At 47.5% G+C, this 128,626-nt stretch overlaps 1 protein-coding gene across 8 annotated transcripts; it reads left to right on the forward strand.

The window, feature by feature from the left end:
* Positions 1 to 11,001: 11,001 nt before the first annotated feature.
* Positions 11,002 to 120,512, forward strand: DAPK2 (death associated protein kinase 2). Of its 8 annotated transcripts, none has more exons than XM_084884723.1 (12): positions 11,002 to 11,025; positions 16,547 to 16,646; positions 75,889 to 76,018; positions 84,195 to 84,333; positions 94,624 to 94,753; positions 100,280 to 100,328; positions 101,115 to 101,141; positions 104,142 to 104,294; positions 105,339 to 105,384; positions 116,599 to 116,688; positions 116,798 to 116,881; positions 119,837 to 120,512. In XM_084884723.1, the coding sequence occupies exons 3-12, from the start codon at positions 75,942 to 75,944 to the stop codon at positions 119,915 to 119,917; spliced, it is 876 nt and encodes a 291-aa protein (XP_084740849.1). In that variant the 5' UTR covers positions 11,002 to 11,025; positions 16,547 to 16,646; positions 75,889 to 75,941; the 3' UTR covers positions 119,918 to 120,512. The 8 variants fall into 8 exon arrangements, with proteins under 8 accessions (XP_084740849.1, XP_084740846.1, XP_084740848.1 ...); XM_084884720.1 differs by having other exon boundaries at positions 11,013 to 11,025; positions 75,889 to 76,110; XM_084884722.1 differs by lacking the exon at positions 11,002 to 11,025 and adding an exon at positions 11,248 to 11,417.
* Positions 120,513 to 128,626: the final 8,114 nt, after the last annotated feature.

The raw sequence follows: 128,626 nt of genomic DNA on the forward strand, positions 1-128,626 counted from the left end.
GACTAGGATTCGAGCTTGCAACCAAGGTATGTGCCCTTGACTGGGAATCAAACCCAGAACCCTTCTACCTACAGTTCGACATTCTATCCACTGAGACAAACCAGCTAGGGCAATATATTTTTATTGATTTCAGAGAGGAAGGGAAAGGAAGAAACATTAATAATGAGAATCATTGATTGGTTGCCTTTTGCATGCCCCTTACTGGGAATCCAGCCCAGAAATGTAGGCATGTACCCTGACCGAGAATCAAACCATGACACCCTGGTTCATAGATTGATACTCAACCACTGAGCCATACCAGTTAGGCCATTAATTCATTCTTGTATGTGCCCTGACCAGGATTGAACCCACAACCTTGGTATATCGGGGTGATGCTCTAACCAACTGATCTGCCCAGCCATGGTCATATTTTACTTCTGGATGCAGCTTTCTTTCCTTTTGCATCCTCTATCCCTCATGGAGGGCCAGAGTTACATCTGCTCTGCTTCTCCTGAGCACCCTCACCCCCACCTCCATGCCACTTTCACTAGCAGGCTTCCCCAGGCAGGTTGTTCTCTTCTCAGGCTTTATCCCAAACCCCAAGCTGAATCCTCTGGCAAGTATTAGAAGAGCAAAGGGGAGGAGCCTGCTGGCCTGATGTGGCACTTCATGAATGATCCCGGTCACACTGCAGCCCCTGCCTCCCCTACCTCTGCTCTTCCTAATGGTTACTGCAGGGGTTGGAGCTTTAGGGCACAGCATAAATGGGGCTCTGGAGAAAGAATTCCTGATTGGAATTATGTCTCTGCTACATGTTAACTATGTGAGTCTTGCTAAGTCTCATCTATAAAATGGGAATTTTATAGATGAGACTTATGTTATATAATAATATATAGTGATTGGTGTGCAACAAATGCTGCTATTCTTAGTGACTATGAAACTGAACTCTGTTATGTTGAGCTGTGATTTTATTTGCCTTTATTTTTCTATTAATCTGATCCCACCTAATTTTTCCACCTTTTTAAAAAATTTAATTTTATGGAGGGAGGTCTCCTGCTCCCGTGGCTGCTTTGCTCAGATCGAGACCCAGCTCAGATCGAGACCCAGGTAACAGACAGAGACTTGGCCCAGCTCAGATGGAGACCCAGGTAACAGAGGGAGACTTGGCCAATAGCAGCTGCCCTATATCTAAATCCAGCATAGCAACAGGAATGCTCAGGGCCTACTCAAGAATGCAAATAATCCTTTCCACTAATATTTACAGGGTAAACTAAGATTGTTGTTAGAGTATTAAAGTTGACAGTAAAATAGTAATCAAGTTTTCAGGTTAATTTAAATTGGTTAATAGAAATCAGTGAACATTCAAGAAAATTTAAGTACTGGACAAAAAGCTGTTCCTAAAGTATTAACTAAAATTTCTATTGGTAATGCATTTCACGGTAAAATTGCTTAACATGAAATGAACCTAAAGCAGTCTTATTTTTGTGCAAAAACTTAAAATATAAAGTTATCAAGACTGCATTACAAAATTTACAAAAGCATCCATTAAAAAAAAAAAAGGAGGGATAGTAGGGTAATATCATGTAAGGAAAAAATATCCTGTAAGTAAATTAGATCTAGAAAATTTTTACTGTAGAAATTCCTGACTTTTCAATATTATTTATCTATTGACTTCCTACTATGAAAGATAATTTTCCTCATTCCCCATCCTTCTCTTGATTGAGATAAGATAAAAATTTATTCACATCATTATGACGTGTAAATATTATTCACAGTTCAAAGTTGAGCTTTAGCATTTTGAGATGAATATTTCCTTATTTATTTATGCCTTTTTTTCTCCCTGGGGTTAATAATCACTCTGTCATTCATTCATTTAACTTTTCTATATACTTTCAACAAATCTGTCTTCAAACTTTTGAAGAGCACCACTCAGTAGGTTAAAACACATTGGTAGATACATCCGTTTCACTTTTTCTTTGGAGACATCACTCCTGAAGGCCTCTGTTTCCCTGCAGATTCCCTGGTTCCAAGCTGGACTGGTTGCTGTTTGGCCTGCTGCACGCTGTCACCCTTGCTTCCTTTATCATCATCCTGGAATTCCACCCAGCTCTCTCCTGTGTTAGATGTTTTTTGACAAAGTGGATAACTCTGAGTATAAAAGAAGATGGCGTTGGTTCCTGGCTCTCCCTACGTCAATCAGGTCCTTGCCAACTCAGCACAAAGGGATTTACTGGAAGTCTAGAGGGACTCGGACTCAATGGGAGGCTGGAACAGCAGGAACCAAAGAAGCTCAAATGTCCCTGGCTGGGTGGCTCAGTGGGTTGTATGCGCTCATCCAATGTGCCAATGTTGCAGGTTTGATCCCCAGTCAGGGTACACACAAGAAGCAACCAACGACAACTAAGTAAAAGGAAGATGAATGATCCAATTAAAAAATGGGCAATGGACCTAAATAGAATATTTTCAAAAGAAGACAGAAGGAAGGCCAAAAGGCACATGAAAACATGCTCAAAGTCACTAATTATCCGAGAGATGCAAATCAAAACAACAATGCGGTACCATCTCACACCTGTCAGAATGGCCAACATCAACAAATCAACAAACGACAAGTGTTGGCGAGGTTGCGGAGAAAAAGGAACCCTCGTGCACTGCTGGTGAGAATGCAGACTGGTGCAACCACTGTGGAGAACAGTGTGGAGTTTCCTCAAAAAACTGAAAATGGAACTCCCATTTGACCCAGTAATCCCACTCCTAGGAATATATCCCAAGAAGCTAGAAACACCAATCAGAAAGGATATATGCACCCCTATGTTCATAGCAGCACAATTTACAATAGCTAGAATCTGGAAACAGCCTAGGTGCCTGTCAGCAGATGATTGGATCCAAAAACTATGGTACATCTACACAATGGAATACTATGCTGCCATAAAAAAAGGAATTCTCATCATTTGCAGCAACCTGAATGGAATTGGAGAACATCATGTTGAGTGAAATAAGCCAGTCAATGAAAGAGAAACACCACATGACCTCACTCATTTATGGATAATAAAGAACATTATAAACTGATGAACCAAAAGATAGATATAGAGACAGTAAAGCAACAAGCAGACTGTCAAATTACAGCTGGGAGGGTAGGGAGATCTGGGGGAGATAATAGATCAACCGAAGTACTTGTATACATGCATATAAGTACAACCAATGGACACAACACTCTGGGGAGGGAAGGTATATATGGAAGGGGGTGAGCAATGTTAAAATATGTACACAGATAATAATTTAATAAAAAATGTAAAAAAGAAAAAAGAAGCAGCCAATGAGTGCATAAATGAATGGAACAACAAATCAATGTTTCTCTTTATATCTCTTATTTATTTATTTTTTCTCATTTTTTAATTAAGGTATTATATGTGTACATACCTTACCAATCCCCACCCCCCTCTTTATATCTCTTTTAAATCAATAATTTTTTTTTTTTTTAAAGAAGCTGGAATAATCTGTTTAAGATGCCTCCACCACTTCTGATGCCCGTTGTGAACAGCTTGGCTTTACTGACTTGGGATTCAATACAGAAGTATCTGGTTGGCCAAGCCAGTGATCTCACTGATACTGAGGTTGGGGAAAAGAGGATTTTCTTTCTTCGGTTTTTGTGTGGGAGATGGTTTATCACATCCACTTACATCCTAATGCTGCCGCCATAATTGTTTCCTCTCAGATAGGAAGGGGACATTGGAAAGTGGACAGTCAAAACACATGGACATGGCCTACACTCTTTGAGTCTCAGTTTTTCCATCTCTCCATTAAAATAATAATTATATAAAGGTATTCAACTTGGGGATTAAATGAGATGATAGGAAAACATTTAGTACAGTGTCTGGCTCATAATAGGTTCTCTATACGTGTTGGTTTGGTGTAGGTAGAAGAATGAAAATATTCTATGTGGATGGAGTGACAGGAACCAAGAGTAAGAGGGCAGAAAATCTACTGAAAGGAACGAGCTGAGGGAGTCTGGATAGCAGGTCTGGAAAGGAAGGAGCAGGGCTCAACTCTGTTGGGGCAGAGGCCACTGTAGACTGTTGCACTTGGCCTTCTGTGCCTTTTGTTTCCTGGATGTAGCTGCTCATAACTGGGTCAGGACCTGGGCTTGGCCAAGATGGAGTCAGCAGGAATATCAGGGAGGGGAGGGCGGAGCAGTGGTCCGAGTGGGCAGGCCAGCGACGCAGAGGTCAGGGATCAGGCAGGGTGTGGAAGGATCTGAACTGAAGTTTCTCTTCAGAGGAAGATGGGAGGAAATGCTGTCCTACCCATCCTTCCCTTATGGATCCACCAAAGGCCTCTGATGGTCCAACCGCATTACCAGCAACGTGTGGAGAGGGATGACAGGAGTCACTCGAAGGGCCCGTTAACAAACATAGGAAGTGAAATCAGCTTCAGCTCAGCAGATGTGACTGTGGCATCGTAGAAGAGCTCTCCCCTCTGAGGAGCCTCCCTGCCCCGGTCCCCAGTCACACAGAGACCATCCCTCCTACCGCTGGGCTCCCCTGGGGCTCTGCCCAGCTTCCAGCCTGGCTCCAGAGCATGGGCTTCTGGGCATTCGTTCCCATGTTGTCTCCTCTGCTGGGCTTAGAGCTCCCAGAAGGCAGGGCTGGTGCCTCACTTGTCAAATGTCTGAGAATTGAACGAGATTGGAATTGAGCTGAGCCTTAGATAAATGAAGGATAAAGGAAGAAAGTATTTCAGTGACTGTGGCAGGAACAACATGGCTGAAGAGATATGACACAAGTGACAGACTGTCTCGAGAGAAGGAGGTATCCCTTTTGGAAGAGAAACTGACGTTTACTAGTATACCAGTCCTCTCTCAAACATTTTGCCTGGTTCTCATATCAGCCCTGAGAGTGAGGCGTGATTATTCCCATTTCACAGATGAGGGAACTAAGGCTCAGATCAGGGAAGTGACTTGCCCAGAAAATGGCTGAAAACAAGAATTTAAATAAGCCTATCTGATTCCGAGCTTAGAGAAGTAGGTGGGTGGAATTTGTAGCCCTAATGGTGGGCACAGTTTGGGGACTTTAGGTAAGTCCTCGGTGTCTATGTCTCCAACTTTTCCCCCAAGTAGAAGGTGATGGTATATCCCTGGGCCCTGATCCCACAGTGTGACCCCTGTGCTGGCTCAGGTGGGAGTCCAGGCAGCAAATGCAGGTGGTTTCATACCCCCAGCAAGCTACCCCCCTATGGTCACTCCCTCCCTCCCCACATCTTCTATGCTCCTGCTCCTCCTCTTTGGAGTTTGAATGAAGCCTCTCCTTCCCCTCAAGCGCTTCATGATGCTTGCTGGAATCACAGTTCTGAGCTTGGACCACCCGAAGGAGGTGCCCCTGACTGTTTGCAGAGTGAATGAATGTGACACGTGCCCAGGAATCCCCATCCTCCAGGGCTCCCAGGGAAGGCAAGTCCTCCTGTGCTCCAGCCCCTTTCTGTCTCTTATCCTCCCCTTCCCAGCCCCAGCCCTGGTTTTGGGTCGAGACCTTGCTGAGTACAACAGGGCCAGAGGTTGAAGAGGCCGCCTCTGGTGGCAGGAGCCACAGTCCCTTGAGGGAGGAAGCAGGAAAGGCTGCCAGGTCCACTCCTGTGACCCTGCCTGGCGGGGCGTGGGAGAGCAGAGGGCACAGGGCAGAGTGGGCAAGGCTGGGAAGGGCTGAGAAGCCAAGCTACCAGGCCATTGCTGGGAGGGGCGGCTTCCTGTCTGCCTCCCACCAGGGCGGTGAGCCAGCGGGGAAGGAGCCACCTGTGCCCTCTCCCTGCCTGCTCTGATGCCCAAGAAAAAGTCAGCACCGGATTGTTGTCAAGAAGTCTATCTTCCAGCCCTGGCTGGTTGGGTTCAGTGGATAGAGCATCAGCCTGCAGACTGAAGGGTCCCAGGTTTGATTCCTGTCAAGGGCATGTACCTTCATTGCAGGCTCGACCCCTGGCCCTAGTCAGGGTGTGCGGGAGGCAACCAATCGAAGTGAGAGATGTTTCTCTCTCTCTCCCGCTTCCTTCCACTTCCTCTAAAAATCAATGGAAAAATATTTGACAAATAGAAAAAAAAGAAATGAAAGAAGACGATGTTGCCATTAAAAAAAAAATAGCCTGTCTTCCAGACTTTATTTGACACTTGCTAAGGACCTGCTCTGGGGCATGCTGGGGGGATGGGGTGGTGGGGTACAAAGGTGGGTGAGGCCCATTTCCTCCTCTCAGGGAGGTCACCCCAGACGTTTAAGTAAGAACAAACATAGCTATTACTCACTGAGCGCTTTATCATGTGCCAGACACTGATTGAAGTCCTTCACGCAACTCATTGAATGTTCACAACAACCTATGAGATAAATGCCATTCTTAGCTCCACTCGACCAATGGGGATAATGAGGCACAGTGAGATCACGAAGCCTGCCCTCGGTCACACACTCGTGTGCGTGCTGGGATCCACACTCAGGCACCTGGCATGAGCGTTTCTGCATTTAGCCCACACACACTGCATCCTCATGCCAACCCAGGTGCCAGCGGCCCCCGCGGACACATGCAGCACCTTCTTCCTGGCCCTGCCTCCTTGTCAGCAGGCTGTTAGGCTCTGCCAGGCACCAAAGTGTGCGTTAGGGTGTCGCCACTTCCATCGAACTTTACTGTCTGCATCAGTTACATCTTTCCCCGTGGGCTTGTCTTCTCATCGATGGAAGCTGCACGCTCCTGTGGCTTCCTTCCTGTCTCAGTCCCTTGGCGAGCCCGGCACAGATAGGTGCTCAGATGTGTTCACAGATGGGCAAGTTGGTGGAGGATGCCGAGGTCTCTGTGACATGAATAAAGTGGTTCTCAACCGGTACTTTGGAACCGGTACTTTTAAAACTGGGCAGTTTTAACCACTATCGATGCCCAGACCCCAGAGTTTCTGATGTAATTGGTCTGGGGGTGCAGTCTGAGCCTAGGGCTTTTTAAACACCCCTGGGACACTTAAAAAAAAAATTATTGTTTTTTTACAGAGAGGAAGGGAGAGAGATAGAGAGCTAGAAACATCAATGAGAGAGAAACATTGACCAGCTGCCTCCTGCACAGCCCCCACCGGGGATGTGCCCGCCACCAAGGTACATGCCCTTGACCGGAATCGATCCCAGGACTTTCCAGTCCAGAGGCTGACGCTCTATCCACTGAGCCAAACTGGTTCCGGCCCCCTGGGACATTTCTGATGGGCATCCAATAACTCCTGCATTATCGCTGTTTTAGAATACTTGGAAGTTCAGGTGAGGGCAGGCAGTGGAGTGGGGGCGGGGAGCAGAAAGAGCTTGGGGTCTGGAGATGCACAAACAAGATTCAAATCACAGCTCAGCCACTTCCAGGCTGGGTTAGCTTGGACAAGTCAGCTTCCTGAAGTCTCACTGACCTCATCCGTAAAAGATGGAAAATAACATCTATCTTTAAAGCAAAGCCCCTGGTATGGAGATGACATATGATAGAAGAAATGTAACATGTGGCAGCTATTAAAACAAATTATACATTTCTCGCCGAAACCAGTTTGGCTCAATGGATAGAGCGTCGGCTTGGGGAATGAAGGGTCCCGGGTTCGAGTCCGGTCAAGGGCATGTACTTTGGTTGCGGGCATATCCCCAGTAGGGGGTGTGCAAGAGGCAGCTGATCGATGATTCTCTTTCATCGATGTTTCTAACTATCTCTCTCCCTTCCTTTCTGTACAAAATCAATAAAAAATATATTAAAAAAATTATACATTTCTCCACCAACATGCTTGGAGGGGACAATAGAAAACAAGACAGTTTTGGTCCCTTGTGGCATTTACATTCTAGTAATTGAATTTAACAAGCTTTATTGGGCTTAGGACACCAGACACTGTGGGTACAAAGAGAAGCAAGACATTGTCCTTGCCCTTGAGGAAAGGAGAAGCTGACACCAATCACAATGAACATCCATTGGGAACAAACCAAGAGTGGGAGTCTTCAGGGGAGAAAGCCATCTACAGGGCAGAGCAGAGAAGTTTCCATGGAAGATGTGACCTGCGAAGGCCCTTAAAGGATGAACAGGGTTTTGTAGGACGGGTGAGGGATGGTGGTGACAGAAGGGCTTACACAAAGGCAGAGGGGCAGATACAATAGTCCAACCTGGAAAGAGCCTGAAGTGCATGCACGGGAGGGCAGGAGATGTGCGTGCACGGTGAGGATACGCGGGTTGGGGCTTTAACTGCCGGGGTTAAGCATCTGGACTCCGTTTGGTCAGCTGAGGTAACCACACAGCAACAGGAACAGGTTGCATAATTCTTATCTCTCTCTCTTTTTTTATAAGTCCTCACCCAGGCATACAATTTTTAAAAATATATTTTATTGATTTTTTACAGAGAGGAAGGGAGAGAGAGAATTAGAATGAGAGAGAATCATCGATGAGAGAGAATCATTGATCAGCTGCCTCTTGCACACCCCCCACTGGGGATGTGCCCGCAACCAAGGTACATGCCCTTGACCGGAATCGAACCCGGCACCCTTCAGTCCGCAGGCCCGATGCTCTATCCACTGAGCCAAACTGGTCTTGGCCCAGGCATACAATTTTATTTTATTATTTATTTATATTTTTACTGGTTTCAGAGAAGAAGGAAGAGGGGGAAAGAGAGAGAAACATCAATGATGAGAAAGTCATTGATCGGCTGCCTCCTGCACTCCCCAAACTGGGGATCGAGCCCACAACCCAGGCATGTGCCCTGACAGGGAATCAAACAGTGACCTCCTGGTTCTTTTTTTTTTTTTTTTTTTTAATATATATATTTATTGATTTTTTACAGAAAGGAAGAGAAAGGGATAGAGAGTTAGAAACTCATCGATGTTTCTTGCACACCCTCTACTGAGGATGTGCCCGCAACCAAGGTACATGCCCTTGACGGGAATTGAACCTGGGACCTTTCAGTCCACAGGCAGATGCTCTGTCCATTGAGCCAAACCGGTTTCGGCAGACCTCCTGGTTCATAAGTCAATGCTCAACCACTGAGCCACACTGGGCCAGGCAATTTTATTGATTTTAGAGAGAAAGGAAGGGGAGGGAGGAAGAGAGAGAGGAGAAAGAGAGCGGGAGAGAGAGTGAGAAAGAAACATCAATGAGAGAGAACACCAATCGGTTGCCTCCCATATGCACCCAACGGGGAATCAAATCTGCAACCTGGGTATGTGCCTGATTAGGAATCGAACCTGTGACCCTACAGGACATGGGATGGTGCTCCAACCAACTGAGCCACACTGGCCAGGACAATTCTTAGCTGTTAATTCTCGGGCCTTCTCCTGGCTTCATTGTGGAGGCAGTGTCCTTGTTGTCACTACTCTTGGGGCCTCCTGTTCTCTGCCCACTGCTGCCTTGGTTCCATGTTCAGTATTCCGTGTCCTGCTGCTGCTCTCAGGTGAGGGGCTGATAGAGCCACTTGACCTTAGGCATAAAATGCATTTCCAGATGGTACCTCTCTAGGCAATTGCATTTGGCAGGGTCAGTGGGAAGAGCACCAAACTGAGAATCTTGAGGAGGCCTGGTCCTAGTCCCAGCTCTGCCTCTCACCAGCTGTGTGACCTCGGGCAAACTGCTTCTCTTCTCTGAGCCTGTTTCCACATTGGAAAGATGACCAGGCTGGATGGGATGATTGACAATGGCCTTTCCAGTGGCAATGTTCTCTAAGTTGCCAAGTATAAAATAAAAAAAAAATGTCTGCTTTGCCTCATGCAGGGGGACACTGTTGCTGCAAATTAGGCATTAAATATGAGTCTTAGAGGGGAATGGAGGGAGAGGCTACATGTAGATGCTTCAGCAGTGTCAGCTGTGCCCAGCCTCGGACTCACCATGACTCAGGCACTAGCCGTGGGCATGAAGAAGCCGCCGGAATATTCCACCCTCTAACCATTCAGATCTTCTCAGGGGAAGTCCAGACTCTGTGGAGCAGAGTGCTGTATATTGTTTGGATTCCTGACCCTCAGAATTGGTGGGTCTAGGAAAGTTGAAATTTTAGCTGCGGAGGCTGGGGTGGTTTGTTGCACTGGAAAGGAGCAGTGAAGGCTCCGTGGCTGTCTTCTGCTCGCTGCTCCCCGGGTCTGGGGTGATTACTCCAGGCAGCATGGTGGCCTGGGAGAGGGAGCGCAGAGCCTGCCCTGTCCTGGGATGTTGTAAAGTTGTAAACAAGGACGCTCTGGCGTCTCTCCCCAGGCTGTCCCAGACTCTGAGGTGTGGGTCAGCGGGAAGGCAGGCCATCTGTACTTGTCAACACCTCAGTGTGGGAAAGGCTAGAGGGCGGAGGGGCGGTTGCACTCTGGAAGAGGTTCTGGAGGTGCATCTTACACACTCTGCCTCGTTTCAGCCTCACAATTGCTCTGTTAGACGCTGTAAGAAGGGTTGTTCCCCCTGCCTTACTGATGAAGGAAAAGCTCGGGTGCCGTGCTCAAGACTGTGCGGGGTGGTGGTGGTGGAATGGGAGGATGGCAGAGCTGGGCTTTGACCCCATAGCAGGCAGGACTCTACAACTGCTTTGCTCTGAGAAGGGAACTCCATTTCCTTTAGTTAAACAGCCTCTTATCTTGAAGGGAGACCAGGGAATTTGGTGGGAAGTTCAGCTTCTTCTTCCTCCCCACCCCCCTCATTCCTTTTTCCTGCTGGGATTTGGAGGTGAGGAAGAGAGGGAGAACCCTCTCCCAGGTCCTTCCTTAGGGAAGGGGTGATGCTGATGCGGCTGCTAACCAGCAACCATCCCGGGCTGGGGGCGCAGAGGGCGGCGGGCCGGGGGTTCCCACGCCGGGCGGTGGGAGGAGGGCGGTGGGAGGAGGGGAGCCCCCACCCCGCGGCGAAACGTGGTGCGAGGCTCCCAGAGGCAGCTGGGCAGTGTCAGGGCGCACGCTGGTGTCAGGGAGGAAACGGCCTATTCCCCCGTGGGACTTCCTCTCTCACGGTGTGTTTTCTTTGGGAAGGAAATACCATTTTCTGAGCGATCGTGCCAGGCTGCGTCTCACGTATCAGCCCGTCTAAGTCACTTTGCAGACAAGGCGCGCAGAGGTGAGCGGGCTGGTCCGGGCGGCCCAGCACGTGAGCCGCGGGGCGGGTGGGGACGCCGGCCAGGTCCGGCCGGAGCTTTGGAGGTGACCGCCGGGCCCTGGGCCCGCACCCCTGGGCTGTCCCGTGGGGCTCCCAGCAGGGGGCGCCCCGAGCCCCGTCCTGGGTCCCCGGGCGCGCGTCCAGCCGGCGCCTGGGACGGGGCTGGCCGCTCCGCCCCTCGGCTCCTCCGCGGCGGGGCGGGCTGGCGGCCCGAGGGCGCCGGAGCGCGAGGAGCAGAGCGGAGCCAGCGCCGCGCACCCCGCACCGCGCACCGCGCACCCCGCGCCCCGCACCCCGCGCCCCGCACCCCGCCGCGCCCCCTGCCCGCCGCCGCCGCCGCGCAGCCTTCCGCCGTGAGTAGCGCCCGACGCGCAGGACGGGGCGCACGCCCGCCGCAGCGGTGCCCGGGGCTGGGTTGGCGGGGGAGCCAGTTGCCCGGGGCGCGCACCCTGTGCTCTCCGAGCCCGCAGCCCGGGCTCCTGACGCCGCCCGCGGGTCTGGCCGGCCGTGGCCTGGGCGCTGTGGCCTCGCCGGACCTGCCCGCGGCACCCCCGGGGCACACTCCGCAGCCTGGTGGTTTGACCCGGGGGCCGGGGGCGGTGGGCAGAGGCCTGGCACCCAAGCAGGAGGTGGGAAACAGACCTCCTTCCATTAGGTTAGAGCCCTTGGACGGGGGCGAGGACCCCAGATTTCTGGGAAAAGAGGAGCCAGGTTTCCTCAGCATCCCCGCCTCCTCCTCGCAGGACTCCTTCTCCCCCAGCTTCGCAGGTGATGCTGGAGGCTGCTCAGCGCACAGCCAGCCTCCTGTGCGGCAGGATGGAGCTCTGAGCCCTGTCATCCGGACCCCGGCCTGGAGCAGAGCTGGGGTGGGCTGGGGGATGAGGGAGGAAGGCACAGAAGGGTGCTGTCAGCAGCTGCCTCCGACTCTGGGCCAGCCACTGTGGATGTCTCCTGGCATGTGGGCATGATTAGCGTTTCCCTTTAGGAAGGCGAAAAGGAGAGGTGAGCATGGAGGCCACACAGGTGAGGCAGATCTGGAGTGCACACTGGGGCAGGTGGGAAGGTCCCCGTGGGCAGGTAGACTGAGCACAGCCTTTGACACCTTGTCTTCTGGATCCAGCGGTAGTATTTGGGGGCTGCTGCTCTGGCTTCTCACTCTCATTTCCTAACCTTCTCTGTGTAAGGCGTTCCTGGAAGAATCCTGGAGATTGAAGGATGCTGCTACCTGGACCCCTCATAAATGTTTTCAGAGTCCTGCCCCTCCCAAACCACCCATTTCCCAGGACGTGTTTTTGGCACCTAAAATGGCCCCACTGATGACAAAATGGCCCCACTGATAATTCAGCAGTTTTCTGAGAGACTTGGGCAGGGGGCACAGGGGATGTGGATGTGGTTGTGGGTGGTGTATGCTGGTCTGGGGCAAGTTTCCAGTTGGTAGGAACGAAACCTGAGCTGACCCTGAGCATTTTCCTAAGGTCCCCTGTTGGATGTGGGGGTGAACCAGCAGGCTGCCCAGTAGGGCTAAGTTTTCTCACAACAGCTTAGGCAGGTGGCTCATCTCCTTTGAGCCCCACTTCCGCCTCAGAGATTGGGATGGGTCACAGCCTCAAATGCCTGGAGGGGCTCTGTAATGCCAGATCCCCCTTCGACTCTCTCCCACTCCGAGGCCCACAAACCTCCTCAGAGTCTGAATGTGATGACCCCTAATGGCTGGAGTGGGGTGGGAGGTGTAAGGGGATAATCACTCATGGCCTCTGGCAATGGTCCCAGTTCAGTGACTTGCTCGGGGGAGGAGGGGTGAGGGTCTCTGGGAGGTCAGCTGAGTAGCTGGGGCCAGTGGGGGAGAGGGCTTGATAGGGTTGAGAGACCCTCCTATGGGGGATCCTCCAGTCTGGACGCCTCCTTCTAGGTTGTCCTTCAGAGGCCAACCCTGGTGCCACTGTCAGAGGTGCTGCCAACAGCAGCCCAGGAGGAGCAGCCGGAGTGGGCTAGCTGGGTGGCTTTTAGCACGTCCCTTCTCCTTTCTGGACCTCAGTTTCCTCCTTTTGTAAAACAAGTGGGTTAGACTAGATAGCAGTGGTTTTCACACCCCCATCCCCCATGAATTCTCTCACAGAACCCCAACACCTAGTATGGATGAAGTGAAACTGCTCTGGGTCCCCTTTCTCACACTGCTGGCTCCTGGAGCAGAGTCTAAAAACCCCCCAGATGGTCTCTGAGGCCCCTTTCTGCGAAGCTCTAGGAAATCAGAAGTATTGCCTAGTACCGTGGTCGGCAAACTGTGGCTTGCGAGCCACATGAAGCTCTTTGGCCCCTTGAGTGTGGCTCTTCCACAAAATACCACGGCCTGGGTGAGTCCATTTTGAAGAAGTGGCGTTAGAAGTTTAAGTTTAAAAAATTTGGCTCTCCAAAGAAATTTCAATCGTTGTGCTGTTGATATTGGGCTCTGTTGACTAATGAGTTTGCTGACCACTAGCCTAGTGTGAGGGTTGGGGGCAGGAAGGTGAATTCTGGAGGTTCCATTAAGAGAAATGTGGGCATTAAGAGGGGCCTCATCGTTGAAATGTCTGCAGCTGATTGTCTATGCCTCTAAGCAAAAGCTGTCGCCGTGTCCCTCCCCTCTGCCATGTGGTTTTATCTTTGCCGGCCCAGAAACGGGCCTGTGCCTCTGGGTCCTAATTTGTGATTGTAATCCCCCCTCAGAGTTTCTCTCTTTTAGTTTCTTGTTTCTAAACTAAAATGCAAATTCATCTTGGGGACAGATATGAGGAAAAGGCTTTTGGCTATTATCAGCTGTTTTTGCCTGATGAGGTATCATCCTTTATGGGGCGCCTGCTGTATACCAGCTACTACAAGGGGACAGAGGTGAGACTGTCTCAACCTCTGCCCTCCTGGGACTCCAAGACCATAGGCAGGAGGGACCATCCAAACACTACTTAAAAGATTTTACATATGTTATCTCATCTCTCCCATAAGGCAGATATTAGACTCACTTTTTAACTATGTAAAACTGTGTACAAAGTAAGTATACATCCTATAAACCCATGGAACCACCACCCAGATCAGGGAGCAGCATTCAGCACCCAGACCCCCCTGTGTTTCCTTCCAGGCACAATCGCTCACCCAGGGACAACCACTGGTCAGATTTCTAGCACCATAGAGTAGTTTTGCCCAAGTGGAAGCACACATTATGAAGTCTTTCATGTCTCGCTTCTTTCATTCAACATTTCGTTTGTGAGTTTCATCCGTGTAGTTGCAGATAGCAGTAGTTTATTCTCATTGTTGTTTAGTAATGCCATTGTTTTGGGAGAATGGGAAAGGTCTGTTTTGGCTGTAATATAGGCTCCGTGGTGGGGAGGGGACTAAGGTGGGGAAGGTGAGTTGGGGGCCAGACTGGTGGGCCTCGTTTGCCCTTGGGATCCCCCTGCCCTCACCCCAGCCATCCAGGATGTGGAGCCCAGGATGGGGCTTAACCTTTTGCTGGGGAGCTGGGGTTGCTTCAAATCCAGCTTGGGTCCTGATAACAAATGTCCCTGGCCCCGTGCCAAAGGCAGATGATCTTTGCTGTTCCTGGGGCCGCTCTCAGGGTATCTGCCAACAGAATTTTTTTGGACTTTTCTGCGTCCATCTAGCTGTGTGAAATCAGTAGTCTCACCTCCCTGCGACCTATCCCCACCCCAGCCCCACAAGGACCCGACCCAAAAAAGTTTATTTGGAAGATGCTGGGTAGCTGTCCTGCCACCCACTGGCCTTGTCTCAGGAGACTTGCCAGGATGGGTTGGACTCCCGATTCTGGTTGAGCCAAATTTGCCAGGAGGATCCCAGACCTTTCCTCAAGAAAGGAACGGAATTGGCTGTCTTAATGGCTGTGGGAAGCAGAAGCACAAACAGTCGTCTGGGATGAGTCTGACTGTAACAGGAACAATCATCCTCTTTCTTTTTGCCCAGCAGTTTATGCCCCTATCACAATGGGCCCTTACACAGCTGTGAAGTAGGCGATATCAATGTTATCACCCCTGTTTACCGATGAGGGTAAAAGGGTGCCAACTCGCTGTGAGTCACATGGCTGACGTGCAAGCAGACTAGCCTAGAATGGGCTCCTGCAGCCTGCTCCTCTCCGGATCCCACCCTCACCGGGCCCTGGCCGAGCAGAGGGAAGCCACAGCAGGAAGAAGGATGTGTGGAGGACCGTGAGCGCCCACAGGCAGGAGGTCCCAGGCGGCCTGAGAGAAAGGCCTGGGTGCCGGGCCAGTGCGGTCTGGAGGTCTTCAGGGATGCGTGTGCATCCTGGTAACAGAGCTCTGGTCTACAGGGGACCAGAAATGGAGAAAAGCGGGTGAAATATACACACCGCCGGAGCGTTAGAACAGCTCCAGCCACTCGACATGGATGAGACATGCCCTTACGTAATGGGGCCTCCACCCAGCCTGGTGAAAACAGCCTTTTGGGGTTCACGGGGCCCGGGCGTGGTTGGTATCTGATTGGCAGGCAGAAGGAAAGCTGCCAACGCTTAGCCGAAATGAGCTCTGAGAGGCCCGTGATAATGACTCTTGAAAGACACATCCACAGGCAGCCGGTGTTATCTTGGTGACTTGCACACTGTGTCCTGGGCCCTGCCCTTGAGGGTGGCGTGTGGCCGTCCCAGGAGTGGGTGAGCGCCTTGGCGCGGGGGACCCCAGGGCACGGCGCAGAGCTGCCCTGGCTCTCCGTGCGGCGTCCTGGGCAGCAGAGCGAGCTCCGTTCGACAGATGAGGAAACCGAAGCTCCTGACAAGAGATGAGGTCACAGAGCTGGCTGTGGGCAAAGCTGGAACCAGAACCTCAGCCTCCCGGCTCCTGACGCCCGTTGTTATTTGTCACGGCACCCCCGCCCGGCTTCCCCTCGGGGTGATGAGTGAGAGAGCTTACAATCAGTTCAGACTCGCTTTCCAGTGGCACAGCCCGGGGAGAGCTGAGGTCATGAAAATCCCTTACCTTTTGACTGCATTTTACAGTTTATGGGATAATTTCAGGATTTGCTGTTGGCTTTTACAGTATTAGCCCCTCTTACAGACAGGGAAGCCAAGTCTCCCACCGTTTAAATGACTCGTCCAGTCAAAACTGGGACTGGAACCCAGATCTTCCGACTCAAAAAACGAGTGCTTTTTCTCCTGCCTCGTGGCTGCCCCCTTCCCCTGTAGACCTGACTTCCTGGAGAACAAATCGCTGAAGTTGGCATGGTTCGGTTTCTCTGAACTTGTTCAGAGCAGATCTGAATAAGTGAGGACTCTTTCTCTATCTCTCGAGCATATATGAGTTCCTCTAAATCAAATCAAAACTATGCCCATGGGTCACAGGTGAGGAAAGGCGAGAGCAGGGCAGTTCTTGAACGAGGACCATTGTGGATTATTGTGAAATTATTCGCTCCCTCGCGGCTGATTACTTTCAGGCTCAGACTCTTCGGCTTGTGCCAGTTTACACATCTGTCCTAATCTCTCTTTCAGGGCTGTATGCTCCATGCTCCTCAATGAGGAGCCCAAACATGGAGGCCTTCAAGCAGCAGAAGGTGGAGGACTGTTACGACATCGGAGAGGAGCTGGGGAGGTAAGAGGCCGGGAGAGGCGGAGGGGATGCCGGAGGGAGACGAGGATACGCTGCTCCTGGTGCCCTTGTCAGTGGATCTTGTCACAGAATTCGTGGGAAGCTTTCAAAACAACCCTGAAGTTTATTTATTTAATTTTTATTTAATTTATTGGGGGTGATATTGATTAATAAGTATAATAACTCTCAGGTGTACAATGTTATAAAATATCATCTGTATATTGTAGTGTGTGTTCACCACTCAATGTCTGAGGTGGTTTTTTTTTTTTTTTTTTTTTTTTGGCTTAATTCATTCACTGTTTTTATTCAGCCCCAACCCCCTTCCCCTCTGACAGCTGTCAGTACTCCTGAGGTTTATTTATCATTGTGGGAGGCTCTGCAAATAGTCATCTCTCTCTGAAAATAAAGACACAGGTAGAAGGGGCTAGAATTGGCGAGCTCTGTGTTTTCAGTATATTCTGGCTAAGAGTTATGGTGAATCCAAACGATTCTTGGTTTATCTGTCACTGTTCTCACACAGCCCTCCTCAGACTTTGGACTGAGACCTGACCTGTGGTTTTCTTTTCTGAGTCCCACTTGACATTCTCCACGGCTCCCAGGGTTTTGTTTCATAAGCTCAGAGCCTGGTTGGGAGGTGCAGTAATCCTCCTGAAAGTGGATTTGCATTGAGTAACAAGCGCAGGAACACAGCCAGGAAGGTTCGGAGGATCTCAGTTACTGGGTGTCTTTTCAGGTTTGCTAAACACGGAACACAACCAGAGCTAACCTCTGAGACCTGAAAGGAGTTCCTCTTTGGAGAGAAATGAAGATTTCCCCAAAGCTCTCTTCTTGCTCCATTTCTAACAGAGGCTACTATTTAGATGGTGTTTTAGTGATTATAGAACAGTTGTCCTGAAGTTTCATTCTCACAACAGTGCATGAGATGGGAAATTAAATATATATATATTTAAAAATACATTTTTATTGATTTCAGAGAGGAAGGGAGAGGGAGAGAGAGATAGAAACATCAATGATGAGATAGCATCATTGATCAGCTGCCTCCTGCCTGTCTCCCACTGGGGATCGAGCCCACAACCTAGGCATGTGTCCTGACTGGGAATCGAACTGTGACCTCCTGGTTCATAGGTCAATGCTTAACCACTGAGCCATGCTGGCCTGGAGAAATGGGAATTGTTTTACTCTCGTTTTTTCACATGAGGAAACTGTGGTCTCAAGCGCCTAAGCAAGTTGCCCAAAGTTGTTCAGCCAGCAAGTGGCATCACCAGGTCTGGCCAGCTCAGTGTGTAGCTGCACACCTGCTGTGCTCTGTCCTATGAACCCAGCACTTGTACCCTCCCACGTGCTCACCAGGATACCCAACCTCAGCCTTTCACACTCCCAGCAAAGTAAAAACCTGTGGGTTTAGGGCCTCCCTGTATCCAAGAGGCAAAGCAGGAGGCCCTTCCTCTTTATAGAGTTCGTGGGTTAGGACTCATTCTTTACTTACTTTAATTCCCAAAGACAAAACAGAGCCAGACTCTGAGGAGAATGGGAGGTGCTTGTCTGGGGTGACTGGATGGCTGGGTGCGTGGGAGCAAGTGCTGCAGAGACCACAGGGGGGATGTCCTGTCTGCCTTATTTCAGACACCAGCTGACATAGGCAATCCAGGGCCCGTGAAAGGGTGGGAGGAGGACAGAGGGCCAGAAGCTGAGGGTGGCAGTAGGAGTCTGCCTCTGAAATAGAGGCCAGGCTCTCTGCCCTCTGGTTTCTCCTGACCTTGGGGACACCAAGGGTAAAGCGGCATCCTCAGCAGCAGAGCCTGCCAGTGGCATCTGATTCAGTGGCCCAACCTTGGCCACATCCTGGGTGTAGGGGTCTGTGCTAAGTGCTGTGGGTACAAAGACAAGGAGGACACAGATAGTCTCTACCTTCCTGGAGCTCATGCACGCATGAGCCACACACATAACAAGGGTGGAGTTGGATGGGACTGGCACCAGAGCTGGGAACTGAGGAGGAAGACTTTGAAGAAGGAAGTAGAAGCCGCTTCCTAAGGAACCATCTGTTATTCCTCCCTAGTCCTGTCTTTTCCCCGCACACTGCACTGGAGCTATTAGACCTAGAGAGATCTCACATTTTCTGATTGTTCCCTGTAACAGGGTGAAGGCCCCATGTATCTCACAGCCTGGGGAGCCTTAGGGACCCCACCTACTTTCCTAAAGCGCTAACCAGGCGTGGAGTGGGAGAGAGGCCGTAGAGGCCTTTGGAGTGGCTTGACCTGCTAGGATTTGTGGTCTGGAGGTCAGATGAGTGGAAGGCCATTAGAGGTCCTTTCTAAGAGGCTTTTCGTCTGACAGTGGCGGGAACTGAGGCTCAGAGAGGGAAAGGTCTTGCCTGAGGCCATGAACTGGAAATAGAACTGCCTCCAGATGACTGCTCAGCTTCTGAAGGGACAGGCCTACCTTTCTCTCCTCCTCTTCTTTTCTTCCCTTAACATACTATGGAGGACCTGCTGTGTGCCAGGCACTGCCCCAGGTAGGGGCACACAGCAGGAATATGCCTGTCCTCTTGCAGCTTATGCTCCGTTAGTGGAGAAAAGCACTAAACAAGTGAACAAGGGCACAGATGCATCATTTTAGCATGTGGGGAGGGCTATGAAGGAGAGAGCGGTGCCCTAAGAGAGACCAGGGGATGCAGAGAGACTGAGGGTCAGGGAAGGCTGCTCTGAGCAAGAGCCTGTTAACTGGAGAACTGACGGGTTAATAAGCAGGTAGAGGCAACAGCATGGACATAGGCCCAGAGATGGGGAAGAGCCCGGGGCCTGAGTTGCTGACAGGAGGCCAGTGTGGCCTCAGAATGTGAGCTGGGGGCAAGCGGTGCTAGATGAGGTTGGAGACATAGGTGGGGCCTGAGGCAGCCAGCAAGTCAACACAGAATGGTAAAGAAAGTTGGCCTTAGGGGTCACACAGATTGCAACCTTAGGACAACGTACTCAACCTCTCTGGGCCTCAGTTTTCTTACCTGTGTGATGGGGATAATCACAGTACCGACCTCACAGCTGTGGGGATTAAACGAGATGCTTGAGTCTGTGGTGTTCCTCACAGAGCCGAGCACAGGGTCCGTGTTCAGTGAACAAGAGCTTCTGGCCTTTGAAGTAAATTTGAGGCATCAAGGTCCTGCCTCCCAAATCTCCCCTGGAGAAGGGGCTGGACTCCGCAGGAAAACAGCATGTGGAGGGGGCCGTCATTCTTATTTTGGAGAGAGCTGTGTGTACGCCTGCTTCCTGGGCTATCAGTGAGTATCTGGCCTACACTCAGGGCTTTCTTGTTTATTTTAGCTCCTCATTAAGTCCTTCCTCTGCAACAATGAAAATGAATGACAGTCACTTTTCATTTTTACCTGTACCGATGGACGACACTCACATAATGCTGAGTAAAGGAAGCCAGACTCCAAGAGCCCATAGTACATAATTCCATTTGTGTGAAGTTTGAAACAGGCCAAGTGAGTCAGATATGCCAGAAGTCACATGGTGGTTATGTGGGGGACTAGTGACTAGAAATGGGAACAAGGGGGACTGGTGGGGCATAGGGGTTGTTCTGTTTCTTGATCAGGGTGCCTGTTTCACTACTGTGTTCATGTCATGAAAATAGATTAAGCCGTTCATGTTCGTGTGCATGTACATTTTCCTGTAGGTATGTTATACCTTAGCTAAAACCTAATGTTAGCAAGCAAAGAATCTTTTACTTCACTTCCTGCCCTTGTCTGGTCCCTGAAGTTCATGTTTTTGATCCATTTGGAGGCCTTGTTTGTCCTTGTTCTACAAATAAGAACATCTGTGAGAAACGCTGCAGCATCCAGCTTCGGATGGGGACAGCGTGCCCTGGCTGGACCGCTCCTGACCCTGCACATCTCACCTGATTTCCGGCTCCCTGGGCCGAGTGCAGACACTTGGCTGCACTCACATTTTGGCAGCAGCCTGCTGGGGGTGCTGGAGCGGTTGGAGACATGCTGGCTTGCAGTTTCTGGCCTCTACCAGACTTGGTAGCCACCTAGGGCAGAGCAGAGGTATATCAGAGTAGAGCTCATAAAGAAAAAGCCACTCGACCCCTCATTTTACAGACAAGGCTAAGATCGGAGAGAGGAAGTGGCTTGTACAAGGTCACATGGTCAGCCAGTGATAGACTTGTGGGGACTGGACGTCTGACTCCTAGCCTAGGGCTCTGGCCACACTGTAAGGACCCACAGAGCGCAAACTCGTTTTTTCCTTTATTTTGAATGCTTCTGGGGAGTGGGGGAGAATATGTGGTAGGGTGGTCATTTCTGTTTGACCTTGAAGGTCAAGGGTCAGAGTCAGGAGGTGAACATTTTGGAAGGAGAGGAAGGGCGCTGGTAGTTAGGTCCAGAGTTGAATACCATATGCACAAGGACACAAGGTAATTCAGTAAAAACAGCATGCAATAATCAGTGGTTTCTTCTTCTATAGTGGTTTCTTTTACTTAGATGATCAGATTATTTTATTAACATAAAATTATTGAATGTTACTCTTGAACTGGATCTCGACAAGAATTTAGTCCAAATCTCCATTTTATAGGCAAGGAGAGTGAGGCCCAGAGCAGGGAGGTGATTTGTCTAAGGCCACAAAGCAAGCAGTATAGGAAGCGGAATTTAAAGAAGCTTTTCAACTACATTGTGCTGGTTTAAACAAACAGCAAAAACTATCCATATGTACATTCAACTTTATCCACAGTCCCCACCTCTCTCAGGGAGCCTACCTCACTATCACCCCCACATCCTATCACCCCCTCTTCCCTCCCAGCAGCCATAAGCCCTGCTGCTTCCAGGAGGCTCACATGTGCAAGGCACCCTGCTAGGTACTTGCCCTGCAGAATCTCCGTGTGTAGGGGCAGGAGCTTTGGGGCAGGGAGGGGTCCGCTGCTCTCAAGCCTCATCCTTCCTGGGAGCTGAGGAATTGTGAGGGATGGCCATCCTAACAAGACCTGAGTCTCTAATGGGGTCATCGGTCGTTAAGATCATTCAGCACACACTCAGCTTAGCCTGGGCACCCTCTCTGTGAGAGAAATAAGAACCTTCAGGAAGTGTGTAGAGCTCAGATTTACTCAGACTGGGTGCTATAGCCCAGTCTAGCCACACAGCACTAGAGAACACAACAGTGATAGTGGTTTACCTATCTCGTTCCTTGTGAAAAGGGTTTTCCAGGGAAAAGCGTTTCTGAAGCAAAGGGACTTTACTATTTCTGTTTAAACGAAAAAAAAAAATATTTTTTTATTACAGAGGTGGTGCATGGGATAGGTCATAAAGTTATGATGAGTTAAAGTAGAATTCTCTCTGCTCTCCCTCCACATCTCACACCCACAGGAGAACTCTGACAATAATGTTCTTCTGCCTGTTAGAACTTTTCTAAGCAAAGCAAGTGCGTAAGTGGACCCAGATGGGACCACACGACTTGCTTTTTCACTTAATGAAAAGCACTGAATATCTTTTTCCAGCCATGCATATCGACCTGTGAGACTTATTTTGGATGCAAGTTTTTTTTGTTTTTTTTTTAAACAAAAAAATCTAAGAAGACAGTTTAAGCCAATAAAAGATTAGTAGCCTTAATACAGCAGCTATTTTTATTTCTGTTTTCCCTTCTAATCTTTCGACAGCTCTTTCTCATGTCCACACATCCCCTCCTCTTTTGTGTCTACGTGAGGTACACATACGCTCAGAGTTAACACTCCTGCAAGTGCTAAGCTACCGGGGCAGGCCTGGGAGGCAAAGGAGCAGCGTCCGCAGCCCTGGGATTGCCCAGGAATGAGATTAGGCCTATCCTGTCTCACCTTTGCTTGTATTGGGCTGTCAGCTCTTTGGAGCCAGCTTCACCTTAGATCTCCTATTTTGAGAATCATTGCAGCACTGAGACGGAGGCCAGAGATCCTCCAAAACTCGCCTCTTCCCTCTGTTCTTGCTGTTCCCTCACTCTTGGAAAAAAAATTTTTTTTTAATGTTTGTTTTGATTGCTATGCTGTACCGTTTTTAACTTGTTCACTAGAAAGAGTGGGCTTTTTTAAAAAAAAATATTTTATTGATTTTTCACAGAGAGGAAGGGAGAGGAATAGATAGTTAGAAACATCGATGAGATACATCGACCAGCTGCCTCCTGCACACCCCCCATCGGGGATGTATCTGCAACCAATGTACATGCCCTTGACCGGAGTCGAACCTGGGACTTTTCAGTCCACAGACCGACGCTCTACCCACTGAGCCAAACCGGTTTCGGCCACTCTTGGAAAAATTAAACGTTTCTTCCAAGGTCCAGATCAAAGGCTGTCTCCCTGGCAAAGCCTCTCATGACCCACCCCACCCTGCCCTTGCCCCTTCCGTGGATTTAATTACCTCTTATCCTAGACCCATATCTTTTATAAGTGCTAATGTCATCACATCTTCTGTTACACAAAAAATCCACCTGGTCATCTTCCCCTCTGGACTGAAGGCTTTCCCCTGCATACGTCATCCTTTATCCATCCATTCCCCCTCCCTGCCGCCATAGTGTCCAGCCCAGGCCTTTATACTGAGTGCTCAGCTCCCACAGATACCCATCAGGTAGTGCAGAGCTGTCTGGAACCTGCCTTGAGTTCATTCTGAGGCAGGAAATGTCAGCCAAGCCCTCCAGCTTCCAAAGATCTTGGAGTCCATGAACGTCCAGGATTCCCCACACACATAGTGGGAAGCGAAACACAAAAATTACCTCCATTTCCTACATACATCCATTAAAAAATACATTTTTATTGATTTCAGAGAGGAAAGGGAGGGAGATAAAAACACATCAATGATGAGAGAGAATCATTGATCGGCTGCCTCCCGCTCATCCCCTACTGGGGATGGAGCTCACAACCTGGGCATGTGCCATGACCTCCTGGTTCACAGGTTGATGCTCAACCACTGAGTCAGACCTGCCGGGCTAGATATACATTCTTGTATTTAATCTTTGTAACACCTTGGGAAGCAGCTATTATTCCCATTTTAGGCATAAAGAAACTCAGTCTCTGAAAGTTGGGGGATAGGGTACTCTTCTCAAAAGCTCATCAGATAAAAAGATGGAATAGGCCATGATCTAATGCTCCTCACCCCCTCCCCCAAACATGTGCTATTCGTTAGGAGGAGGAAGCTCTGACCCTGGGTGGGGCAGCTTCTCACAGGCCAATCCGGGAAATAGCGGGTAACTGGCTCGAAGTAAGGGCTATACTCTCCACTGAGGAGCAGTAGGCCTGGGAGTGGGCAAGAGGGCTCGTGGAGAGGGTTGAAGGGATGGGACCCCCTGAGGACAGGTGACTGCGGAGAGCCCTGGATGACAGAAGCCATGAGTGAGGGAGAGAGGCGCTTTTATCAGCTTTGTTAGGAAAACAAAGCACAAAGCCACTCAGACGGAGGGGCTGCATTGCACACGCTTCAGGCTCCAGCTGGTGCAGAGAGCAAATCCCCGGCCCCAGGGCAGGTCTCACTGAGCTCAGTTTGCTTTATGAGGACTCGGAGAGCTGAAGAGAGGTACTTGTGTGGGGCAATTGAAAGCATTATATGCCTATTTGTACTGTGCACATTTGCTTTTCTACTTGTCAGCATGTGCATTTTTGTGTTGTGTTGTTTTTTACACTCAGTATTCCTTTATTTATACCTTTCATATACCAGAGACTATATAAGTGAAAACAATTATTGTTTTGAGATAATTTCAAATTGAATAAAAGATTTCAGAATAACAGAACTCCCACACACCTTTTATCCAGATACCCCAATTTTTTTTTTAACATATTGTCACTTCCTGTCTCTCTTCTTTCCTCTCCCCAACTCCTTCTCCTCCTGCTGCTCCTCTCCCCCTTTCTCCTTTCCTCCTTCCTTCCTCCCCTTCTATCTAACTATTTATTAATGTTTCTAAACCATTTGAGAGTCACTTGCAGACGTTTTGCCTAATTATCCCTGAACATTTCATTATGCGTCTCCTAAGGATGTGGTTATTCTCTTTCATAACCACGGTACAGTTTTAAAATTCAGGACATTTACCTCTGATATCATATTTTTATCTAAGCTCTCATTCTTGTTCCGGTTTTGTCAGTTTTCCCATTAGTGCGCTTTATAGCAGTTTTTCTCCTGGCAGAACCAGGTCCAGTGCTGATCGTGCGTGGCATTTCGTTGTTGTATTTCTTTGGGTTCCTGCACTCTGGATGGCTTCTTAATCCTCCTTTGATTTGCCTGATACTGATATTTTATACATATATATATATTTTTCTTTATTAAATTAAGAGAGGAAGGGGGAGAGAGGGAGAGATAGAAACATCAATGATGGGAGAATCATGGATCAGCTGCCTCCTGCATGACCACCACTGGGGACTGAGCCCGAAAGCCAGGCCTGTGCCCTTGGCTAGAATTGAACCTGGGACCCTTCAGTCCACAGGCCGATGCTCTATTCACTAAGCCAAACCAGCTAGGGCCTGACACTGATATTTTTGAAGAATACCCATTTAAAAAAAAAAAGATATAGGACATATGCTTTTAACTTCATAATATTCTGCTATATAGACATTCCCAGGTTAATTAACATTCCTCTATTGTTTCTCACTATTAAAAATAAATGTTTCTCTGGACATATTTGTTTAATTTCCTCTCTCTGCATTATTTCTGTTTTGGTGAATTCCCAGAGGCGAAATACCAGGTCAAAGGTTATGACTGATTTGCATCATGGTTAAAACTAGAAATACTGATCCAGTTTACCAGGTCACCAACATGCGCCGATTTCCTTAGGGCTTTGCCAAAAACTCATTGTTTTTATGCATTTCTGGTAGTTCAAGAGTTTTGTAAAAAAACATTACTGTTTTTGCTGTAGGGAAATGGAAAGTGGTTGAAGTTTTCTATGCTTCTCTCTTAATTCCAAAGCTTATTCTCTCTGCTATGTTACCTTTTCTAATGATGTTCACATTTCATTTTCACTTAATTACATTTTCATGGATAATTTGAAGTTCTTATAGCAACACAAGGCAGGCAATGCGAATATAATAATTCCCATTTTACAAAGGATGAAAATAAGGCCCAGAAAACTTATGTGACCCACCAGGACCAGAGACAGGGGTCTTCCCCATAGATGGATGGTGTTGCCTTCTGATCTCCCCCCCGCCCCCCCCCCCCCCCCCCGTAGGAGACCCCAGAACTCAAACAAAAGGTTCCACTTCTTCTTTTTTAAAAATATATATTTTCATTGGTTTCAGAGAGGAAGGGAGAGATAGAAACATCAATGATGAGAGAGAATCATTGGTAAGCTACCTCCTGTATACCCCACAGTGGGGACTGAGCCCACAACTTAGGCATGTACTCTTGACCAGAATCAAACATGGGACCCTTTAGTCCACAGACCAATGCTCTATCCATTGAGCCAAACCAGCTAGAGCAGATTCAACTTCTTTGTCTCTACTTTTAGAAGTTGGTGGGCAGGGTTCTATAAGAAAATTCTTGGCCCTCACCAGTTTGGCTTGGTGGATAGAGCTTTGGCCTGCAGACTAAAGGGTCCTAGGTTTGATTCCGGTCAAGGGCATGTACCTTGGTTGTGGGCACATCCCCAGTAGGGGATAAGCAGGAGCAGCTGATCGATGTTTCTCTCTCATCAATGTTTCTAACTCTCTCCCTTCCTCTCTGTAAAAAAAAAAAAATCAATAATATATATATATATATATATATATATATATATATATATATATATTTTTTTTTTTTTTTTTTTTTTTTTTTTTTTTAAAGAAAGTTATTGGAGGCCCTGGCTGGGTAGCTCAGTTGGTTAAAGTGTCATCACAATATGCCAAGGTTGTGGGTTCAATCCCTGGTCAGGGTACATACAAAGAAAACAAACAAATGAATGCATAAATAAGTGGAACAACAAGTTGATATTTCTCTCTGTCTTTCTTTCTCTCTGTCTCTGTCTCTTCCCCTCCTCAAGTCAATATATATATTTTTAAAAGCTTTCTGAAGGAGTGCTGTTGGGAGAGATGGGCTCCTTGGGGAGGGGTGCTTTGAGGACAATGAAGAGCGCTGTACCCCTGTGTTCTCCTTTGCTGGAAAGTGAGGGGTAAGAGCGGGGGCAGTGGTGGGAGTTAGGCCCTGAGGTCCCCCTCCCCTCAGCGGTGGGAGAGGCCCCAGGGCTCTGGCAGTCCCAGGGCCTCTCCCAGGGGTGATGGCTGCAGCCCTCAGCCTCTCTTCTGGAGATCGCCCCAGACCCAAAGCGGGCTTCAACAGGCTTTAGGGCCCGAGCACTTGAACCTGCAAGGGCTCCTGCAATGTCTAGTCCAGGGGACGAAAAACCACAGCTCTGTGGCCAAATCTGTCTGCCACCTGTTTGTGAATGGCCCTGGAGCAAAGAATGGGTTTTACATCTTTTAGCAAAGAGGAACGGTTCCAATAGATTCGATGATAGAGAACACTAACTTCGGAACCTAATTAAACAAAATGTTATCCTCCCCAATCCCCGCCCCACCCTCCCCAAATTCCATTCTTCTCATTGGAAAACCTGTATTACAAAAAAACAAAACAAAACAAAAAAACCCCAGACAAAACAAAACTCAATTCTCATTATATTTTTAATCCCATCAATTAAATATTTATTGAAATTTTGTTTTCTCCTTTGTTGTATAAGGACTGCATAATACCCTTAATTTTGCTTCTTGGCCCACAACACCTAAAATATTTACCATCTGGCTCTTTGTGGAAAAAGCATGCCTTCTCCTGACCCACTTCAGCAGAGTTTACTACTTAAGCAGCAAAACTTAAAAAAAAAATAGATTATTGTGGGGCAGGGGATGGGACACAAACAGGCCAAAGTGAAGGTGCGGGTACAGAAAGGAGGCCGAAAGGGGCACAGAAGTCCACTTGCCCCTCCCCCCTCCCTCACACAGCCCCTGAGGAACCTCTGGGAAGCCCCGTTTCATAACCAAGGCCAATGCGGTCCTCTGAAGAGAAGGCAGGGTGGGAAGCATGGCAAGGAGCTCTCTGGGTACTAGGGGCTATCTTGTAGAGGCACAGGGTGGGGCTGGGGGCAGCACCTGGCTTCATCCTCTGGGCTGGTGGGTCTTTTTCCCATTTTGCAGATGAGAAAGCTGAAGATCAGAGAACTTTCCAACTTTAGTGTCAGAGCTGGGAGTTAAACCCACGGCTTCTGATTCCTGGTGCAGTGTTCTCTTTGAGGCGAAAGCTGCCTAGGATCTCCTTACTGCCTCTGACCCTCGGGTCCCCCCCTCCAGAGAACAGAGAAAGAGGTGGTCCTGCTGCTTAGTGCTCTAGGCGGTTTACAGGTCCACCTGCCAGAGCCCTGTTGTCCTGTGTCTAACCCGCATCCAGGGCTGGCACTGCCTCCCTGCCACCCCCACCCACGTGCTGCCGGCATCCCTGAGGCCTCACTCGGGACCCTAATCTTGGGTCCTGAGCTGCTGGCCCCTGGTAACAAGGCCTGGAGGGAAATGGAATGTCCTTCCCGCCTTGGGATGAAGTGGTACCTTGGGGGCGGGGCCACCAGCTAGAAAAGAGAGCTTAGCTGCTGAGGGGCACAGTGTGGCTCTAGGGGGCAAAGTGTTCCTATCCATCTTTCGGAGGAAACCCTGCCAACTGAGAGAGGAGACAGGGCCGAGGGCAGCGGAAGGAGGGTGCAGAGAAGGGCACTGAGCCATTCCTGGCAGGAGGAGGGACTCGGGTGAAGGCTGGGAGCTTTAGCCTGGTGGTGACCACGCGGGGCGTTCGGAGCTGCCAGGTTTGATCCTGGCTCTGCTACTGTGAGCTGTTGGGCCTCAGGAGGCAGCTTTGCTCTCGTAGGCTCTGTTTCTTCGTTGTAATGATCTGGGTCTCACACGGTTCTTGAAATAACCTGGGGACTCTGAGTCTCTTCATGTTTCCCAGCCTTCTGGGGTCCCATCGTTCACGTCCAAATAGGAAAAATGAGCATTCCATTCTAGGGCAACAGGAAGTCGTGCTCCCGACCCAGCCCCTCTGCATCTCCCCGGGGAGCACTCACATCCTCCTCACGCCTCGGCCCTTGAACTCCAGGACCCCTTCCTCCTTTGAGACAAGGCGGGGCTCCCCCTGTGACCCTGGCTCAGGAGGAACTCACTGCTGAGACTGGTTGAGGAGTAAACTGAGTTCCATGTCAGGCTTGGGGGCAGTGAGAGGAATTTTGGCACAAAGAAGGAAACGGCTTAAAGCAGGAGACAGGTACCTCTGCTTCTTGACCTCTGACCTCTGCGATGATGCTGGGGGCTTCCAGGAACCTGCTGCAGGCCCCAAACCAGCTACCATCCTTTTTACTGACCACCCAAGGGAGACCCCTGTTTCTTTCATATATAGACTGTTCATTGTTGTTGCAACCACTGCCTCAGTGGACTCCGTCTCTTTTTAAAAAAACATATATATGTGTGTGTGTGTGTGTGTGTGTGTGTGTGTGTGTGTATTTTATTGATTTCAGAGAGTAAGGGAGAAGGAGAGAGAGATAGAAACATCAATTATGAGAAAGGATCACTGATTGGCTGCCTCCTGCACACCCCACACTGGGATCAAGCCCAGAACCCAGGCATATGCCGGGACCCTTCCGTCCACAGGCAGATGCTTTATTCACTAAACCAAACCGGCTAGGACTCCACGTCTCTCTATTCTGGAATCAAAGGCCCTTTAAAGTTTCTCCCAAATACAGCGCTACCTCTGACTTCCCTCCCTCTCCCCTCATTCCTGCCACAGAGGTAAGGGGTGTAACCCTGCATGTGGGAAGTGTGTAGCACATGGCCGCAGATAGCAGATACGGACGTCATTGTGCTGAAAATCCAGCGGTCAGTTGCCTGGAAGAACTCACAGGGAGGAGCCGGGCTGGGCAGCTTCTCCTCTGTTACCTTATTTAACCAGTGAGATTCCCAAGTGGGATAGGCAGGGAGGAATTAATTGTCTTCGTTTTTTCAGATAAGAGGCACAAGGACCCAGTCCCAACTTCTGAGAGCAGGGAGGCCAGATGGAGTGGGGAAAAGGCTGTGGGTCCCCAGGTATTTATTAACACAGGTCCAAGCAGCAATCCTGAAAAGATTTCTTAGAGAAAGATTTTTTAAAGCATCTTAGAGCCAGCTAACTCTGCAGTGTTTCCAGAGTTTGGGGCCGTAAAATCCTTCCTGATGTCTCATCTGAATTCTGACACAGGATCCTTCCTGGGGTTCACGGTGTGTCTCTGACAAAACGTCAGCTCCCTGCAGCTCAGGAAACACTGCCAGATGCTGGCTTAGCTGGTGGGCTCCACTGCAAGCCCTCTGGTTCCTCTGGCTGCTACCCTATAGGGAAGGCCTGTGGCTGGGCCATTTATTTTATTATTTTATTATTTTTAATTTTTTCCCTATTTTTTAAATTTAGGTATTATATGTGTACATATCTTACCATTGTACCCTCCCCCCCACTCCCATACATGCCCTCCCTCCCCAGAGTTTTGCATCCTTTGGTTATGCTTATATGCATGCATACAAGTCCTTCAGTTGATCTCTTATCTCCCCTATATCTCCCTACCCTCCCTGCAGTAATTTGACAGTCTTTTTATTGCTTTACTGTCTCTGTATCTATCTTTTTGGTCATCAGTTTATAATGTTCTTTATTATCCACAAATGAGTGAGGTCATGTGGTGTTTCTCTTTCATTGACTGGCTTATTTCACTCAGCATAATGTTCTCCAATTCCATCCAGGTTGCAGCAAATGATAAGAATTCTTTCTTTTTTATGGCAGCATAGTATTCCATTGTGTAGATGTACCATAGTTTTTTGATCCAATCATCTGTTGACGGGCACCTAAGCTGTTTCCAAATCCTAGCTATTGTAGATTGTGCTGCTATGAACATAAGGGTGCATACATCCTTTTTGATTGGTGTTTCTAGTTTCTTAAGATATATTCCTAGGAGTGGGATTACTAGTGGGCCATTTCTTTGGGCAGCTGACCTACTCCCCTCCACAGCCAAAAATTTGTCCCTCAGGCTCAGGGTCAAACATGGATAGGAATCCCAGCTTTACTACTGTCAGCCTGTGTGACCTTGGGCAAGTTAACTTCACCTCTCTGAACCTTGGTCTTTCTTATCTATGAAATGGAGAACATATCACCTTCTTTATCAAGCCAGGATTTAAACTTAGATCTCTTCTGACTCCAGAGATTGGATGAGATTATGACTGAAATGTGTAGTACAGCATATGTCATTCTGGGCAGTGCATTTGAATCACAGAATTAATTTAGAACTTGCGTGCGCGTGCGTGCGCGCACACACACACACACACACACACACACACATACACACACACACATATGTGACAAGGGTTTGGGATGTAGAAGGTACAACTAGGTCCAAGATCATTTCTTCAAAATGGTACTTGAGACACAGTAGGCTCTTAGAGATGTTGGTTTATTCATTTCTTCCCTTATAACAAGTCTCTTTATTATCCCCTCTCTGGTTGTGTTGTGATTTTTTAATAATGTAAAACAGATATATTTGTATGTGCAACAATGAGCAGTCTTCTGTCACATGGAGACGATCTAGCTGACTTGGGGACCCACTACAAGGGGAAGACTTGCTATGTTGCTTTCAGGTCTTAGGTCTCGACCTGACTTTTCAGCAGCTTTTTAAATGGGTCTTCCTGCTGGGCCGGCTTTTCTTCTCCCTGATGAGGTACAAGCTGGTGAACCAGACAGCCTGTGTTCCTCTCCTGTTTATCCAGGCACTTTCCCGTGAAGCGTGAGAGGTCAGTTCCACTGCTCTGAAGCCGAGGGGTTCCGGTCTTTCTGGTTAACATGTTCTTCAACTCCAGAGCAGCCTCTAGAGCACATATGTCAAACACAAGGCCCGCGGGCCAAATCCAGCCCTCTAGGCCTTGCAATGTGGCCCGCACCGCGCTGTCATCACTGCACTCCGCTGTCAGTTTATGACATTGTCAGTTTATGACTGTTCAGTAAACCATTCGGCCCGCGATTTAGGCTGGATTTTAGATTTTGGCCCCTTCTCTGATTGAGTTCGACACCCCTACTCTAGAGCTTGTATGCCAGCCCCCCAGTTACCTATATCGGGCCTGTTAGTCACTGGAAGGCAGAGTTTACACCACGTTTTCTTTTTTTCCTTCTTTTAAAAAAAATGTATTTTATTGATTTTTTTACAGAGAGGAAGAGAGACGGATAGAGAGTTAGAAACATCGATGAGAGAGAAACATCGATCAGCTGCCTCTTGCACAGCCCCTACTGGGGATGTGCTCACAACCAAGGTACTTGCCCTTGACCCGAATCGAACCTGAGACCTTTCAGTCCACAGGCCGATGCTCTATCCACTGAGCCAAACCGGTTTCGGCCCCACATTTTCTTAGGTGTCTTAGGAACTGCTCTGCAAGATCCTGCTTCACTGCAGCTTTGTCTTCAAAAGATGCAGCAAAAAGAGGTGCTTCCCTGTATTCTTTGTAGTAACAGGCCTTAGATAAGTAAGCATCACTGACGTGCAGCTCATAAGATGCCACCTGATTAATTGTAACCCTACACTCCGGAGAGAAGGCTCTGGACCTGGGATGTCACCTCGGCGTTAGAGAAACTCAGGCATAAAAATGCTACCCAGCCGGTTATGTTATTTTTACCTCTTTCCCTTTGCTCACACTAGATCCCTGCTTGGATTCTCTCACCAACCTCCACTCTTTCATGGTGTCTTCCACACTCAACATTCATTTCTTGCTAAAACTACCCTCTTTTTTTTCTCCAGATCTCTCCCAGCCTTCTGCCCCATAGAGCTGAGCTGAGCTGGCCCTTGTACAGTAGTGGCCCCTGATTGGCAGGGAGGGTCACGTGGCTCAAGAGTGACCAATTCATTGGCTATGAGATGCTGGGCTGAAAAAGCTCTGCCCAGTAGGAGCAGTGGTAATTAGCTAAAATAGCTTCTCTCTGAGACTCCGTGCAGAATGTGAGGAGGGAATGGAGCTACCACTGAAGATGCAGTGATTCTACAAGCTGATGCCTTGATGGCCTCTAGGTTCACTTCCCATTCCTGTGTGTATTCTTCCCCTCGAAGAGCCCAGGTAGCACGCTTTCCCTGTTCTTATCTCTGTCCTACCCATTTGCGGAGCCTCCAAGCATGTGCTCAAGCTTTGCTTCCTCCTGGAAGCCTGCCCTGATTACTGCAGGTATATTGACTGCAGGCAGGGTTGGGTGCACCTCATCTACGTTCCACAGTATGTTGTGGATTTTCTAGTTGTTATTGTGTACCTTTGAGTCTGCTCACACCCTCTTCCACACCACCCCTAGAACAGCTCGCAGTCCAGTGAGCTCTCTGATCACATGATCTGGAGGTGATTCCGTTTCATTTTCCAGTGCCTTACACAGTGATAGGCACATAGTCGGTGCACAGTAAATGTTCGAATGAGTTCTGGTTTCAATTGGCTCCTATTCAGGGGTCTCTGTTTTAACCTTCTCATCTCTCTGTTCCTCAGTCCCCCTTTCCCCCTCAGCTCTAGAATTTCACAAGTCTACGAAATACCTGTCAGACATGTATCGTGTAGGAGATGCTTTGATGGGCACTAGGGTAGGGAGAGGAGTGGATGCAAAGATATAGTTTACATTTTTAGGAGCTTATAGAGGTAAATAAGCAAACCTTAAATAAATATACAATACAAAAACACCCACGAGAGTATCAGGCTCAGCAACAATTCAAGAGCTGTCAGAATATAGTGCAGCTGAAAGAACATCCAGACAATACATGTGATACTGGTTCAGTTCCTGGCTACCTCCATGGCCTGGCACAGCCAGAGAAGGTTTTGGGAGGTGGGGGCTAAGCGGGACGCTGGAGGATGGGTAGAGTTTGGATAGGTTTAGCAGGGAGGGTGGGCATTCCAGGAAAAGATGTACCTGAGCCACCTAAATGGACGAGATAATGCAAGGTATTTTTGGGGAGTTGGGTCCCTGGAAACTGAATGACAGGTTTAGCAGGGAAGCAGTGGGCAAGCCCAGAGTAGCAAGTAGAGGATGGACAAATGCCTAAGCCAGCCATTAAAGTTTTATAGTATCAGTCACAGGGGTAGAGGGGTAGGATAATGAATGATTTAATTGTTTTTATTTATACTTTACAGTATCTCCTAAGCTGGAAAAGTTCAACATGCATTTCTTATGTCATATGGAACAAATTGCTTTTTAAATATTTCATGCTCAGGAGTTTGGGCTTCCTACTGGTTTTGGGCTGGAAGAAAGATGAATGGCATTGGATAGAGAAAAGGGCATGGGAGGTGGGCCCAGGAAGAGTGAATCACTGTAGAGAACGTGAGGCAATGAGGACCTGGAGGCATCCATAAAGGGTTGAAGGGGTCACTGCCTGTATCCTTCATGCAGAGAGAACAGACTCAGTGAACCCTTGGCTGAAGGGCTAGTAAGTTAGGGATGGTAACAATTTGGTGAGGGTTCCATACTGGTACCTACAATGAGTCTCCAATATGTTTTGCTAGAAAAAAATCCAGGCAGACATACCCAAGGGGTTTGGAAAGAGTAATTTGTCATCACACCATTAGAATCCGGCTGGAGGGTCCGCGCAATGCCATCTGCCTAACCCTTCAATGCACTGTGAGCTCTTTCGAGTCATTTAAAAACGTTAAGCAGCCTGCTCTTCACAGAAGTATTCACTGAGCACAAAAGTTCATCTTTCTTGGCCATTAAAAGAAGTGACTTGACTTTTAAGAAGTCCACTCTTTAGGGAACTTGTCTGTTGGATGAAGTATACCTGTATCTATCTGAGTGCAAGTTCCTAATTTTAGCTAATGCTGGCTTTCAAAGCTCTTCCTAAATAAGAGCTTCCAAAAATAAATCTGGAGAAACTTTGCCTAATGCTTGGGAGAAGATGACCATTAACTGAGAACAGGACTTACACTATTTAAATGTTAATAGTTGCAGGTGCTCATTTAGGAATAAACAGTGCGGTACACATTCTTTTCTCTCTACGAGATTGCCCCATAGCCAGCCCCTAGAGCATTGCCAAGATTAGCTGACTCTTGCTGATATTAACCTGCATTTGGATGGCAACTCTTGTAACACTGTACTCTGTACCCACAGGTGTATGTCTCTCATGCACTTACCTTCCTTTTTATTGTCACCTAAGTTTCCTCTTTGCAGGGTAAGGGCTTCTAGGCCAATGTCCAAGCCATGTCTTCCCTATACTCTGTGATGCAGAGTCAGGAATAAGTGGCTGGCAGATTAAACTGAAGGGTATAGCTAGTCCCATTGCTTTGTTCATTCTACCTGGCCAAACTTTTCTCTCTATACTTTCTCCCCTCTAGCTGCTTTCCATGTCTTTTAATGAGATGCTCTTCTTTCTTCTGAGCACCTTCTTTTTTCATTCTCCTTCCTCTCTTCCACTAGTTCTGCTTGCTAGCCCTCAAATCCAGTGAAAACACCTTTCCATTTAAAGCCTTGCCATGAGTACTTGCCCCAGCCACCGTTCCAGCTTCAAGCATCCATAGAGTCTGGGCCTCATACATAGTTCTTCTGAAGTAGAAGGTTTTCTGGAGGTTCATTCTGTATTCCAAGCCAGACTGTGAGACCCTTGAGGACAGCGACCAAGGTTTACCTTTCTTAGTGTTTTCACCATCTCTAGCATAGGGTGGGATGCACAGTAAGCATTCAGCAAACACAAGGGCCAAGTGCAGCCATAAACTGTGCTCAGCTAGCTGAGCCTCCAGGCCTTGAGTTTGTGTCTACAAGCCCAGGAGCCAGGAGAAGTGCAGCAGCATCGTTTTCATCACAGCTCTGCACACACAACCTTCTTTGTTTTCTTGCCTGGAGAGGGGGCAGAGCAGGGGAGCAGGCCACGTGTGCAGAGCTGTTTGACATCGCCGCTGCTGTACAGAATGCTCACTTGTTCTCCCTCTCGTGTACCAGATTCGTCCCACATCACAACTTCTTCCTGCGCTGGGCCAGCCTAGTGACTTCTGTCATGCTTCTGTTTCTCCGGGAAGTGACTGAGCCGGGTTCTGTGAACCCAGGTGGTGTTATCTAGTCCCAGGGAGAGAAGGGGAGAAGGGCTTTCCCTTTTCAGACAGGGTCTGATCTCAGCTGAGGAGATGAAGGGAAGGCCTATTGCCATGAAATTTCCAGATCAGGGGTGTGGCTTTCTTGGGGCTACTTGAGAAGTAGAAAGAGTCATTTGTGGCATCTGAGCCATCAGCCATGGACTTGGAATAAAGACTTGATTCAAGTCCCACTTTGGCCACCAATATGTTGTGTGGCCTTTGGCAAGACACTTTCCCTATGTTGACCATGCAAGCTTTTGGCGGTGCAAGTGGGGTCTGAATGCAGGTCTCCTCACTCCAGCTCCTTTGCTCTTTCTGCTACTCCACAGAAGCATTTGGTATCACACCAAGCCACCTTTCCTTTCCCTTTTGACTTGTTCCTTTTAGTACCTGAGGAGGTGCTCTTAGGATAAGGTGACCAGATGTCCCGATTTTGGTGGGACAGTCCAGATTTTTAACAATTTGTCCCGCGTCCCATGGCGTTTTAAAACAGTTCCGATTTTTTTCTATTGGGACTGTTTTAAAATGCCGTGGGACGCAGGACAAATTGTTAAAAATCGGGACTGTCCCGCCAAAAGCGGGATGTCTGGTCACCTTATCTTAGGAATAGGGTCTTTCCTCCAGAGGCCTGCTGTCAAGGATCTATCCCCAAAGTATAAGTTTTCTATATTTCCTTCCTTTAGATATTTCCCTTTAGGCCCCAGATTTCCTTGGGGCTACCCAACGGGTCTCTCTCTTTTGACAACCGTGAAAAGATTCTTTTCAGAAGAGGTGGGCAAGTGGTGCTGCTTTGGGGAAGCAAGGAATGCCTTCGGGCTCAATAAAAGCTTGTCCCACGGAGAGATGAATGAATGCATTCCAGCAAGAAACAAGAGGACTGATGATGCCAGGATGTCTCCTTACTCATCATCTATGAGACCAGGCCAGTTTTGGGGAGATCCCTCTGTGAAACTAACCATCTCAGAGCAGCACTTGCCCCATTGAAATCCAGGCCTGAGGAAGTGGGTTCTGCCCCTACCGCCGTCTCAGCCGTTTCTCCATTCATTCAACGAGACAGTGCAATGAGAGGGTGCTGGTGTGGGAGGGCAGGGACCCCGGCTTTGGTTCTGGAGCGACATGTGCCTAGGCAAGTCCTTCCCGCCACAGGGCCTCAGTTTCCCCATCTCTTAATATTTACATGTCTTTTAGCAGTAGCATCCTGGACTTTAAAATTACATGAAGCATCCTTGTTGGGCCGGGGCCCACCTGTTCAGTCAGGGCAGGAGTCATTCACCTGGTGGTGTGGCCTGTGGCACAGTAAAGCCTCTGGTGCCGCTGAGACTGCTGCTGCTGACATTAGGCAGCGATGCTTAGCACTGGGTTTATTCAGGGCATGTTTTAGCAACACTGCTAGTAAATATTGACTCTGTGGTAGGAAAATGGAAAGCAGAGATGACTGCATTAATTCACTCAAAGGGCAGAAGTTCACTCAGCCCTGATAAGACAAGATGTAGTTACGCCATGTGTAGGTGTGTCACCAACAAATAAGTTGTTTAGGGGTGGGGAGAAGGGAAAACAGGACAAGGAAGCCATCGTGGGCAATCCACGGCTGCTGTCTTGTCGGCACCGGCACCAGCTGGCTCTCTTAATCTTCTATTTGATTTTAAACACCTTTGAGGCACATAGAAAAATGACTGGAAGGAAATACACCAAAACATTTATTATGACATTCTCTAGAGATGGTGAAATTGCCACTAATTTGATTTTTTTCATATCTTTTTTCTATTTTTTGTCAACTGTCAACAATGATCACATGTTACTTTTGTAATCAGAGAAGGGCGATGTGTTAGAAATAAAATATTTTATTTAAAGGGTCTGACCTTTCAGAATCTTCTAGGTCCCTCAAATCATTGTGTTTTGTTTACTGGACATTGTGTAGTAACATAGCTGTCAAGAGAAGAGTGAAGTTCATATGAGAGAAGTTATTCTTCTAAATAAACCTGGTGTTTACTTAATGATTTGTACTCATGAAAGCAGAATGTGGTGGGAAAAATTCCAATCACTTGCGATTTCAGGATTTTTTTTCTTCTAAGTAAACAAACACTTACTGCTTGGAGTGCTTTCTGTTTGCTAACACTGTACTCTGCAGAGTCCAGGTCTGGCTTGGCCCAGAACTGGGCAGGCCTGAGAACTGGCCACTTTGATAAGTAGTTACATGTGAGCCAAAGGTAGGAGGAGCCAGGAATGAAGGAGGGACTAGGCCTTAGAATTTGTAGCATGGCAGTGGGGATGCAATCTACATTAATAAAAGAGAAAGATGCAAATTGACTGTACCTTGTGATGCCCACCAGCCAATCAGGAATGCATATGCAAATTAACCAACAAAGATGGTGGGTTAATTTGCATTTCCAGGTATTGAGTTGCCAGGGGTAGGGCAGGATTTTGTGTCGTCGCCATGGCAATGATGCAGGTGTTCCACACCACCCCAGCAGCTATGGACCTCTGGGCAGTGTGGGAAGGCTGAAAGGAGGCTCTGGGCCAGAGCAAAGGCAGAAAGGCGGTTTCAGGCCTGAGGGAAGGTGGTGCCGGCAGCCAGGGGAAGGAAGGCCCATTATTGTACGAATCTTTGTCCATTGGGCCTCTAGTTATAATAATAATCACACCTGATTAAGCACCAATCATTTACCAGGAGCCTTCCATACATTATTACTAATCTTTAGAAAATGAGCTGTCTCTTAGGGATGAGGAAACCAGGGCCAAGAGAGTCACCTTTCCGAAGCCCCAGAGCCAGTTAGCAACAGAACTGGGTTTAAACCCATGTTTACCTGACTGCAAAGCATTTGCTCTTTTTTTTTCTTCTTAATTTTTTATTGATCTTCATAGAGAGAGAGGAAGGGAGAGGGAGAAGCATTGATATGAGAGAGAAACATCAATTGGCTGATTGGCTGCCTCCCATTGCCTAGCACCGACGAACTCAAAACCTGGGTATGTGCCATGACCCGGAGTCAAATCGGTGACCTTTTGGTGCATGGGATGATGCTTAACCAACTGAATCACAGTGGCCACAGCCAGCATTTACTCTTCCCACCACACTAGGCTGCCTCTCAAGTGATTTAGAATTTTGTACTAGAGAACAAAAACCTCCAAAGGGAGCCTGTAGCCTCCAGACAGGACTGAGGGTCTTTGGAGGAAGAGGCAGCCCCAAGTGTGAAACATGAATGAGTAGCTGCAGGTAGGATCCTAATGTATCAGCCCTGAACCCAGGACTGGGAGTTTTTGCTCACCTGGGGTGACTCAGCAGGCCCCGGGGGGCCACAGGTGGGTCTCCTGTGAGGCTCCTGCGGCCAGTCTAGAGGGCTCTTCATTTTTGGACTGCTGATGCTGTAGGGGAGGCCTTCTGTTGTGAGCAGGAAGTTGGAGCACAGGGTTGCTGCATCAAGGAATGTAGGTGCCTGGTCTAGAGGCCTTCTTTGTACCTGGTTAATTAAAAACAGCTGGAAGGGGGAGTCTTATGTTTGTTTAGCTTTTTAGCTGGATTAGCAGAGCTAATTTCTGAGTCTGCGGCAGCGGTTGCCTCTTTGGGCTCACGGGTCCAGTCCTCACAGCCGTTGGAATGAGTCAGGAGCCCCTTTCCTCGCTCACCTCCACTAGAACGCTCTCTACCTGTGGACCATAACGAGAATGCTGTGTATGCCCCCCTCACCCGGGAGGGCCTGCCTTCCAAGAATGAATGCCTCAGAGTTCAACTTCAGTTAAAGTTGGTTTCCACTTCTTTTCTTAGGATAAAAGTTGTGTGTTTTGGAGGAGGGGCTGAATTTTGGTTTGTGGTGTTTTTTTTTGTTTTGTTTTGTTTTTTAAAAACACTATGTTTTTTGGCCCAAGCAGCTGAGTTGATTGAAGCCCAGCGGTACCCATTATGGAAATGCTTATCTTGTGGTTCTCCTGAGCTGTGGCTAGAATATTTTTGGTTCCTTGGCAAAGCCAGATTAGGATTTCGAAATTTGATGGTGAAGGTTTCCAAGTCAACAAAATTGAAAGGAGCTGTGGCATTTGAGGGCTCCTCCTCTGTTCCAGGAGTGTGTGTTACTCCGAGGCTCACACCACTGTGCATGTCTTTTGTTTCTTATGTAACAATGGTAATCGTAATAATTATCTACAGTTGTATGGAACTTTACAGTTTATAAAGCACATTCATGTGCATTATCTCATTCAATTTTCATGGCTGCATTTCTAGACAGGCAGGGGCTATTAACCCTCCTTTTCCAGAAAATGGAGGCTCAGAGAGGCTACGTGACCTGGTCACACAGCCAGGAAGAGCAGTGTCAGAAGTTAAGCCAAGTGTTCTGACTCCAGACCAGGAAAGGCAGGGAGGTTTGCGTCCAGTAAGATGTGGACCTGGAATGCAGGCTCTCTGGGTACAGGGAGATGCGAGCATCGCCAGACCTCGCTGTGACTGTCCTGGGCTCAGCACAGCCAACTTCTGTAAAAATGGGACAACCTTTGAGGTGTAGTTCGGGGTTTTGTGGGGGGCTTTGCCTTGAGGGCCCTCTATGGTTGCTGCTTGGTTAGGCTATAGTTGTCCTGTGAGACAGAAGGGTAGGTAGATGCCATTAGCCTCATTTTACAGATGAGAAAACGAACATTTCAAGGGGTTGGGTGACTCAATGTCATTTATTCATTAATCTCAATAACAAATATTTATTGGGTGACTATTGGAGGTACATAGGGGACTGAGGTCACACCTAGTGACTGGGGAAGGGAGGACTTGAAGGCAATAAGAAGAGGGAACACAGTAGGTATTCGCCAACTCTGCTGAGTCAGAGTTCTTGAGAATAGCCCATGTTGTGGATCTCTTCGTATCTTCCACAAGCTGGGCTCAGGTCAAAGTTTCAAAAACACTTTGTTCTTCATGCAAGTAATGATGATGATAATTGCTGCCATTTATTGACCTCCTTTTTTTCTTAAAATATATTTTTATTGATTCTAGAGAGAGAAGAAGAGAAAAGGGGGAAAGAGAGAGAGAGAGAGAGAGAAAGAGAGAGAGAGAGAGAGAGAGAGAGAGAGAGAGAGAGAGAGAGAGAGAGAGATATTGATATTTGAGAGAAAAACATTGATTGGCTGCCTCCCGTACGCATCCTGACCAGGGATTGAACCCACAATCTGGGTATGTGTCCTGACCGGGAATCCAACCAGAGATCTTTTGGAACATGGGATGTCGTTCAATCAACTGAACGACACTGGCCAGGGCTATTGCCCTCCTGTTGTATAGCATACCATAGGCTGGACATTATTCCTGTGCTGTTTCTAATTGTCGTAGTAACCTATGTGGCAAAAAAAAAAAGTGATTATTTATCCCACTTTACAGATGAGAAGACAGAGGCTCAGAGAGGTCAAATCACTCCATCTCAAGATACCCTGGGATTAAAATCCAGTCTGTTTGATTCCAAAGCCAGGACATTTTCCACTGACTTACATGCTCTCTATAATAATGGAATCCGAGAAACTTGCTGGAGAAGGATGGTCCAGTCACTTTTGGGGAGCTCATGGGTAAAGAGGTTTAGGCAGGGGCAGCTGGGTGGGTGGACAGGACTTCAGCTCTGGGCAGAATCTTTAAGAGGCTGTGGGCCCTGCTGGAGGCAGCCAGGCCCGATGAGGGAGCAGGGTAGTGCGGGGCAGGGTGGGCTCCTGTTCTTGGCCCTGCACCCAGCCAGCCTGAAGTTCTCAGGAGCCAGAGGCTGCTATATCCTCTTGGGTACCCTCCCAGGAAGGTCCCTGCCCGGGCCTCGAGACCCCTGTGACATATAGATGAGTGACACCTTCTCTCAGAATGCTGAAAATGCCAAGCCTGCGTTTCCATCTCCCTTCCCTGCTGTGTTAGTTTCCTGGGGCTGCCATAACAAATTACCACAAACTAAGTGCTTTAAAACAACAGATGATTATTCCCTAACACTTGTGGAGACCAGAAGTCTGAAATCAAGGCGTTGGTAGGGTTGGTTCTTCTGGAAGCTCTGAGGCAGAATTGGTTCCATGGCACTCACCGAGCTTCTGGTGGCTGTGGTATCTGTGGCATTCCTTGGCTGGTAGAAGTATCCCTCCAATCTCTGCTTCTGCCTTCACATCATCTTCTCCCCTGTGTGCCTCTGTGAGTCCTCTTCTGTTCAATCGTCCTCTGTCTCCCTCTTAAACCTACCATTGGGTGTAGGCCACCCACATAATCCAGAATGATCTCATCACAAGATGCTTACATTAGGTCCATCCCCAAAGACACTTTCACCAAATACGGCCACATTCACAGGTTGTGGGGGTTAGGACATAGGCATCCCGCTATCCCTGCTACCCCATTTTCCTCCTGGAGTTGTCTGAGACCCTTGGGGTCAGAGCCCTCACTGCGTACTGGGTCCTGTGCTGATGCACCTGTCTCTTCTCCCCAAGCAGTCCCCTGAGCCTTATGGTCAAGTGGGTCATGGACCCCCATAGACTGGCAATGGAAGGCTCTTGTATGAAGAGCTCATAGGACCCTGGGGTTAGCTGCTTGTGGACTTCAGAGTGACAGTTCCCACCTGGAACATGCTGTCCTTGTCTCACAGGGCATAGGCAGCAGAGAGGGTGTCCTTGTTATGGCAAGGCCCCGTGGGTCAGCCAGGCTATTTGTCTCCTGTCTGTCTGCAGCTGGCACAGGTCCCTGATCCTGCCATACCCTCTCCTGCTGCCTCCCCTGACTTACTGCCCTGCAGAGATCCGCTCTGCTCCTCTGGCCAGATCTCCTCATCCTTCCCTGCCTGCCTCCTCTTACTCTGTGCCTCATACTTCTCTGATAATTTGTCTCTCCTTCCTCAACTGTGACATGTCTTGTTTTTATTGAATTGTATTAACTTTTCTGCAGGATTAGGTCTGGTGTGTTTTTTATTTTTATTTTTTTATTAGATGTAAGCTGAGATCTCTGATAAATACCCCGTTGGCAGGGGAAAGTGTTTGTGGACCTCTGGTCTCAGCCAGAACCTGTTGGGACAACCACACAAGGTTCTACCTGAGACCTTTGAGAGTATCTAATAGTCCAACACTCTGCTTTTCCAGAGGAAAAAAACCGAAAACCTAAGAAATGGTGATTTGTTCCTAAATTATCAGGGGGCTTTGAACAAGTCACTCACTCTCTGGGTTCTCATTTCTTCCTCCGGAAAACCAGCACATTGGACTATCAGATACTGTCTGTCAAACAAACTCAGAAATAAATGACGAAGACTCATTCAAGGGTCTTAGAATTTGCAAACTGGGGATACAGCTAGGCAGAAACCCAGAAGTGTTCTACAGAAGAAAGAAAAGCTGAGTTCTTGTAGTGAAAAGTGCATTATTGTGAATAACCAGGCCTGCATCCTTAGCCCTGGGATTGGTCCAGGATGGTTGTCAGTGAGATGTCAGGCAGTCTGGATAGTGGATGTCAGGTGGATATTGGGTAGACTGGGTCTGTGAGTCCTCAGGAGGTAATCAGAGGGTTACCTGGAGGTCTGATGTACATCCAGGCACTCACGCAGGACTTGAAAGTTCAAAAAGTTTAAGTTCCTGGGCTCCTTAGAACAAGAATAGAGTCTTCTCATGTCTCAGCCTTCATAATGTTAATAATTTGGGCAGCTTGTTTGAAGTGACTCCATTTAATTTATACCCTATCTTCACTCTCTCCTCATCTCAAACTCCCTTTCCGGTTGAACATTGTGTTTGTCCATACAGCCTTCAGGTCTCTGAAGGGTCGAGTTTGATAAAGGCAGGCCTGGACCAACAGGAAGGTTCTCCCTGTTCCTGAGGTAGGCCAGAGTTTCCCACTCCTTCACCTCTGACCTCAGCACTGCTGCCTCCTCTGGGTGTTCCACACTTTTCTCTGTTAGCAGCCTAAGGGGTAACACTTCTTAGGGTCAAGTTCTCTGGGAGGGGGCAAGGTTATTGCCCCCTCCCAGAGAACTTGACCCTAGGAAGTGTTCGTTAGAGGGAAATGAAGTGAATAATCACTTGATCCAAGTTCCTGCAACCTCAGGGAGGACCCAGGCGGCCAACCTCCCAGCCCAGAATCCTAGCTGGAAGGTGTTTCTGTCTGGCAAAGCCACCAGCCACACCCAAAGAAGGCCGATTTGCTAAGTGGAATGACTAATTAGACCTGAAGCGGAGATTCCTATCTTCTCCTGACTTATTCATGTGAGGCTGGAACACTTGCAGGGCCCTTGTCTCCTGTGGCTTCCATGTGATGGGCAGCCAACTGTATTTTTCCAGAATGGATAATTGCTCAAACCTAGCTTGCTTTCCCAGTGTCAGCCAGGAAACCTATGACTCTGGCCACTTAATAGCACCCTCCTTCCCCTGGTCTGCAGTCACTTCAGAAGGAATGCGTTCTTTCCGGGCCTCACTCCTTCTGTGGCAATGTGGGCTCGATGGCACCTCAGTGCCTTCTAGCCCTCAGGTTCTCTACTTTTAAATTCCTGCCCCTTCCCCCAGTCAGCCCTTCTGTTTTCTTAAGGTATTTGCTTCCATAGGGCTGCTTGCTGCAGGGTAATCAGAGACCGCTCAGCTGCTTGGAAGCCTCATGCCTGGTTTCACTTTTCTGCCCAATTACCAAGTCTTAAAGGCACCTATTGTCGTTTAAGCTGTTAGCTGCTGGCCTTTTAAGATTGCACAGATTCACCTGATGTCTTCTGACTTGTGACTCGCAGCCTAAAATCTCTGTAATGAAGAACAAGGTGCCAGCCTTTAGGAAGAGTCAGGCGGGCTCACTCCAACTCCAGATTCCAGTGGGACCGTCTCACTTTACAGGACATTTGGAATGTTATTCTGACTGCCTCCTGGACTCTGGCTCTGGAATGATGAGTCCTAAAGGATGTGGTTGCCACCTTGCGGGCTGTCTGGTGGTGAGTGGCAGTGGGTCCACAAGCCTTCTTAGAGGGACCAGACTGTTAGGGGCTGTGTCATGGTTTTGCTTTTTTTTTTTTTTTTTTTTTTTTTTTTTGTGTGTGTGTGTGTGTGTGTGTGTGTATTTGACATTATGATCACACCAAATATATCCCATTTCCCCCAATTATGTTACAGTGTAAACATTTTTCTCTATCATTGCCTTGGTAAATGTATTTATTGGCCATAAAATGTTCTAGATAGAATTTTTAACATGATTGTATTTAACTTTTATAATTAAAATAGAAAGCTAATTAATAAAAACCAAAATCAAAACCAGTGCACTTAAAAGCATCTTTCCCTGTCCTAAATCTCTCTAGGCCCAGTTCTCAGAAGTGACCATTCTTAAGTTTCTGTGTATCTTGCTGGAAATTATCTAAGTGTTTATACCATATATGCATATACTGTTTTTTTAAATGTCGATGGGATTGTACTATACATGTAAGAAGGGTTCAGAATGTCATTTTGAAATCTGATTCTTTAATCTTGTGCATTTCCCCAGATCAGTGTGTGTGTGTGTGTGTGTGTGTGTGTGTGTGTGTGATATTCTTTTCAACAGTGACATAGATCAACTATTATAGATGGACCATAATGAATTTAACTAAGGCCCTTGTTGGTAGACATTTAATTTGTTACCAGGATGAGCATCCTTGTATATACATTTACATGCCTCATTTACTCACCTTCTATCTGCCAACCATGGTTTTAGGCACTGAGGATTTAGTGGTAGATAAGACAAACTTTTGTGTAGCATTCATACCAGTATAATTGTCAGATCAATTCTGAAGAGTGAAATTGTTGGCAGATTGATGTAACACATTTATTGAATGCATCTAAACCACATAGGATATTTTATTGAGTGCTTGACAAATGGTAAATCAGAGTGGCTACCTGAAACTTTGTCCATCCCCTGCCCCTGCCACCTATGCCCACCCTTTCCCAAGTCTCCCAGTGTTAAAGGGCCATTTACTGAGGCTTCAGGAAGGTCATTCCAGCAGTGGTGGATGGGAATAGTAATATGTGTTTTCTGACACTTTTAAGGTGCATTGGGTACAGCTTTTCGGTGTCCTCACAACTATGTGGGAAAGTTGTTTTACCAGAGAGCTGCCTGTGCCAAAGGGGGCTGGCTCTCCCCTCCTTAGCTCCTTTCATGCTCGTGAGAAAGAATTAGGATGGATGACAGACAGCAGTGTTGGAACAAAGCAAGTGAGTTTATTAAGGAAGCAGAGCAAGCAAATTTATTAAGAATACACTTTGCATAAAGCAAAAACGGGCAACTCGGTTAATCTGAGCACTCCATCTGGTGGGGTCTCAAGGGTTTTATACTTTACCCTCCTATAGGTTTCAGGGTTCCTCTGCTGGGTAGACTAGATTTCAAGGTTCCCCTTTTATATTGCTATGGCTTTTCCAATAATTTCTGACAATTTTATCTTGGCAAGTCCCAAGACTGCTGACTTATTTGTTCAGTGGGTGAGATCAACTCCCTTTTCCTGTTCCCTCCCCGCTTCTCCGGCTCTAACAACTATCTTTCTTGCCTAATACACCCCTCAAAGGATACCATCAAACTGCTTTTTCTTGGGGGGGGGGTGTTATTTGTTCCCCAGACTTTATCTATCCTTGGGTTTAGCTGGCAAAAGTGGCATTAATTGGGTCTTTGTTCTCTGTTTTCCTGAACCAGGGTGATTTAAGCTATATATTCTCTGGTTAGGGAGGAGAGGTATAAGCCATTTTCTCTCAAGTGTCCTTGGTTGGGAAGATAAGGTCTTATGATTCACAAATTGGCTGTGGCTGCCCGAACTGTTTAACCTTGTTTACTTTTCTTGTCTTAGTTTCTCCATTCCACTTGCCCAGGGATTTTCCTAGCTTCTTACTGTCCTGCCACAGTCGGAGTGGCTAGTTTGCACTTTACAGAAGGAACTGGGCCCAGAGCGGTAAGGTTAGTTAACTAAGGTTGGTGAAGGGACTGCTAGCTCCCATGAAGCTGGCTGGTGGGAAGGCTGGGATGAGGATCCAGGCAGAGGGGTTCTGCTTCCTGAGACTTCTTCAGGGGTGCTCAGAGTTCCTGCCATGTGAATTAAATCATTTTCAAACCAGAAGATAAGTTAGTTTTTTTCTTTTTCACTTACTATGTAGAGATAGGGTTCTAAAGAACTTGCATCTCATGAATTCATTTAGAGCTGTTCTGTGCAATGCAGTAGCCACTAATCATGTGTGATAATTTAAATTTAAATGTAATTAAAATTAAATAAAATTACAAGTTCCTCAGCCATAGTGCTCAATAGCCACATGGCTAGTGGCTACTGCAGTGGACAATGCACTTACAGAACATTGCTGTCACCAATGGCACCGAGTTACAGTGTCCATAAGGCTGTGGCATTGTTTTTCTCCTAAACACTCAAATGTTTGTGGGAGGAATTTTTGAGATCATCTTCACTTTCTAACTTTGCAAGTAGGGAAAAGGAGGCTCACAGATAGGAGGTGCAGCTGAGAGTTCAAAGTTCCCCTGTGTATCCTCCACTCCAACCTGCCTCATTTATCCTGAGGGCCTCTATGTGTACGGCTGCATCTGTTCCCTCGCCCTGACCATTTGCTGATCCTAAGGGTGCCATCTGTCATGAAGCCCCAAGTCTGCCTTCTTTCTGTGTCCCCACAACCCGGAGACCAGAATGTGAGTCAGCCATCTCTGCATGGTGATGCTGTGCAGATTCTCCCCCAGGACTGTCGGCCAACCCTCAAACCCTCTTCTGATGGGGTCAGATCAAGTTTATAAACACAGTTACAGGAAGCTGGGCTGCCACTGCACACACAAACCACCCCACCCAGCGATACGCAGACTGACCCAGATGCTGAAGAATGAGGGGATGTGAAGCTTGGACCAGATAAAACTGGAGATGCCAGCAGATGATCCAACGCTTTCAAAGGTGGGGGTGGGTATGCAAATTAGAGACCAAAACCCCTTGTAGAGGCTTAGAACAATTAAAATGCAAACTGAAAAACCAGATGATTGAGAAGGCAGACAGAGTGATAAGAAATCATTGGTTCATTGGTTTAAGACTGAGAGACAAATGCTGAAAAGGTCAAGGATGCCTATACTTCATGCTACATGGATTTTATTTTCCACTCAACCACTTCCTCCCCAAAACTGTAGATAGAAAATTTGGCAGAGGATACTAAGCAGTCAATAACTGTTATTATTACTGCTACTATTAACATTACTAATACTCAGTAATAACAGTACTACTACTTCTAGTAATATTGATAAGTTATCAACTGCTTGGCATTCTCTGCCAATTTTTCTAACTACAGTTTCAGTAGCAATAGTACAATAATAGCAGTAGTAGTCATAGTAAACAGGAAGACCTGAGTTAAAAATTATATCCATAAGCAGTCTTTAGAGGTGAAGGAGCTGTTCTTTCTGGTATCTGAGGATATTCCTCTGTTTACATTAGTGGCTTACAAACAATAGTGGACATTGGAGTCACCTGAAGGGCTTGTCAAACCATAGAGGCTGGACCCCACCCTCGGAGTTTCTGATTTGGCATCTCTGACAAGCTCCTGGGAGACGCTGATGCTACTGGTCTGGGCAGCACACCGTGAGAAGCACTGGTTTATACCATCAGGTGCTAGAGAAAACTCAGCTGGCTTCAGTGGCACTGATTTAAATTTCTAAGCCCCTTTCACAAACCCTTGTACCCATGCCCCAGTGGTGCCAGCTGCCTAGAACAAGCCTCTGCATCAACTGGGTATCACTTTTGTCATTACTAGTCATGGCTGTGTTCCAGATTTTCAGACTTGACCCTCAGTAAGTCTTGTACTTTTCCAATGAGCCTGTTTTAACAGTGGGTGCGGTGGGTCACACCAATGAAGTACAAGACATTGCCCTGCCCTTAAGAAGATTAAGCTAGTTTTGGGGTGGGGAGGAGACAATCAGAGGGGAAAAATGTGTAAGTGTGCTCAACTTTGGAAGCTGACACATTCAGAGCAAGGATCCCTGGGGGCTGGCGTGGCCAGGAGGGGTTGGAACTTGAAGGTAAGCAGAGGTAGGATTTGAATAGGCAGAAGGTATCTGAGGACAGGCAAACAGGGCTAGGAGAAGCCCGGGGGTGGGAATGCATGTGCTGGGCTGTGCCTGCCGGGAAGCCGGAGTACAATTGAGCAAGTAGCATGGGGCCAGGTGATGATAGGGCCCTGGGGCCTGGCCAAGGCACTCAGTCTTGATGGGAAAGGGAAAACAGGTCTTGAGAAGAGGAGAATGTGGTGACATCAGTGTTTCAGGAAGACAGACTTGGGGATGTGTGGGGTAAACAGGAGTGTGTGTGTGTGGGGGGGGGAGGGGGGGTAATGAGGGCTGTGAGCAGGAATGCTGATCAGGAGGCGATGCTAGGCTTATTCTTTATCCATAAAAGTCTAGCTCAAGAGTGTGGCAGGTATGAAGAGAGTCTAGCTAATTCCATTCAGAAAACACATACTGCAGACCTACTGTGTGCCTAGCACTGTATTAGATGCCTGAGGGCACAAGGATGGATGATGGTGGGCTCTGCTGAGGACTTCACAGTCTAGTGAGGAAGAGGAACATGTAAAGAGAGAATTTCAAGCAAAATGCCATGATGGAGGTGTGCACAGAGGTGAAAACAGAGGGGGGCCTCGTGTCCAGGACACAAAGCTCATTTCAAAGGAAAGATCAGAAGTGACTGAATAAATTCTGACTTTGCTGTGCTCCTTTTGACAAAGAGAAGGTCTTATGTTTGCAGATGTAACAAGGGAGCCTACGCTTTCCTCCCATCGACCGTAAGGCCCTTGGCGACTCGGCAGCCCAGTGGCCTGTGTTGTGTGACCCCATCTTGAGTTCACCCTGATTGGATAATTACAGGGCTCTGCTGTGCTGGTTGGGGTGTCCATTCAAGTGTTTATTTTCTTCTTCCCGCTCTCCTTTCCTCCCTCCTCCTCCTCCCTCCCGTTAAAACAACACAGGAAATTTTAAAAGGAAAGAGTTCACTCAACTATTCATCATCCTAGCACATTTATGCATCTGTGTTCTCTACCATTTTTTGGCCCCACGCCTATAGTTAAAAAAAAAACAAAAATGTAATCAAACTGTACTTACCATTTGCACATGTTCACTTAACATTATAACACCTGGAGCTCCTACTTATCATTTTAACGTTTGTGTAATCTTCCATTGCATCCGGGACAAATAATTGCCCCTGCAGTTCCTCAGTGGAGGGTGTTGGGTTTGTTTCCAGCTTTTCTGTGGCCACGGAGCTGTGTTCTTTCCTCTCCCCTCCATAGGTCCCATTCCCAAAGAGCACTGGGACTCAGGTCCCCTGATTTTAAGTCCCAGATCTGTGGCTAGTGAGCTGGGTTACTTAACTCTCTGAGCTTCAACCTCCTGGTCTGTAAAATGATGATAATATTGACTGCACAGGGTGTTGAGAGTTGACCCAGGGCCAATATATGTAGAAGTGGTTCATAAAGGACCCACACATTTGGGCATAGTTGACATCCAGGAAAAGAATGTGGGTATTTTATGGTTCTTCTTTTTTTTCCTTTGAGATCAGAACTCGCACCATACGATCCACCCATTTATAGTGTACAATCCAAATGGCTTTTAGTATATTCAGAGCATGCATCATCACTGCAATTGATTTTAGCATGTTTCATCACCCCCAAAAGAAACTCCATACCCACTAACATTCACTCCCCATTTCCCCCAGTCTCTCTGGCTCTAGGTAACCACTAATCTACTTTTGCTTCCATGGATCTGCCTATGCTGGCCATTTTATATAACTGGAATCATACAATCTATGGCGTTTTGTGACTGGCTTCTTTCATTTTGCCTAATGTTTTCAAGGCCCATCCACATTGTAGTATTAGTACTTCACTCCTTATAATTGCCAGATAATATTCTATTGTATGGATATAGCAGATTTTATTCCATGCATCAGTTGAGGAACATTTGGATTTATGGTTCTTGATAAATAATGCTCAATGGCATCTGTCAAACACTGTTGTGCACCCCAAGCTGTTTGATGTGCCAAAAAGTAGGACGCGCGATCCCTTTTCCAATAAAGAACTGCAGGAGTTAGGCCACAGTAGAAACTTCAGAGAGCTGCCCGGTGCTGAGTAAGCATGGCCCTCCAGGAGGGGACTGTGCCTTCCTTCCAGTGTCAACTTTCCCCGGGCCGGAAGGTCAGAGGAAGGGTTTCGGAAGACAGAGAAGCCTTCCTTGAAGCGGGGAGGGGTCTTTCAACTGGCCCTTGAGGATGGGCAGGTCTCTCCGAGTGAGGAGAGATGGACATGTTGGGCGGTGTGAGCAGGGGACAGGTTGTCAGGATAGGAGAGTGGAGGGAAGATTTGGGGGTGCTGAAACTGAGGGTCCAGATTATAGACCGAGGGGATCTTATGCCTTCTTATCATTTGGGGGGATGGGAGAAAAGGTTGTGTGGTGATGAGCATGATGACGTGAGGACGAGCCCACTGCTGCCTTTAGCTTTCCCCTCTCCCTGTAGCCGGTGGGGGTTTTTCTGAGCCAGGTTAGCCTCCCTGCGTTTTCAGTGGCTTCCTGGACCCGGGCTACCTGGGGGCGGGAGGGAAGAATAGTCTCCACTTTTTTCTTGGCTACCTGTGAGATTGATGTAATCTGGGCTTGGCTTTCTCCTCTCCCAGCTGCCAGGCCTGCTCCTTGGAAGCGCCAAGTCTGAGCTGCCTGAAACATGAGGCGGGTAGAGGGGAAGGAGGACTGGGTTGCCTGTCAGGAGACCCGTCTGGTCCTGAATCTGTCACTGTGGGGGGGAGTAGACACTTGGACAAGTCCATTGCCTTTGCTGGGCCCCAGTTTCCCCATCTGTCAAGTGAGGGTGTTGGTGAGAATGTGCATGGCTCGGTGAGGTTTTCTAAGTTGTATTGTGTACGGGGGGATCTTAGACAACCGGCCTTGGATAGGTCTGTCCTGCTAGGAGGAGTTTGCAGCTTCTCTTAAGAGTCCTGGTATAGCTGAGACCGGTTTGGCTCAATGGATAGAGCGTCAGCTTGGGGACTGAAGGGTCCCAGGTTCGATTCCGGTCAAGGGCATGTACCTTGTTTGCGGGCATATCCCCAGTAGGGGGTGTGCAAGAGGCAGCTGATCGATGACTCTCTCTCATCGATGTTTCTAACTCTCTATCTCTCTCCCTTCCTCTCTGTACAAAATCAATAAAATTAAAAAAAAAAGAAAAAAAAAAAAAAGAGTCCTGGTATAGGTGCTAGGACCGCACTGCCTGGCTGGGGGTGGCCATGGCGGATATAAATTGTACAGACCATGACATCATATGAGGAGAGGTGTCTTGGTGCCCTCTGATCCCTGACCAGTCAGCCTGGAAGCCTGTGGCTCTGATTGCAAAGGTAGATTTTCTGACTCTGGCCTGTTTTGGGTAAACTGGCAAAAGCTACAGCTGCCATGGTTCAGGTGGGTACAGACCTCAGTGGCAGGTGCTGCTGTGGCAGCAGAGGGGTCAGGCTGGCCTGGGGTGGCTGGGTGGACCAGTGTGCTGGGCTGGAATCTCTCGAGGGGGCTGGTCCAGAAGCCCTCTTGGGAATGGTGGGGTGTCAGAGGGATGCTGGGCAGGCTGGCTTAGCCCATGTGGCTGAGACTTTTGTGGCTGGATCTGGTTCTGCTCCTGGATCCAGTCTTTGTCTTCACTTGGCCTCCTTTGTGGGCAACATAGTTTCTGGTTGTTTTCCTTCCCGCCCCCTCCTTGGCCCTGTCTCCTAGTGTTCGCTGATGGCCTCAAGCGTGAGGGCCTCTGGGCAGATCAGTGCAAGCCCGTTCCCATCTTGGGAGGACACGTGGCTGGCCTCCCACCTTCTGGGCTGTTTCCCTTCCCACATCTTCTTCGGCACCTGAATGTCTTTCCTGCCCGGTACCTGGCGTTCGGGGCCAGAGGCTGGGATTTAGGTCAGAGGAGGATACTGTTTCTGCTCCTGTTTTCAATTTCTGTGGTGAATGTACCTACGAAACCCTGATCAAAACACACGGCCTCACACACAGCAGAGCCTGGGAGTGAGCAAAGTGTTTGAGATTGCTGCTGTTTGGGAAAACCTAGGCAGGATGATTTGCCCTAAGCTGAGTGGATACTTCCTTCGGAGAGCCTCCTGGCTTCCCTGCACCACAGGTAGGAGGACCCCACAGAGTCGGTGTTGGACTTACTCAGGCGACATGAGTTTGTTTTGTTAAAGGCAAGATCTCCCACCTTAGCCCAGAGCAGGACGGCAGACAAACTCTCCGGCCCAGTGTCCCTGCCTGGGAAGAGGGGCTCTCTGCTAGTCATCTTCCTTACTCGCTTACCCACTAGGAGAATCAGGTAAGAGTGTCTTGAAAGCTCATGAAAATCGGCATCTAAAAGGAGCTACGGGAGTAAAAGGAATTAACGTTTCAAAGAAAAGGAAGAGAAGTTGTCACTGATTCTGGCCCTGAAACCAAGAAGGTAAAGTCAAAGGACAACACGTGGCTGCTGAAAGGAGGCTGGGGCTCTCAGAGTTAGAGGGTCCTCGGGTTGCACCCCTTCCTGACTCCGGAGGCAGTTCTGCACGTGCTCAGTGCTTTTGTGTGTGTGCCCAGAACCCGCGAGAAAGCCCGCCCTGTGACTGTGGTGAGGAAAGCTGAGGGGACAACCCACCAAACCAGCCGGCAGGTCCTCTGGAGCCCAGCAGAGACGCCCCCACCTCCAGCCCAGGCTCTGGGGCACTGCCAGCTTTGAAAGTCTGTGTCCCTGAAGGGGACAAAATCCTCAACACTCTACTGATCTCACACAGCTGTGCCGTCCAGGCAAAGGGATCCAAGTGAGGCAAATCCTGAGTGATGATGATGACTTTTTTAGAATAAAGCTCCTATTGAATTAATGGAGCTAGGCATTGATCATTAAAGCTGCTATTATCACACGTGCGCGCGCGCGCACACACACACACACACAGAGAGAGAGAGAGAGAGAGAGAGAGAGAGAGAGAGAGAGAGAGAGAGAGAGAGAGAGAGAGAGAGAGAGAGAGAGAGAGAGAGAGAGAGAGAGAGAGAGAGAGAGAGAGAGAGAGAGAGAGAGAATGCGGCAGACTGCATGTCCCACCTGATGGACGCACACAGCACCTCCTATGGAGTTTTGCCACAAACAAACCTAAAGCTGATCAGCCTCTACATCCAACTACCAATTTACAGGAAATACAGGGGACAAAGGGACATGTTAAACAACACTATGGGGGTGCAGGCTGTGGGAAACTCTGCAGGCCAACAAACTTAGTATTTTCAGAAAATGAATTGGGTGTGTGTGTGTGTGTGTGTGTGTGTGTGAGAGAGAGAGAGAGAGAGAGAGAGAGAGAGAGAGAGAGAGATAAAGAGAGAGGGAGAGAGAGGGAGAAAGAAATAAGCAGGCAGAGAGACAGAGAGAGGAGGAGGAGAAAGAAGAGGAGGAGATGGGGGCAAAATCTATAGAGTAAAAGACCTATGCAATTATGAACTTTATTTTGATTTTGATTTGGTGAAATAAACTGTAAAAAAACACCTTTGTGACATAATAGGGAAAAATATTAGCACCAATTGGATATTGATGGTATTAAAGAATTATTTTTAAAAGCATGATAGGTATCATGGTTATAGTTTTTTAAAAGGAGGTTCTTATCTTTTAGGCATAAATATTGACATATTTACAGATGATTTGCTTCAAGATAACCCAATGGAGGGGGAAGCAGATAAGAGTGTAGATGAAATAAGATATCTATGAGTTGCCCTAGCCAGTTTGGCTCAGTAGATAGAGCGTTGACCTGCGAACAGAAAGGTCCCAGGTTCGATTCCGGTCAAGGGCACATGCCCAGGTTGTGGGCTCGATCCCCAGTGGGGGACTTGCAGGAGGCAGCCGATCCATGATTCTCTCTCATCATGGATGTTTCTATCTCTCTCTCTCTCCCTCTTCCTTCCTCTCTGAAATCAAGAAAAATATATTTTAAAAAAGTATCTATGAAATAATGCTGCAACAAACATAGGGGCACAGATATCTTTTTTAATTAGTGTTTTTGATTTCTTCAGATAGATACCTAGAAGTGGAATTTCTGGGTCATATGGTATTTCTATTTTTAACTTTTTCAGGAACCTCCATACTGTTTTCCATATGATCATTGTTGAAGTTAAAAAAATTGTTTTTAATGAGATTCGACAAAAACTTTTTATGGGACTACTTGATCCCAGGTTGATTAAAAAATCTTATTGTATGGACATGTCTCTCAGTCTCAGTGTTACAGTCATTATTGAAATATTTGTAAACCAAATGAGCTTCAATACATTAAAACATAGAATTGGACTATTTTCTGGGTTGGTACAACGTAGATAATAATACCTATGGAGACTCTATTGTGATTAGATGCTGTTCTTAGCCCTTTTATCTGTTCATTTAATCCTCATAACAACTCTGGAAGGTAGATACCATTAGCAACCTCTGTTTTCAGAATACACTTTTATTTTGGAATAATTTTAGACTTACAGGCAAGTTGCAAACATAGTACAGAGAGCTCCTGTGTATCCTTTACTCAGTTTCCCTAAATAGGGGGTAATAATAGTATCTCTTTTATAGGGTTGTTAAAAGGACTCAGTAAGTTATACATTTTATTTATTTAGTTCTTGCTCACACTCTTTGAAAACACAATTAATATACCATATTATATTAGTTTTAGGTGTACAACACAGTTATTCAACATTAGCATACCTAACAGTGATCTCCACGCTAAGTCTAGTACCCATCTGTCATCATACAAAGTTATTACAACATTGTTGACTATATTCCCTATACTATACATCACATACCTGTGATTTATTTTATAATTGGAACTTTTTACCTCTTATTCCCCTTCACTTTTTGCCCCCATCACCAACCTTTTATCCTCTAGCAACTATTAGTTTGTTTGCTATGACTTTGAGACTTTCTGTTTTGTATTGTTTACCCATTTGTTTTGCTCTTTAGATTTCACATGTAAGAAAGATCATATTTGTCTTTTGGTATTTGTGCTTTTGTCTGAGTTATTTTACTTAGCGTAATACCCTCTAGGTTCATCTATGTTGCAAATGGCAAGATATCATTCTTTTTATTTTTTTTATTTTTATGGTGAGCAAATTCCATTACACACACACACACACACACACACACACACACACACACACACTAGAGGCCTGGTGCATGAATTTGTGAATGGGTAGACTCCGGCCGGCCTGCCCTAATGGGGGCTGATTAGGGCCATGTCGGCGGGGGAGGGGAGGAGAGGAGGAGACACCAGAGGTTGGCTGGCTGGCCCTGCCCCTGATTGGGGTGTGGGGCCTTTTAGGAGTGGGACAGACTGGGGGTAGAGGCCATGGGTAGTTTGAGGAGGGCAGGCTGGTTGGCACTGCAGTGCACGTCATAGTGACCAGTCATTTCAGTAGTTCTGGCGTTCCAGTCGCTTGGCTTTTATATATATATTATAGATAGATTCTTTATCCATTCATCTATTGATATACTTTTAGGTTGCTTTCATATCTTGGCTATTGTAAATAATGCTGCAACAAACATAGGGGCACAGATATCTTTTTTAATTAGTGTTTTTGATTTCTTCAGATAGATACCTAGAAGTGGAATTTCTGGGTCATATGGTATTTCTATTTTTAACTTTTTCAGGAACCTCCATACTGTTTTCCATAGTAGCTGCACCAATTTGTAATCCCACCAAGTGTGCATAAGGGTTCCTCTTATCTACATCCTTATGAACACTTGTAATTTGTTCTTTTTGATGATAGCCATTCTAACAAGTGTAGTGTGATAACTCATTGTGGTTTTGATTTTCATTTCCCTAATAATTAGTGACATTGAGCATCTTTTCATGTGCTTGTTGGCCATTTGTATGTCCTCTTTGAAAAAATGTCTTTTTAGGTTCTCTGCCTATTTTTCAATTGGATTTAAAAAAAAATTTATTTTTATGAGCTAATACATTTTAGCATGGTGCCTAGAATACAGAAAGAAATGTTAGCTATTTTATAAATAGTTAAAAGTCTTTGTAATTAAAATAAGATATGACTGTAAAATAATAAGTGATTGTTTGTTGCTGAGGAGAGAGAGGCAGATTAAAAGAAAACAAGAGATATGAGGAATCTAGTTTATATTTTTAGAGTTAGGAGCCTAATTTCACATAGCTGTGCTCAGTTTACACGCCTCTTCAGTGCGAGAGGAAAATACATGTTCTGATAAATCTGCCAGTTGGTCACCTATCAATTAATTAAAAAACATTTATTGACAAGTATGAGCAAATTACTGTTCTGTGGAAGACACAGTGATAAATAGGAGAAACTTTAAGACCTTTAAAGATCTGTTATTTTGAAAGAATTTTTTGATTAAAGTACATATACTGGATATTGATCATTACCAGGCAGGTAAAGCTGATTCACGTTCCCAACCAGAAAGCCCAAATAAAAAAGAATTTCTGATAAATATCTATCTCTCTATATAAAAGCCTAAGTGACCATCTGACTGTCGGGTAGCTATGACACACACTGACCACCAGGGGGAAAACACTCAACTCAGGGGTGGAAACCACAGACATGGAAACATGGAACAGACTGATGAATCTCAAAAAGAAGGGGAGAAGGAAGAAGGCGGGAAAAGATTAACCAAAGATCTTATATGCATACTAGAAGCGTGGTGCATGGATTTGTGCACTGGTGGGGTCCCTTGGCCTGGCCTGCAGGGATGAGGCCAAAATCAGCTCTCCATTATCCAATGAGGGATCCTGGATTGCGAGAGGGCACAGGCCAGGCCGAGGGACCCCACTGGTGCATGAATCTGTATACCAGGCCTCTAGTTTACTGTAATTATAAACATTAAAAAAATCAAATCATATCATCCTTTCTTCCAAACACTATATTTAATCCGTGTTGAGTTACAACATACCCACGAGTTGTGGATCTAGATATGGAGGCTACTTTCTCCAAGGGCCCTGAGCTTGGCCCCTTCGCTGTAATAGGAGTCAGTGATACCTGTCCCCAAGGGCTTCCCAGGGATTTGGTAAGGATGAAATAAGAGATCTCAGGTGAAACCATTTCGTAAATCATAAAGCTCCTCTTCAAGAGTACTTATTCATAGGAGTCACTCATTAGATATTTAGTAATTTGTGTTATGCTACCTTTTTCAAGGTATGAAAACAGTCTTATAGATCCAGATTTTCAGCAAGAAAAGCCAGAACCCAAGAGAATTTGGAGTGAATTTTTGGGTGCCCAGGATTCCATTAGGTAATGGGTTGTGGGCTTGCTGTATGTAATGTTTTCTAAGACAGAGCTTCTCAAACTGTGAGTCACTGGGCATCGTGTTCACATGCGGATTCTGACTCGGTCATGCTGGGGTGGGGTCTGAAATTCTGCTTTTCTAACAAGTTCCTGGTGAAGTCATGCTGTTGGTCCAAGGATCACACTTCGGGGAGCAGTGTTCTCAGGGGTGCCATGTCCAGTGGTGAGGACAGGAAAGGAAGTGCAGTGCAGGCCCTGGGAGGGAGGAAGAATGCCAGGAAGGTTGTGTTGGGAGCTATGATTGCGAGTCAGTGCCCCCACTTCCTTCCCCTCGCCATCTGGTGGGAAGAGGCTGCTGTCTGGGCTGCGTGTTTGTTCTGAATTTGGGGGGAAGAGCATACCCATTGTGAGTGCTTGGGGAAGGGGGAGGAAGGAAGGAGATTGCACCATCGGGTAGGGGTAACTGTCCTTTCTAGGTGGCAAGCTGCAGTTCCCCATGGCTGAACAATGATCTAGAGATAGCAGAATGAGCTAGGAAGTTCCTGCCTTCAGCATCTGATGGGGCCACACAGCAAGATCCAGTGCAGACCAGAACTTTAAAAAAAATTGTTTTTGCCAGGAGTGGAGGCGGTTGAAGAGTGTTGACTTAAGTGTTTCAAATAAGGGAAGGACTGCGGAGTAAGCAACCAGACGCGCTCCCACCCTTCTTTTTACATTCCTCTGATACCTTTGTCACTGCCTCTTCCAAGCTTGCCAACACCGGTGCCCTCGTGCTGCCTCCTAGCAGCCCAAGCCTTCCACTGCAGGGCCCATCTTGTTCTGCCTTCTCCCCAAGTACCTCAGTTCCCCCACCCCCAACACAGCTTCTTCTTCTCCTCTTAGTCAGCATTTCCTTTTTCTCTCAGCATAGCTGAATTTTTCCAGGTGGTAGGAAAGCAGTCTTATTCAACTAATTCATATTAAGGTATGCATGGCTGCCAATCCAATTAGCTATTAGTTATTTGTATTTTATGAGCTGTGACATACACGATTCCTCACTAGTTCTCTCCCTTGGGTCAGAGCCTAAGCCGTGGGGAAACTTGAAGTTCTGTAGATGTCTCTTTTGCTGTAGATGATGAGAACTCAAGAGTCTGGGTATGGGAAGAGCCGTGGGACAAAATCCAGGTGTACAAAATCCAGGTGTACTTGGTGCAAGTGTGTCTGTTCAGGCAGAAAGGCTCCTTCTGCCTCTATAGCAGGCCCCAGGACAAGCAGGAGGCTGTGATGTAAGGGCAGTTTCCTGTAGCAGTATGGTTTGCACATGGAGTCTTATGGTACAAACTTGGGAAGAGGTGGTGTGTGTGTGTGTGTGTGTGTGTGTGTGTGTGTGTGTGTGTAGTAATCAGACAAGTGCTTTGTGTTGCTCCCCTTTCAACCAAGGCATCTTTGCTTTCATATATTTTGTACATTAGAACTTACATGTAAGATTTAGTTCAAACAAACATTCTTAAGTTCTTAAGGCCTCTGGCAAGCAGAACTGGGGCGGGGGGCCGTTGATTCTGCTAAAAGAACTGTGCACTTTCATTTTTAGTTAGCCATGTTTGTATCTATTATTGCACTAAAAATGTAAAAACAAACAAACAAAAAACAACAAGAAAAAGAGCTATGCTACTAGAAAAAGTTTGGAAATCCTTGCCAAATCCGACACAGACTAGGTGATGAACGACCTGGGTCTTGGGCTGCTCTGCTGTAAACTGCCCTGTGACCTTGGGCAAGCTACCCTGCGTGCTTCTTCAGCTGTGAAAAGCGTCCTTCCTCTCCCCTGCGGTTTGACCCCTTAATTTTGTGAGAAGCAGCTGTTGGCAGATGTGGGCGTAGGACCATCCCTCCCCTTCCCTGCAGTGCCTGGAAAGGCTTGGGTCTGACACCTTGCCTAGAGCGCACCCCTCCCCCCGCTCCACGCCCCAGTGTGTTCCCATCATTCCTATTCTAGGCTGGAGAGGAAGGGGGATTTTGACCAAATTACTTTGTGTCTTACTCACCATTGGGACTCATGGGAAAGTTCCTCTCCAGCTGAGCGGGTCTCCGTCAGAGTGCATGCGCAGGGCTCCTGGGCTGAGTTTAGTCCACATCGAAGGACTTACTGTGAACACTGAGTGAGCTTAGGTGTCCAGGGAGTAAAGAGAAGTTGCACCCAAAAGCTCTGACCTCAAAGAGCACGAGAGAGAGGGCACGTGGAAAGTCTAGTTTAGAAGAGAGATTTACCAGGGTGCCCTCTTCAAATGCTTGGTGGTGCTTACCTGAATGGGAGACTGCCTGTCGTTCCTCTCTGTGTTCCCCGGGTCTCCATCCAAGACTCATTTATTGCGCTCACGCTCACTGAGCACTTGGAGATGCCAAAAGCTCAGCAGTGAGTAAGACAGTGCCCACCCTGCTTTCGGGCTTTTTCAGCGGAGGGTGGGGAACTCAGGCAAGTAGATAGAGTGGCCCAGGGAGGTATAAGCGGTGATAGACGTTGAGTTGCGCACACAGAGGGCACCTGTTGTAATGGTCTTGGCAATCTCGGCTGCTTCTGGCTGGGCTCCCTGGCAATTCCCTTGGGTCTGCTCTGAAGGTGGCCCACCCGGTAGAGACCCAGGGACCCAGGCAGAGATCTCTGTTTATCTGGGATCCCTTCTCTGTGTGTTTGCACAGAAATGTTGACAGGAGCCTTGCCAGCCAGACGCAGCCTCTGTCTGAGGACCCTGCAGAGTCCCTGAACTGGAGGACACGGTGTAGTGGCAGGAGGCCAGAGGAGACAGTCTGTCCCCCGGCTGTCCTGGGCCCTGATGTGTGAGACACAGCCGGCGTCTCACTCTGCTTGGAAGGGAAGCTGGGACCTGCAGCTCTCCAGATAAGGCAGGAATGTGTGGGGGCCAGTGGCTGCGCTGTGAGCCTGTTCCTCTGAGGGCGGAGGTGATGTTCTGCGTTACTGCGGCCTGGGTGGCAACATGTGCTCTGACCCCTGACATTCAGCATCCAGTGTATTCCCCCTTCACCACATCCCGAGCACCAAGGACATATGTGCTACGTGTCCTCACACTTCTGTAGCTAAAGTTGCTCCACAGTCCTGTGAGTTGAGTGTATTATTTTCATTTCACAGGTGAGAACACTGAAGCCCAGAGCGCTAAAATGGAAACGATATTTGTTGGTGTTTGTCATGTGCCAGAGGCTGTTCTGGGCACGTACATGTGTCCATGCCTTTAATCCTCCTCACGACCTCTGAGGTGGTTGTCATACCATCTCACTGGTGAAGAAACAGAGGCACAGAAAAGTGAAACTCACCCAGAGTCCTAGAACCAGCTTAGGAATAGCGCTGGGCGGGTTATCCTGGGGTCCTGCCCAGATCTGAGCCCCCGCACACCCAGGGCACTGTTGTTAACCTCTGCCCCCGTGATCTCGATGTGAACCACGTGGGCGAGGCCAAGGCCACCATGAGGCAGCTGGCAAGGGAGGCCTGGTGCGTGGGCTTCTAGAGGGCTGAGGCCATGTTCTAAGCAGAGGTCCATTCTACAATAGATTAGTTTGGATGGACCGAGGAAAAATAAGTCATGTTGGATGTGACATATGGCTTTCCTGTGTCCCCACGGTAAGGCTGGAGACGTGGCGGGCAGCGCCAAATCCTATAATGACTTAGAACCGAGTTAGAGGAACCAGGAAGGAGTGGCAGCCCCGAGGGTGCTTGGCAGCTGCTAATTGGGGCTGGCGATGACAGATAGGTGGCACAGCTGCGACTCGGAGCCGCTCGCCCAGCACGGCTCTGGCTTCTGCTGGGGAGCGGGGCTGGGTGGGAGGAGGGTGGGGAGGAAATTTGCTTCTAAGAGGACTTGGACTTATTCCCTCACCCTCACACCCAGCCTCTAGCCTGGGGGCACAGGAGGGCTGGGTGTGGATCTGAAGTCAAGTCCCTTTCAGGGTGGGGGGTGAAAGATGGGGGCATGGAGGTAGGAGGGGGAAGGGGTGGCACCATTTTATTCTTATGGGAAAAGCCTTCTGCTCTGCAGTCAATCCACTTGGCCATTGGGACGGACTGTAAATGGGCGTTTGCGTGGTCCTGCCTTGGTCAACACCTTTAACGATTTGGGGCCTCCTTTTGCTGTCTGTGAAATGGGTCAAGTTCTGTCTTTGCAGGCCTGCTCTGCAGCTCACTCTCTTTCTTTGTGCATCAGTGATAGCAACACAGAAACACTTCGAGTTAGTTTCTCCTGTTTGTTGAGGATTTGAGGCAACATACAATAAGAGGCACAGAGGATTTGAAAATAAAGGTAGAGGATCGAAAGCCACATAACCTCCAAAAGATTAGGATTCCGCAAATCTGTGGTAAGGCCTGGATACCTGCATTTTAACCAGTTAACTGCCACACGTCCAAAATGAAAACCAACCTTGCGTCTATACTCACTTATGGCGTACAAAGGGTTAAACAAGATCCCCTCCCCCTCCCCCCCCCATGATTCTGTTATGCCACCAAGTTTGAGAGCCACTAGAGTGAAGGAAGGAGGCAGAAAATACACCTAAGAGCTAGGCCATCATAGTTGTTGCCATTGACTACCAAGGGCAAAAGGGAAACAAGGTTATGTCATTTTCATTATCTGAAATGAGGAAGAGTATTTGTTCAGGGCAGATACACATCATCATGGTACTAATCTCTGAGAGAAAGCCATTGTCTGTGCCTGTTAGGAAGGACACTTAACGTAATGGATAATGGGGGGGGGGGGGAGCAGGGAGATGCTTTGTATCCCTAAAGGGGGTCTTTGTGTGGGCCAACTCCCCTCACTACCCCCTCCCCCTGCAGCTGCGGCCCACCCTGCGGGCACCAGGCCCACTCTGCACAGGACCTGCTCCTCCTCAGATGCCTTCCCTTCCTGCTCTCAGCCAGGAGATGGGACATTGTCAGGGGGAAGAGTGGGGCGACTTGAGGAAGGGACCAGGGGTGGGGGAAGGGGTAGTGGTAATTCCTCTGGGGCCTGTGCAGTAAGTTTGAAGGTATAACCTGGATTGAGTGTCTCGGTGACCACATCACTGAACCACAAGGCTTTCCTCTTCAGAGTGCTCCTGAGGCACAGTAGTCGGGTGATTAAAGTGGCAGGTAGGAGAAGAGAGAAGTAAAGTAAAAAAACAAACTGGTTAACACCATTCAGTGCTGAGAAGACCTAAAGTCCTTTACAATACTATCAGGGCAAATATTTGTAACATATATGACAAAGGTTAATATCACATATATGTACAGAGTTTTTATGAACGATAAGAAAAAGACAAATACCCTAATAGAAAAATTAACAAAGCATATATTGGTAGGCCCTTCAAGTTACAGAAAAAAACAAAACAAAAAAAACAAAACAAAAAACAAACAAACAAAAAAAAAACCACAGGAAAAGTTGTTTTTCTGACTTGTAATTAACTACAGGTTAATTAATTCATGTTAAAATAGCAATGAGATATCATCTTTCGAGTATCAGTATGGTAGAGCTGAAAAAGAAATGAGCCAGTATTGGGTGAAATGTGTATGGGATGGGGCGTAGGGGTGCTGTTAGGAGTATTAATGGGATAATCTTTCTGGAGGATAATTTATCAAGTGTCAAAAACCATAAGAGTGTACATAATTTTTGACCAAGGTATCCTATTTCCTGGAATTTATCTTTTTTTAAAAAAAAAAATATATTTTATTGATTTTTCACAGAGAGGAAAAGAGAGGGATAGAGAGTTAGAAACATCGATGAGAGAGAGTCATCGATCAACTGCCTCTTGCACACCCCCTACTGGGGATGTGCCTGCAACCAAGGTACATGCCCTTGACCGGAATCGAACCCGGGACCTTTCAGTCCACAGGCTGACGCTCTATCCACTGAGCCAAACCAGTCACGGCTCCTGGAATTTATCTTAAGGAACAATAATCAGGGGTGTACACAAAGATATATACCTATAGATATTTATAATTGTTATTAATTGTATTAAAAATAGAAGTAATAAAAATGTCCACAATTAAGATTTTGGCTTATCTGTATGTGGGGCATTATTCAAAATTAGGTAGTAAAATAATTTTTACAAAATGGTATATTTGGCAACATACCAATTACATTAAAAATGAACAAACTGAAAAAAGTCCAAGAGAGCAAATCCCAAAATGATAACAATGGTTCTCTCAGGAAGCTTCTTCTGTGTGCTTTTCTGTTGTCTTTCTTTGTTCTTTTAAATAATGTACATGCTCCTTTTGTAATAAAAAAAAAATATCAAGAATGTGTTGTTTTTAAAGCAAGTCTGCCAGGGAGGTCCTCCTGCCGTCCTGAGGGCTGGCTGTGGGTGGCAGTCCTTCAACACACTTCTGCCTCAGTGTAGACCAAGCATGTCAAACTCAAAAGCTAACTCGGGCCAAATAAGTTTAAGTTTATGTGGGCTGCAAAAAAACAAAAGCTTCGATTTTCATAGAACATAGGTTTATTTCGATAGAAACATGCTGAATACAAAGGACTGAAATAAATGAGTAATCGTTAATTTAAAATCATAGAGCATTTTAGTAAAAATTAATATCTTTTCTTAAACATTAACTTACCAGCCACTGAATAACTGCACAAATTAATAAGCGTAACACAAATAAACCTATTTTTCTTGTTCTCCGAAAGCGAAATATTTTCTGTTTCACACACCAAACCAGTCCAACCAAGACTAATAATGTGGCCATCGGCTGCTAAAATATTCACTGATAGTATTAGTGGAGAGAAATGGTGCGCCTGTGTGTAAGGGAAATGAATACAACATGATCATAGTAATAAGTTATTAGCGAATGTTGTAGTTTATTATTAATAATTACGTATAATAGGATATTTAAAAAATTAAGTTACAAAATTTTTATTGAAACGTTTCTTACATACTGTTATATTGGCTGGGCTGCAAAAATATTCATGGTGGGCCACATGCGGCCCTCGGGCTGTGAATTTGACGTGCTTATTTAGATCTTTATTTCTATAAACACTGGCTGAATCCCTGCTTACTGCTCAGTGCTGAGCAAGCCCTGTGAGAGTTATAAAGATGACTAAGACAATACTTACTCTCCTGGCCCTTAGGGGCTGGTTGAGGGTTAAGGGCTAAGGTGAATACCCTGCCACTTGTTATAGAAATACCTTTGGCATTGGGTATATTCAGCCTTTTGCTGTATGTGAAGATGGTACAGGGGCATCTTGAGAGTATCTGAGATCTGCTTTCCTTCCCTAAAGCCCCGATCCCCCTCTATCTTTGGAAATTTAGTTGGTTAACATGTGACTGATAAATCTCAGTAGCATGAACCCTCTGTACAGCGAGAAGCCCAGAAATCACTCTGTATGTCTCACATTGATAGATACCTGTGACATACTGACCTGCCTCAGAAATCCCTAAGAGGATGGGATGGCGGTGGGGACCTGAAAGAGGCTTCTTGGTCCCACCTTTCATTTTTTTCTGATGTGGATACTGAGGTCCCAAGAGAGAAAGGCACTTGATGTAGGTGATGGATCCAGGGCACCTATTTTTGTGCTGTACCCACAGTGGATGGTCTTCCCCATTCACAGCCCTGAGTGTTTGAGAGGTGAGCTGTGGCATTGTCAAGTCATGACAAGGAAACCAACTTGGGGTAAAAATTTCACAAACATGCTGAGAAACAGAGAGTATCCACCTTAGGACGGGAGCGTTGAGTATATCAATGAAGAAGTTGCTACAAGAATCCCTTGGACATTAAGATCCAGGTGTGCAGAAGAGAATCAGCCAGAAGAAATAATAGTTTATGATTTGTACACATACCCACATTCACAAACACAGACACACATAGCCTGTCCCGTCTATTTGATATGAATTTTTGGAAAGTGGAAAGACCTTCCTTTTTGTCTCTAAATAGTTCTCCACTTGCCCAGCGTGTGACTAAACTTGCCACCATTAAAGTCCCTCTTGGTCAAGGATGCTGTTAAAATGTGAACGTGTTACTTTGAAGGGGGTCAGGTTACCCGTGGGAGTCCATGGTCACTCTGTGTGACTATGGGGAGGATCCCAGGGGGATGTGGGCCAAAGGGAGGTGCAGAGCTCACAGGAGACAGGCTGGTACAGGAGAGCTCGGCACTGGAGGGCAGGTACTTCCCCGTTTTAGGAGGGATGACCCTGGACCCCCCAGTGATAGCAGAGCCTCAGCCATCCTGGGTTTTTCTCTCTCCTCTCAGCAGCCCCTTTCGTGCTCTGCACCGTGAGTTCATGTTTCAGCCATCAACTGCAGCCCAGCCTCCTGGGCTCTGCCCAGGCTGTGAAGGCCAGCTGGCTTCACAACGGGGGTGATGAGAAGGCTGTCTGACCCAACGGAGTATTACTGTCTACTTGACTCATTGCTCTGCCCCTCCCTCCACCACACAGAGAGGTGGGGAAAGGGCAAGCTCAGCTTCCTGAGATGTTTCCTTGAGAAAGTGGCTACTTGACTGGGAGGAAGTGAGGTGGAGAGGTGGTGACTTGGGGCCTCCACAGAATAGAACATTTGTGCATTATCCCTCTGCTTCTCCAGCAATAGCAGGCAGTTTCCTGTCTGAATCCAGCTTTTCTTCCAGGCCAGGTGCAAATCCCATAAGGCTTCCCCTGACCCCCTACCCCCTCAGTAGTACTTGTCCTTCCCTCCCCTGAACTGCTGCGGCGCTTACTGTTTGCTCACTCACTTGACCCCGAGGCAGATATTTCTTCACACCCAGAACATATTTCTTTTTCCTTTAGTGTTTGTCCGATCTCCCCAGTTGACTGTAAGCCCTCCACGTTGTGAGGTGCGTCCTGTGTATAGCACTTAGGACACTGACTGATAAATGAGGGTGGGGGATACATTAGGGAGTGAATGGATTGATGAATGGACAGTTAGGTGAATGGGGGGGAGGGTAGATGGTACCCTCTAAGCCCAACACCTTTACAGAAACCTATATCATGTCAGCACCTGGGACCTAGACTCTAGACCACGGGAAAGAGCAGAGAACTCGGAGCTGCGTCTTTAGTGAAAACTTTTCTCTATGGAGCCTAGTTTCTTTCAGGGATTGGACTTGTGAGCTCATGCTCGTTTGACAACAGCGTCAAAATGTGCTTATGCTTAAAAATAGATTCCAAAAAGTAATCATACCTCAGCCCGACTTGGCTGTGTTCAGCGGTTTCTTCCGTTTTGTGCCGTAGGAGATTTTTCTGGCTTAAAAAAAAAAAAAAAAAGGTCAGAGGAAGGAAGTTAGTCTGCAGGACTAGGGAATTAACTGAGCTAACCTGTGAAAGCAGCTGCTATGGGCCTGCGCAGGCAGACACCTGTGGCTTTGTGGACAGGGGCCATTTCTAGGTCAGGGTTCAGCTCCCTGGAGACATCTGGTTCCTGATGCTTATCCTAACTGAATTCTTTTCTGTTTACCCTGAGCTTGGCTCGGCCAGAGTGACTTCTTCAAAGACTAGATAATAATTTTGAGAAGCATTTCTTCATTTTTTTTTCTCCTCTTTTCTTCATGTACAACTTGAACCTGTCTTGGTATCATCAAAGAGTATCCTTTCATGCTATAGAGCGTACTTCTCAAACTGTGTTCCCTGGAGCTCATGGGGTCCCGTGAAGTCCCTTTTCACATCATCGGGGTGGGCTCTGCATGCCTCTCCCAAAAAGAAGCACCGCTTTTCATCTGGTTTACATGTTGGGCCTCTGTGCAAGATTGATTGGAGAGAGGGTTCCACACTTCAAATAAATTTAAAAAGCATTGTCAGGAGACTGGAGAGGCCTTGACAACACGATCAAAGGAGAAACGGTTCATTAGACAGTGGGTTCTAGTCACTAGCTGGGAGAGAAGGCCATGTGAACGGTTCTGGGTGCTCTTGTGTTTGCAGGCCCTGTGTTGATGTTTCTGTCTGCTCCAGGGGCCTCTACCCACAGGCTGCTGGCCTGGCTGCTGCCCCTGAGGGCCTCTCGCTCTTTGCTTGTCTACCTAGTTCCTGATGTGCTGCCCACCTGGCTTCTCATAAATGTTTGCTCCTTGCCCTCGTCTTTCTGGCCTGAGGTCCTGACCCACATCCTGCTCTGATTTTTGGTAACTTTACATTCTTCGCCCTATTTTGGAAGTGAGGTGATATCTAGTTCCTTGTTTGCTCTGTCTGACCTTGGATAATTGTGTCCCAAAGTGTTTTCTGCTTTCCTGGATCCTGGCACCACCTGGGGACCCTGCTTTCCAGCTGCCACAGTCTACCCCAGCACTGTTTATTTTTTTCTTTTTAATATATTTTATTGAATTTTTACAGAGAGGAAGACAGAGGGATAGAGAGTTGGAAACATCGATGAGAGAGAGTCACTGATCAGCTGCCTCTTGCACACCCCCTACTGGGGATGTGCCCGCAACCAAGGTACATGCCCTTGACCGGAATCGAACCTCGGACCTTTCAGTCCGCAGGCCAATGCTCTATCCACTGAGCTAAACCAGTTTCAGCCAGCATTGTCTATTTTTAAGCTGGGATCTGAGGATGGGCTACATTGAGGCTGAGTGAGGTTCAGGAAAACACTGGGATTGGAAAATGGAGACCAGGATTCAGATATGGCACTCCAGTGTATGGAGAGGAAGAATAATTCACATCCATGGAGAAATGATCGTTTGCATAATGCTTTCACACACCTGTCTCATGTCATTCTCATTACAACCTGTGAGAATGGGATATTCTTATGTCTGTGTTGACTCACACTAGGGAACTGAGGCTCAGAGTTATGTGATTTGCTAAAAGTAGTAGAGCTGGAAATAGAACTTGGATCTTTTGACTCTAAATCCTGGACTTGGATACAGGAGATCAGAAACAGCTTCTTTACTAAGGCAGTGGGGGGAAGGATCTTGTTCATGGAACTGGAAGTGGCCTCGCTAGAGGTGGATTTGTTAGAAAGGGGAGGGTGGAGAGGGGAGGTGCAGCCACAGAGGGCCCCACAGTCAAACCTGGCCGGGCAGAGAGGCGAGGAGGGGGCTCGGTGACCCCATCCCCCAGCAGGCGGTTACTGTGGGATCAGGGTGTGGGTCCTCTGGGATCAGGCTGATCTGGTTCCTGCTGACTATAGATTCAGACTCCTCCTGTCTATGACTTTGAAACATGTTAGCTACAGGTCTCAACCCCCCACTGTTGAGCTGCACCTGGGTTGACCTGGCTGTGGCCTTGAAGACTGGCAGGGTAATTCCAGAGGAATCTGCTATTGTTCTCCAGGGTGGGAAGGGGAACTGCTGTGGCCGCTGGGGGAAACAACAGGAGGAACCTGGTCTCCACATCCTTCTGCCTTGGAAGACTTCCCGTTTGATGATCCATCTCCCCTCAAGTGGCATCTCGTCCCTGGGTTTGCATTCTGTGCAGCTTTGCCTCATCTCCACCTTGATAAACAGTGACTTTCGAGCAAGTTACTAAAGTCATGGACGTTTAAGAGTTGACCAAGAAAGGGAATGATTTAGGCCCACCCTATTCATAGACCTTGCAAAACACCTGTAGCAGCCAGCTGTTGGGGGGGCTGCCAGAACACATCTGATTGGCTGTGGTTTCCCAGGGAAGGTGGGGGCCAGTGGTCTGCTCGCTGCAGGCCATGGGGAAACCTCTGGGACTGGATAAAGAGTAAAATGATAGACACACACTTCTTTTACTTAGGTGGGTACAGGATAGTTAACAGCCAACAATTAACATGATAACAATAACAACGAAGGAATTTATGATCTCTGTCCTGGCACCTAGGGCATTTGGTTGTGCCCTGAGAGGTCCAGAAAAAAGGGAAGTTTCAAGTTACCCTGACATTTCAATGAATGTTATCATAGATCCAAAAAGACAGTTAAGGTAAAGAATGACCTTGTCAGGGAAGATACTGGCCTACGAGGTGACTACCCACCATAACTGCTTTTAGTTAAAGTTTAATTTCAGACCATCCATTGTGGTTTCTTTAGGTCTTGGAGTTCTCAAGACTACTTTGCAGGCCTTCCCTGAGCTTGTCAGGTTAGCATGTAGCCCCTGAAAGCTTACAGAAAGAAAAGCTGTGCGTAAGTGTTGTAATGTCCACCTTGCTATACAAAATCCAAATGAGGTGAGATTTGGGTCACGTCTGGGTTATTTCCCTTTGGTAGTGAAGAACTGGGCTGCAATTGAACCAGGCTCTTCCACAAAGCTTAGGAGCTGCTGTTGTAGACACGAACATCATTTTTGGTGCCGAGGAGCTGCTGTACGTTTACTCCTTATCATCTGGTTTCAGGGCAGACGACAGGAGGCCCTCATGGGGTGCCACCCTGGGCCCTGCTGAGTTCTGGAATGAGGCCCATCTGTCTCATTCTCTACGCAGCCTGCTCTGTCCTCCCAGGGTGTGGAGTGAGTGAGGAGCGGAGCCCTCCGCCTGGGAAGAGGGGTGTGCTTGAGACGTAATTGCAGGAGAGCGCACTGGCAGCAGCCGGGAAGGTAGCATCTGTGACTTGCGGATTCACTGCCCTCCTACGTGGCTTTTGCAAGCCAGCCTCAGTGTAGAGATCCTCCCACCCACACCTCCTGCCTTTGTGCAGCGCTGGATGGTGAAGTCCTTTCTGGAGCATTATCTCGTGACTTCCCTCCAACCCTCAGAGGTTTGCAAGCTAGGTTTTCTCATCCGCCTCTGACAAGGGGATAAACTGAGGCCCCAGAGTTGAAGAGGCTGCCAGGGTCGTAGCCAGGTAGTGGTAGGCCTTTGACGAGGACAGCTGCTCAGAAATAGGAATTTGGTGAGTGAAGGGAAGCTTTCATTTCTCTTCAGAGTTGTCTCCAGCTCTTTGGTGCTTTTTAAGAGGAAGCTTTCTAAGAGGTGAGGCCTCAGGTGGCAGGTGGAGAAACATGACCTGATAAGGTAGATCCTGTCCAAGTCCACGAAGCTTTGATGGCAGGTCAGGACCAGGATTTGGGCCTCCTGCCTGCCCTTTGATGCATTAGACTGTGGGCTAGGTATTGACTGTCTCTATGGGGGCATGGGGATATGCATGTTTTGCATATGTGTGTCAAAGTTTCAGCATTCCCTTAACTTTTGAATCAGTGTTGGCAATAATATCCATTAACGATTGAATGGCTCCCATCTGTTCCCTCTCTGGATGATGCCCTGGGTGACTGTCCTAACCTCAGAGGAGCCCTCATCTCACCTTTGTCCCTGAGACTAGCTGGATGACATCTGTCCTCACTCTCACCTTTGCCCCCATAGCCTAGCTCCATGGTCAGAAAACTGCAGCTCATGACTCTTTGTGACGCTTTGGCTCCTCGAGTGTGGCTCTTCCACAAAATACCATGGCCTGGGCGAGTCTATTTTGAAGAAATGGTGTTAGAAGAAGTTTAAGTTTAAAAAATTTGGCTCTCAAAAGAAATTTCAATCGTTGTACTGTTGATCTTTGGCTCTGTTGACTGAGTTTGCCTACCACTGGCCTAGCTGGATGACCTCTGCACCGGGGTGGGGGAGGGTGGGGAGCTTGAACTTCTGGCTTTGGAGCCTTTCCGATGGGCAGGCAGGGGCCCATCACTGTCACTGATTTCACCTGCCCGTGAGCCTGCAGGTGCTGATGGACAGGATAGAGCACCCTCAGGTCTGGCCCTCGTGTCTGCCCTGGGTACAGTGACCAGGGCATGCCTGCATGCAGACTTCCACACCTGTTATTCCCATAGCCCAGGGCAATTCTCTGTCTGGATTTGCAAATAAGTATTGGGGCAGTTAGATTGTGGACCCCTAAAGCAAAAAACGGTGTTGGTGGGAAAGACAACAGTCCCCTCCAGCTTCTCTTTCTCTCTTCCTCCCTTGTCAGATCAGAGAACTCAGGGAGAGGGTAAGGAGAAGGACAAGGAATAGTATGAGTAACAGCTGCACAGTGTCTTCTGGAAAGTGGAGATAATCAGGGAGCTGTTGTGAGTCAGTGCTTCTCGGCCCCGGCTGCACATCAGTCACCAGCAGCTTTGAAGCACAGTAAATCCTCACTTTACGTCATCGACAGGTTCTGCAACGCTAAGCTAAACAACATATAAAGAAGCCAATTTTGCCAGAGGCCGATTGATATGAACAAGAGTTACATTTCAGTAGCATCTCATCGCTTGTTATAATGAAATGACATTACTCAAGGACGGGCTGCATCCGGGTTCCCAGGCTGCAGCCCAGGCCCAGGAGATCAGAATCTCTGGAGACGGAACTCAGGCACCAGTAGTTGTAACTTCCTCACAAGACTCCAACGTGCAGCCAGCATTGAGAACCACTGCTCTAAGGATGAAAAGAATTGGCTAAATGCTTAGAACAGAGATATTCCCACAGCTGGCTGTGCATTGGAATCATCAGGGAAGCTTTTAAAATTACACTGATCCCCTGACCACACATTGCAGACCACGCAAATCAGTGACTTTTTTAAATTTAATTTATTGATTTTGGTATAACGTAATTGTCCTCATCCCCCCATTCCCATCCCAAACCCCTCCCCACTCATGCTCCCACCCCCCTGTTGTCCATGACCACTGGTTAGGCTTATATGCATGCACACAAGTCCTTTGGTTGATCTCTCCCTCTTACCCCCACCCTCCCCTACCTTCCTTCTGAGGTTTGAGAGTCTGATCGCTGCTTCTCTTTCTCTGGGTCTGTTTTTGTTCATCAATTTATGTTGTCCATTATTTCCTCTAGATGTGTGAGGCCAAGAAACACCCTTGTAAGAACCGAAACTGAGACAAGCCATAATGGTTATGCTGAGAGGCAAATGAATCAGTCTGTAGTGAGTTCCTTTCTGGGCCAACAGTTCTTTTGAGTCCCAATTTCAATGTCAAACAGTTCCTTATGTGTACATGTCAGCCATGATAGTTCAGATCTGGTTGGTGGACAAACGGTGGTGATGCAGGTCCGACCCTCAATCAGTGACTTCTGTGTCTAATGCCTCTTGCTCAGCCTTCACCCGAGCCACAAACTCGTAGTTATAACAGCCACCACCGATCAGTGCTGACTATGGGCCAGCATTACAGACATTTGCAGCCTTCACAGTTCCCAGTGTACAGATGAGGAAGCTGATGCTCAGAGCAGGTAGCCTCTTGCCACAGGTGACAGTGTAAGTTCCTGAACCAGACATGTCTGACCTTGAAGTCTGCTCTCACTGCCCAAAGCCTCACGGCCTGGGGGCTGGCCCTAGCGGGGCACATTCCCCACTCTTTCCAGGAATAACTCCAGAAGAGAGGAAAACCAGCAAGAGTCCCTGGATCTCCTGAGGCTCCCCAGGGTAGGTTGAGTGGAGGACCCCTCTCCCCCCCGAGAAGAGGGGGAAATGAGCGCTGTTGCCTCGCCTTTGACTCCGCGATAGTCACCCCCTCTCAAGATACCTCCTTTTGGCGGGAAGAAGATGCCTGCACGTTAGGCCTGACCCCCAGGCACCTCCTACTGCCACAGCTGCTCGCACAAAGAGAAGACTCAACCAGGAAAAGCAAACACTCGTTTGCTTTTTGAGAGTTGGAGGAATTTTTCAGGCATGCAATATAGAAAAATGCCTTTGTTTCCCTCGTATGAATAGGGGAAGCTCTGTCAAGGTCACCTGAAATAGTGATTTCCGCTTTGTAAAAACCTGGTGCCTCCACCTCTGTGCTCTGTAAGTTTATACAAATTGCTTAAAATCCTCACTCGTTGGTTTCTCACCAGTCGGCTGGGAAGAGGGAGCTCTGTCTGCCCTCAGGACTGCTGATGCCAGGCCCCTTGAGGTATCAGAGAGAGAGGAGAGAGTGTGGCGTCCGTGCGGAGACTCACAGCTGCCTGGATTGAAAGCTTCGTCAAGTGTTTGCTGGCACCCACTGAAGGACCCAGTGTCCCCAAGGCCCAGAGTGGTTCCAAGCCACCAGCTGTGTTAGAGATCTTGCTTAATGTGTTCACTCCGGCTTGGGGAGGACTGGCTTCGCTCCACCTGCGTCAGACGGGCGTTTCGACAGCTGAGAGCATATTGAGGCATAAATAGCCGAAACTTTAACATTAGCGGACAATGCAGTACAATTTGGCTCCACCAAGTCTTCCCTGCCCACCCCAGCCCCCCTGGGCCCTCTCCCTCCGCAGAGCTCCCTTTGATCCCTGCCCTTTACTGCCTGGCACAGAGCCTGGCACAGAGCAGATGCGCAGCCAGCGTTGAGTGAATGAGGATGTGTGTCTGGTGACATCTCTGCAGCGTGTTGGCATAGGTATTCCTTGCTGGCTCTACCTGACTCTTTTGTGTGTGTGTGTCACTTAGGTTTGTTTTGAAGGTTGCCTCACAGAGTATTATTCTAGTAATGGGCTGGTTCAGATGTGTGCTGTTTTCTGAGGTTGAGGCAGATCTCCAGAGCATTTCATTGTGTAGCTCTTACCCCAGAGCCACTAAGAGAGTATACATCCTAAGTGTGGAGTCTGGTGGCCCCTTATTAAGCTTAACCTAAGACTCTCTGTCTCAAGCAGTGGGTGTTGTGGCTGGCAAGAAAACATGGGGCATGGTGGAAGGGGAGTGGGAGGCCCCTGAGAAGGGTGGCCACCGGGCAGTCTCCAGGGACTTAGAGCTGCCCTCACTGGACGCCTGGACTGAGATGGCGAAGCAGAGGCTGCTGGCCTTCCCTGGGGGTGGACACACCCAGGGAAGCTGGCTCAGCGCCGCCTGCCGCTCTGGCATGGACACCACATTATGGCTGCTGGTCTACAGAGTGAAGGCTTCCAGGCCCAGCCCTGACTCCTGTATCTTAGAGGCTTTGTGGACAGCAGGCTAGGTGCCCATTGCTGGGGCCTGGCCTTGCCATTAACCCTGTGATGACCTCAGGAGAGTGACTTGACGTCTGTGCCTCAGTTTCCAAACATTCTACAGTTCTGTGGTCTCCTCAGCCCTCTCACCGTGATGAACTCCCACCGTTAGTTATTCACAGTGTTAGGTTGCCTCCATCCCCACCAGGCTCACCACTAACCCAGCCTGCAGAGCCTCTGGCCCAGTCTTTACATTAAGTGCATCATCCTCATATTTGCTGGGTCCCCCTATTGTCCAGCTGGTTGGCTCATGTCAGGTAGTCAAGATTTTACTTGTGGGGAGGAGGTTGGAGCAAAGGGGCAAAAATGCAAATACAGGGGTAGGTGCTTGTCACTCACCTCACAATTCCCAATGGATGAATCTGTGCTTGCATCCAGATACGGGGGACTCAGCTGGATGATTCTTAACATTAGTATTTTGACCATGCCGGTCTTTTTAAAAATTCTCCCCAAGGATATGTTTTCACTGATTTTAGGGAGCAAGAAAGGAAGAGAGAGAGAGAAATATCAATGTGAAAGAGAAACGTTGATCAGTTGCCTTCCCTACATGCCCTGGCCAGGGATTGAACCACAACCTAGGTGGTGGGAATTGAACCTGCAATCTTTTTGGTACATGGGATGATGCTCCAACCAACTGAGCCACCTGGCCAGAATATGCTAGTCTTTTTGTTTTTCCTTTCTAACCTTTCCATTACATAATATAGGCCTCTGGGCATTGTGATTTCATCTGGTAAATAGTAGACTTGGGTTCCAGCTCAGGCTTTGGAATGACAAGGCTGTGTAATGTTTTTTTTGGCTAATTCTCACTCAAGAATATTTTCTCCATTGACTTTAGAGAGAGTGGAAAGGAGGGAAGGAAGGGTAGAGAGAGAGACAGAAAGGGAAACATCGATGTGAGAGAGATAACATCAATTGGTTACCTCCTGCACATGTCCCGACAGGGGCTGGGAATCAAACCTGAAACCCAGGAAAAGGCCCTTGACTGGGAATCAAACCTGTGATCTTTTGGTGGATGGCTCAAGGCTCTATCATAAAGCCACACCGGCCAGGGCAAGGCTGTGTCATTTTGATCAAATCAGGACCTCAGTGTTCACTTCCATACGCTGGAAACAACAATGCGAACATTCGTTCAGGGCCCTTATGAGCAGAAGGGAAGCCCAGTACCTGTCCCCTCTCAGCCACTGGCTGATGGCCCGGCGGGGATGCTGGCTGGTGGAGGATTTGTGCTGAGCTGGCAGAGTGACTCTGAATTAGTGTCCCAGAAGGCCCCAGCGACACCCTAACTGTGTGAGTCTGTGTCCCCACAGCGGCCAGTTTGCCATTGTGAAGAAGTGCCGGGAGAAGAGCACCGGGCTGGAGTATGCAGCCAAGTTCATCAAGAAGCGGCAGAGCCGGGCCAGCCGGCGGGGCGTGTGCCGGGAGGACATTGAGCGGGAGGTGAGCATCCTGCGGCAGGTGCTGCATCCCAACATCATCACGCTGCACGACGTCTTTGAGAACCGCACCGACGTGGTGCTCATCCTGGAGCTGTGAGTGGGCTGCCGGGACCCATGGTGGGCAGCAGGGGCAGGCCAGGCGGCAGGACCTCCAGCCGCAGGCCCCAGAGGAGGCGAAGTTAGGGGTGGGTGGTTGCCCTCAATGATCCCTCCCTCCCCCCAGCCTCCTTCCAAACCTGGGGAAAAGCAGGGGCCAAGCAGCAGGAGAGAGGTGACAGTCAGATCTGGCTTTCACGTGCCCTGGGGATCAAAGGGAAGGGCTGGCTGGCTCTGGGTCATTTCCTGGCTGGCAAGCAGGTGGGAGGATGGAGTGGGGAGCAGAGGGGGCAGCAGGGGAGATGGTCAGGCAGGGGTCTGTTCTGTGACCAAGGGAAACAAACATCGTTTGGGCTCTGCGAAGCCCTTCTCCAGCCCTTTCCTGGAAAAATCTGCTGCATTTGTGCTGTGATGCCTATACTGTTATAATAACTATTATTTAGAGAGCATTTGCCACATGTTTCATGCTTGTCATCTGTTTAGTCCTCACGGGGACTGTGATGAAGGAAGTATCCCACTAACACAGAGGTTGCTTTACAGTCATTGTGCCAGACACGTCTCTTACCTCATCTATTCCTCATACTAACCCTATCACACAGACTCTCCTTATTCCCATTTTACCAACAAAAACACTTGGGCCAGGTCACTTACCGGATCTGTTAGCCAGGAAGTGGTGGGGTTACCGGACCAAACCAGGCCCAAACTTTCAGTAGTAGCCAGCCAAAAGACAATGCAGACGATTTTATAAAAAGGAACTTAATCGTAGGCTTGTGCACAAGGAACATGCTAGGGATCACTCCTAGAACAGTGTTCCTCAAGCAAAGCATCTGATCCAACTTTGTTGGGGGAAATCGTGCATAAACATCAAGGTGAGCTTTGTCATTGAATGTATAGCTGGGGACATGCGAGGGCACCGACAGTTAGAAAACTGCCTGTACATGTATTGTATATTCAAAATTGGTGGGAAATCGCCTCTGGTTGGAGATTTTAGTATTATCATGAGAATATAATGAGGAAAGTTCAGCAGGAGGTCACTGGAGGGTCTTTCAAGCTGGTCTCAGGTTTCAGCTGGTTCACTCCCTGGTTCTGCAAAACGTCCTGGGCTTGTTCCTGGACAGTCCCTGGCGATGCTCTACTTTGAGGATTGCAGTTGTTATGGAAGGAATTTTAGCTGATTATGTCTTGGTCTTTCTGTGAAACTTAGCAAATTATGAGATAATGCATCATACAAACCATATAAAGTCTAGGGTGATCTAAGTGAGGTTCCAGGTTAATCAAGGCAAAGTTAGAAACTCTAGGTTACATGGATAGGTTAGGTTGCACCAGGACTTGAGTCCACACTGCTTGTGCAGACAGCTGTGAGCGTGAGGTAAAATGGCGTTATGCTGGCCCATGCCGGTGGAATTTGGATAGGTGACACCAAGTTCTCAGGATTGTCCCTCCTGGAGGTGTCTCCATGGAATGAAGATGTGGGGTTCTGGCAGACAAGCGAGTTTGAGTTAGGCTGTGGCACAAGTCACAGTGGCTGTGCCCAGTCAAGCAGCAGGACACTGTGCTGAGAAGGTTCTGAACCTCATAGGTATGTATGCATCTGCCAGTGAGCCGAGGAGTGGTGGCACTTGTCTCAGCAGTCCTTGACTTTGTGACCTTGGGCAAAGTCACCTCATCCACCTGAGCTTTGGATCTCATCTGTAAACCAGGCAGCCATCCTTAACCTGCCTACAGAAGGGGTGGACCTCTGGCATTTGAGACCATTCTAATTTGAGAACTATGCTCTGTCCTTTGCCAGGATATAGATTTATGTGGCAGATGGGCATTTGCATGCTCTTGCATTTGATTCTTAAGTTATTATCTCAATGTTTAAATGCACGTGTTGCCCGTGTTCCCCCTTCTCTAACTCCCAGCATCCTCTCTGTTTCTCCCATGGACCCCTCAGCCAGTTGGACTAGTTGGTGTATGCACCGGCCTGGCCCAGACAAGCCTGATGGGTTCCCACAGTGTGGCCAGCCATGTGGACAGCCCAAGGTGTGGCATGCCCCAAGGCTAAGGGTCACTGGCTTGCACATGGATTCCCAGCAGAGAGTGAGAAGCCCATCTTCACTGGGAAGGCCAGGCCATGCCTTTAAAAAGTCCATTACCAACAAAGCTTGACAGTGACTGAGAAGAAATTACATTCATAATCCCACTACCCAACCATAGCTATTTATGTTTTTTTTTGTGTGTGTGTGTGGTTTCTCTGTTTTTATCTATTTGTACACAGTCATCGTCCTTATAGATTTTCCTGCTTTACTTTCCCTCCCAGTACACATGATTCCATAAGTAGCTTTTTTTCTTTTAACTGACTATATCTTGTTTCATTAAATTACATACCTGTCTTTCCCTCTTGTTGGTTATTTGGTTTTTATTTTCCAGCTTTTTAAAAAATATATATTTTACTGATTTTTTACAGAGAGGAAGAGAGGGATAGAGAGTTAGAAACATCGATGAGAGAGAATCATCGATCAGCTGCCTCTTGCACATCCCCTATTGGGGATGTGCCCGCAACCAAGATACATGCCCTTCACCGAAATCAAACCTGGGACCTTTCAGTCTGCAAGCTGATGCTCTATCCACTGAGCCAAACCGGTTTTGGCTATTTTCCAGCTTTTAATCGTTGTAAGTTTCACTGCCATAAAACAACCTTCTTCCCATAATTTTCCCATTTTGTTTTGAATTCATTCTTTCAGATAAACCCTCAGGACTGGGATGACCAGGCTCCTGATCTCCTCACTTTCATACATTGATGTTGGTTAACCAGTACCACCTGCAGCACCGCAGGGTTCCTATTTGCCAGCAGCCTTGCTAACCCTGCGTCACTTATTTTAAAACAGGGTTCATTAATTATTGACCTGCATAGTTAGAAAATGATACTTTGTAGTCATTTCTTTTGTTGTTGTTAATCCTCACCTGAAGATATTTTCCCACTGATCTTTAATGAAAGGGGGAGGGAGGGAGAGAGGAAGAGAGAGAGAGAGAGAGAGAGAGAGAGAGAGAGAGAGAGAGAGAGAGAGAGAGGGAGAGAGAGAGAGAGGTGAGAGAGACATATCTATTTGTTGCCTACTGCTTGTACCCCAGTTGGGTCCCGGGACTGAACCTGCAACCAAAATATGTGCCCTTGACTGGGATTCGAACACTCCACCCTTCAGTCTGTGAGCCGAATCTCTAACCACTGAGTCACACTTACCAGGGCACTTAGTTATTTTAATTGGCATTTCTGTAATTGCTGGGGAAATTGTCTCTTTCTCCGTTTATAGAATCCCAGGAGTTGGGGTCTGGGATCATCTTGAGATGCCCCTATTTTTCCCAGCAAGACTCATGGTCAACCAACAGTTATGTGCCTTATTGAGAGCTGTCACCATTCATATCATCCGTTGTCACACTGCTGCTCCTGTGACTTGCTTGAGCTGCTGTGCTTGTTTGAGTTCTGTCTGTTTCTAGTTTCTCTGTCTCCTCCTTACTTTCAGGCTGTCTCACTGCTCTCGGGGAGCCTGTCTGTGCCCGGGGTGCTAGGAATTGCTAAGATTGTGCCTAAACCATGCATGCTCAGGGAATGAGAGTGAAGACCTCTCATTCCCTGAGAGGCTGATCAGGAGCCTTTGGCCTCCTGGTCCTCACTGTGCCCTGGTAGGATAGTGGGTTTGCCCAATAATTAAACATGGGTACTAGTGCCCATCTGCTCAGTTGTAATTTGCAAGTTTTGTGGTTGGGTTTACATTGATACCACTGCCCCCTCGCCCTCTCAGCACCTGTTGTCTGGGGTGGGCTTCCTCCTGATTTCTGCTAAGGTGTTCAGCTCTAGGTGGACATGCTCATCCCTGACTTAGGTCCCTTTCAGCTGTTATTACCTCAGGCATGATCCCCTTAGCAGCAGCTACCTCTGGCCAGGGCTGTTGAAGGCCAGGCTGGGGAGGATTTAGTTTTCTGTATGATTGATTTCTGTATGCTGTAAAGAATATTTTCATAATCTCAATAGATTAGCTCATGTCACATGTGCAGCTTGCTCTGGAAAACAGACATCTGCTCTGGGAGGGTTGGGCTGGTCTCCTGTCTCAGGCCCCTGGCCTCTCTGGGGCTTCCTTGACTCTACGTTAGTGGAAAGTGGTACCCTGGCAGTTGCATTCCGGAGAATGGCCTGGGAGAGGGCTCCAAGGTGGAGGCAGTGCTTCTCAGTCCCCAGATGGAGTCCAGCTCCCTCGGCCCCAATGAATTGGTCAGCATTCTTCAAATCACTGCCCGCAGGTCATTCGGACACACGTTCCTGAAAGAGTGCTGAACGTGTTTCTAGCAGGGAGACCAGCCTGCAGGCAGGAAGGAGGCAAAGGACCGATTAGCAGGAAGGGGACTGATGGTGGGGACTCTGGAAGGAGAGCAGAGGAGGCCCAGCTGTTAGGTTTTGTTTTTCATCTTTAAGCTAAACAGGTTTGGGACATGAACGGAGAGAAGCTTGGGAGGAGGTGGGCAAAGGCTCCAGGGAAGAGGGCGTGGGGCTGAGAAATCCCTGGGAGAAACTATATTAGGGGGGAAATGAACAGAATCTTGAGACGAGTTGCCTGAGCATTGATGTGAGTGACCCCAGCATGGGCCCCTAGGACTGGTATGCTCACCACTCTCCCCTTTTCTGAGTCTCTGGGGGAGATTCTAAGGGTCACTGTGGCTGTTCCCTTCTTCATTCGAAGGAGACATGGTCTCACCTGGTCTCTTGCCCACATCACACCTTCAAACAGAATGGCAGATGTCCCCCAGAGTTGTCACATAGCCTTTACATCAGGGACTTTGGGTGGCCAACACCTCTGCATCACCATGATATTCTTTTGCATGTATGCAGCATTCCCTCTAAGGTGGGAATGGCCACATGGGCCCAAGGTCACAGCCTCACAGGACCCAGCAGGGTCTTGGATATTAGAGAGCAAGGGCTGCTGGGTCCTGTATGTTTCAGAGAGGCAGCTATGGTTTTGAAACATTTCCGAGTGTTCTAGACAGGTCTCCTACAAAGGCCAAGGCTTCCCTTCTATGCAATCTAGATTATTCTATGTCATGTTTATATTTAAAAGTTTTTCTTTCCTTTGTCCTTTCATTCACCTACCTTCTATTGAATGTCTTTCCTGTGCAAGATGCTGCGGAAGCAAAGATAATCCAGCTGGGGAGATAGACAGACAATGATAGGCAGTGTGATGAGGGCATGGGTGTTGCTGAGCAGGGATCTCAGAGCACGTGCCCAGGACCTGGGGTGGCTTCAAGATGTCCTTTTCACCTCAGCAATTCCAGCTTTGTAATGTGGTGGACCTGATGCTGAGAGGGTCTGTGTCTAAATGGTGGTTCTGCTACTTACTAGCTGGGTTACCTTGGGCCAGTCACCTGGTCTCTTGGGAACCTCAGTCTTCTCATTTGAAAAACCAGAACATGCCCTAGCTGGTTTGGCTCAGTGGATAGAGCATTAGTCTGTGTACTGAAGGGTCCTGGGTTCGATTCTGGTTAAGGGCACATGCCTGAATTGTGAGCTTGATCCCCAGTAGGGGGTGTGCAGGAGGCAGGCGGTCAATGATTCTCTCTCATCATTGATGTTTCTTTGTCCCTCTCCCTTCCTCTCTGAAATCAATAAAAAATATATATATATATATAAAAAATCAGAACAGAAGTTCCATCTACACCTTAGGGTGAATGTGAAAGAATGCTTGAGGAAGCACATGGCATAAGTGGCAAACTCTAAACAAACTCTAAATGAAGCCCTCCACCACGGTCACCCCTGACAATGATGTAGCATAGCATTTACTCAGAGATCATGGTATGTATTGAGGTTCTCATAGCACTGGTCCAATTTTACAAGATTCTTCCCACCTGCCCCAGGTGGGGATGGGGCAAAGGATGAACTCACTCGTGAGACACGTGGGGAAATAGTGCACTAGCCTCGTCCCACACGCTTCAGCAACGGCAAGGCTGCTCTAGTTCCAGCACCTGCCCCAGGTGGGGGTGGGGCAGAGGATGACCTCACCCGTGAGACACGTGGGGAAATAGTGCACCAGCCACGTCCCACTCACACCCAGGCAGCCACTTCAGGCCACACCCAGCTCACTCTGAGTACAGGGGCACTGCAGCTCTTGCAGACATTACACTTGCATGTGCCATCTTATCGCACCCTCTCTTCACTCTCTCACCTTCCCCTTCTCTCTTCCCTGCCCATGCTCTCTTTCTCTAAATATTTACTCAGCATCTATTATGTGGTAGACACTAGACATACAGATGAGTACCTAACTCATGGCTCCTACCTTTGAGAAGCTCACAGCCCAGCTGGAACATGCGCTTCTGACATTGGGCCATCTACCCAAGGGAGACATTTTTGGCTCCATTTGGCAGATGGGAAAAGACTGAGGTGGAGAGAGGCTTGCTAGGAAGTGGTAGAAGCAGCATTCCAGCAGGCCTGCACCTCACCTCCAAAGCAGGCCAGGGCGCAGGGAGTTAATGCTACGTACATGTTCCATGCTCACCCTCACCTCTGGGCCGTTGCTTGTGCTGTTTCCTGTCACACCTGTCCTCATTCTCTGCTTCCTCCGTCCAGGCCCTGCTCAAGTCTCACTGCATCCCCAGCACCTTCTCCCACCACTTGAGCCTGTGCTAACCACATATAACACAAATAATCACATAATAATGGAAGTCCCCATGGATGGAGCACTGTCATGTGCCAGTCACTGTGACAAGGGCCTGCTCGGTGCACTGGCTAATTTGCTCATCAGAACAAGCCTCGCATGTGGACCTTCTCATTACCTCAATGTCTGGAGACATTGCTGAGAGAGTTAGGGCAACTAGTCCCAGTTACATGCTAGTGTGTGGCCAGACTGTGGCCGGGGCTGGGAAGGAGTTAGTTGTCCATATAAATTGATTTCTTTATGGCTCAAAGAATATTTTCATAATCTCAATAGATTAACTCGTGTCACATGTGAAGCTTTCTTAGAGCCTCTGTTTCTTCAATGATGAAATAGGAAAAAATAGTGCTTCACTCATAGGGTATTGTGATGATTGAGATAATGTGTATACAGAATACATAATGCACAAAGTATTCAATAAATGTGAATTACTATTATGTTGTTATTGTAAAAATACAGGCTCTGCTGCTTGAGGTTATAAATTCGGTAGGATCTGTAGTGAGACCTGGGAATCTGCATTTTAAAATGTATTATCTTGGTGATCCGGTTCTTGGGCCACCTGTCCCAGGTCCCTTCCTGAGACCTTTTCCTGGGGTGAACCTTGGCTGTCCCAGCCCCAGAGAAGCACATGCAGGCTGGATACCGTAGCCTCTGACAGAGGACAAACAAGCCCAGAAGGGGTGCCCGATTTAGCAAATACAAACCTCCTGCTTTGCCTGGCTATCCTAAATTCAGATAAAACTGTAAACTAGTACCTACAGGGGAGATTCTTTTTGCTCTGTGGGTCTCCATTTCTGTCACATCAACTATAAGGTGCAAGAGTGTGGAGTGTGAGGACAAAAGTATTTTATAGTTTTTAGAGATTAATATAATTAATGGGTCTTTATGTTTAAGTTAGGGACCTTTGATGAGGCCATCTGTTATAAAATCAAAGGAAGGGGCTTTAGGAGCCATCTTGCTCAGTCTGCTCATTTTGCAGGTGAGGGAACTGAGGCTTGCCGGGAGGGGAAGTGAGTTGTCCAAGGTCAGTGCAGGGCTAGTGGGAACCTAGGTCTCCAGTTTCCGGCCCAGCATATGTTACTTTTCCCACCCTACAGCATTTGTGTCTGTCCTCTGCCACCTCAGTCATATGTGGGGGTGAGGTGACACCCAGAATAACCAGGGCCCTGGGCCTAGAGCCTTCGCAGAGACCTTTCCGGTGACAGCCTCAGGATGGGTCCTGCCCTTGTGAGCCAAAGGGAAGAACACAACACAGAAGCCCAGTCAGCCCCTGGCTGGACAAAGCCCCAGAGATGGGCGAGGGATTCTGCCACGCAGGGTGCTCAGGGTCAGGTTCAGGACCTGGAGCCACCGGCCTGGCCTCGGGGCGCAGGGCTGACCAGGCGTCCCGCCGGTGTCTTGCAGGGTGTCTGGAGGAGAGCTCTTTGACTTTCTGGCCCAGAAGGAGTCGCTGAGTGAGGAGGAGGCCACCAGCTTCATTAAGCAGATCCTGGATGGAGTGAACTACCTTCATGCCAAGAAAATTGCTCACTTTGATCTCAAGGTCAGTGACGGGGGAGGGAGGTGAGGGAAAGTAATCCGTTTAGGAAGAATGGACCCATGTCTCTCCCGATGTCATTGCCAAGAGGGGCCAGTGCCCTCGTGGCTCTCCTCCCCCATCTTACAGCTGAAAACTCAGCTCCGGGGAAAGGAAGTGTCCACCTCCACAGGTTCACTGAACAGATTAGGGTTTCTTCACCTCGGCGGGCTGCAGGAAGCTTCTTACTCAGACCACAGACACCTTATCTCTTTCAGAAGCAGATGGTGTAATTTTTAAATAAGTAGACCAATGACAGGAAACTTGAAACCAAACACATTTAACAAGATCAAACTTTTCAGTAAGAAAGTGCTAACTCCTGAGGAGGCAGGTCTCGAAGTGTTCAGAGGGGACGGCTGAGGTTGGTTGGTGCTCCAGACCCACCACAGCACAGCCTCCAGCAGCCCTTCACCAGAGGTTGTCTATCTTGGAGCCCAGGACCACTGGCCTCCCTCCCCCACTCCACCCCGTACTGTGGCCATCAAATTGCTTCCAGGGGCCACAGATCATTTGTGGTAACTGTTCTTCAAGGTTGAGAAAGTTCACTGACCACATAGGACTTCAAAAAGCAAGAATGTGGTCAAAGTAGGAGGATCAGTTCCCAAGAAGCTGAGCTCCTTTGCAACAACTGATGAGACCAAAGCATGAAGCTCTTACAGACGCCCTAAGCATGAGATCTCTAACCCATGGTCAGAGGGACCTGTTTCCTGGGGAGGAGACCCCACTCATTTTTCTATCCAGAAACTCCTGTTGTGTTCCAAGCACTGTGCTGGGTGCCTGCATATTGCTACACATCCAGAATCAACTGAGGCCCTGTCTAGGCTTAGTTCCTCTTTTGCAGGGAACTTAGTGCAGGAAGCAAAAAAGAAAGATCAACAATTAATTCTAAGTGCTACGATAGAGGAAGTACATGGGGCTGGGAGCCTAAAGGACGGGCATTTAAGTCAGAATGGGGTATTTGAGAGGGCTTCCTGGAGAAGGTGGTTTGAGGTTTGTTTTTTTGTTTTTTTGTTTTTTTGTTTGTTTGTTTTAAATGAACTTTTCTTAAGAAGAATTAAGAATTTTTTTTATGAAAGTAGTTTTTTAAAATATATTTTATTGATTTTTTTTGGAGAGGAAGGGAGAGGGACAGAAAGTTAGAAACATCAATGAGGGAAACATCGATCAGCTGCCTCCTACACCCCACCCTCACTGAGGATGTGCTGGCAACCAAAATACATGCCCTTGATCAGAATCAAACCCGGGACACCCGAGTCCGAAGGCCGATGCTCTATCCACTGAACCAAACTGGTCAGGGCGTGGCTTGAGTTTTGAAGGACAGGCAGGCATTATCAGAGGGGAGAGGCATTCTTGGGAAAAGAGGCCAGCAGGCTACATGGTCCCAGAATACCACAAAGCACTCAGGGAAGTAAGGCAAAGAGTGAATGTGCTGAATGGCTGGAGGCCAGAGTCCCAGCCAGGAGGTTATACATTTTTCAGGTGAGATGTGACAAGTGTCAAACTAATTTGAGAAGGGGGCAGATGTAAGACCTATTTCAGAGGTTGATCTGAGGATTGATTGGATGCCTAAATAGATGTGGGAGATGAGAGAGAGGGCAGAGTCCAGGATGACACTGACGTGGGGGACTGGTCCAGAGGGTATGACTTATCTACTGCCTCACAGCAACTGCAGAGGATGGACTCTGTTCCCGCACATGTATCTCACCCCCGCACTTATTCTGCATTGTGAGTGACCTGCTGGGAGTCTCCTCCGCATGGTTCCCTCCTCCTAATGCCAGTTGTTATTAGTATCTCGCAGTATATTGAATTCCTCCAATAGAAGAGGTCTTACAGAGCTTCACTTAACGTGTCAAGGGGTAAAAGTTGGGGTCACCAAGGAGGGTGTGGCCTGGGCAGACCTTTGGACCTCAGTGTGGTAAGACATCAAATAGGAAACACTCTACCCAGATTACACCTGTGCCTCCTTCCTGGTCATACTATAGACAGTGAACTTGTTTTCATGTTTGTTTTTTTTTGCTGGATCCACGAGACCAGTCTCAAAATGGCCTCCTTGTCTGTTCTCTAATGGGTCCACACACTCTAAGGATACGAGGCGTGCGTGGGTGCTAGCAGCATACTTGCCCTAACACCCACAGGAGGAGTTGTGGAGGAGGAGGAGGAGGAGGAGGAGTTGTGAGGCCCGCAGGCCCCATGACTAGAGCAGGTTCATGCTGTATAGTTTGCTTCTCTGGCGGCTGTCAGTGGTCAGGGTGGAGGGGGACGGGGAGAGAGCTGGCCGGAAGTTAGCAGGTCAGGGTTTGTGTCTCCCTCTATTGTGTACCAGGATACAACTGAACCTGGGTTTTTCAGCTTCAATGCAAACAATAATACCTGCCTGGCAGAGCTGTTGTGAGGGTTAGAGAGAAGTGGCATGAAGTGCTGAATACCAAAGAGGTGCTCTGTACTAGTAGCTGGTGTTGTTATTTCCCTGAACACACAACTCTTGTCACAGTGTTTTGGGCCCCAATAGACTAGGAAAACAAAGCATGTTGGTGCCATTTAAACTGCCCAGCAGAGAGCTGAGATTGGTTGCTGGGTGGGGCTGCTGTGGAGGATGTCTGGCTCCTGGGCTCAGTCTGGACATTTTCCACAATCTGGAGACAGTCAAGGTTACTCCTGGATGCGTGCAGGGCGAGGATGCTGTTAACATCACGTCCCCCCCCCGCCGCCGCCTCATGTCCTTAGAGCTGTGTGGACTCGGCCTTCTGACTCCCCTCACCAGTGGGTCCCTTGGCCTGGGCCCACCTAGGCACCTTCAGGAAGTGATAAGTGGCTGGAAGCCAGAGAGCTGACCTCATGGTTGGGTAGACACTTCCTGGAGCCAGAATGTGTGTGTGTGTGTGTGTGTGTGTGTGTGTGTGTGTGTGTGTGTCCCCTGGCTGAAGCTTTCCCCCTGCCCGAGGGGATCATGTCGAAGATCCCACTTAGAGGGGACTTCTTGGTTCCATATTGTCTCCCACCATATAAAATTCATTTATATGAATGCATTATTATTCCTGGTCTTCATTCTCAATGAGGGGGTCTCGGTTTTCCCCTCCTGTTTTATCCTTTACATTTTTATTCTGCCTCACCAGGTGAGCCAGGCTAGCCAAACTGCCCTGTTAACATGTGTCCATGTTGTGTCCATGTTCCTACCCATGACCTGTTCTCCACTCTCACTTTCCAGCTTGATGGAGGAGGGTCAGCCTTTGGAATATGAATGGCCTCTACGCCTCTGTCAGCCATTGTGCTGGGCACGGTGAGGCTCTGTCCCTGCTTACGACATGCTCCCAGCTTTGTGGCACAAAGCAGACAAATGGACACAAAAATGTTGATAAGCAGTCTTGGTAAACAGGTCATGGCATGCTGTTGCCCAGAGATCTCTGATGGATCCTTTTCGCCCACGGGATAGATAAATGGCCCCATTCTCAGCATGGCTTTCAGGCCTTTCTTATGCTGCCTTAGCCTTTAGTCTGGCCTCATCCACCTTCCCCCACTCCAAAACATTAGCCCCACCAACAGGACCACAGATACCGTTCTGGCCTCTCTCCTCCTCTGTTCCTGCTGTTCCCCCATCCAGGAAGCTGCTGCTCTTCCTTTCCTATGCCTGTGGACTTCCTGTCCATTCTTCAAGGCCCAGCAGAAACACCATTTTCTCTGGGAAGACTTTCCCATCCCTGTCATCTCCCAAATCATCACTGAGAACTGACCTGCCTGTCTGTGTCTGTTGTCCTTTGTACAGACTACTGCTGGGAGCATTATCCCTGTGAACCTTCCGCTGCTTGTGTCTAGCGCAGTGACTCAGTGTTATGCAAATAAGTAAATGAATACCTTAGTAAGACCAAATGCATGCATGGATGGCAAAGGCCCTTTTATGTCACCTGGAAAAAAGCAAAAGAGGTTGCAGGCAGGTTTCAATTCGGTGATCTGAACACTTATTGAGGGACTATTTTATGCCACAGAGTAGAGTGACAAACATCAATGTAATATAGCACCTGCTTTCCAAGGGCTCACTATCATTAGGAGATGTCATAGTGGGGTTCAAATAGAAGCAAACCCAAGAAATGTTCACTTCCAGGAAGTAAATTCTGCCCCAGCAGAATGAATATCATCTGGTGTGTGCTATACATTCGCACAGAAAGGCCTGCTGGAGTGGGTAGGTGGGTAGAGATAGATGATGTTGCCCTGTATTTACATAGATGAGAGGGATTCTGGGGCTGACTGCCCCTCAGTACCAGCAGCACAGACATGCCTTCCACTGAGGGATTACCAGGAAATGGGGCTCAGTGCTACACAAGAACCTCACCCTGGTATGTGATCCCAACACAAATAAAAGCCTTGTAAAGGGCGTTTTTATGTGGTTTTGTGTTTATTTTGGAGTTGGGAGTTTCCTTTCTGAGTAAGGGTGTGACTCCATTCTCCCCCACAGCCTCAACCTGATTCAACTTGAGAATTCCGAAAGAGAAGATAGTTCTCAGGTCTGACTGGAATAAGAATAAGACACGAGGGTTGAATGAAATTGTATGCAAGCCAGGAACCCAAAACTCAGAAGGGACTTTTTGATCTGTATCAATAGTATTAAAAGGAGTGAATTCCTGAGCAAGATACTCCAAAACTCCAAATTCCTCTATGTCCTGATCATCCTTTGAGCTGTGAAGTTCATAATGTGTTGGGTTCTGCTCCTCATGGTCTTGTAAGAATGACACCAACAATACTTTAAATATATACAGTACATTCTAGAATATAGCATGCTTACATCTGTTCTCTCATTTGATTCTCACGGCCACTCATTGAGATACAAGGTATGGCTACTTTTTTACACACAAGGCAGTTGAGATTCAGAGAGGTTAAATAATTTGTTCAAGATCATATAGGTATTAAATGTCAGAGTTTAGACATTAACTTAGTGAGAAACATTTAACAAAGCTGGGTGTCACCAGCTTTCATTTTTACCATTCTAACAGTGCACATTTCTTTCTTGAGTCATGCATGCCTTTTACACACAGTTAATCCAAAGGTCTGTACTGTGCTATACCAGGTAAATGCATTCTTTATGGTTAGCTTCTCATTTACATTTTTTTTCTAACAAGCTATTCCTCATATTTAAATAAATTAATTTGTATTTTATTAAGTGCTATAAAATTCATGCATTTGAAAGTAGAATTTACAACAATGAGACTATTTCCAGGCTAACCCCTGGGGGCATGGAGTGGAGGTGAGATGTGGCAGAGATTTAACTGTCAAGATAGGTTAGGGTGAGGTTTCAAAGGTTCAGGGCAGACCAAGGAGTTTGCATAGATAGTCATGGAAGGCTTTTTCCCTTAAAAAAAATTTTTTTATTATGAAAACATTTCAAAACATTTTAAAAAATTAGAGAAGACTACAGTGGACACCCTCCCCCTAAATTCAACATTTGGTCACACTTGTTTTTATCATTTTCTGTCTTTAAAAACATTTATATACCATATGTATGAGTACAAAGATTAAGTAAGGTCTGTCTCCTAACAACCCACAGTACCATTATCACACTTAAGAAAATGAGTAATAATTTATATCAATAGAAGACATTTCCTTGGTTCTATTTCTAGTTCTCCCAGAATGGGAGAGGATGGATGGGAGACTATAAGCCAAATAGAGATGATACTAGTGATGTGGGAAAGAAAGAAACCAGTGGTACCCCATAAACACTTTTCAAATGAAGTTAATGGTCTTTTATGCTATTATAAAAATAATAACTCATAGAAAATACAGAAATGTACAGAAAAGTTACCTTAAAAGTTTCCACTCTAAAACAACACTATTAACATTTGGTGCATTTTCTCCAGCTTTTTATGAATACGTGTGTGTGTGTGTGTGTGTGTGTGTGTGTGTGTTTTTCAGGTGCTTAGAACTATATGCTTTCATAATTTCCTCTCTGTTTCTTTCCCTTTACATTCTTACCTAAGCAGCCCATGTGTACTCTGAAGTATTTGACTTTGCTATAGAAGCTTTTATACAAGTCTTTCCTGATTTTTACCCTCTCAGTGTGTTCTGGGGGGTGGATCTGTTTCCAGTTCCTCATACCCAAAGCTTAGCCTGCCCCAGCCTCAGATTGTACCCCAAAGGCCCCTTCGTCTCAGCCCTGCATCAGACATGAGCCTGGAGTCTAGAAATGCATGCTGGTTGCTTCACCTGAGGACAAGTGAACTGAGGACACTGAACTGAATGGTTGAGGAAAAGAACAAAATGTAGCAAAAACTAAATGATGGAGAGCTGTTATTAAACGAGTTGAAATGGGAGCATTAAATCAACCAGCTGATTCTTGAAAGATACAGCAGGAGGCCACGTGGTGAAGGGGAACAGGGAGAAGATTGGGGGTTGAGCCTGCATTTGAGTCTCGCCTCTGCTGGGGAATGTTGGGGCGGTCACGTCTCTGACCTTTCCTGATCTTGAGAGTGGAGATACACCTGCCTTTCCTTCCTGTCCCACAGGAGTGGAGTGAGGGACCAGGGAGGTAACTGTTTATGAAAAGCCCTGCAAACTCTAAGACTCCGTGCAAGTGCTGGTTGTGAATTTTTTTTCTTAATCCTCACCGGAGGATATGTTTATTGATTTGAGAGAGAGAGAGAGGAATGGAGAGAGAGAAAAAAACAACAACATCAATATGGGAGAGGAACATTGATCGGTTGCCTCTGGTACACACCTCAACCGAGATGGTACCCATAACAGGATTGTGCTCTGACCAGGAATTGAACCCGCAGCCTTTCGGTGTACAGGACAACGCTCCAACCAACTGAGCCACATTGGCCAGGGCTAATAGCCTCTCCAAAAGGCCACATTTCTCCCTATTTCTCTCTTGCCTCCAGAAGTATTCAGGAAGGGAGATAGGCATGGAAGCATCCAAAAGGAAAATGCATAAGGGGCATTTCCTAGCTAGCAGGTGTGCAGATTCCCAGGGTGGCAGGACACTGGGTAAGGCTGATATGGTTGGAGTAGATCGGTCAGGGCCCCTATTTTACAGATGAGGAACCTAAGACAGAATTGCAGTGCCCTTTTTCTCTTTCCCTTGTTGACTTTGCCATCAATGTTAGGTGCTCAGAGGCCTCTTGCTATTGTTAGATGCCACAGCCTCCACTCTGGATCCCTGGCGAGGCCTGACCCCCAATGAAATATCACATGTTCAAACAGTACTTTTAAAGTTCTATTCACGGCTCCACCACCAGCCCTCCCACGACAGCTGATCTCAGTGGGAGTGAAAGGATCTTGATTCTGGAAGCAGTGAAGGGAGGTAGACAGAGCAGGTACCTTGACACTGAGAAGACCTGGGCTCCACCCTAGCTCCACTACTTATTAGTTGTATGGCCTTGAGTAAGTTATTTAACCTCTCTGTTCCTCAGTTTCTCATCTGGAAAACATAGACTGTAACCTGCTTTACTGAGATTCTGTGCTGTGGTATTCTGGTAACAGCCAGATCTCTGAAAAAACAAATATACGCACACAGACACACTTATATTGTAAAATTTATGATATAAAGATTTATAACACAATTTACAAATAAATAAAATTATAAATAAAATTATGTTATTATTACACCACTGCTGTAATAAAATTATATATTATATATAAATTTATAATACTTTTTATTGTAAATTCCAGAGAGAGCCAATTGATTCTCATAGCTTTCCTTGGAATTTGCCAGTCTTGGATCAGTAGCCAACGTGTGGGTGTAGTGGCCAAAGGAGTGTAGTTCCAACAAGAACATTGGTTGATAATTTTATTTACATTAACAAGTAAGGTAAAAATGAAACAGTTAAGGCATGTGCTGGAAGTTTACTTGTTTGCCAATGACATGCGTAACTTCTTTGATGAACTGGATAATAGTTTCCCCATATTGAAAAAAAAAAATACTTCCTCTCTCTAAAAAATCAATAAACTATTCTTTGAAAAAACACTTCCTTAATTTGCTATGCTATTCACAAAACAATGGCTATAGACACAGCACTCTTAAGTTTAATCTGCATGATTACCTAATCTTCTCCAGCACTTAAGTCTAGAATCAAGAAGACAATGAATCAAGTCCTGTTTTGTAGTTCTGCCAGTTTCCACAGTGTAAATGCATCCACTATGGCCAATTTCAAGATTCCGATGTGATGTCACTGACTAGAGCTGGGAAGAGGGGTGCAGGAGCCCACCATCATGTAGTATTTCCCCAATACAAAGATAAAAGGTAGAACCAACCTCAATACTAAAATATAATGAAAATTAGGGAGCAATACGTTTTAAATATAATTTATTTAAATATAAATTTATATAATTTAATTTTTAATATTAAAATAATATTACACTAAAGGCCCATTGCACGAAATTTGTGCACGGGGGTGTGTGTTCCTCAGCCCAGCCTGCATCCTTTCCAATCTGGGACCCCTCGAGGGATGTCCGACTGCCCATTTAGGCCCAATCCTGATAGGAAATTTTGTTTACATTAACAAGTAAGGGCAGTCGGACATTCCTCTCACAATCCAGGACTGCTGGCTCCCCACTACTCACCTGCCTGCTTTCCTGATTGCCCCTAACCGCTTCTGCCTGCCAGCCTGATCACCCTCTAACCACTCCCCTGCCAGCCTGATTGATGCCTAACTGCCCTCCCCTGCCAGCCTGTTTGCCCCCAACTGCTCTCGCCTGCAGGACTGGGTCCCCCCAACTAAGACTCAATTCTGGAGTCTCATTCCTAGTGAATTGATTTAGTCAGTTGGTATTTTTAACACAGTCCCCAGGGGATTCTGATGGGCAGTTAGCTCAGATGGGGGGCCCAAAGCACAACTTGGGGCTCAGAATGCCTGGATCCAGGCCCAGGTTCCTCACTGGTTAGATGGGGCCACTGGCCATCTATAGCTTGGAGGCTGTGAGGACCTAATATGCTGATGTGCGGGGAATGCCCATGACAAATGCTAGTTGTTGTGTGGCACAGACCACAAAGCCAGCATTGCTGACTAGCCCAAGGCTGAAAGCCATTGGTCCTGGCATGGCCTTGAAAGTGAATTTTTATATCCCACCCTGTACTCAACAAGAGCATATAGACACTAGGTAGTGGTTTTCCCTCCTGTCTGGTTTTGGGATGTGTCACCTGAGAACCACTGCTGCCAAGTCACTGCAGCTCAGCAGCTCCTGCATTGAGCATCTGCCCCTTGGTGGTCAGTGCGCATCATAGCTACCAGTCAATGGATACTTAGCATATTAGTCTTTTATATATATATATATATATATATATATATATATATATATATATATATATATAGATAGATAGATAGATAGTATTCCACCATATGGATACACCACATTTTGTTTACTCATTGGTTGATGGATACTTGTGTCCACTTTGGGGCTATTATAAATATGCTGCTGTGACATTTGTGTACAAGTTTTTGTGTGGATGTATGTTCTCAGGGTGTTCCACTTCCAATGGAGTCTAGGAAAGTCATGGTGGAGAGTGGGAAAAAAGAATGAAGCAGACGAACCTGCTCGCCCACTGGGTACTCGGAGCAGATGGGTAGGAATGAGAAAGGTAGGCTCAAGAACCTGTTCTAGCCTCACTGGGAGCCAGAGAGTGTGAGGCCAGAGTAGGGCTATTCCCCAACTACTGCACCCCTACGTTGTTTTGCCAGATCTGACAGCCATTTGCTAGAAATAACTTGAACCATTATATTTTCCCTGGAAATCAGGTCCATTTTTTTATGTGCCCTGCTGGGGCCCAAAATTAGTTAAGCACATAGATAAGAGACTAGTGAGCCACACCCACAGTCTAGAGGAGAAGAGTGTTGTCAACAGGAAGCTGACCTGCTAAAGGAAAGAGGTGGTCAGAGAGACAAAGGCCAGTTAACCAAGTGTAAACCAAGGGAGTGGTTTTGTTTATGGGAAATGCTGCTGGTAGCTCCCTGGCCCCACTGGACAGATGAGAAAACAGAGGCACTGCATTGAAGGAATCTGCCATTCAGAAACAGAAAGGGTATTAAAACCAGAGTCTCCAGTTGTGCCGAGAGCAGCAGCAGCAGCAGGTTTGGTAAAACCCAGGCCTTGCCCTCAGTGCTGTGCCTATTTTTGAGTTCACAGGAGAAGACTGAGGACACAAAAACAAGAATAGTTTATGTTGTTTTAGTCTCTGAAAAAAGAACACCAAACTCCACCCCAGCCCCAAAGCAAAAAACACAAAACAGGGCTTTAATTACTGTCTTTTTTTCTTCCTTTCCTTTTTTTATTCTCCAGCCAGAAAACATTATGTTGTTAGACAAGAATATTCCCATTCCACACATCAAGCTAATTGACTTTGGCCTTGCTCACGAAATAGAAGATGGAGTTGAATTTAAGAACATTTTTGGCACGCCAGAATTTGTTGGTGAGTTTTAGGGCTATTTCTCTCCCAGTTAAGAATCTGATTATCAAAAGGTAAAGAAATCCCAGTGGCAATCCGGGTGTCTGGGACTATGGCTTCCAGTCTACGAGATGATGCTTTCGAGACCCCCTAGAAGCCCAGTGGGTGGGAAAGGAAATGTCTTGCTGGGCCTTTGGGTGAGGGTCCAGGGTTGGCTTGGGAAGGCCAGGTGGGGCTACAGGCCTTTGCAGAGTTAAACCTTCCCAGAGCTGGTCCCATCTCCTGCTCTTAGGTGAGTTTGTTGTGAAGATTTAAAATTACCTCACCCTCTTGCATTCCTGTAAATTCAACTTTCTCTGAAAGGAAAAAGGGAAATCATCTGCTGGATGCCAGGTCCTCCCACTCGCCTCTCTTGTATGCCTGACCTTTATTTATGCACAGGCGGCCCACCTGCAGCAGGGCCCAGGCGGCTCTCTCTGCCCTCTGTCTCTCCCACTCTTGGCCCAGGCCTCAGAAACCCTTGGGCTGCTGGTTGGGTTCATAAAGAAACAGCCTTGTAAAGGGGAAAGGAATGAGAGTTGAGAACCACTGTCTCTGCTTTGGGTGTCAGAGTGGTCTTGAAAATGGAGGGAGGGCATGGTCTCCCCAAAACCCATGGGCTGAAATTCCTGACCACAGTCTAAATAAAAAAGAAGGCAGAATATGCCAGATCACTCACTCTGATGGACTTTTAGGCCACACATACCAGCTCTGCAGCCATGATGGCATGGTGCTGCAGAGGCCCCACAGACCCACCAGCGAGGGACCCTTGCCATGTGCCACGTACTATGCCTCGTGCTCTACAGACATTATCTCAGTTCATCCTCAAGCCACCTCGTGAAGCAGATTTAATTATTTCCTCTATCAAGAGCTTCGTTCAGGGCAAAGCAACCAGTAGGTGGTGGTGCTGAGATTCAAATACAGATACATTCAACATCAAAGCCTATCCTCTTTCCACTATATTGGATTGCCTCTCTGAGGAGACCCTGCCCCAAGGAGCTTACACTTTGTGGAAACAAGATATCAAGCCACCAAATAAGAGTTCTGGAAGGCTCTTTGCAGATCATCTGGTTTAGTTTTACAAATGTGGAATTGGAGGGCTGGAAGATTTTAGTTAAGGTTAACCAATGGTTATTCTTCATCTTTTGTATGGGAGATATTAGGTGAGGACTAGGGATAGACACAGTGATGATAAGGAGCCGCATTCAGAATAACATACCCAAGGTCACAGCATGAATTGGTGGCAGAGCAATTAATCACATCCTATCTCATGGCCACTCATTGCCTTGACTTTCTAATTGAATCATTTATTGTTATTAAACACTTGGCATGACTTAACAAAATAAACATATTCATTTTTATTACATATGTGAATGGTAGGCAGTAATTGCTATCTCAGAAAAAGTTCAATAATAGATGTCTTATGCTCCAAGTTCAAGCTGGCTCTGCCACCAGTTCATGGTGTGACCTTGGGTAGGTCATTCTGAATGCAGTTCCTTAAAGACTGTTCAAACAAGATATCTAGCAAAGTCAATGGGATTAGTCAAGGCTTTGAACCAGTGAGGGACAAGGGCTGTTGTGGGTGGAGGGAGTCTCTGAGAAAGGTGGGGAAGAAGCCAGAGTAGAGGAGGAGCCCACCCCAGGTTTAGTCATCCATAGCAGGGGGATAGGGCCAGAATTAGTGTATTTATCAGGGACAATTCACTGTTCACTCGGATGGAACAGAGAGTTCACACAGACTGGTTATGTACATGGGATAGTCATGAGTAGAGCCAAACTGTGGAGTGTTTTTCCCAATCATATGCTGATAAATGCCTAACAACTGGGTCTCAAAACAAAACCCTAACTTCTAGTATTTTCCAATTTCAAGCCATGAACATGTCACTGAAATCAGAGTTGTGAAGAGATGCATATAGTTGACTCCTGTGAGACAATCTGAGCCAGCTCCAGCCCCAAAACTGGATAGAGATATATAGGGTGGCTTCTCTAAGCTCCTACCCAAACTTTGATGACCAAGACCCCTGAGAAATGGCTTATAACTATTTTCCTTATTCCCATGATTTCTTTGAAATGTCAACCTGAGACCCAGGGTTAAAAATTTACTGTCACTTTCTGGTGTGTGGTGTACCTGGTTATCCAAAAGCTCTCCCACTATGAAATGGGGCTCTTGAAAATATTTTTTTTAAAAAATTGGAAATGAGTAAGGGTAGTAACTCCTTTAGCATATCTGTCCCACCTCAAAGCCAATTAAATGAATTTAGAACTGAATCAGTGAGCAGCAAGTTCAATAGAAGGACTGCTCCTAAAAGCAAGTACACATATCAGTATTTCCATCAGAGGCTAGCAAGATTTAAATGTTCAAAGACGTAAGGTATTAAAATGATCAGATGTTGACTATAAAATAAATGGAATGTATATAGAAATGAAAGGTAGAATCACAAGAATGAGAAAACAACAAAAGAGTGTCAAAAATGACCAGGCAAATTCTAAAAGGAACCAGATAGAACTTTAAGAAATACAATCTATCATTGTAGAAATTTAAAACTCAATGAATGGACTAAACAGCAGATTATACACTGCAGAGGAAAGACTTGAAGAATTGGAATTCTGAGCTGGAAAAATTAGCTAGAGTACCACAAAGTGACAGACATAGAAACATGAGAGGATTAAGAGAATGATTAAAAAAATAAAGCCTAACATAGGACTATTTGAAATCTCAGAGGAAAGAACAGAGACAATAAAGAGGCAACATTTGAAAAGAATAGCTGAGAATTTTCAGACCTGTTGTAAAAACTGAAACCGAAAGGACTGTGTACATCAAACAGAAAACAAAAGAAAAGAAATCCATACCTAGCAACATTATAGTTAAACTCTAAAGTACCAAAGACAAAGAAATCTTAAAAAATAGCCAGAGAGAAAAGATAGATCACCTACAAAACAAGAAACAAATAGTAATTAGACTGACAACATACTTCTCAAAATAACATGGAGCAGGGGAGGTTGGGGGGGCGGGTAAGAGATCACCCAAAGAACTTGTATGCATATAAGCATAACCAATGGACACAGACAGTAGGGGTATGAAGGCAGGCTGGGAGAGGTCAATGGGGGAAAAGGGAGACATATGTAATACTTTCAACAATAAAGAATTTAAAACAAAATAAAACAACAATGGAAGTCAGTGTCCAATAGAATATTATTTACAAAGAGTTGAGGGGAAATAAAATAGTTGTGTACCCAGGAAAATTGCATTTCAAGAATTAGGTTAGTGCTTGCTTTGGCAGCACATATACTAAAATTGGAACAATACAGAGAAGATTAGCATAGCCCCTGCACAAGGATGACATGAATATTTGTGAAGCATTCTATATTAAAAGAAAAATGAGGGTAAAAGATTCAGGTAAAACAAAGCAAAAAACAACAAAAACAAAACAAATAAATACCAGCAAACATTTTTTTAAATGGAATTTCTAAAGGATATACTTATGAATTAAGGAAAATGACCTCTGAAGGGACAGCTCAATGTAAGAAGTAATAGGAACAAATAAATCAGTTAACATTAGGCAACCATAAACATTTTCTATTTAAAATAATGATGAAGTTTTAATTGTGAGAATAAAATAAAGGACAACTGAAAACTGAAGAAAATAATGCTAGATTTGACAGAATGATTGAAATTAGGGTTCATATTACTAGAGGAAGGTTAAAATGTTGACTTATGTTAGAATTTGTTAGGTGGACATAAAGTCTCAAGGTAGCCATTATAAAAATATAAAAATATAAGTGTGTGTATGAACAAAAAGAAAAAAAACACAGAAGCATAAAATGGACAAACAAAAGCACATAGAGGAAAGAAATGATACATAAGTATGTCGAATAGAGATAAGTGCCAAAAAATGAGTTGTGCTTCTCACACTGAATGTCAAAGTGCTGTATGTGTCTCTAAATGCTTACTCCCAATTTCTGTATCTACCTTGTCTGGACCAGTGACAATTTGCAAACTATTTGTCTGTGGATCACACTTTGAATACCACTGTCCTAGACAAAATCTCTCACATGTGTGTCGGGATACATGTACAAAAATCAGTTCATAGAAATGCTGTTCTAATAATAAAAGAAGTGGAAACTCTCCAAATGATCACTGAGAAGAGAATAAGTAAAAAAAAGTTATATATGTATATCCACACAATGGATTATTAATTAGAGAAAATGGAAGATCGTGGATGATCTTTCAATGGATACTAGAAGCATAATGTTGAGTGAAGGGGAAAACATCAAATGACACCACTGACACCACATGCAGTATGCCATCATTTTTATGAAGCTGAAAAAGAAGCAAAGCCAGAAGAATGGCTTCCTGTTTCTGCAAGTCAGGAGAGGTGGGAGGGTGGAATAGTGGGCACACCCTGTAGATGCAATGGTTTTGATATTGTTCTAGGTCAGTGGTCGGCAGACTCATTAGTCAACTGAGCCAAATATCAACAGTACAACGATTGAAATTTCTTTTGAGAGCCAAATTTTTTAAACTTAAACTTCTTCTAATGCTACTTCTTCAAAATAGACTCACCCAGGCGATGGTATTTTGTGGAAGAGCCACACTCAAGGGGCCAAAGAGCTGCATGTGGCTTGTGAGCCGCAGTTTGCCGACCATGGCTCTAGATCGACAATCTTAGCCTTTCCCACTTCCTACCTTATTCCATTAGTGGTGAAACAGGCCCAATCCTTCTCTCTTCTCTAGTCTCTGCCCTCTCTTTCTTCTCCATTTCATAGGCAACCTTTTTAAGAGTTGTCTACACACTTATCTCCACTCCCCACACTCAGGGCATTCTCTGGGCACTGCAGTGAGTGTGAAATTCAATACTCACTTGCCAGTGCTTGTCTGCTTGACTTCTGGGCTGCATTTAGTCTCCTCTTTTCAGTAGAGTCTTCTTCCCTAGACTCCGAACCTTCTCCGGGCCACCGCAACTCCTGTTTCCACTTATACGATGACTCCAAATTTAATAGCTCTGGCCTACTCCCCAATGCCCAGCTTCTTCCTCAACACCTTTCCCCAAATGCCCCTCAGGGACCTCAGGTTCATCATCTGGATCCAGGTGGGGAGGTACCCTCTTTCAGACCAGACTCAGAGGAATGTGTATTCCCTCTCTGCCATCTTCTCCATCACCTTCCAGTGTTGACCTGACTGGCTTCCACCAGAGAGTTCTCAAGTAGGCCTCGTCACTTGGCTCATTTCCCCTTCTTGCATCTTCCTCTCCCCTCCGTCTTCTTCCTTTTCCAGACATTCCTTTGTGCTTTCCCCCTCCTCACAATCAAGGCCTTTTTGTAAAAGGTTTCTACCAGGATAACAGGCAACTAACTTCCTCAAAATTCTTAGAGCTGGATTATCTCCTTTGCTCTGATTTTCCTTAGTGGGGATTCCGGATAGAGACATTTGGCACGAAATTCCCTAAAATTCCCTACAGTCATCTCTTTCATTTTCATACTTCTGCTGACTTTACATATGGCTTCTTGCAGCTCCAGAGATTGTGAACTATGAGCCCTTGGGCCTGGAGGCTGACATGTGGTAAGTTGTATAGGCCACCCAGGTGGTCTCAGGATACTCTCAAAGGCAGAAGGCCTCAGACCCTGGCTCTGGCTGATATCCCTCTTGACCCATAAAAACCCCTTTCTCCACACTCTCCTTTCAGAGCCTCTGGCTGCTCCAGGTGTGCTGGGTCTGAGGCCTGGGCAGCTGGAGGCAGCTAGACTTGGAGCTGAGGCCGGTTAGAACATGGCAGAGGCAGAGAACAGGGGGAGAGCTGAGGCTGAGGTCCAGGATCCACCCCTGAAGCCTGCCATGGCCATGATTGAGATAATATGTAGTAACAGCTCTTTCAGCCACTCAACCAAGTGACACTGAGAGCCTTGTGTTATAGCTCTGTGATGGGCCTGGCGATACCGCAGTGATTAATTCTCTGCACAGATAGGTCTTATTTCATTTGAACAGTGCTTTTCGTTGGCTGAGCCCCTTGATTAGCTGGTTTTCTAAAATACTCGCAGCAGTCCTGTGAGGAAGTTATCATTGTCCTCACTGTATGAGGAAGACTCAGAAGTGATAAGGAACTTGCCCCAATTACAGCCTGCAAGTGCAGGAGTCTGATCCTGAACTTGGGTCCTCGGACTCAATGTCCAGAGAGTAATGACACCATCTCTTCCCTGGGTGCTGCTGAAGAGTGGGATGGAGAGGACTGTGGGGCTCGATATGGCATTCAGAGACTGCCATGGAGGGGCAAGAGGCTATGCGGAGAGTCCCTTGCTGGTCTGGGATCAGAGCCAGGAGGCCCTGACTTGACTGTTCTTTGTTTTGCAGGAGCATCGGCGTCATCACCTACATCCTGTGAGTATCCCTGATTCCCAGTGTCCCAGCTTAGACCTGGGGGAAGCAGGAGGGATGGGAGAGGGGCAAAAGACAGACAGATGGACACTGAGCACCCACCATGAATCATTGTGTTCAAGCCACATAGCAAACCTGAGGCTAAGCCCTCTGAGCTCCATTCCACACATTTGACCCTGGGGTTGGGGTTGGGCAGGAGAGCAGCCTGTGGCCCTCCACACTGTGCAGCCTGTGTCTGCGTCCCCACCGTGGCCGCACCCACCTCTCTGCTTCACCCAGACCAGTTTGCTGTGAGAATGTCAGTTTTCACTCAGAAGCCTTGTGACAGCTCTCACGTCATTATGCCCTCCCTGATCCTGCCTCCTTCTCTCCCTTCCTCCCTTCTTTCCCCAGCTCTCGCATTCTCCCTCCTCCTTTCTCCCTGGAGTCTCTCCTTTCTGCTCCTGAAGTTTTAAGTCGCTCAAGCAGAAGATTTCCTACACTGCTCTGTGTGTAATGGATCTGACATTTTCCATCTCTGTGGCCTTGGCAGATTCTTAACTCTCTCTCTGGGCCTGTTTTTCTCATCAGAAAAGTAGGAATCACAAACTTCCCATCAGGGGTGTGCTGTGAGGGTTAAATGAGCTGACACGTGCAAATTTCCTGGCACCTAGTACACGGCTGATTAGTGGTTGTTTATCCCATCAGTGCTATCCCATCAGTTTCCCCTCACAGCACACCTGCAAAAGGCTATTTCTGCGGCACACTGGGTGAGAGTCAGCCCACAGCCAGACTCAACAGCTGAGGGGTCATTCTCCCAACACCCCCATAAACTAGTCTTCTGACCAGCAGTGCTTGGATTGGGAGCTCTGTACAATGTGGGAGACCCCTTTGAGCTGCAGAGAGGGACTAAATCCTGACTGCACATAAGACCCTTTGATACCAACCATGGTCGAGGCCCTAGCCCAGATCTATTAAATTATTGTAGAATCACTAGGGGTGGGATCTGGGCACCAATTATTTTAAAAGCCCCAGAGGAATTTGATGCAAAGAGAGAATTTGATGCATTGCTCTATAGTTCCAAATCAAAGCCAGAATAGTCAGACGTTGGCTCTTGAAACATTGATTTCTTCAGAACTCTGGTGCCACATTGAAATGTTAAAGAATTCCAGTATGTACAGGGCACATCGACTTCTTGTAGCTCATTTGAGTTCCATACAATTTTTTGAGTGCCTGCTTTATGGTGGCCATGGTGCCAGGCCCTTGGGATAGTGACATGATGGAGAGTCTGCCCTGTTAGTCTGGAGCTCCCTGTGTTGAGGTGGGGTGGGGAATGACTCCAGATAGCTAACTCTTACCCAGTAGGACCAAGGTTATGGTGGAGGTATGAACACGCCTCTGTGAAGACACAGATGGGAGAGGCAATGGTCTGCTGGGGCTTCAGAAGGTTTAATGGGTTTGGGGGAGGAAAAGGAACTTGATTGATTGACTTGACTTGAGCTGGACTATACAGAGTGAGGTTAATTCTGCAGGTATAAAGGAATGGAAGGAATATTCTGCTAAGGAAGGAAACAGCATGTTAAATGTGGTGAAATGTACAAATAATGTGTTAGGAAATAACTAGTGATGCCTTGCTCAGGAGTTTAGATGTGAGAGCAGCGATTCTCAACTGGTGTGCCACAAGCATTTTCAAAACATGCAATACCCGACTAGTTAGTCAGGGGCACTGACCTCCTCTCCCTTAGGTTTTCAAATTAAACAATGACAACAGCCAACACAATAATAGTTGTCTGGTGTGACTGAACCAATCACATTTATAATTTTTAACAGGTCAGTACCTGAATTATACCTACTTTTTTGTCAGATCAACAAAAAATGTATTTTTTGGTATGCTGCAGAATTTTAGTAATTAGTTTGTGTGCCATAAGGTGAGAAAGATTGAAAAATCACTCCTATAGAAAATGGGTAGCCATAGAAGGTTCTTTGTGTTCTAACAACAAAGATAATAATGGCCACCAATTTCAGATGTTTAATAAGGGCCATGATTGTATGGATCATTTTATATACATATTTACTCTTCACAACAATCATGAGAGGTGGGGACTTAATTTTCTCCATTTTATAGACAAGAAAACTGTAGATCAGAGAAGTAGATAACTTACCTAGGCTGAACCTAAGATTGAAACATTAAGTATTTTCCAGTGCACTATGCTAAGAAAACGGCAGTGTGGATGGAGATGACTTTCAAGATATATTTGACCAACAAAACTTTCTGACCGGTTAGTTGAGGTGAGGAAATGGAAGGAGGAATCAGAGGTGACCCCTGTGTTTCCAGATTGGATACATTTGTGAAGTAGCATCATTAATCCAGGCAGGGAGTTCAAGGATTGAGGTTCAGGCACAGTGACTTCTGGGAAAATGGCACCTCTAGGTAGAGGTTTCCCATAAGCAACTGGCATATGTGTTAGCGGACAATAGATTCAGGAGTCGCTACTTAAATGACACCTCCTTCTCAAATCTTTCAGGGGAACCTCACACCCCCTTCTAGTCCCCAATGGCCCGTCTGCTTCCACACCTGTCAGGCTCAAATTGCCCCCTTAGCCTAGAAGAGTTTCCGTCGCCTTCTCTGATTGCTGACAATCTCTTCATTCTTCAAAACGCAACTGACACAAGTGTCAACTTTCCCATGAAGTCTGCACTAGGCCTCACCTTCCTCCTGTGCTCCCACAGTCCTTTGTCTTCCTTCTATTATATTCTACTTTTTCCTGCTGTGCTTCTCTCCCTTCCTCTTTCCAGTCTCCTGAAGATGCAGTTTCTGTCAAGTGCTTAGTCAGAGCTCCATAAAGTGCATTGAGTTGGACTCAGTTGAAAAGGCTGCTTGCTGACTGGCTGCCCAGAGGGGTCAGGCAGTGTTGCTGGGAGCCTCCTAACCCCATGCAATAGTATGAGTCAGGGTTCCCTGAATCCATCACCCCCAATTCATCTACTTTCCTGTAGTCACGTGTTCTCTCTGTGTGTGTTCAGCCTAAGTGGAGCATCGCCTTTCCTGGGAGACACGAAGCAGGAGACACTGGCAAACATCACAGCGGTGAGTTACGACTTCGATGAGGAATTCTTCAGTCAGACCAGCGAGCTGGCCAAGGACTTCATTCGGAAGCTTCTGGTTAAAGAGACACGGTAAGAGGACAGAGAAAGGCACGGGCTTCTCTGGTACTGACCTATAGCCCTTCCACAAGACATGTCAGTCTGTCCCCACTTTGTCACGGGCTGTCACCTGTGCCATTGTGGTCTAACCTGGGCAGGTGCTGAGAAGTGTGGACTGGCATTCATCTTGTTTGCTCAAAACTTTCTGCTTCTTTTCCTGCTGAAATGCAAATAACTGTATGTGGTGTGTGCAGTGTGTAGCTGTGTGTATGCAGTGTATGTGTGTGTCTGTGTGTGTGTTTGGAAGTCAGCCTGGCTTTCCCTATGTGCAATCTGTCCCAAAAGCACCTAGAACTAGAATTTGAAAAGGAAAGCAGCAGGTTTCAAACCAATTCAGGTGGGAGTTGGGGGAGGTGAGCTCAGAGAGGCCAAAAAGTGAGAGAATAGGAGACACAGTAATCCTATCCCTTCTTCAGGACCCAGGCTGAGCTCTGTGGCTGTGAGGTCACAGCAGAAGATGGGCAGGGAATTGTAGGGAGTTAGGTGCTTGGAGTGTTGCCTACCCGGGGCAGGAGTAAGGTCTGCAGATTCTACAAGGTTATGGCTTCTTGGTCCTACAGACTTTGGAGAGAACCAGAGTGGGCCCTCTACAGTACGGGAGCCTAATTTCTCAGCTAAGGCAGTGCTAGGCAGCAGCACCTGGGTACTGTGAATGGCAGAGCTGAGAAGACTCTGGGAGGCAAACAGGAAAACAGAAACCAAAGGTTCAACAATGGAAAGTGGGAAGCTCAAAAGAGCACTTAGCACTCTCCTATAGTGTGGCGTTGGGTCCTTCAACGTTGGGACCAAAGAAGAGGGTTATGTATTGTCACTCTACAGAGGGGTCTGTCTGGACCATTTTCTCTGGAGGGCAGAAAGTTCAGCCAGTTCCCCATCCATGTCTGTGTCCCCCATTATTCTGGTTTGATGGCAGTGATAAAGAACGCCAAAATGCTAGTCTAAGAAGAGTAAGAATGAAGACCGTTGCTCTCAGCTTCTGTCCTCATGGATCACCTCTGTTTCTGGTCCTCATTGCAGAAAACGGCTCACAATCCAAGAGGCTCTCCGACACCCCTGGATCACGGTAAGGGCATGGTGATGCGCTCCAGCGAGCAGGAAGGTCTCCGCTCTGTGGCCAGGGCTGGCTGGGGTGGCTTGAAATACTGACTCATGGACATAGACGAAAGCCCCAAGGTTCTGGGCCTTTTTCAATAGGTTTATGTTTTTATTTCATGGGTTCAGGTGACTCATAAAATGCAACCCTTAGTTGTAACCCGTTTTCTCTAGGGCCATCTTTGTCGGGTGATGTGTCACTCTTGTTCCCAGGTATAGAGAGAGATAACAATGAAAAATCTCAGCTTTGTCACCAGGGCTCCTTCTGACTTTTGGGGCTCTGAGTAAAGGAAGACACTGGGCTTCCTCTGGTCACCTTCCCCAGGCACTGTGAGACCTCAGAGAATGGGGCTCTGAGATGGAGGCCTGGTGGGAAGAGGCAGCCGCTCTCTTTGGGCAATTCCATTCCCTTTGGGGAGAACAGGGGCACAAAGGCGACTCGCTGCCTAACCTTCTTTGTAATTGCGCTTCCAGCTGCTGGTTTTCCAGGGGTTTTGTGGTCTAATCACAGCAAAGTGCTATGAAAAGCCCTTGGGAGGATGGGAATCAGGAGACTGGGACTCTGGCCCTACTAGTTCTGTTAACTGAGCAGATGTGTACTCAGGGATATAGTAGGACTTCTAATTCCCTTGAACCGTTTGTTAAATGAGAGAGCTGGTGAGGATGATCTGAGGGTACAGCGGAGGGGTAGAGGGGCAGGGCTGGAGTGCTCCAGAAAGGTCAGATTCCTGTGCTCACTGAAGGATGAGGAAGGCCAAGGGCCCTTCAGGTTTGGGGTGGGCTCAAGGCACAGAGCTAGGTGGGCTCAAGGCACAGAGTTAGGCTGCCTCCTTGCTCAGCTGCTGAGTGTTGCAAGGTCCAGGAGGCCAACTGGCCCTGAAGGCAAGAGGCCACTCAGCCTCCCACTGTGAGACCTGGCCTTGCGTGCTCCTGGCCTTGAGTAGATGCCTGAAAAGTGCTGCAGCCTGCCTGTCTGTGTGAGCGCCCCTAAATGCTATGCGTGTGAAGACTCTCTAATTCGGTGGGCCGCCCTGCCCTGAAGTGAGCATGCAGGCAGCACCCCTGTTCCTCGCCTTGTGATGGTCTGTTGGGGTGCTCATCCCACCGTGGTCCTCCACATGGCCTGACGCATGCAGTGAATGCCAGAGGCTGCTTGTGTGTCTTCTGCCTCCAGCTTGGACTGCCCTTTGGAGCAGCGGTCAAATTAACTCTGGCCCTTTTATCTAAACATCACCAGTCCAAAGGAGAAGTCAGAGCCCCAGAACAGCGGAAGACCGAGCCCACCCAGCTGAAGACCAAGCGCCTGAGAGAGTATACCCTCAAATGCCACTCAAGTATGCCTCCCAACAACACCTACGTCAACTTTGAGCGCTTCGCTCACGTGATGGAGGATGTGGCTTGTGTAGACCAGGGATGCCACGCCCTGGCAGGGGCCCATGACACCATCCAGGACGATGTGGAAGCTTTGGTTTCCATCTTCAATGAGAAGGAAGCTTGGTACCGAGAAGAGAGTGAGAGTGCCCGGCACGACCTGTCCCAGCTCAGGTACGAGTTCCGCAAAGTGGGGTCCCTGAAGAGGCTCCTGCGGAAGGACATCCAGACCACAGGGTCCAGCCTCAGAAGCGTGGCCAGGAGAATGGACCATCTGCAGGTGCAGTTTGAAGCTCTGAGGCAGGAGCTCTCAGCAGACCTACAATGGATCCAGGAGCTGGTGGGCAGCTGCCAGCTGGAGAGTGGGAGCACAGATGGCCTGGGCTCTGTGTTCTGCCGGGATACCAGTGAGCCCCTAGCGGAGCTGCGCAGCAGATCAGGCAGCGAAGAAGTCTTGGCCGGCTTGGAGCTCTGAGCACCGGAATCCAGTCAGTGATGCCTCCTGGATGGCTTGCAGAAGCATGTTCCAGCGGCCCTGCTGGGCATCAGCTAGAGTTATCCTGCAGGGATGTGTGTCTGTAGCATAGACTTCCACCCCCTTCCCAGAATCCAGAATCACAGAGGTACTAGCGAGTTGTTCATTCTGCACCTCCTCTCACCAACCTGGTTTTCTGGGATGGGGGATTGGCAGGGCAGCCAAGCTGTTAAAACAAATGAGAATAAATACCCTTCAATGTGTCTTTCTCTGGAGGGAGGACAGCTGGCTCTGGGGAAGTGCTTGGTAACTGATGTGTGATCATGGATTTGTGCACATTTCACCTCCCACCTATATGCCTTGGGGGATGCAGATCTTGGGTAATACTGAGCTAACCAAGGGTAATAGTAAGTCAGCTTGGTGCTTTCCTGCTTCAGAAGGAGGAATTTTAAATGCACAGAGAAAATATTACTTCTCATTTGCATTGACATCTCTTACCAAGCACTTACCTCTTTGATCCCTAAAAGAACTTTGCAAGACAGGAAAGTCGGTGGCATTATTATTGCTGTTACTATTATTTTCATTTATCTAATAAGGAAACTGACTCAAAGAGGGAAAATGATTGGCTCAGGGTCATTCATAGCTGGTTGATACAGATGAAACCGAAACTCGGGATGCCTAACTCTAAGATGAGGTGTATGGGAAGAAATTGCGAGACTTTGATGCAAATATCCATCTTAATATTAAAGTTCAGACCCCAGTGGTAAAATAAGCAACCTCACATATTCTGCCAGGTATAGATGGAATGCCTCACACCTTCAGATGATGGAGAAGCTTGTCCTAGAGGGTGCGGTCATGGCTCCTGTCCAGCCTGAGCCTGTCTGAAGCTCTGCCCACAGAGCAGGAGGAGAGCAGCATCTCACCCTTCTCCAGCTGTCTCCCTCTGGCTAAGGGCCTCAACCTTGTGTTGGGAATGAATACCAAACGGGACTTAGCAAGAAGCTTCCTTTTCTTACGTACTTAGGGCATCGGGTGCTGAAAGGTCAGAGAAACTTCATGAGGATTTTTGAAGAGGGTGGACATTAGGCCTGGGAAGCACAAGGTTCAGTGGTCCCCTCTTGACCCCAAGCTTTGAGTATACCCCTGAGGACTGTGTGGTCTTATCACCCTTTTCCCAGAGGAGCCCCATCATCCGGCTCCTAGAGACAGAGCTTGAGTGTGGGCCCAGAACTGTGCTAGAAGCTTGGGGGTTGGTTGGGGAAAAGATGTATCATTTCCAAGTGTCTTAATACACTCACAACATACCCTTGTCAGAGAAGCAGGATAAATGCTATTCCCAGTTTGGAGATGAGGAAACAGAGAGGATGTGATTTGCCCAAGGGCATAATTGTGGCAAAAGTGGAGGTATCGGAGAAGTCTGTTGCCTTTCTGCTTCCCCTAACTGCCCCAGGCTTCAGGAGTTTTGTCTCTGCTTCTGAAGGAGGTGATATGCAGATTCAACTATCCACCCATTCTCAAATAGCTTCTGAGCACCTACCAACTGCCATATATTTACTTGGTCTGGCACTGGAGATCCAAAGCTAAGAGAAAACAGGAGTGTTTCTTGCCTTAACAAAGTTTGCAGTCCAGTGAAAGATTCCAACATTAATCAAGAACATTCTAGAAATGTAGAACTAAAGCTGGGACATATGCTGGGAAGAAGTATGAATTACTGTAAGAGCCTGCAATGGGGGTTTGATCTAATCGGGGAAGGCATCCATGAGGTGGTGATGCTGAGCTGAGATCAGCGAAGCACACCAGGGAGAAAGAATTGTTCCCTCATGCCATGGCTCTGTGGTAGGAGGGGGCATGAGAGGCTCAAATTACATAGATAGAAGGAAAGCTGGAGGGGAGAGAATAAGAGGATTGTGTAGATGTGACTGGAGAGGATGCAGGACCAGCCAGGCTTTGCCATATCAAAGAGCTCTGCCTTTATCCCAAGAGTCATGGGGAGCCATGATGGAGGCCAGGCTGGTCAATGGCCCGATATGCTGGGGGGAAATGCCTAGTGAGCAGCACAGATGGGAAATGGTTTAGGATGAGACATGAGACTTTGATCTCATGAAACCATTTCTTCAAAAGTCGTACCTCCTTTTCTATTAGCATGCTGGATCATTTCAAATACATAAAATGTAACAAACTTTTTTCATCAAATAGAAGAAACCATGTTTCTATCAAATATAAGACACATCATTATTTTATGTACCAAAAATAAGAAAGATTACCCCCCCCCCCCCCCCACACACACACACACACACAAAGAGAAGCACCTATGCTAAGGGTAAGGGATAAGAAAGGAACAGCAAGAGAACATGAGTTTCAATCTTGACACTTGAAGCGAATGACAAACCCTCCTCTAAGAATAGAGCTCCGGGTGGTGGTCCTCAATCTTTGTGAATTTGCGCAATCAGTGTGATCCAGAAAAACCTCAAGCAGAGACTCTAGGTCAGACAGCCTGAGGCCGGTGGCCCCGACGGCTGGTGGACCCAACGTCTGGCAGAAGCAGCGTGAACACCTGCCTTCACTTCAGACCGACAGTTATGTTATGATGCCATTGATTGGGAGACAAGTCCTGACTTCAGAGATCCAAAAATGTGCATCTTGGAATCCACAGAAGATGGCAAAGCTGTTCCAATGCCCTGTCTAGAAGAATTGGGACAAATAACCCATCTATCATCTCTCCAAGGATGCCTTGTCCCAGGATGTGATGTACTCATTTGGCATAAGACACTGCTCCAATGAAAGGGTCCTTTGGCCGTGTCAACAGACCTTGACCTCACACAGCCAGGTTTCCTAAGGAAAGGAAGCCCCGATGGAGCAACTCAGGGGAAACTTTCTTGTGGACATCGAAATAAAATGCAATAAAGGAGTAAGACGTTGATGATGATTTGAATTAGGGAGACTGGGAAGAGGGAGGGATAGGGGTTATTTTAGAATTCTGGCAGCAGCCACCATGCAGGTCCTCAGAGGTGAACCACCAGACACCCTTACAGCATGTTTCAGGGCAGGACTTGTCTGAAGGTAACCCAGCTAGTCGGAACCATAGGAGGTTTTCCTCACAGGCGTAGAGTTGTCCTCTTTATGTTCAAGTCCGCTCATTGGTAATGATTTCTCACTTAGACACATTATAAACAGACCCTTTTCTGTACTAAGAAGATCCAAGACAAATAGCAGTGAACTGAGAAATGCTCCCCAAGTGTTTCAGGGAAATCAGAGAAAACTGTTACCTTCCCCGCCACTTGGCCAGTCCAACATGCATCACCCTTTGGCTTCAAAACCCAAGGAGACCCAGCCAGGGGGCCTGCTGAACTTCTCCCCATTCACCCACAGCTGGAATTTTAGCAATGGGGTCCAGGGCAGGGGGGGGCTGACGGTCCCTAGGTATCCGAGGGTCCCTGGCACTGGTACTTAGAGGGAGAAAGGCCTGGGGCACGGCTCTGTGGGCAGACCCCTCTGCCCTCAGAGTTTTCATTCATGAGGCTGTTAATGAAAGGTCGGCCGCTGTGTCTGTGCAAATGCCATTCTGGCCTCTTGGGGCGGGGAGGGTGAGTGCGTGACATCTTCCTGAATAACGGTTCTCAGGGAAGCTGGAGTCGGCTCCTGGGGAAGGCGGCAGCCTGTCCCTGCTCTGAAGGGCATGCACATGGCGCACAAAGGGGGTTACCACTGATTCTGCGATGCAGGTGGCTGGCCTTGAAGGGGTGTGAGGGATAATAATGACAGGAGAAGCCAGAGTCTCCTCCGTGCACCTGCTCCCAGCACTGCCCACGCTCCCCTGCAGGTGATTATGGACTTGGAGGCGTCCCACCGCACTCCATCACATGGTGCAGTCAGCCCCTTGGGAGGTAGCTTTGTGCCCAGATACCATCCCTGCTGCAAATGTCCACGGAACTGAATGGCCTTTTCTCCTTTGTCTGTGAAACTCTTGGCCTGTGGAGAAGGCTCTGCCCTGGAGCAGAGACCCAGCAGTGGGCATATTTGAGGAGCAGAAGGGGCCAGTTTCAGTGGAACAAACACTGATTGTGCTCCGCTCTGAAGGGAGGTGACAGATAAGGAGAAGACAACTCCTGAATAAAAGATTCCATTTCTGGGATAAACAGGGACCTAGCTAACCGAGAGATGGGACAGGCCGTGGTGAGTGATAAAATAGAGGTACCCGATATTCCAGAAAACAGGAGAGAGATGAATTCTGATTGAGAAAAGTTGAGAGGGGAGGCCCAGGGCAGAAACATTCTCAACACCCTCCCCTCCCCCACCCCAAACTGTGGCCTTGGAGAAGGCTGAGTAGAATTTGGAAAGGTGGGGATAAACCAGATTGGGGCCAGGAACCTGGACTGGGAAGTGGAGATTAAAGAGAAGATTACAGAGATTAAAAAGAGAGTTTTTGTTTTTAACTTTTTGTGATGGAAATTTTTCAAAACCTGCAAAAAGTATTGAGAATGGTATAGTGAATTCTATGTACCTATTACCCAGCTTCAACAGTGAGCAAGTTGTGGCCAGTTGTGTCTCATTCATCTCCACCATTACTTTTTCTGGAGCATTTTAAAAGACAATTCAGACTTACTTAACTCACAAATTCTTCAGCTTGAATCTCTGATAAGGACTTTTCCTATTAATATTACTACTGTGTCATTATCACACCTGACACAATCAGGATGAATTCCTTAATAGCCTCTGGCTGCACATTCCGTACTCATGTCCCCATTTTTCTCACGGATGATCTGTTATCGTTGGTTTGTTCAGATCAGGACCCAAACAACATCCACATGTGGCATTTGGTTGTTGTGTCTCTCCAGTTGCCGTCTTCTGTGAAGTACAGAAGGGGGAGCTTTGGAAGCTCTTTCTGGGGACAGAAAATGGCTGAAGACTGAAGGCCCTGGAGAGTGGATCAGAAGTGAGAGTTTCCATGCTGAGACCTACCTGGGAAAAGGGAGACCAGATCAGGCAAAGAAAAGGGCATTCTTGGCTCTTTCCATTGCCTTTGTTTTCTGCAGGGACACATAATTTCTGCAGCCCTCCCCACCTGTTTACAAGGAGACAGAGATCAGGCACCTCTTAGCTTCACACACCACTCCTTTCAGGAGCTGAGTCTAGGCCAGTGGTCGGCAAACTCATTAGTCAACAGAGCCAAATATCAACAGTACAACAATTGAAATGTCTTTTGAGAGCAAAATTTTTTAAACTTAAACTTCTTCAAAATAGACTTGCCCAGGCCGTGATATTTTGTGAAAGAGCCACATTCAAGGGGCCAAAGAGCCACATGTGTCTTGCGAGCCGCAGTTTGCCGACCACGGGTCTAGACAGAGTCTAGGCTTCAGCCAGGAAACCAGCCAGCAAAAGGCAGAGGTGGAGGGGCTGCCTATAGAGAGATCGGCGAAGGGGGGCTGGGGGGTAGAGTAATAGACCTGGGCAGGAGAGGGAAGTGGGCACTCAGGTTTCTCTGGTTTTCAGTGGCGGATGGGCTGGAGAAATGACACAGATGGAGGTTTGAAAACTTGCAATCTGTTTGCAGTTTCTAGAGGAGGCCTGGTATTTAAAAAAAAAAATCTTCCGGAGTGCCTCCTCTGAAAAGCCAGGGTTCTTTTTTATATCTGGAGGGTGGCTGCTGCTTCATCTCCCTGCTCTATGGATGGGGTGCTGACCTAGGTCACCCCACTGGGCTTTGTCAAAGGCATTTGCGCCTGCAAAACAAAACCTGACTTTGGCCACAACATTCTGTCTTCTTGCCTCCCTGACATTTTTCTGAGACACAAAACATGCTCCTAGGAGCCTGGTCAGAATTGCCTGGACTCTCTGGTATCCCTGGGACTACAGGCCGGATGAAGGCGGGCACTGTCTGTTTGCAGACAGATGGGGGTGGGGGTCAGGCAGAACATAGCTCCACCACCCTCATACTCTCAGTTTATCAGAAGTGTTAGTGCCATGTTCCTTCTGGGTACAGATTTCACTGCAGAATTTGCATCTCTGATTTTCAAGGCTTAGATGAGAGTGTCAGCATTTGGTGAGCTCTCTTAGCAACCAAGGAGGCCATTGATTAGGAAGGGCCAGGCTGATAGATTTATAGCCCCGGTGGCCTCCTCCTCAGAGTGCATGCTGTTTTGTGTAGCATATAGACAGGGCCCTAGAAGGAATCGCATCACCTCCCAGGAATGGCCTCTATGAGTGATCCCACCTGATATTTTAGTTGGGCCTCTCTGCTGTTGCTGGCACTGCTAGACCAGTTGGAAGATGGGATTCTCATAAACGGGACCCAGGCACAGTGAGTTGTGTGGAGCAGCTGGGTGGTATTTTATATAAGATTAGAGGACCGGTGCACAAAGTTCATGCACTGGGGGTGGGGGTGGGGGTGGGGGTGTTGTCTGTCAGCCTGGCCTGCGCCTTCTCTCAGTCCAGGATCCTTTGTTCCTTACCGCCTGTCTGCTCACTGGGCTCACTGCGCCTTAGTGCTGCCACGGAGGCAGGAGAGGCTTCCACCACTGCCCACTGCACTTGCCAGCCATGAGCCCGGCTTCTGGCTGAGCAGCATTCCCCGTGTGGGAGTGCACTGACCACCAGGGGGAGGCTCCTGCGTTGAGCATCTGCCCCCTGATGGTCAGTGCATATCATAGTGACCAGGCATTCTGGTTGTTCTGCTGTAACAGTCCCTTAGGCTTTTATTATGTAGATGACTAAGGAAGGCCTCTCTGAGGAGGTGACATTTAAGCAAGGACCAGAACAAAGTGACAAAGTGAATATGAAGGAGCCAGGGCAAAACCCTGAGACCATGGATTCCTGGAACTAGCAAGCAGACCTGTGTAATGGGAGCCACAGCGATAGGAGAGAGAGAGGAAATCAGTTAGAGAAGGACCCAGGTGGTTCAGGCCTTGGAGGTCTTGGTGAACATGTTGAGTTCCATTAAGAGAGCCAGGAAGCTGCTGGAAGGCTTTGATACCAGGAATGGGCAGGCTCTGCTCTCTTCTGCATCTCCCTTCCAGGTGAGTCCTCGGCCCAGGGTTGGGCTTGCAGGTGTGGCAGAGGAGGTGAAGGCAATTAGGAAGGAGTGGCAGAGCTGGCCCGATGCTCCCCTCTGTGCCCTATGCTCTTCTCTTCCCTCTCCATCTTTCTTTCTCCCCGCCCTCCCTTCTGTCCTCCTATGCTCTTTGATCTAAACCACTATTTTCCAATTTGGGGGGGGGGGGGGTGACTTACCCTAGCTCTCTCTCATGTGTCAAGGTTGTGTACACTCTCCTCTCTGACCACCCCCCACCCCCATTCTCCCTGACAGAACTCTGCTGACTCTCAGGCAGAGCTGAGGGGAGTCACGGTGTTATGACACCTTGTCATGGTGTCATGGCTGCCAACCCAGGTGTCTGGTCTCTCATTGGCAGGAGTTAGCAGGTCCTAAGTCCCAGGTTTTATTCCAGTTGGTCTCTTCAGCAGCTCAGGGAAACAATTTCAACATACCACTAGCCAGCACCCATTGTGGAATGCTCTGAGTGGGAAGGAGGTGGGGCCAGGAACAGTGACAAACACATAAAGAAAATTCTGTGCCCTCAGGTTGTTTTCCAATAGTGGGGCTGAGGTGGGTGATATATGTAATAAGGGCGCTCACGTGTGTTTTGGTCACGTTGGGGAGAGTGACGTTGTTTCTTGGAAGTTGTCTTAAAGGAGGTCACATTTGAATTGGGCTTTAAAACACAGAGGCCTTCAGGACGCTGGGGGTTGGGTGGACATGGAAGATGCTAAGTCCAGGGCAGTGTGGGCCAGCAGTGTGCACCAGCTTCCCCTGGAGCCTAGCACCATGATGGGAACTAAACAAGGGTGGTTAAGAGTAAGACCAGCACTCAGGAACCAATGAGCTGCCTTGCCCCACATTCACTGAGGTGCCAAGGGAGGCATTGCTGGGTGGAGGCCGTCAGAGCAGGCCATTTCCTGAGGCCCCAGCATCCTTTGAGAATCGGTGAAAGCTGTTGACTCTCCTCAGAAGAAATGTGTATCTGCACATAAATTCTAAATTGTTTGAGATATAATTTACATTTTATAAACGTATCTTTAAAAGTATACAATTCAGTGATTTTTAGTATATTCACAGATTGTGCAGCAATCGTCACTGTATAATTCCAGACCCTTTTATTAATACCCTTTAGCAGTCATTCCCCATTCTTCCCTCTCTGCACCTCCTGGCAACTAATCTATCGTCTGTCTCCATGGGTTTGACTATTCTGCACATATGATGCAAATAGAATCGTACAATATGCAGACTTTTGCTTCTGCCTGTTTTCAAGGTTCATTCATGTGCAGCACGGATCACCACTTCATTCCTTTTAATGAGTAATATTCCGTTGTGTGGATAGACCGAATTTTGTCTGTCCATCATCAGTGAATGTACATTTCAGTTGTTTCTACTTTTTGACTGTTATGAATGATGCTGCTGTGAACATTCACCTTCAAGTTTACACACTAAAATTTATAAACCATTTCAGAAAATTCATAGAACCCCCAAAACCCATCTCTTGGTCTCAGAAATCCTTATTTTATTTACAGAAGGGGAGAAATTAAGAGGGAATGAACTCATCAAATTGTATACATTAAATATTTTCATCTTCTTGGTAAAAATAAAGCAATTTTTAAAATAAAATAAATTTTAAAAAGAGAGGATGGAGAAAGCAGGAAGGCTATCAATAATTTATTTCTATTTATTGAGCATCTCTAGGTTAAACACTTTACATACCCATGTTCATTCAATCCTAAACAACCCTTATATACACTGTTACTTATGATCCCCATGCTACAGATGAGAAAACTGAGGCTCAGAAAAGCCATCCATGCTTCTTGGAGAAGTCAGGATCGAAGCTGAGCCTTGACTCTCAGGCCAGGAAAGGCGACTACACATTCCGTTTCCTCTTGACCTCCATCACAGCCCCTACTTCCTCCATTTACTTTGGAATGGAGTACAATGTCCTGTTTGGCAACAAGGCATCCGTTTGCTAAAGCCCACCAGGCCCAGGGCACAGTGACCCTTCCCCAAAGTGATTTGTGATCGCAAGCCCTGCCTCCCTCTCTTCTTGCGGAAGCTCCGCCTCTGCCCTGCCAGCCTGTGCATCTGGCTGTGGTAATAATAGCTCAGGGGCACCGAGGGCATCTCCTGAACAGCTGGGACATCTGTAAACGCTGTCCTGGGTGTGATATCCCTCCGCATGCGCTGCCCGGCAGAGGGTGCCTGGGTCAGGCTAAGGATGGCGTGTGGTTGGGGGTTCTGGGGAGAGGAGTGGCTGCTGCCCAAAGCTCAGCATCAGCGGCCATGCTCTGCTTTGTCTCCAGCCGGTGGACAACCAGCAAGCCCTGGTGCGCAGGGAGTCCGTAGTCAACCTGGAGAACTTCAAGAAGCAGTACGTCCGCAGGCGGTGGAAGGTGCGTCAGGGCTCAGGGGTGGGGGGCTGCGGGTGGGGGGGTTCCTGGTTCCCTCCAGGGTCTCTGTGCACATTCTCACCTGACACTTCCTCTTCTCCCCCTCCCTCAGCTCTCTTTCAGCATCGTCTCCCTGTGCAACCACCTCACCCGCACCCTGATGAAGAAGGTGCACCTGAGGCCAGATGACAGCCTGGTAAATAAAGGCAGTGCCTTCTTCTGGGGTGGAACTCACGGGGGCCTGGAGCCCAGGGATAAAGGGGAGCAGGTGGACTTTTTTTTTTTTTTAGAATCTTTTTAAAAATATATATTTTATTGATTTTTTACAGAGAGGAAGGGAGAGGGATAGAGAGTTAGAAACATCGATGAGAGAGAAACATTGATCAGCTGCCTCTTGCACACCCCCTACTGGGGATGTGCCCGCAACCAAGGTACATGCCCTTGACCAGAAGAACTGAACCTGGGACCCTTCAGTCCGCAGACCGACGCTCTATCCACTGAGCCAAACCGGTTTCGGCAGAAGTTGGGTCTTAACTGTTTCCAGCCAGTTCTGCTGGTCTGCCTTCCTCTGCCCTGTGATTGGTGGGGGCCTGGTGTTCAGAGGGACCACCTAGACGGTGCCAGGAGAAGCAGAGCCCTGGAGGATCTCAGTCCTCTCCCGATGGGCCTTCAAAGGCACGGCCGCTGCCGCCTCACTGCCCAGCCTTTCCCTGAGGTCAGGAAGCCTGCCGAGACCCGAGGACTCTGGATAATCCAAAATGTATTCCTGGCAATCCAAAGATCTGCTGTAGAATGGGAGCTTTACATTCATGTTTCAATTGTTCTATTTCTGTGTAGCTTTAGCTAAACACCAATAATAATAATAATTAGATATATTTGATTAGCTTGTTACTGTTTTTTGTGTACATTTAAATTGAGGGACTTATAATACACTGATCAAGAGTGGGGCCTCTGGAGCCAGACTGCCAGGATTCACATCTGCCACTTAATAGCTGTGTGACTTTGAGGAAATTACTTAACCTCTCTGTGCCAAGATGTTATCATTGGTAAAATGGGGTTAACAACAGTTCCTACCCCATAGGGCAGTCATAGGGATTAAATGATGACATATTCTTAGAGCCTGACACTTCAAGTGCTCAATACACGTTAGCGCAGTGTTTTTCAACCTTTTTTGGGCAAAGGCACACTTGTTTCATGAAAAAAATCACGAGGCATACCACCATTAGAAAATGTTAAAAAATTTAACTCTGTGCCTATATTGACTATAAAGTAATTCTCTTGAATAGGAATCAAATAAACACAAAGAAAGTATTTTATAATTACTTTATTATGAAATATTAAGTAAACAAAATAGTGAAAAATTATAAAATTCTTGTCTTGTCTGCACCTACGGCACACCAGGAACAGCGGTTGAAAAACGCTGCGTTAGCGGTTACTGTTGTCTAAAATACTCCTGTAGACTTTACAATGCAGGGCTAGCGCTTCCGAATGCAGTGCCAGTATTTAGCTGTTAGAAGTTCCCTGGACAGATGCTCCTCACTGCTCGCTGAGTGTGGTGAGGGCCCCAGGAGTGTCTGGGGTGGCACAGGTCAGGACAGAAGGTGACTCCTGCTCAGGACAGGCCTGGGAGGCAGCTGCCTGAGACAGATGGCAGTCAGCCCTGAGCAGCCTTAGGACACAGCACCCGGGCTGAATCCCAGGACCCGGCACAGCCCCTGTGTTCCTCCCTCCTCCCCCACATCCTGGGGTCCACTTTCTTCAGACTCAGCTCTTGTTGATCCTTGCTCTTGCTCAGGACTTGAGGATTTATGGCTCCAGAGAACTGAAACAACTACGTGGCTTTGGTGAGGCTATGTCCCTTCCCTGGCCGCTTTTCTCATCTGCTATAAAAGGAATTGGACTTGCTCCCTCTGAAAATCCCTGCTAATGCCAGGCAGAATTTCCCCCAGCTTACTTTTTTATTGTTTGGCTCTGACACACTCTAAAAAGTTGCTATTCAGCAGGGCTTGAGTTATTTTTATTGTTACAGCCACTTGGTCCAGGATGTATTTGGCTAAAGTTGATCTTGACCTTGGATTTCCAAGTGGCTGAGACCAGAGGAAGGGGAGGAGACCCTGGGAAGACATAAGTGGACAGCAGGCATGCCTTCCAGCTGCGTTGCCCTGATATAATGCAGGCTGCGGGGAGAGAGGACCAGAGAGTATTAAAAAGACCATCCATTTCTAGCCTAAGACTTGTCCTTTAAAAAAAAAAAAAAAAAAAAAAGTCCTCTTTTTACTCGAATGCTCAGCACCATTAGCACAATGGCTCACCCTGCAAGTGGAAAAAGGTTGGGTCCTAGACACCCATTACAAAGTTTCCCAAAGGGATTTTCCTTAAAAAAAGAAAGAAAGAAAGAAAGAAAGAAAGAAAGAAAGAAAGAAAGAAAGAAAAAAGGTCATTTCACTTAGGAAGCATTAAAATTGAACATCTTACAGCAGCTATTTTTTATAACTTGCTTAAGTCTTTCTGAATTAGTACTTTTTTAGTAACTTTAATAATTCAGTAGATCAGTGGGGCCTGAATGAAAAAGACACTGTGACCTCCAGAGCCTCAGCTTTGGTTTAGCCATGGAATGAACTTGAATTTTTCCTCTCTCATAAAAACGGAGCACAAAAGCTATTTCCCTGGAAAAACCGCATGGCAAGGCTCGCTCAAGGTGCAGCCTAAGCCAATGGAGGAAGGAGGGATAGAGTGGTCACTGTCAGGGATTGGAGGGGGGGTCCCGGTGGCTCCCTGCTCCCCACTTTTCTCTAGTCTGAGCTCAGGAGGCCTATCAGACCACAGACCATGTATCCAAGTGGTCTTGGTCATGTGGCAGCCACCAGATACAATTTTCATTATTGTTGTAATTTGGCTTCTCCTGGCACCTGTTTCCCCCCTAGACACGAGGGTACCTGTTTTCCTTCCTCCTGGCGTTTGATCTGGCCTCACTTCAGGTCCTTCCCCACCCTATCCACCCATGTCCAGTCTCTTAACAGAACAACAGCCTTCCTCTCAACATCCACCTCTCTGGCTTGCAGCCCCCTGGCCCAGGTATACCAGGCCAGGTTGCGTGGCACAACCCCAATCCTGACATCTCATGACCCTCTTGCCTCTTTTTTCCTTCCAGAGGAATTGTGAGAGTGACACAGAGGAGGACATCGCCAAGAGGAAAGCCCTCCTCCCCCGGAGGAGGAGCAGTACCTCCTAACTGACGCGGCTCTCTGTGGCTGCCGGGGAGCCCAGGCCCAAGGGGCCCCCTTCTGCGCAGACTCTTGGTCCCGTTTGTCACCAGCACCCAGGCATTCTGCATTTCTGAACATGTTGCAAGAGAGACGGGCCTGCAGGATTCAGAGGAGTTTGCAGGGGATCCAGGAGACCCCGGGAGCTGTGGCTTTTCCTACGGAGGAGGTGCCAGCATCCCCGAAGCACTTATTCTCCATAAAACGGGCTCGTATCCATCTGGCAACCTCAAAAGCTGGGGTGCAGGCGTGGACTTAAGAAAACGATGTAAATGAACATTGTCCTCAGTGGTGAAGGTCAGATTCAGGCAGTTTTCCTCACAGGATGAGGGAGTCCAGGACCAGCCTGGTCAAACATGACACCAGGAGGACAGAGGCCTCCCCCATGGGGACAAGCCAAAGTGAATCTTCGTCATGAGGGACCAATCCTGTGACCTCCTGGAACCCACATGGAGTCAGCACATCAGGTCGACCAATGTATCAGACCTTCTAAAGCAGCCCATTGCCAGCCCACTGTATTGTAACTTTTTTTTTTCATTTTTATTAAACTTCTGGTTTATCTGATGGTTGGCTTCTTTCAGGTCTCTCTCCATCTGATTTTCTTTAGCTCAGGTGCCTGTGACTCTGGGGGAGCACCCAGGGTTAGGGTGAGCTGAGTGGACAGTGTCTCAGAAGGTCATACAAAACCACCCCCACTGAACTATAAGGCACGTATCTTTTATATCCTCCCCTAAATCAGATATGGCATGTAATGGCTGTACTGTCTCTACTACTACCACCATCACCCCTGATGGTGTGGGCTGAGCTGTGTCTCGGGACCCCTGTACCACAGAATATGACAATATTTGGCCATAGGGTCTTTAAAGAAGTCAGCAAGTTAAAATGAGGCCAGTGGGCCCTAATTCCAATATGACTGGTGTCTTTGTAAGACGAGGAGTTTAGGACACAGAAGAGAGACCATGTGAAGACACAGGGAAAAGGCAGCCATCAACAAGCCAAGGAGAGAGGCCTCAGAAGAAACCAATCCTGTCAAGACCTCCATCTGAGACTTCTAGCTTCAGAACAGTGAGGAATACATTTCCATTGTATAAGCCACCAGTCTGTGGTACTTATTAAAACAGCCCCCAAAAAACAAATGCACCTGCCAATTATGGCAGGGGACTTTTTAAAAAAAAATTTTTAATTGATTTTACACAGAGAGGAATTGAGAGGGATAGAGAGCTAGAAACATTGATGAGGGAGAAACATCGACCAGCTGCCTCTTGCACACCCCCACTGGGGATGTGCCCGCAACCAAGGTATGTGCCCTTGACAGGAATCGAACCCGGGCCCTTTCAGTCCGCAGCCCAACACTCTATCCATTGAGCCAAACCGGTTTTGGCTGCAGGGGACTTTTTAAAGATGTGGATGGAGCCCAGCCAGCATAGCTCAGTAGTTGAGCATTGAAATATGAACCAGGAGGTCACAGTTCGATTCTTGGTCAGAGCACATGGCCAGGTTGAGGGCTAGATTCCCAGTGCGGTACATGTAGGAGGCAGCCAATCAATGATTCTCTCTTATCATTGATGTTTCTATCTCCCTCTCCTTTCCTCTCTGAAATCAATAAAAATATTTTTTAAATAAATAAATGAAGATGTGGGTGGAGAAGGATAAAGAAGGACCCACAGGGAGAAAGGAGAGGGAAGAGAGTTGGGTTACCTAGACCCTGGAGTGAATATGGTAAAGGAACCTTAATCGACATGGATATCTTGGCCATGTTTTCCAGAAACCCAACAGAAGACCCTTGGAAACCAGAAATCAAAAGGTCAGGGTGAGGCCCTGAAACAGAGAGAGAACCTGTGAAGAGGTGGAAAGAAAGGGAAAATTTTGGAAGGAGAGGGGAAAAGTGAGCCAGGAAGGAGAGAGGAAAAAGTGAAAATGGCTTGAGGCAGCCTTTCCCTTTGTTCATAGCAAGTTTTAAGACCCTCATGTGAGAGAGTGGATCAAGCTGCCTTCATCCAAGTGGATGGATTCTGAGCAAAAGAGCCCACAGGAACAGAAGCGCCGTCCAGTTCTGGAAAGGCTTGTAGGCTGAAATGGAGTGGGCCTGCAGGCTGTGGCAGAAAGCTGTGCGTTGACTTGTAGTTCTCAGGCAAAGCCAGCCCTGGGCCTTACTGCAGCCTCTCAGCCGAGGCTGAGAACTGTGTTCAGGGCCCCAGGGCCAGTGAGGGGCTCTTGGCTGTGGCTGGTCACATGTCACCAGTAGAATGCTCTCGAATGGGAGCTTACGGGTGCTCTTAGGAAATCAAGTGTGGTGGAGGGTAGGCACTGCCCTCCTGCTAGGAAGGTGAGAGTGAATGGCTTTGACAAACCCAGTCTGAGTTTTTAATCATGACCATGGGGTTAGCCTTTTAGATCTTTGTAGAGGGTCGCCTGGGAAGGCACATGGGCAATTTTCCTTAATTATCACCAGCTGAACTCAAGGCGTAGGCAGAGCCACACCCTGAAAACATGTTTCCCCAAGATGGCGAACATGTCAGCTTGGCCTTCATATCAGCCCAGGTGTCGGCAGGGGCGGGACTAGATATGTAAATCCAGGCATGCTAAGGCCTACTTAAGAATGCAAATAAGTTAGTGTTACTTCCTGGTTTTGGGGGTATAAAACAAATGTGCTGGGTCATGTCATCATCTTCCTGCCTCTCCAGCAGACAGGATGGATGGCTGCCCACCCAGCTCCCAGCTTTAAATCTATCTTTGTGTCTTCTCTCTTTATTTCTCTTATTTCTCAATCCCTGGCTGCCTCCACTTAGAACCGGTTTGTTCCTCTCTCTTTTTTCGTGTGGGACGCGGAAAGGGAGATCCCTGCCATGTTTGGCCCCCGCCACATCAGACCCCCGAATGATCTTGACCCAACAGTTTACTGAAGAGGAAGCTGAAGACTAGATAGAGGAAGCGACTAGGTCTGTGGCACAGCACATTTTTGAAAACATCTGATGAAAGCCCAGACTTCCTGACTCCTGATTCTATGCTCCTTGCTTCAGCGTGATACACTGTGGAAATGGATGGAGCATTCCCTTTGCCTCATTTTAAACAAGTTCTCATCTATCCCTTACTGCTCCCTGCCTCATCCTTCATTCCTGGGAAAGAGAGAAATGGCCACACTTGCTGTTGTCCGTCTTCTCACAGTAAAGGACACTGCCCCCGGGTAGGGGCACCTTAGCAGACAATACCATGGGCTGCGAATCGGTCAGTGAACCAACATGTGCCTGACGCTGTTCTGGATGTGGAGTGAGGATAATGAACAGGAATGCCCCCCCCCCCGCCCCCCCACAAAGGGGTCCACATTCTGTAAGTCCTGGGCATCCGAACTCCGTCCTGCCCACAGACTGCTCTTCCTCTCCCTCCTCTCATCCAGGTTATTTAAAGTCCTATTGACCAAGTCCCCTCAGCCCAGCTCTTTGGTGTTTGACAGCATCAGCTGGGTTTCCCAGAATCTCTTGGGAAGCAGAGGGCCAAGCCGTGGGCAGAGGGAGACCTTTGAGGATGCACATCTCCAAGGATGCCTGGAAGTGCAGCAGCCAGAGCCAGGTGCCCACTCCCATTCAGGGCTCAGTCCTCGTGGCCTCGCTACTGGCAGATGGTTGGTACCCTCCAGGTGTGAAGAGGGGTGGGGCAGCTGGCCCAGGGGAGCGGTGTGTAGGGTTGACTCTGAAGAGGACATTTTGCCAGCTGACGCTTCCAGCTGCACGGTGTGCTCTGAGGCATATGGAACATTCCCAGTGATGAAAGCTGTGTCTGGTTAAAAGGCAAGTCTCTAAAGAGGTCTGAGGGTGTCCTGCCCAAGAGTGTTTGCCTGTGTGTTTCCAGGATGCTGCATTAATATTTCACAAATGCGCATAGAAATATTTTAATGCACTTCGTTTTAATGTCAATTTCACTGACTATCCTGACTCTTAGATGGCATTTGCCTTTTCCACTCACATACTTATTTGCTGAAAACCCTATTTTGGAAGTAAATGAAAGCCATACAGTAAGAGGTGAACCACAAAATCTCTAAAAAAAAAAAAAAAAAGATAAAATAAAAATTAAGTGCTGTGCCCTAACCGGTTTGGCTCAGTGGATAGGGTATCAGCCTGCGGACTGAGAGGTCCCAGGTTTGATTCCGAATAAGGGCATGTTGGTTGTGGGCACATCCCCAGTAAGAGGTGTGCAGGAGGCAGCTGATCGTTGTTTCTCACTCATTGATGTTTCTAACTAACCCTCTCTCCCCTCCTCTCTGTAAAAAATCAATAAAAATATATTTTTTAAAAATTATGCACTGTGCTCTACAAAATAGGTACATGTGAAAAGAGCTGCATTGAGGACTGGGATTTCACAAGGAATTTTACCTGGCACAGATTATAGAACTTTCTTCCCATCTGCTTCCCAGCTTGATGTCACCCAAACATTGTTCTGCTCACCATTGCTGCTCCCATCCCCCAAAGAATGTCTTCCCTGGTGGTCTGCTGAAAGGATCTCATTGTAAGCAAACCGGAACAGGCTTAGGGATTGGAGCAGTTGAAGATCTATAAACAATGCTTAACTGACATTTCAAAAAGCAGGAACACAGTAGGTGTCCTCCCGTTAATAGTTTCTCTCTTCCTGTTTTTTCTTCTTTCCCTCTAGTCCTCTCTTTCACTTCTCCTCTGCCCATTAGCAAATCATAATATATGGCTGAAGCACATATTTTCATAATGACTTTAATTTATTGAATAAAATTCTCATTCTCAGTTCCTAGTCTAAAAAAAAAATTGGTGCCAGTCAACCCTGGTGGCCCAGACTCTGTGTGGAGGGCTCCTGGGCCCAGGCGCACCTCTTACTCACCTGTCCCGCTCCAGCACACCTGTGCGATGCCTGATTCCCTGCAGATGCTGGCAATGGCCTATTATACACAGATGAAGGCAGGAGGGGCTTTCTTCCCCCACAGCGGCTGGAGGGGGCCTGCTGGGGAAGCAGAGGCAGACAGAGCCCTGGTGGGTCGGGGTGCTGAGAGGGCTGCTTGCTTCTGCTTTGCCCTTTCATTCAGGACCCGTGTAGATCACCTCAAGGGGTGTATCAGCTCTTTCACAAAGCAGATGCAGGAGTCGGACTATTTGCCCCCCGTCCTGTTTTCCTGTTTCGTTGTTTTTGATGCTGTATTAGTTTGCTTGAACTGCCATAACAAAATACCACAGGCTGTGTGGCTTAAACAACAGAACTTTATTTTCTCACAGTTCTGGAGGCTGGAAGTTCAAGATCAAGGTGCCAGTAGTTGGTTTCCTCCGAGGCCTCTCTCCTTTGCTTATAGCCACTCTCTTGCTGCCTCTTCATATGGTTTTTCCTTCAGGCACATGTGTCCCTGGTGTCTCTTTGTGTATTCAAATTTCTTCTTCTCATAAGGACTACAGTAATACTGGATTAGGGCCCACGCTCATGACCTCGTTAACTTAATCATCTACTTAATGATGATTAAGGTGTGTGAGGTTAGGGCTTCAACATATGAATTTTGGGGAGGGTGGGAAGACCCAATTTAGCCCTTAATGAATACTTACTTTAAGAATTACTTGAGTTTTTGGTGTTTGTCTCCTCTGATAGGCTGTAAGCTCTATGAGAGCTGGACCAGGACTCTCTGTTTGCACTTTTTGTACAGTGTGTGAAGGTGCTCTGAATGAGTTCTCTTTCCTTGGTTGGTTGAAAATGGCAAGGACAGCTGTAGGACCTCAGTCTGGTGAGAAGCCAAAACAGGGCTCTCGGAACCAGGCACTGGGTAGCCACCCTCTCTTGGCATGCCCACCCCTCAGGGACATACTCAGTTCAGTATGCATTGGTCTTGAAGGTGTGCTGTGCATCAGACTTTTGTCTGGCTTTAAAGGATGGGTAAGCTTCTGATAAGAGAAGGGGAAAGAGGGTATGAGTTAGTATCCTGATTGCTTGTCCTTAGGCCTTCCCATGGCTGGACTTTAGAAAGCTATCAAACAGACGAAAGAGTGAAACTTTGGTGGGTGGTGGGGTGTGTGTGTTGAATTAGTAGTGTGATGAATTAGTAGTTCTACCACTTTCCCCTCTAGCCATTGTGACCCTGGTTCCAGGTCAGAGACCCAGAGGGCCCTGCTAGAGGGCCAGAAGCCACTTGTTGGGGTTGAAAGAGATGTTCAAGGTCAGACAGATCTAACTCTGGTTGAGTTCTTTGGAAGTGTGTGTGTTTCCAGGTGTTCCTAGGTATTTGTGTGTGTATGTCTGTCTCTCTGTGGGTATATTTAGATGTGTGTGTGTGTGTGTGTGTGTGTGTGTGTGTGTGTGTGTGTGTAGCTTGCATGTGTGTATCACCAGATGTATCTGAGTTTTCTCTGTGTGTCTATGTTTCTATGTTTATGCATCTGACTGTGTCTGGGTGTGTGCATCTATCTCTGTGTGGATGTATCTGGGTGCCTGGGTATTGTCTAAAGAGATTCAAGGGGAAAGTGCCCCTGGGCCAGGCATTGCAGCATCTGTTCTGATGCTGTCAGACTTCTAAGGCTGGTCTAGTTGACATTCCAGGGGACGGGGTGTTTGCTGAATCATAAGGATGTGGACTCTGTGTTCATAGTTGGACATATCTCCTTTCACACACACACACACACACACACACACACACACACACAGGAAATTTTAGACAGAGTTGGCTGACCCTGCATTCTTTTAGAAGGTCATAACCTCAGCCAGGCCCAGGAAGAAACAGAAATGAGAATGCTCATGAGACCTAGAGGTTAGCAGAAGGTGACCTGGGACCGGGGTGTTCCCCAGCTGGGTTTTCCGGGTCATGGCTTTCTCAGGCTGTTCCAATAACCGAGCTACCGGCTTCGAAACTGAAGAATGGACACTTTCTGATGGGGGAGGAAACCAGGGTGGATTGTCGTGAATTATAAAGTACAGACCTCCCCAAACTCTTACAATCAGTACCGACCCTGGAAGGCCCCACTTAGCTATGAGTCCAGACTCTGGAAAACCTTTCACTTCCCTCTCCAAACCAACCAATGCCACAAATAAAAAGTACTGCAGCCCGGCCGTTGTGGCTCAGTTGGCTGGGCATTGTCCCATACACCCAAAGGTCTTGGGTTTGATTCTTGGTCAGGGTACACGACGGGTTGTGGGAACAATCCCCACTGAGGGGCATGCAGTAGGCAACTGACTGACGTTTCTCTCTCACAGTGATGCTTCTCTCTCTCTCTCCCTCTCTCACTTCCTCTCTCTCTAAAATCAATAAAACATACATTTTTCAAAAGTACTGTAATAGTATATGTGGCCACAATGCAATCAAGTGAGTGTTTCAAACTTGTCTGATTTAAACAGTAAAATTTTCCCCAGGGATAGCAGGGCAAGAAGCCTTAGTCACAAGCTTCATGGATTCTTTCCAAAGAACAGATGGGGAAGGACAAGAGAGCATTTGCCCACTGGTGTGCACCTGGTGGGGACCAGGGATGAGGAAAGGGCTTAAATGGGGCGTGGGGAGAAAACACACCCTTCTGAGCGATGACATGTGTCCGGGATAGTGCCAGATAGACACTGTTCCCGAGGAACTCAGCCTAGGGTAAACCTCTAGACCAGGGGTCCTCAAACTTTTTAAAGAGGGGGCCAGATCACGGTCCCTCAGAGAGCTGGAGGGCCGGACTATATGAACTACTAATTCCTACTGTAACACCTTGGCTGCGCTCACTGCCCAAAAAACCTGGCGGGAAGGATCAGACTCCCTTGGGGGCTGCATGTGGCCCGAGGGCCGTAGTTTGAAGACCCCTGTGACATTTAGCCGACACATAGATAAGCTGCCTCCTCTAGTGGCTAGCCGGTGAGGCTGGAAGCACGGGTGCGAGTGAAATGCCGGAAGGGCTGTAGGTGGATCAAAGAGTGGTGGGTCCTTCTGAGGAGGTGGGAATCAGAGTGGGGTGGTGGGCAGGCCTAGAGGAGGCGTCCCTTACTTGCTCAGTGAATGCCACTGACAAACACTCATGCTTGCCTGCCATCACTTGCCTCTGTAAGGTCCAGCCAGCCCATAGGGCCTGGTAGGTCTGGAATGCACAGTGGAGTGGGTTGGTGGAGTTCAGGTTCTCCTAACCAGGGACTTTGGTGACTTTGTAGATTTTCATCCAATCCCACTACAGATGCCCGAGGTGACAGGGAGCTTATGATCTCCTGGCAGGACACTCAACAGCTGGTGTCAACTGTTCACATTGTTACAAGTTCTTTCTCAGATTGAGTTCAAATTTGCATTTCCAAAGAATTATCTGTTGTCCTGGTTCTATCTTCTGGAGTCATATCCATTTAATAAATATGTAGACAAAGATGAAAGAGACAATCCTTGTCTTCAATGAATCTACAGACCAATGACAAGGACAGCCACCACATGAGGCAGGATAAAATAGGGGCTAAGCTGTGAACAGAGGGAAGTTCTTTGCTCTTTCTGATCACTGGAGTCCCAGACAGACATCCAGAGGAGGTGGCATTTGGGGTGGGCTTAAAAAATAAGGGAAGATTTAAGAATTAAAAAAAAAAGTAAAAAAAATAAAAATAAAAATAAGGGAATTTTGCCCTGGTCAGTGTTGCTAGGTGGTTAGAGCACAGCCCACCAAAGGGTCACAGATTCAATTCCCCGTCAAGGGCACATACCTGGGTTGCAGTTCATTCTCCATCGCTGGTCAGGGCATTGT

Source organism: Pipistrellus hanaki, assembly GCF_964339955.1.
Source record: "Pipistrellus hanaki genome assembly, chromosome: 1".
In the NCBI taxonomy this organism is placed as follows: domain Eukaryota; kingdom Metazoa; phylum Chordata; class Mammalia; order Chiroptera; family Vespertilionidae; genus Pipistrellus; species Pipistrellus hanaki.

Excerpts from the sequence above, each read along its gene's own strand:
- DAPK2 (XM_084884716.1), top strand. The coding sequence starts at position 16,570 with ATGAGGAGCCCAAACATGGAGGCCTTCAAGCAGCAGAAGGTGGAGGAC. Across the intron at positions 16,647-75,888 it reads ATCGGAGAGGAGCTGGGGAG|CGGCCAGTTTGCCATTGTGA; the intron begins GTAAGAGGCCGG and ends GTGTCCCCACAG. Across the intron at positions 84,334-94,623 it reads TTGCTCACTTTGATCTCAAG|CCAGAAAACATTATGTTGTT; the intron begins GTCAGTGACGGG and ends TTTATTCTCCAG.